This window comes from Lactuca serriola, chromosome 8 (genome assembly GCF_051521515.1).
Source record: "Lactuca serriola cultivar US96UC23 chromosome 8, Lser_US96UC23_V15, whole genome shotgun sequence".
Classification (NCBI taxonomy): Eukaryota; Viridiplantae; Streptophyta; class Magnoliopsida; order Asterales; family Asteraceae; genus Lactuca; species Lactuca serriola.
The window spans coordinates 77481294-77625472 of record NC_136415.1 but is presented as its reverse complement, the minus strand read 5'-3'; the positions used below and the strand labels follow the sequence as shown (position 1 = coordinate 77625472).

At 34.4% G+C, this 144179-nt stretch overlaps 8 protein-coding genes and 1 long non-coding RNA gene across 12 annotated transcripts; 3 read left to right on the top strand and 6 right to left on the bottom strand.

Annotated features, from left to right (window-relative positions):
* Window positions 1-49047: 49047 nt before the first annotated feature.
* Window positions 49048-51506, bottom strand: LOC145071136 (ran guanine nucleotide release factor, putative (Mog1/PsbP/DUF1795-like photosystem II reaction center PsbP family protein)). 2 transcript variants are annotated; one of them, XM_079018047.1, is made up of 8 exons: window positions 51306-51506; window positions 50578-50698; window positions 50462-50497; window positions 50214-50351; window positions 50030-50116; window positions 49626-49673; window positions 49468-49544; window positions 49048-49393 (listed from the first exon to the last, which is right to left on the bottom strand). In XM_079018047.1, exons 2-8 carry the CDS (start codon window positions 50644-50646, stop codon window positions 49243-49245), a joined length of 606 nt encoding a protein of 201 aa, XP_078874173.1. In that variant the 5' UTR covers window positions 50647-50698; window positions 51306-51506; the 3' UTR covers window positions 49048-49242. The 2 variants fall into 2 exon arrangements, with proteins under 2 accessions (XP_078874173.1, XP_078874172.1); XM_079018046.1 differs by having other exon boundaries at window positions 50578-50658.
* A 2066-nt stretch (window positions 51507-53572) lies between these two features.
* LOC145071267 (Haloacid dehalogenase-like hydrolase (HAD) superfamily protein) lies at window positions 53573-55615 on the bottom strand. The gene is made up of 9 exons (XM_079018180.1): window positions 55392-55615; window positions 55169-55285; window positions 54981-55063; window positions 54781-54864; window positions 54620-54695; window positions 54438-54510; window positions 54288-54361; window positions 53894-53987; window positions 53573-53791 (listed from the first exon to the last, which is right to left on the bottom strand). Exons 1-9 carry the CDS (start codon window positions 55501-55503, stop codon window positions 53722-53724), a joined length of 783 nt encoding a protein of 260 aa, XP_078874306.1. The 5' UTR covers window positions 55504-55615; the 3' UTR covers window positions 53573-53721.
* Window positions 55616-69237: 13622 nt separating this feature from the next.
* LOC145069070 (transmembrane protein (DUF616)) lies at window positions 69238-72103 on the bottom strand. Of its 3 annotated transcripts, none has more exons than XM_079016048.1 (8): window positions 71867-72102; window positions 71529-71780; window positions 70959-71060; window positions 70503-70861; window positions 70210-70421; window positions 69870-70126; window positions 69590-69768; window positions 69238-69520 (listed from the first exon to the last, which is right to left on the bottom strand). In XM_079016048.1, the coding sequence occupies exons 2-8, from the start codon at window positions 71722-71724 to the stop codon at window positions 69470-69472; spliced, it is 1356 nt and encodes a 451-aa protein (XP_078872174.1). In that variant the 5' UTR covers window positions 71725-71780; window positions 71867-72102; the 3' UTR covers window positions 69238-69469. The 3 variants fall into 3 exon arrangements, with proteins under 3 accessions (XP_078872174.1, XP_078872173.1, XP_078872175.1); XM_079016047.1 differs by having other exon boundaries at window positions 71529-71761; window positions 71867-72101; XM_079016049.1 differs by lacking the exon at window positions 69238-69520 and having other exon boundaries at window positions 69630-69768; window positions 69857-70126; window positions 71529-71761; window positions 71867-72103.
* Window positions 72104-74455: 2352 nt separating this feature from the next.
* Window positions 74456-76827, top strand: LOC145070353 (ARM repeat superfamily protein). Its single transcript, XM_079017285.1, has 9 exons — window positions 74456-74611; window positions 75021-75143; window positions 75257-75454; window positions 75542-75620; window positions 75720-75865; window positions 75969-76082; window positions 76178-76309; window positions 76399-76512; window positions 76605-76827. The coding sequence occupies exons 1-9, from the start codon at window positions 74558-74560 to the stop codon at window positions 76653-76655; spliced, it is 1011 nt and encodes a 336-aa protein (XP_078873411.1). The 5' UTR covers window positions 74456-74557; the 3' UTR covers window positions 76656-76827.
* A 4542-nt stretch (window positions 76828-81369) lies between these two features.
* Window positions 81370-83821, top strand: ORC6 (origin recognition complex protein 6). The gene is made up of 10 exons (XM_079015896.1): window positions 81370-81662; window positions 81758-81804; window positions 81907-82011; window positions 82092-82172; window positions 82273-82384; window positions 82455-82517; window positions 82602-82689; window positions 82804-82874; window positions 83408-83504; window positions 83594-83821. The coding sequence occupies exons 1-10, from the start codon at window positions 81447-81449 to the stop codon at window positions 83668-83670; spliced, it is 957 nt and encodes a 318-aa protein (XP_078872022.1). The 5' UTR covers window positions 81370-81446; the 3' UTR covers window positions 83671-83821.
* A 17649-nt stretch (window positions 83822-101470) lies between these two features.
* On the bottom strand, window positions 101471-103862 carry LOC145067081 (uncharacterized). The gene is made up of 4 exons (XM_079014296.1): window positions 103605-103862; window positions 102870-103457; window positions 102440-102580; window positions 101471-102241 (listed from the first exon to the last, which is right to left on the bottom strand). The coding sequence occupies exons 1-4, from the start codon at window positions 103860-103862 to the stop codon at window positions 101471-101473; spliced, it is 1758 nt and encodes a 585-aa protein (XP_078870422.1).
* A 2692-nt stretch (window positions 103863-106554) lies between these two features.
* On the bottom strand, window positions 106555-108407 carry LOC145071173 (uncharacterized). The gene is made up of 2 exons (XR_013690274.1): window positions 108106-108407; window positions 106555-106741 (listed from the first exon to the last, which is right to left on the bottom strand). It is a non-coding gene; the product is annotated as an uncharacterized LOC145071173 (long non-coding RNA).
* A 3809-nt stretch (window positions 108408-112216) lies between these two features.
* SBH2 (sphingoid base hydroxylase 2) lies at window positions 112217-113750 on the top strand. Its single transcript, XM_079014515.1, has 2 exons — window positions 112217-112714; window positions 113066-113750. The coding sequence occupies exons 1-2, from the start codon at window positions 112493-112495 to the stop codon at window positions 113618-113620; spliced, it is 777 nt and encodes a 258-aa protein (XP_078870641.1). The 5' UTR covers window positions 112217-112492; the 3' UTR covers window positions 113621-113750.
* Window positions 113751-121178: 7428 nt separating this feature from the next.
* LOC145067080 (uncharacterized) lies at window positions 121179-128103 on the bottom strand. Its single transcript, XM_079014295.1, has 4 exons — window positions 127956-128103; window positions 122025-122256; window positions 121772-121908; window positions 121179-121405 (listed from the first exon to the last, which is right to left on the bottom strand). The coding sequence occupies exons 1-4, from the start codon at window positions 128101-128103 to the stop codon at window positions 121179-121181; spliced, it is 744 nt and encodes a 247-aa protein (XP_078870421.1).
* Between the last annotated feature and the right edge of the window lie 16076 nt (window positions 128104-144179).

Here is a 144179-nt window from a genome sequence, read left to right as displayed (position 1 = left end):
ACATGCAATGGATTTGGAGTTTGATGGTCATTGATCTCTTCAATGGGGGGAAAGAAAAGTCTTTAAATCTTTAAACAAATATTTGTTTAATATGTTCCATTGAACTTATAGAGTTTAATGCATTGTGGGATAAAAATAAATAGAATTGTATGAAATAGTGAATGATGACGTGACACTCCATTGAACTTTATAGAGTTCAATGCATTGTTGATGCCCTTAGAGGCCATGTATTTTGACATTTATATTTGGTGTCTAAAGTTATCTCATACACTAAAATGATGTTTTTAAGAGGTTGGTTGGAATCAAATAACCACTTTTTTGGCCTTTAAAATTTTGTTTTAATGTTCTAATGGAGTCTAGGAGGGCTAAATTTTTTAACATAAATGTATATATAAGTTTAAGTTTAATGTTCCAAATGTATCATTTTTCTCATATTGCATAAAATCTAGAAAGTTAAAAAATCATAGAAAGCCACACAATCAACATATAATTTCAGCATTATTTATAGGTGATTTCGACTTTGAATCCTGGAGTGCTTTGATTTTTTAAGTATTATTGGTATAACAATTATCAAAGTTTTAATATTTTTTGTTTATATATAAAAAAAAATCTGAGAAGTAATTTTTGTTCTTCGTATAGAACCTTCAAAATCAACGATCAATCTTACTTAGTGTTGTTGAGGATATTGCATTTATATTGTAGTGTTTCCAAACATTCTAAGATGCACCAATATATAGAAATATACTATGATGGAATGACGGACCATTATAATGCACCTGATAAGATCGTCTTTTTAATTTCTACTGCTTAAAGGACTAACATAAAGAGCTTATATATGCGTTTATATCTTTTATCTTTATTCTTTTTTTTTTCTACGATTATATTATTTTTTAGGTTAAAATTGATATAGCATCACTTGTTTGATAAGATCGTCTTTTTCTACTACTTAAAGGACTGACATAAGGAGCTTATATATGCGTTTATATCATTTAGCTTTATTGTTTTTTTTCTATGATTATATTACTTTTTAGGTTAAATTGATATAGCATAGTATTAAATATTCATTACACATAAGCATAAAAGGTGGTAAAGGAGATGTGGTTGTGATAGGAGACAGATGACAATTGCAGCACCACAAATTCAAGCAATCAACATCGTCCCATAAATCAAAACCTTTCATTTTCACATTTATATGAGTTGAATTTTATGTTCTATCACTTCCACTCGTATTCACACTTTTCATTTTCAACACACAGTTATTACATAGGTGTTGTTATACGTATGTTTGTGATTTTAGACAAAACCAAACATCTAACGAACATTTGTAAACCATTCAATGGAAAGTTTGAAATTGTGTTTGTTTATTTAATAAATGAGTGAATATACATAGTATATTTCATTCGTTTAGCTAAACAACATAATGCAAAAAAAAAAAAAAAAAAAAAAAAAAAATCATTTATTTATATTGGTTCTTTTATTGTTTTTTTGTTGTCTTTTATTATTATTACTATGCAAATGCTCGCGCGTTACGCAGAAAGACCTATATAGTTGAAGTCTTTATAAATATATGTTTTTTTAATATATCAATAACGTTGTTGTTAAATTTGATATAATAATTCATATACTAAATTGATATAATGTATCAATTATTTTGAAATATATGATAATATATACATCTATTATAACTGCATAATCTCATTCGTTTGAATAACTTCTACCCGCAAGTTATACATGAATAAAATTAAATATAATATATGGTTTAATATTACTTATAGTTGTTATTATTGTTAATTAATTTTTTAAAATTTATTTGTTTAATGTTTTAATTTTTATCATTATAATTATTTAAAATATCAAACATTGTTTTTTTATTTTAATGGTAACAATATAATCATTTATATAGGCTTATTTTTAACTATTCTTATTGTAAGTTATTTTAAACTATTTATTTGAAAACTTTTAACGATTATAAAAATATCTTTAAGAAATATTTTAGTTAAATTGAAATTACAATTTAGTTGTTGCATTTATCACTAAAATTTGTGTGTTGCGCAGAAACACCTATATAGTTGAATTCTTTATATATATATATATATATATATATATAGCAATGAGCAATGACGTTGTTGTTAAACTTGATATAATATTTCATATACTAAATTGATATAATGTATTGATTATTTTGAATTATATGATAATATATACATCTATTATAACTGCATAAACTCAATCGTTTGAATGACTTCTACCCGCGAGTTACACATGAATAAAATTAAATATAATATATGGTTTAATGTTATTTATAGTTGTTGTTATTTTTAATTAATTTTTTAAAATTTGTTTTCTTAATGTTTTAATTTTTATCATTATAATTATTTAAAACATCAAACATTGTTTTTTTATTTTAAAGGTAATAATATAAATATTTATATAGAGTTATTTTTAACTATTGTTATTGTAAGTTATTTTAAGCTATTTATTTTGAAAAACTTTTAACGATTATAAAAATATTTTTAGGAAATATTTTAGTTAAATTGAGATTACGATTTAGTTTTTGCATTTATCACCACAATTTATCACTTTTAACTATTTTCAAAATATTCTTTGGTTTTTTAAGTGGAATTGAAATTTATATTTAATTTGACATTGTAATGTTATATTTAAGTTGATATTTCTTTAACCTTATTAACCAAGTTATAATCATTATTAGAAAAACACTACAATTAATCACTTTTAACTATTTAAAAAATATTCTTTGGGTTGTTTAAGTTAAACTAAAATCTATATTTAAGTTGACCATGTAATGTTATATTCAAATTAATAATTTAAGTATTTTATACAAATTGCTCCAAAATTGTACCTTTAAAATGATAACGGTTTAAATCCAACAATATATTAAAACTAATAAATTAATTATAATATGTTAAAAGTTAAAAAAATCACTTAATAAGTAGTAGTAAATATATTATTTTAATATTGAAATTTAGTTTAGATATGATTACACTTTAGGTTAAATATTTATTTAACCTTATTAACCAACTTATAATTATTATTAGAAAGAAATTGAAAAGTCATGGGAGTTTCAAATGAATGTGGTGAAAGGAAAAAATACGTGGGAGTTTCAAATGAATGTGATGAAATAAAAAATGTTTCCTTTATGATATGATATGATATGATATCGCAGAATCATCTATGTAGCTAAAATATTTACCAATATATGTTTTTTTAAATATAAGAATAATGTGGTTATTAAATTTGATATAATAATTCGTATACTAAGTTGATATAATATATTGATTAATTTGAATTATATGATAATATATACATCTATTAAAACCGCATAATCTCAATTTTTTGAATGGCCTCTACCCGTGGGTTATTCATGAATAAAATTAAATATAATATATGGTTTAATGTTATTTATAGTTGTTGTTATTGTTAATTAATTTTTTTAAATTTATTTGTTTAACGTTTTAATTTCTATCATTGTAATTATTTAAACATCAAACAATTTTTTTTTATTTTAAAGGTAATAATATAATCATTTATAATATGTTAAATGTTAAAAACATAACTTTATAAGTAGAAAAAAATATATTATTTTAATATTGAAATTTAGTTTATATATGATTACACTTTACGTTTTATATTTATTTAAGCTTATTAACCAACTTATAATCATTATTAGAAAGAAATTGAAAAGTCATGGGAGTTTCAAATGAATGTGGTTAAAGGAGAAATGAATGGGAGTTTCAAATGCATGAGATTCAAGAAAAAATACTAGCTTTATAAGTATACTAGACGAATGCCCGCACGTTGCACAGAAACACCTATATAGTTGAAGTCTTTACAACTATAAGTTTTTTTTAAAATATAAGAATAACGTTGTTGTTAAATTTGATATAATAATTCGTATACCAAATTGATATAATATATTGATTATTTTGAATTATATGATGATATATACATCTATTATAACTACATAATCTCAATCGTTTAAATGACTTATACCTGCGAGTTACACATGAATAAAATTAAATATGATATATGGTTTAATGTTATTTATAGTTGTTGTTATTGCTAATTACTTTTAAAAAATTTATCTACTTAATATTTTAATTTCTATCATTATAATTATTTAAAATATCAAACATTGTGTTTTGATTTCAAAGATAACAATATAATAATTTATATAGAGTTATTTTTAACTATTGGTATTGTAAGTTATTTTAAGCTACTTATTTGAAAATCTTTACCGATTATAAAAATATCTTTAGAAAATATTTTAGTTAAATTGAGATTACAATTTAGTGTTTGCATTTATCACTAAGATTTATCACTTTTAACTATTTACAAAATATTCTTTGTCTTTTAAGTGGAACTGAAAATTATATTTAAGTTGACACTGTAATGTTATATTTAAATTAAAATTTGAAGTATTTTGTCCAAACTTTTCAAAAGTTGTACCTTTAAACTGATTATGGTTACATACAACGATATTTTAAATCTAATAAATTAAGTATAATGTGTTAAAAGCTAAAGACATAACTTTATAAGTAGAAGTAAAGATATTATGCTGAAATTGAAATTTAGTTTATTTATGATTACACTTTAGGTTTGATATTTATTTATTCTTATTAACCAACTTATAATTATTATTAGAAAGACACTACAATTTTATCACTTTTAACTATTTACAAAATATTTTTTGGGTTGTTTAAGTTAAATAAAATTCATATTTAAGTTTACCCTGTAATGTTATATTTAAATTAATAATATAAGTGTTTTATACAAATTGTTCCAAAATTATATCTTTAAAATGATAATGGTTTACATCCAACAATATATTAAAACTAATAAATTATGTATAATATGTTAAAAGTTCAAAAATATAACTTTATAAGTAAATATATTATTTTAATATTGAAATTTAGTTTATATATGATTACAATTTATGTTTGATATTTATTTAATCTTATTAACCAACTTATAATTATTATTAGAAAAGAAATTGAAAAGTCATGAGAGTTTCAAATGAATGTGGTGAAAGAAAAAATGCATGGGAGTTTCAAATGAATGTGGTGAAAGAAAAATGTTTCCTTTATAAGTCTACTAGACGAATTCTCGCGCATTGCGCAGCGAAGATTAAAAATATATTTCTAAAATATTGAATATATGTTTAAAATTGTTATGTTATTGACTTTAACTTTGAGATAACATTTTTACACACACACACACACACACACACATATATATATATATATATATATATATATATATATATATATATATATATATATATAATCTCTATTATTTTGAACATTAATACTCATTGACATCAACCCACATTCCTCATTAACAGAATTAAATATAATTATCTATTTAGTATTATTTTTAAAAATTATTAGTATTGATTAATTATATTTTTACTTATGCGATCATTTTCTAATTTCAATAATGATGTTCATTTAAAATACAATTTATTTATAACTAAATGTAATTTATAATTTGATGTTATTATCATTTAAAATTGATATTCGTTAATTTTAAACCACTTATTATTAATAATAAGTTAAATAAGACTTTTAAAAAACACTTAATATTATTATTAAAATGTGAAACATACACTAAATAATAAAGTGATAAGATATCCATGTAATTTTATTTTATTATTTATAATTATTGCTAATTAATTTTAAAACCACTTGTTGTTATTAATAAGTGAAAGAAACTTTTAAAAAACACTTATTATTATAATTAAAATGTTAAACATATACTAATATATAAAGTGATAAAATAGATAATTTGCATTTTAAAAAAAAAAACTTACATGGATAATATGGATAATATGACATATCCATGATTTTTAATTAATTATTGTTTTGAAGCAACATGAACATACAAACATGTATACAATAGTTTATTAAATATTATATATATATATATATATATATATATATATATATATATATCACCTTCCCTAACATATGATCGATAACATTAATCTAATCTAATTTACATTAAAATTTCAACCAAAACATACAATGATATTCTTAAAACAATACTTAAATCAGTATATAACAAACCTTACAAATTAAAATTTTCAACATAACAACATGGCTCAAAAAATTGTTCAAAGCCCTCAAACCAACACAAAAAACTTTAATTTTGTTTTCTTTGTGAATTTTCTATGTGAAATGTATTTGTGTGACTACTCAAAAAGATTGACCTTTTTATAGTAGAGTATTCATTAATTGTTTATTAAATATATTATATAAGTTATAAAACTTGTGAATTTTTAATCATTATTAAGAGACTTTTGAGTGGTATTCATTAAAATAGGAGGTTTCAAATGCATGAGGTGTTTGCAAATTTTTATGGGGGTTTCAAATGCATGAGGTTCAAGGAAAAATGTTAGCTTTATAAGTATGTATGATTTATCTCTTGTTTTGGTTAATTCGAATAAGATAGCTTCAAATCCAAAGTATCAAACGGATTACCCATTTACTAAAGTCTAAAACCCAAAAACTCAAACATGTTTTAGTATCATACAAATGCATGAGGTTTTAGCAAATTATTATCTCATATGAATTACCATTGATTATGTGTGATTAATTATAAAGAAGGTGAAAAGGTTTGGGGTTTCAAATGCATGAGGTTTTAGCAAATTATTGTGGGGGTTTCAAATGCGTGACAATCAAGGGAAAATGCAAGCTTTATAAGTATGTAAGATATAGATATAGATATACATATAGATATAGATAATGAAATGATGATTATTATTATTATTATTATTATTATTATTATTATTATTGTTTTTGTTGTTGTTGTTGTTGTTGTTGTTGTCTTCAGTTAGCTTTGTCTTATTGTTTATAAGTTATTTATGTTTTTAGAAAAACAATGTATGTTTATAATTCTATCTTTATTTTTACGATCTACTCTCTCTCTCTCTCTCTCTCTCTCTCTCTATATATATATATATATATATATATATATATATATATATATAGAGAGAGAGAGAGAGAGAGAAAGAGAGAGAGAGAGAGGTGGCAATCAGGTTCGTGTCGTGTCGAAGCACTAAACGGGTTGAAAGTGCTTGACCCTAACCCGACCGGTTTAATTAATGTGTCGTGTCGTGTTAACCCGTTTATTTTCGTGTCGGGTTTCGTATTATAGGTATACCTTGAAATATGTCGTGTCATGTAAGGTTAAAAGTTTGAGAATGTTGAAAGAGTAGGGGTTAGGTAGGCGGAATGGGAAAACAAATAGTTTGGAGGCGAAATAAATGAAGTCATATCATGTTCAAACGACAAAATTGAAAGAGTGGGAGTTGGGGAGGCGGAAGACAATGTCACGAGGGATGAGAGAGTGGTCAAAGGGATTGTGTAGTTTATGAGAGAATTAAAAAATTGAAAATGAAGTCTTGATCTTGACGACTAAGTCATTTCAACATTACAAAACGACTCAACTTGAATGTTTTCTTTTACTTATGGTTTTGGTTTTGTATCTTTCTACTTTATTTAAATAATTCAAAAAACTTGCATATAAATAAGTAGGTCATTCTCGAGTCATATTCGAGTTGAAATTTTCAACTCTAACCATACCCGTTTAATTTTTGTGTCGTGTCCTGTCAACTCGTTTATTTAAACGGGTTCAAATATCTTACCCAAACTCGTTATTTTGTGTCGAGTTTGTGTCGGGTTTCGTGTCGTGTCAATTTTTGCCATATATATATATATATATATATATATATATATATATATATATATATATATATATATATATATATATATATATATATACAGAAGTAAGTTCAAATAAAAACAGTAAATAATGTGAGAACGTAAAAACACTATGTTTATGTTATTATTCTGTAATAAATTTTGTATATGTGTATTGTTGAAGTAATTCTTATATAAATATTAACTTTCGATTAGTCATATATTCATTACAATGTTATTATTCTATTATAAACTTATATATGTACATTTTTGTAGTAAATTCTAATTTTAACCTTTGACTATTCATTTATTATTTGCTGAATAATGACATAAAGTTGTCGATACAAAATTCATTGCAGAATAATAACATAAAAAAGTGTTTTTACGTTCTCACACTATTTACTGTTTTTATTTGAACTGTCCCATATATATATATATATATATATATATATATATATATATATATATATATATATCTTTTCAAAAAGTTATTTGGTTTTGTTTATCGTTGCTTTAGAAAAAAGACAAAAATTGTTCGTAGGTTGTCAAAATTATGTGGTTTTGGTTTAAAAATATTTGGTGTTGTATTAGTTGTCCATTTTTGGATACCTTGTGCTTTTTTGTCCAAAATCGTTAACTTTAACAGCTTAGCTGTTAACTTTTTTAAAATGACACTCATACCCTATATACATCATTTCTGCCACCAAACTACAAGGACCGGTTAAGCATTTGTTCTTTCTAATTTTTTCAATTGGTATTAATTATTTTTTTTTTCAATTTTTTTTGGATTAGTTTTTTTATTCTTATATTATATATTAATAAATATTCTCTTTAATGTATCATATTTATATATTAATAAATATTATTTTATTGAATTATTGATTTTTTAATATTTTTTTATTAAATAACATCATTTTTGGTCTCTATGCTTTTTCAGGTCTGAAATTTAGTGCTTAAGTTCAAAAAATTTCACAGATGGATTTTGTGCTTTCAAAACTTTTGATGTTGGTCCTTTTTGCCAACTCTGTCAGTTTTTTGTCGTTAAGTTAAAAGCATTTCTATCATTTCACTATCATATGGAACATTTATGAGGTTTTCTCTTTTTTCTTAAAATGAAATTTAATATACAGGGATCATATCCTCTCTCTCTCGCCCTCTTTCTTTCTTTCTTTCTTTCTCTCTCTATCTCTCTCTCTCTCTCTCTCTCTCTCTCTCTCTATATATATATATATATATATATATATATATATATATATGTGTGTGTGTGTGTGTGTGTCCTTATCGTGTCTTCTTCTCCACTGGTATACCACTTAATTTTGACTTTTCAGTTCCATTGAAGATTTCAGATGTAACAAACGAATCATTGGTTCATATGAAGTCGATTGCAAATATTAAGCCCGTCAATGAAGTCAACATCCCATGTTCCTCTTTGCTTTCCTAGAAAACCTAACAAAAAAATTTAGATTCTTGGGGAATCTTTCTCTAAATTCAGGTTTTTTTGTGATGTTTTAACATGATCTTCGATCTGGGTTTTTGATCTAGTTCACAAAAGATCATGAGTGTGGAGGAATTCAAGTTGTTATATGTTAATCAACACTCAAAACCAATGACAAGGAGATGAAATTTGACTGGCATATTAGTCATATTACATGATAATCATTTTGATGCTCACTGGGATTTGTAACAAATTGAGATAGATTGGGATTTTAAGAAAACTAGATGGATGATTGTAAAATGTGGAACAATAATTCAAGCATGTTAATGACATAATACTTGCATTCTCTAACAGTCTTTAGTGTATACCCGATTTATCATGTACGAGATTCATCATAGATGAAGATTTCACATTGAGATGAGGCGGAGTTTCTATCTCATATTCTAATTGACCCATTAAGCAATTGGATTCCATGAAATATTTAAAGTAATCATCTTCTTCCTCAAAATCAGAACAATAAGCATAAGCTAATGCCAAAAGCTTTAAGAGTTAAATTGATTTCCTGTGGTCCGATAACTAAAGTTGCAACAGAGCTATCAGCTTCAGATATAATTTGAACATCAAAAAGACAGTTACAAACATCCTACAACACTCTTTTTTATTCCATAAACAAAAAATATCAGAAATCCTAAGTTTCTATTGAACAATTATGGTTTAATTTAACATACTTACTGAGGATCTAGGATCCACCATATTTGATGGTTAATCGATTTATAAAGACAAATGGTTTTAAACCTCGAGAATTAGCCAACAAGAAAATCGAATCTAAGAACTCCATGTGTTCATATGATCTGGAAGTGTGTATGTGCATCCATCAAATCCGAATTGGGGAAGAAGAAGAAGTGGGTAAGGGTGTACCAGTGGAGAAGAAGACATAAATACTGTGGGTACCAAATGAATTTAGTTTTGTCTATGTGTGTGTGATGTGTTTTAGATTTCAGAAAAGAAAAATGATTTAAAAGGCAAATGATGGGTGAAGAAGAAGAGGGGGTGTACCAGTAGAGAAGAAGACACAAGACAGAGAATATATATATATATATATATATATATATATATATATATATATATATATATATATATATATATGGCTAGGTTATAATGTGGATGGACAACTATTGTGCGGTCGTCTGGACAGTGTCATTCTATGATAATTACTAAGAGAATAAGTTGTTTAGTAATGTGAATGCGTTCAACCTCACACAAATATCGTCATTTTCATGCATCCTCACCAATTCTTATTCATTTTTGTTTTCACACATCGTTTTTCACTCATTTTCATTCTTAAAGAATACGACTCAATAAACATTCCGACAGAATGAGAATAATAATAAAAAGTCTATAATAACCTTATAGACGATTTAATGAGTGAGGATGTGTGATAATGGCAATAGTTATGTAAGATTGAATGTATTCATATTATCAAACAACATATTTTCTTTGTCATTCTCACATTGTCCATATGTCCACACAATAGATGTCAATCCACATTTGAACAAAGCTCACACACACACACAATCTTTCTCTCTCTCTCTCTCTCTCTCTATATATATATATATATATATATATATATATATATATATATATATATATATATATATATATAGAGAGAGAGAGAGAGAGAGAAAGAGAGAGAGAGAGAGAGAGAGAGAGAGAAAGAAAAAAAAGTGACACCCTTGTATATTAAATTTCTTTTTTTTTCTTTTTATCTTTAAGTAATAAGAGAAAGTCTCATAAATGGTCTGTGGGGTAGCGAAACGATGGAAATACCCATCATTTAACGGTTAAAAGATAACGAAATTAGCAAAAAGGACCAAACATCAAAAGTTTTGAAAGCACACGAACCATCTGTGAATTTTTTTGAACTCAGGGACTAAACTTCAGATCTGGGAAATACATAGGGACCAAAAATGATGTTTTTTCTATTTTTTATTAGATTTATTATTTTTTAGTGGATTATTATATACCAGTGTTGCAGAAATCGGCCTAATCGGCCGATTAATCGCTAATCGGACCTCCACCGATGAGATTTATTGCTAATCGGTCACTATAATCGGGTTTGGTCAATACAGGTCAAATTCGGAATTAATCGGACTTAATTGGACCTAATCGGGTTTAGTCAACGCATGTCAAATTCGGCCCTAATCGACTCTAATCGGACCTAATCGGACCTAATCGCCGATTAATTAGTTTTTTTGTAGGATTAAAGTTAGATTTATAAAATTTTGAATAATTTTCTTAATAATTAATGGTCCCCGATTAATCCCCGTCTGGCCGATTAATCCCTAATCGCTAGTCCACCGATTCGCGGCCGATTAGCGATTTCTGCAACCATGTTATAAACTAATAAATATTCATTTTAATATATATTATTTATGTATTAAAAAATATTATTTTACTAGATTACTATTTTTAATTATTTTTTCTTTTGTAAATGTTTTTAATTTTTTTTTAATTTTTTCTTTATTATTTTAAATAAATACCCTAAAGAAAAGAAAAAAAACTCACCCACCTCACATTTCCTAATTTATTTTAAATATTTGAAAGATAACATGCATTAGATAATATTGTTACGTTGTTTTTTATGCTTCATTTTAGCATATTTTATTAATCATTTTGTTAGCTTTTAAAATCAACCCAAAATGTTGATTTTAATGTCATTCTTGAAAAATCTTGTAATCAAGTGCTAGACAAATATGATTTATTATGCGATAAGCTCATTAGTAGTTCGGTTAACCTAAAAGTGTTTAACAAACGATTTCACAATCACACCTTATGATCATATTTTTCCAACAATTACATGATTATAACACGAACATTGATTAGGTTTTATTTAATTTATTGTTATTGAATTGGAATTAACACATCCGGTTTTGTAGTTAGAACTCCCTTTTTATATAGTTAATTAAATGATTTGATGTTGCATTGTGATTCTTTCTAGCAATTTTAGCTTTGTTATGGTTCTTGACCCAATTCATGTTGGATGTTTGAATTGGGGTTAGTTCATTCGTGTTATTCGACTTGTAAAATCTGTAATTGTTTTATGATTTGATATTAAGTGACACACATCGAATTGGTTCTATGATGGGATTAACTTTGGTTTAAATTAAAACTGCACATTTTTATGCTTCCAAGCTTGTGTTGTTAGGTTTAATTCAAAGAGCTTGTATTGATTAAACAGTTTGGTGAATGGAAGATACTAGAGCTTGTTAGTATCTTAAAGTACCAACTTAGACTAGAATTCAATTCACACCCATCAAACACCACTACCATCATCTGTTCCGACAATGGTGGGATATGTAACGTCCCAAAATTCAAGACCAAAAATTTCATTTTTAATATAGTGATTCATAAAAACAATTTATAAGAAAACATCATTAGGTAATTTATTTCATACAACCATTGGTCAAGTGTCTCAAAACCATATCATAATAATGTCAAATTACAAATCCCAAGAATCTCATATGCAGAAATCATGTGTGTGATGCGTTGCTACCATACCGAGTCATTTCCCTTCGAAGAAGAAGAACCTGAAACAAAAACTGAAAACTGTAAGCACAAAATTTAGTGAGTTCCCCCATCATACCACATACCATATAACATACATATTGTCTATCACATCCGGGTACTGATCTACCCTTTCGGTCTCTTTCAACCGATAACTGCCTAGCATATTAGGGTGCTGGCCTACCCCTTCGGTCCTATCAACCGGTACCTAGCCTAGCATATCAGGGTGTTGGCATACCCCTTTAGCCCTTTCGACCGGTATCTTTCCTAGCATATCAGGGTGTTAGCCTACCCCTTCGGTCCATTCGACTGGTACCGGGGACTATGTCACCCCTACTCTACCACAAATCATCCTAGTGCATAAACATACAAATCATATATTTCCTAGCTTATCTGGGTGATCTATCCTACCCCTCCTATCACATATCACATAACATGATAGCATACTAGCACATAATCATAACAGATAGCAACATACCAGATAATTATCACAAAGACAATCATCTCTATTATAACTCTTACCAGTGGGCCGACCTTGGTGCCTTAGACCCACTTCAATTGGAAGGTAACTCACCTCAATGTCATGTAGTAACTGAACTGTCCTCGGTGCTGGGATCGACTCCTCTCCAACACCCTGGTCAAAGTCAACACTCTAGTTGACTCAACTCGCTGAGTTGGTCCACCAACTCGTCGAGTTCCATAGATCAAAAATCTCTGAAATCGCGATCCAACTCGTCGAGTTTCTCCTATCAACAATATTGGGACTTTTCCTTTCAGCTCGTCAAGTCCTCCCTTTACAGAATCAGGACATTTGTTCATAACTCGTAGAGTTCCTCCTTGGACTCGTCGATTTCTTCAATCTTTTAGTCCAAGAACTATGTCCAACCTACTGAGTCATCTCATAGACTCAACGAGTTCACTAAGAACCAGAAAAAGTTTGGGGAACCATGACCCAACTCGCCGAGTTTCATGAACAATTCGTCGAGTCCCCCATATGTCGAATCCATACAATCGATTTTTGTTGAGTTCAATGCATCCATTCCACGGATCCAGTATCCTTAGGCTAGCATAATACGTAAAGTTGCTAACTTTACGTGCATGCATGGCGTTATAAAGCTACAACACCAAAACTAATCCATAAAGGAGTTCTAATGCATGAGATAGGGCCATAACTCCATAAAGGTGGCAACTTTAAGCTTCCTGAGCTCCAATGTTCCCACATCTGAAGTCATCACTCTAATATGCACTCAAATCCCGAAAGTGACTTTGAAATGGCCCAAAAATGACAATATACAAGCCCTAAAGAAGATCTAAGTGATGGAAAGCCAAGGTATAAGTTTTATACCTTAAAGAAGTTGTAAATGAAATCTACTACCTTCTTCTTGAATCTCAAAGCCTTTCCTTCCTTCTCCAAGCTTCAAATCACAAAAATGGCACAAAATAGCTCAAGAACACTCAAAAGTCGATTAGGGTTTCGTGAATAGGGTTTGGAGGTGATGGGGGATAGAGTGGAGGCCATATAAGGTGTTTAAATAGGGTGAAAACCCTGAAAATTAGGGTTTCATCATGGCAGCTCTACTCATCAAGTCGAGGCTTTCGACTCATCGAGTAGATGACTTAAGTCCCGCGTCCCATTTCCATTCTACTCGATGAGTTTGGGCCTCCAACTCGTCGAGTCCCTATGGAAAAATGAACAACTCAATATAAAAATACATACTTGGATCGGGGTGTTATAGGATAGGTGAGATTTTTTTTAAAATAAATTAAGATGGTGGTGGTGTTGTCCAAAAAAAGAATTAATCCAATAAAAGTGTAATTGTAACATCCCGATGTTAAGGTACTTCTAATTTTGGACTCTATAATTTTATTATGTTGCGTTTTTGGTCCCTAAGTTTAGAAATAGTGGAAAAGGGCCCAAAGTGGCATTTTGGTGAAAATTGGGTTGGGATATATGAGTACGTCGTACGCACGTGTGTGTACACTGAGCATACTAAGGCGCGCCTTAGTATGCTGGGCATACACTTCATACGCAGAGCATACGTGGAATGCATACAAACCCTACTTTTAGGGCTTTGGATCATATTTAAGCAACCTTATGGGCTCATATCCTCTTCTTACCCAACCTTCATTTGTGATATCGACCCTCAAGCAACTCTAGAGCAATAGAGAGCAAATTTTGAGCCTTTAAGATAGTTTTGGAGTGGTTTTGAAGAGAGAAGAAGGTGGTGAGAAGATCTTGGAGTTGAGAACACTTTGGATCTGGGATTTCTTCTTGGTTTGGAACTATCACTAGCTGTCTCTTACAATCAATCATGGCACCAAATATGATCAACCAATTCATCCCTACAATCATGCACACATCCCCCATAGGAATGAGAATCAAGTCAATCGGGAAAGACACCCCGAATATCTCCAAAGTATAGTCCCGAAAAGACTCGAAGTTGCAACCCCATGTTCGTTAGCGATGGAGACTCGCAAAGAACACTCTAACTCCCCAACAGTCACGAAAAAATCCCTATTGAAGGACTGAGATACAAAAGACCGACTCGCACCCAAGTCAAAAACCACAAGAGCAGGCAAAGAGTGTTTTTGAAGCCCAAAAAGTGTTTTTACTCATACTTTGTTTTCCCATGTTCTTTACACACATATATCATAATTATCATATAATTAATAAAAAAATATCCTTTATCTATTATTATTTATTAAATACCTAGGAGGTGGGCCAAGAATGAACCTCATGATGGTTTTTTTCTTATTAGGACAATATACTTTGAAAAATCTAACGATAAAATTCAACTTTTGATAGTTTTTTTATTAGGAGATTATACTTAAAAAAATTGGTCAAAATGTAACATATAAAATTGTTGTGTATATGATAAATCATTCCATAAAGACATGAAAATGTGCCACTTGGAAAAAACGGAAAAAATAGCAATAAATGGAAATGGGCATCGTGTGCTCGTCGACTTTGCATTCACAACTTTGTTTGGAAAAACCACCTTTTTCTCCTTTCTTTGCCTCTTCCTTGCACAAAAATGCATCACATTTTATCCATTGTATTACATTATCAGATATTGGAGGAATTAAAAAAAATACTTCATTAGTCTATTACCATTATCAACTGGATGTGGAAGCTCCTCTTCTTGATCTTCATAATCAAAATCTTTAGATTTGGTGACCACAAAACACACAAGAAAAGTAGTGAAAGAAACAACACAACAAACAAAATGATTGAGAAAAGGATATTTGATAGAAATCTTATAACAATAATGAAGAACAAGAAATGAATGCTTGATTTCTATGAACTTAAATGGAAATAACAAAATATCAAATCAAAGAAGTTAATCAAATGATTATCCTTCTTGCCCTAAATCAGAAAGGCTCTCAAAAGAGAAACCTCCTGCCCAACCTAAAATCGATACTCAAAATTATAAAATACTGAATACTCTAGTACTCCTATTGCTACTCTGTTTATTCTATTCATCAGATAATTCTAGATAGGGGTGCAAAATAGATAATAATAGATATTACAATTAAGTCCCTCATGTATGCTCATATATTTATATAATACCTATAACCCATTTTCTATAAATATTCACTATCATCATAAGGGTTATCAGCTTTGTATCCATACAAATTACGATGAAATTCAACCAAATCAACATATGCATGCATTACTTTTAGTGGTGGATCTTCCCTTTTCCCAAGATAATCATCGGTGAAGCTCTTGTTTAGGCCAAATGCATTTTTTAAGAACTCCTGATATTTCTTCAGGTGAGTCACCTGCCTTGTTGTAACACCCAAAATTAGAAAGACCAAGAAAGGAAAGGAAAACCCTAAGTCAAAGGGTTCAACTCATCGAGTCTAGGAAGGAACTCGATGAGTCGGAGCGAGATCCGGGTCCTAGATTAAGTAACCGACTCGGCGAGTCGGCGAGAGGACTCGGTGAGTCTGGTCTGAAGAGAGAAACCCTAAATCTGGGACTTTGTCCCCTATTTAAGCATCTTATTCTCTTCCATAGGGCTCATTTGCAGACCCTATAGTCCAAAACCCCAAACCCTAGCCACCATAACTGTTTTTGGAGCAAGATCTACCCTTGGTGAAGTAATTTGAAGCTTGGAAGAGAAGAGATTTATAGTGGTGCAAGAGGAGGCCTTGGATCCAGAGTTGGTGGAACTTTTTAGAACATTTGGAGGTAATGAATCGTTATCCTTGGCTTTCTCCTTTCTAGATCCATCTTTCATGGAGTTTTAGGGTTTCTTTGAGAGTATGTGATAAGAAATTGGTGCACAAGTTAGATCTGGAGTTAAAACTCCAGATCTGAGCTTTATTTGGATCAAAGATGCAGAAAGCCCTGTTAGTTGCTATGCAAAAGCCATTCCCCATGAGTTAAGTTCCTTTCAAGATTGGTTTTTGGTATGATGAGACAAGAAGCACGTAAAGGTAGCAACTTTATGTTGCTAATGGACTCTAGGAACCTAGATCTATTGTTTGGAGCAAAGGAGTAGCTCTGTGACTCGAGATTATGAGAATACACGAAAGGACTCGGTGAGTCTGGGAGATGACTCGGCGAGTTGGGATAGATATCAGACTTAAATCGCGTAGTAACTCGGCGAGTCACATGGGTGGACTTGGCGAGTTGGATGAAGATAGGCAGGAACTCGACGAGTTGGAAGAACAACTAGGTGAGTCTGTTGAAGATTGCCTTGGACTCGGTGAGCCTGTCTTGGACTCGGCGAGTCAAGTCGCGAAACCCCAAACCCTTTTAATGAAGACTCGAATTAGTGAGTTGAGTGGAGACTCAGTGAGTTGGACAGGACAGAACTCGGAAATCAGTAGAATCGGCGAGTCATGGTCTGACTCGGCGAGTCGAGTCGCGAATGAAAGGGGTTTCTGAGCTTATGAACTCGGCGAGTCAGTAAGCTGACTCAGTGAGTAGGGTCAACCTGGAAGGTTGACTTTGACTAGGACTTTGAGTTTGACAAGAGTTGAATTAGTTGACTTTTGGAGGACTGTCAGACTAAGTGTTATATTGATATTGGTAGCTCGGAAGAAGAGCAGCGTGTCAGAGGGTTGTCGGTTAGCAGCCAGAGGGTTATCGGCAGAGCTCAGCAGTTCAGGTGAGTTTCCTTCCAGTAGGAACGGGTCTAAGGCCACAATGCCGACCCGTTTAGTTAGCAGTAGTTTCCAGACTTCGGTCCGATGCAGTAGTTAGTATGTTTGATGACTTCGTGGCTCAGACAGGATTTATGTGTTATGTGTTCCGGGCTACGGTCCGATGCAGTATGCAGTATATGTGTTCATGCTAGTTGATATGTTTAGGCTATGTTATGTTTAGTTAGTTCCGGACTTCGGTCCGATGCAGTTAATCCGGACTTCAGTCCGATGCAGGGGACAAGGTCCCAGTCAGTTCCGGTCTTCGGTCCGATGCAGGGGGCAAGGCCCCAGTTAGTCCGGACTTCGGTCCGATGCAGGGGACAAGGTCCCAGTCAGTTTCGGACTTCGATCCGATGCAGGGGGCAAGGCCCCAGTTAGTCCGGACTTCGGTCCGATGCAGGGGACAAGGTCCCAGTCAGTTCCGGACTTCGGTCCGATGCAGGGGGCAAGGCCCCAGTTAGTCCGGACTTCGGTCCGATGCAGGGGGCAAGGCCCCAGTTAGTCCGGACTTCGGTCCGATGCAGGGGGCAAGGCCCTAGTTAGTCCGGACCTCGGTCCGATGCAGTGGGCAAGGCCCAGTATGTGCTTTATATGTTTGTATGGTATGTGGTAGTTTGGGGGAGTTCACTAAGCTTCATGCTTACGGTTTCAGTTTTTGGTTTCAGGTACTCGGTTTTCAAAAGAGGAGCTCGGAGAGGTTGCAGTGCACACACCATAGTCAGTTAGCCTGGGAATGTTTTACTTTGATAATAAGATTATGTTTTGAATTAATACTCGGAAATTATGTTATGACTTATGATACATTTTTTATAAATATGGTTTTAGTAATGTTTTAAAAGAAATTTTTAGTCGTGATTTTTGGGTCGTTTCACTTGTTTAGATTGATAAATAATTTAATCCTCTTTTGGGTTTCTTGTTAAAAAGAGATATACCTTTCTGCCATTAGTCATACATTAGATGCATAAAATAACATTGAATCAACTTGATTATGGTTCTCTCTTTTTAACTTAGTCTGACATTAGTCATACACCAAAATTCTAACCTTTTCTTGAACAATCTGATTACAAAACCTCTGACTTGGTGAAACAAAATGGAGTCCTCGCATGTAGGGTTGTTCATCAGGTCAACCCGATTGGGTTTTGAGTTAAACAGGTTGGTTAGTCGGGTTTTTTTCTAAAAAATGACCCTAAACCCAACCCAATTAAGTTTCAGGTTGATAGGGTTAGGGTTACTTGGGTTTTGGGTTGATCGAGTTAAAAAACAAAATTGAAAACCAATTGATAGATCCAAAACAAAATATCCCAGCCATGCCAAAACACAAAACTAGGCAAAACCAAGTCAAAAGGATAAATTTGTCCAAATCCTAGAAAAACTTAAAAAGGTCATTATTTTCCAGAAAAAAAACACAGATCTCATAATACCCTTGTACCCAAACCTCACTAATAAACTAATATCAACTTTTACCCACCAATTAACATCAGGTGTGTTAAACTTTGAAATTACAGCTATTGATGAAGTGGTTGTTACTTTCAGATTATCATGAATTATTAAGGAAAGAACCTTGGCATTTATTTACCTCATAAACTGGCAGCAAGTGAGTCACACAAAGACACAATAGTGCAAGAAACTAAACAAAGCACAGCTTCATAGGTATTAACAGTTACATAACCTCATATTCTTGTATTTTGGGTTTTTTTCTTGGATTTTGCTGTTATTTTTTGGTTCTTAATTGATAGGTAAAAGTTGATCTTAGTTTATTGGTGAGGGTTGGGTTCAAGGGTGTTATGAGATATGTGTTTTTTCCTTCTGGAAAATAAAGTTTTTTCACTTCTTTTGGGATTTGGACATATTCACCCTTTTAGTTTGGTTTTTGTAACACCCGCAGATTCAGGCTAGTCATTTAGGATATAACAAGTGTTAATTTTTTTGATGGAAGATTATTTAGGATAAATAATCTTAACCAAAGTAATAGTTAGGGTAAACAATTATAACCTATTTGACGTAATATGAATATTAGGTGTTTCATGATTATTATAATGTCATAAAATAGGAAAAATCAGCTGAATCGTCCGTAAATCATAAAAATAAGTGCGCCAAAAACATATACATATTATTAAATATTTAGAAAGTACACGTCTTCCCGATCCCGAAAATATAAATTTCGTAGAAATCCGACTCTGTATGAATTAGATATGATTTTTATAAGATATAAAAGTCAGTCGCGCACAACGAATGTATGACGTAAAAAACTACGAAGAGAATGGTTGACTTTTAGCTAAATCCATCAAAAAGAAAATCGTAGTACTCTTTAAAATAAGAATTTTGAAAAAAAAGAATGTCAAAAATAGAGTCCGTATGAGAGAGTTATGATTTTAGCAAAATCATTTAATTCTATGAAAAATATAAACAAAAAAAATATAAAGTCAGAATTAGCCGACGGAGTATAAACGAAAGATATAGATCTCGTCGATAGCTACACGTGGATAAGATTATGGATAAGATCGAATTAAATAATGTAGATAATAACGAATTAAATAATCCGGATAATGACGAATTAAATAATTTAGATAAGATTTTATTATAAAGGGTATAATGATTTTATTAATAAATAGTTAAGGGACTATAGTGTAACTTGAAGGATATATTGTGTTAATACAAGAATAACTAAGGGACCATAAATATAACTATAATTTGTAAATTGCAAACCAACATACGTGTAAGAAATATAAGAAAGAATGTACATATTTTATTAATTAAAAATAACATGCGTTGTTTAAATATGTGACCGTACAATAAAAAGGCATTACGTGTTTATTTAGAGGGGCACGTGTTATCTCTTGAAATGTCGTGTCAATAATGTTGATGCTTAAGCCTTTAGATTATACAGAGGATAATCAAATTTTGAGTATAAATAGTCAAACGATCAATAGTTTCTATAAAACAAATAAATATACCATAAAGAAGTTTCGAGAAACCAAGGAGTATAAAAAATAGATAAGGTTTCAGCAAGATAATAAGTTGGAAATCAGTGTTAAGCTTGATGTCACGACAATAGTTAGTCTGCACTAATTAGCCAAGTGAGTGCATAGTTACTTTCATCTTACACATAGATATGAAGTATTTAATATAAATTACGTGCTATGTGTGCATATTATCTATGTTCTTGATATCTATGTTGGATGAACAAATTATACATGTTTTCTTCGATTTAAACTGTATACGTATTTTATACCTATAATTATGATGGGTAAAGATGGGTAGATTAGAGAAGAGATGAGATAAGAGACGAAAGATGAGATGAATGATGAGAGATGAAAGATGATATAGATTATGGAGGTGAAAGATGAGAAGCCTTGACCCAAGCGATGATCAAGTTATCTACAGAGTATAGATGAGGACCACGGACTATTCTAGACAGTCCAGTGAAATGCTAGCAGGCTCGCAAATTGTAGGTGTTTTTGAACTACGTGTTCACCACATGTACTCTAAAAACCCTGGCACCTATGGATTTAGTGTCTTACAAATGAACGTTGGCAGCTATGGACTTAGTGCCCTATAGACGAACAGTAGCAGCTATGGACTTAGTGCCTCATAAACGAACATTGGTAGCTATGGACTTAGTGCCTTATGAATGGATGTTGGTAGCTATGGATTTAGTGCCCTATAGATGAATATTGGCAGCTATGGACTTAGTGCCGAATAACTAACATCGACAGTTATGGACTGATGGGTTTTAGCCATAAGAAAATCCTATGTGCTCATGCAAACCCTAAAGCGTGGATCTAGGTTTCTCTATTGTACATGCATTCATCCAAGACTTTAAACCCTAGATCTAGTATACAATAATGATATTAATATATAAATTAGGGTTTAGATCATACCTTGATTGTTATGTAGTAATAACAATCTCAAATCCTCCTTGTAATTGGCTTTAGAAAGCTTAGAGTCACAAGTGTCACTCCTCTAATGGCTCATAAACACCAAGAGCAAGAGGATGAAGAATGAGAAGAGAGGAGGCACCAAAAAACGTTTGAAAACCCTAAGGAATCAGTTGGCCACGTTTTTGGTGCCCTAGGGGTCCTTAAATAGTGAGGCTATTAGGGTTATCTAACAAGGAAACCCTAATTTGACTGCTTAGGCCCTAAGCAACCCATGGACTCCCTCCTTAGAGGCCTAGGACGATTTCTAATGGGTTTCCCCATAGAATTCGTCCACCCCTCTAATATGGAGTCCATTAGCCCAATATTCAACTATCATACAATTGACAGTTCTAGTCCCTTAAGTTTAATTAATGTCTTTTAGCCACAAGATTAATTCTTAATTAATTATTGACTAATATTAATTAAACAATATGATTTATCCTTTAATATATTATTCTCATAATATATTAATAAATCATAATTAATCCTCTCTCTCTCCATAATTCATCATATCAAGTTGCTTTGGTGAAGGCAACCCAAAAGGACCATGCACCATCGGGTTAAGTACATACCAAAATAGTTATGGACATAGACACTAATCCAACAGTCTCCCACTTGGATAAGTCTAATAACTATTATGCGTATGACTTCAGATCATGATCCGCAATAGTAGCTTTCAAAAGTCGCTGTCAACTCTGATCTTATCAGATACGTGTCCTTTAGATAAAGGATCATATATTCTTCCATTCTAGATATCGTATAGACTGAGACATGGATTTAAATCATTCTCTCTGTCTATGTGTTGTTTCCTGATTTCCGATTTATGACGACTGACAACAGACTACAATTGAACACATCAAATTAGTCCCGGCTTGGCCAAGCGCTTAGGGTGTCATCACTAAATCATCGAGGGGCCCACAGATATCGATTTTATCCTACTTTGGGTAAAAGGAAAGGATAAACTTCGACTCAATGCTCGCTTGCACTCACTCGCTGAATCACACACAACAATATGTTTTATAACACCAAGTTACTGGTGCGTTTACATATTATCAATGTGTAACCAACTCACAAGATACAACTTACACATCTCGGTTTCAAGAATATAAGATATTATCGTCTCACCAATCACTCGTTATAAAATCCATGAAGCGTTCCTAGTGAGCGTGGGTTTAATCCAATACTCTAATCTTATAGCAGCACTCATGAAATCTGCAGCAAACTTGTGCTATGTCTAAACACTTTAGACAATCTACAGACGGGTTCATAACAGTCTTCATTCATACCTACTTCCAAAGTATAAGCGACTGTGGAGGATTTGAATAATCTTATTATCCGAGAAGTCAAAACATGCAAAGTGAAACACAAGAATAATACTAATCTTATATGGTCCCAAACCTTTGAGTATAAATAAAACATTTTATTTAATCACCATATTGATTACTCATTATTTGTTGTTTCAGGTAATCAACTTCTTACTTGAATTATAACAACAATTGTCCTTTGCTCTTAGCATGCACACTATGTTTACCTATGGTCCTTATTTTGTGAAATAGTATAATTGAATAACATTTTCAATCACACTCATTTCACAATTCCTAATCCATTAGTGGAAGAATACAAAATTCTCCCCACTACTAGAATATGTTAGATTCTAATATTTTATGCAACAGTCCTTTCGTAATGTCATGGCACAAAAGTCACCAAGACTCGGCCAATGAAATTACAAAATACTTTATTGGAGATTGTTACAAGACAATTTCATAGTCATGAAGTCTCATATTCAAAGTACATTCCTTTGAACATCCTTCTTGCATAAAAGTTTCTAATCTAGACATTGATTCTCGATATCCAACTCCCAATATGGAAACATTTCCATATTTTCCATATGACAACTTATTCTAAATAGAGTCTTATCTATTCACAATTATGTCAATATGGTCCATCCATGACTATACTTCTAACTGCCCACAAGCGACCAACCATTGGCGAACCTTAGATTGTCCTTGGCAGTTATTTAATTATTTTAGTTAAAACCGGTTCTATTTGCTTTTTCCCTCTAAATGTCCTAGACATTTGGAAAATTTTAGAACGGTCGAATATTATAGCATATGCAATTGATCCTATACCCGAAGCGTATGGGATACAATTCATAATGAAAAACGTGATACTTTACCAGTTTCTTACTATAATATCGTCATAATATTTCTATTTGTCATGTTCTCAAAAAAATCCGAACTACGAAGAGGGATGTCGTAATCATAATCGAACTTTGAGAATGCAAATAACAAATATACCCTTGACTAAATTCAATTAAAATTTCTCGATCTAAGCTTTTAGATTAGAAACAAAGTATAACATTCTCTAAAGAGAATTGTTATCGAGATTTGAGAAAGCAAAGTTTGATATGAGTAATTGAAGATTTAGAACATGAAGAGTAAATATTAATCAAATCTCATATTGATAAAGATTGATTACAACATAAGCAGAAAAGAGATATCTGTTATTAAAAGTCTCACTCTACTTCTAACCTCAGTCCCTATTTATAGGGAACATGAGTGTACAAAAAATATACTAAGTCTAGACATTTCACTTCGCATAAAGATGACTTAGTAAAATAACATAAAATGTGAAACTATACAAAACACTATATTCGACTTTTACAATTTTACATCTACAATCTCCCCCTTTGTAAACAGTCGAAGCTATTCATCCCATAAGCTTTTGAACAGCTGAGTGGATTGTCTTTCGCACTTCTCCATACCAGGAGATCACCTTCTTGAGATCTTTCTTGTCTCCTTCATTGTTCTTCTTGCAATTGTTCATACGAACAATAAAGTGCGTATATTGCGAAGAATTATATCTTTCAATCTCTGAGACTTTAAACAAGAACTTCTTAGGTTTCCCTTTTGTATCTTTTCCAGAAAACACCATGCCGAACAGTTTCAGACATATTTCTCCAACAACATATTTCGATAATGTTGATTGAGATAAAGTTTCTTCCCAAGGAACGTTCACTTCTCTTCCCAACACATTAGCCAGTTCTTCATCTGTAAGAGCCAAACAATCGAAGTAGTTGTCGATGTATGTCTTCACATGTGCGAAACCTATCTTGAACACTTCAGTCTCAGAGCCTTTGAGATTATTTTCTTCCATATGCTTCCAAATCAGAGCCACTTGAATTAAATCATTGCAGTTCATCAAAGGAAAATCAGCTACCGTGAAGTCATACTGCTTGTTGTCTGCTCGGATAACAAAATAACGAAAATTTTGAAGCATGTCTTCAAACAATACATCTTTCTTGATTGTCAGCACCTTTTTGATCTTCATTAAAGACCAAACTTCATCTGGATTCTTCCCCAAAACAGCATGAAATCTGATTTTCATGTGTATATAATCATCAGGATTATCAAACTTCTCACTAATCTTGTACTGAGCAGTGATGAATAGCATTTCATTGATTGGAAAATCCAACTGACAATTGTCTAAATTCGCAATATCATAACTTCTCTTTGGCTTCTTCTCGAATTCGTACATTTCCCTTCCGACAACCTTTGACTCTATAGTTTCGTAAGAGTAAAGCTTCGCAGGATCTCCTTTGTTCATCGTGGGAGGATCACTTACCCTCTGCCTCATGATGCTTTGTACTTGCCTCATCCTTTCCAACTCTGCTTCAGCCTCAGCTTTCTTCTCCTCCTTTGATTTTTCATATAAAATCCCTTTTCCTTTTCCCACCATATCTGTTTGAGGTTTTGAACTTGAACCTCCTTCTTTTTCTCCAATAATGATTCCTTTGGCAATCGTTTTTGTGGTTACTGTGGTTGAGGAAATTGGCTTCGTAAGTATGGGAAGAGTAGTTATAAGCTGAGTAGATATAACTTTCCCAACTGTCTTCGCATCCTCTTCTTTACTTAAACTTTTCTCTCCCCCTTGCACCCCTGTGAAAACAGGTGGGGCATTCCTTGGTAGTAAAGAAGTAAAATTGGCAAGTGGAGCAAGAGCTTTCTGAATTGCTTGTTCTAAAGTATTAATGTTTAGAGACAAGAACTCAGGAGTGAGAATTTGTGTTGTTGAGGATTGCAAAACCACCATTTTAAGCTCAGACACCAACTTGGTTAGCTGATCAAGCTTCTCCTTTGTTTCTTCGTTATGTGCTTCAAGAATAGGAACATCAACAAACTTTTGTACTCTTAAAGAAACCTCCGCAATCTGCTTTTGAACTTCAGCATTTTGAGTATGAATATCCTGAAGCTCCTTCTCAAGTTCAGATTTCAACTCTTGAAGCTTATAGTTGACATCCTCCTGAACTTTCTTCACATCTTGTACAAAAAGAACATGACGTTCTTTTGCAGTAACTTTCAAATCCTTGACCACTGAAGAAAAATTGCTCCCTTGTGCTTGAATGCGAAGCTCATTATTCTTGTCGGATTGATCAACCTTCTCCATAATACGCTTCTCAGCACCTTTGATCATTACATCAACCTCCATAGCTGAAATAGAAGACATCCTACCAGAATCAGCTTGCAACTGAATAATAGGATTCAATTTCTGATTCAGGATTTTAAATTGTTTTCCTGTCATAAGCATATGATCAGGAATATCCTCCTCCTCTGAATCAAAATGAATGTCTTCAATTATCCCTCCAAAGGCACCTCCTTCAGCTTCACTATCAGATAAAGGTTGCGAAGGTTGAGGATTTTCGGGTGATTGAGATGGAAAAAGTGTTGTAAATGGGTTTTGAAGAGCATGATCAAAAATTGATGAAGTGGTGGATAAAGTTGTAAATGGAATTGAAACAGTTGGTAAAGAAATAGGTAAGGAGATTGGGATTGTGGTTGCAACACTCAGGATAGGTGCCCCCGTATCAGATATGTTGACAACCGTATCAGAAATAGGTACCTCCTCAAAAACTGATTTGGTAGTGACTATTTCAAGTGGTTTGGTGAGTGGTAAGGTGGTAGAGATTTGCGAAGTATGGATGATAGGTAATGAAACATTTACCGTAGATGTGACTGGAGGAGTTTCTGGTACTATTTCTTCATCAGATGATTCATTGCGAATCACCATCTTTCTTCTTTTGATGAGAGTACGTTGCATGTTTTTGGCAACATCTTCAGCTCTTTGTCTTTTCTTTCCTGGAGAAACCGGAGCTGGAATACTACGAATAGTAACACCTTTACTGCTTACCTCAGCCTTGCAAATTTTCTTCAATACCCTAGACTTAGAAGGTATTATTTCTTTCTTTGATTTCGATGAAGTTTCTTCAATCTGAATATCTTCATCTTGAACTTATTGTGAAGATGAACCTTTCGCATCCTTCTTTATGAGCTTCTTCTTCTTTGACGGAGTAGCAACATCCAATAATACTCCAGTCTGCTCTGATTGATCAATTGTTCGCAAATATCTCACCATGACTTTGTGAGTTTGAGATACCTTGCGAAGCATCGCATCTAGAATGCGAGTCACATGAGTAAAAATTGCCTCATCATCTTCTACTGCCTTTGGAAACTGATACAAAGAAAATTCTGCAACTTCAACATCCTCCATTACTGGAATTGCTTCTTTTTCATAGACCTTCTCCAGAATCAAGCTCCAATATCTTGCACACGAAATCCCCTTTTCCGAATTTGTGTTTTCGAGACTCTTAACAAATTCCTTCCATAATTGGGTGGCATAATCAACGTTTATATCATAGTATATGCCCATAACCATGGCATATACTTCCATTCGTCCTCTATCCAGTCCAACTGATCTTCCTGTAAGACATCTGAGAAAAATTCCAAATAAGAAATTCCATATGCACGGCAACCCAGAATTTCGAAAGTCACTGATCTTCTCAAGCTCTGGTTGATGACCCATCTCATTGAACATGTGAATGATTTGAGAGTTAACAGGTTTGACAAATGGAGGGTTGTTTGGAATCTGCAAGAATTCAACAAACATCTTCTTGGATAGTTTGACCCGTTTGTTGTTGATTAACTTGAATGTAATCACATCCGTTGTATGATTGTATGATGCCGTTGAAGCTGCCAAGGATAACCATGTCATCGGAACAGAGAAGGAACTAAACATGGCAGTTGACAGAGGTGATCGTTTCAGGGCAACGATAAGCATCTTCAAGCCTTCAGGATAAGAAGATACATTTGGATCAACTTGATAGTTTGTGCTTTGGATTTTCATTAGGGATTGAGAAAGAACTTCATCAGTGTTGGATTGAGTAGCTGCCATTTTTAGGGTTTGAAAAAGATGAAGTTTGATCAAGGTTGAAACTTTGGAGGTTTGTGAGAGTTCTATTTGCGTAACCGTATATAGGGTTCTTGATCCCCCTTTTATAGGTTATTCAAATTTATTTGAAATTAAAGTGGGATGCATTTAATGTTATCCGATGTGTCACCTTGAAAATCAGATCATGACTGCAAAAGATAACCATGCTTCAAAAAGTAACTGTCACATCTCCTTGAAAACCGGATAGAATACCAACCATCTTGAGTACACAGCCTGTCAAGTTTCCCGTTATAGAATCTGAACCGTTAAAACCCTTCGCATGGAGTCAAGGATCTTTCACTTTTGGGATATAAAGTGAAGTCATATGCCAGCTTTGCGAAATCATCAGTCTGAGTTGGTTTTACTCGAAACCTCAAGGATGTCGTGTGTGCATTGTATCAACAGAATAAGATGAGAAACAAAAAATTTGGAATTTTGTGATGTCAAAAATTTAATTTGACACGAATGCAGTGAAACCCCAGGCAAAGGTTGCTTCGTTAATCATCAAGAGAGATAATCAACAGCTTGTGTAGTTTCCCGTGAATTACAATCGAATACTTGTAGAGAAGTATCAAAGGGCTTCTTTTAAAAGACATTTTGGATTGGTTTTAAATTTCATTACATATCAGCCTTAACATAAGGTGAGAAATTGTAAATGAAATTACTTGTTTGACCAGTGTAGTCAGTGACAAGTTGGCTTGTGAAAATATTTATCATGACTAGGATTTGCGAATGAAACTTACACAGAAATCATATTCAAAAAAAATTTGTTCTGGATCTTGTTGGGTAACAAACATTGTTGGTTGTGAATATTTGATCAAGACCACACACGCGAATTGAATAAGATTTGAAGTTTCGAATTTTTTTTTTTTTTGATACTGAAACAAAGGTTTCGTAAAAATCTGGAACAAAGTTCCCCGTCAATTCCTTAAGGTTTATGATTTTTGGTTTCACTTCCATCACGGACTCATGATGTTAGATCATAAACACAGACTTGTGATTTGTCTAGGTTTTGATTGGTTTGATCAAAGACCTCAAGGACAAATCTCTTCAAAAATTTGGAGTGTAAGAATTGTTTGGTATAAAAAGATTTGATAAGAATCGAAGTGTACCACTGTTATAATGGACAAAACAGAAAACTCTTAACTCATTTGAGAAGAGTAAGGTAGCTCTGTTGACTTATGCGAATATAAGCCTTTTTGGGAAGAAATTTTCATGTGATAATTTCACTAAGGCTTTCTTTTCACACATAGAGTCATGTTGAGGCTTTTGGTCTTCATACAGCAGCATGCTTCTAGGGACATCCTAACTAGTTTTTAAAAGAAATTTGATACCTTCCCGTAGAAACACATAAGTATGACATCTTCGCATTTTAGCCCTATATTAAAATCTCAGCACACAAAGTTTAAAGAACAAAGAAAACAAAAATATTTTTGTGATTTTTGAATTTTTTTAAATTAAAAACATAACAAAATAAAATCTTTTTGGTTTTTTAATTTTTCAAAATTAAGAACAGAACAAAATAAAATCTTTTTGGATTTTTGAATTTTCAAAAGTTAAAAAAAATTCAAAATTAGTCGTAAACCTTACCTTAGTTGTTATGATCTCAGATGCGAAAAGATGTGGATGCGAAGCCATGCGAAGCCTCTGAATGAACAGTAACCTCTGAACAAATTTGACTCATAACTATTGAACCAGACTTTTAGGCATGTGTTTTTGAAATTGAATTCGCATTAATCATCCCCAAACCTGCTAAAATTCTAACAAATGATTTTTCATCAAGAGGTTTTGTAAAAATATCAGCAAGTTGTTCAGTTGTTTTAACAAAATGAATTTCAACATTCCCATCTTCCACATGATCTTTGATAAAATGATATCGAAGAGCAATGTGTTTTGTCTTTGAATGTTGTACTAGATTATGACAAATGCGAATTGCACTTTGTGAATCACAATACAAGAGAATCTTTTTCATGTTTATTGCATAGTCACGAAGTTGACTCTGAATCCAAATAATTTGCGATGTGCAAGCAGCAGCAGCAATGTATTCAGCCTCAGCAGTTGATATAGCCACACAAGTTTGTTTCTTCGATTGCCAACTCACCAACTTCCCATCCAATAGTTGACATCCACCACTCGTACTTTTCCTATCCAAAGTACATCCTCCTAGATCAGAATATGAAAAAGCTTGAATGAAAACCCCGTTTTCAAAGGATACCAAAGTCCTAACGAAACTGTTCCCTTAAGATAGCGAAAAATATTTTTCATTGCAGTCAAATGAGGTTCTCTGGGATTAGCTTGATATCTAGCACAATTGCAAACCGAAAACATAATATCAGGTCTACTTGCAGTTAAGTACAATAAAGACCCTATCATGCTTCGATAAAGTGTTAAATCAACAGCAGGAGCATCTAACAAAGGAGTTAGTCTTGTTCCTACTGCCATTGGTACTCTTAGTTTCATGCTTTTAGTCATTCCAAACTTTTCAAGCAAGTTCTTCGTATATTTTTCTTGATTGATTAAGATTCCATCCTTGTTCTGTCTTATGTTTAAGCCAAGAAAATTATTAATTTTTCCCATCATGCTCATTTCAAACTGACTTTTCATTAGATTTTCAAACTCAATTGACAATGTTGGATCAGTTGAGCCAAAGATAATATCATCAACATAAATTTGAACAAGCATTAGATGACACCCAACTTTCTTGCGAAATAATATGGGGTCACCTGATCCTTGTTTAAATTTAGATTGTTTCAAGAAATTTGTAAGTGTTGCGTACCAGGCTCTTGGTGCTTGTTTTAATCTGTATATAGCCTTATCTAGGATGTAAACATGATTAGGATGTTCATTGCTTATAAATCCTGGTGGTTGTTCAACATACACTGTTTCTTCTAGTTCTCCATTTAAGAATGCACATTTAACATCCATTTGATAAACATCAAAGTCTTTGTGAGCTGCATAGGCTAAAAATATGCGAACTGCTTCAAGTCTTGCAACAGGTGCAAATGTTTCTTCATAGTCTGTCCCTTCTTGTTGCGAATAACCTTTAACCACTAGTCTAGCTTTATTTCGAATAATATTGTCATCTTTGTCAGTTTTTTTTTAAAATCCATTTTAATCCGACAATTGAAACATCAGAAGGTTTAGAAACTAATCTCCAAACCTTGTTTCGTTCAAATGTAGCCAGTTCAGATTGCATAGCAACAACCCAATCTGAGAGTTCCATAGCATCTTTTACTGTCTTTGGCTCTATTTTCGAAATAAAGACATTAAACATACATAGTTCTTGGTTCGCATTCAGTACCTCATTTTTCACACGAATTTGAGCTCTAGTCAACACACCATCTTGTGGATTACCAATTACCTGTTCTTTTGGATGATTTCTTGTCCATTTCTCAAGTGGTGGAAAATTAGGATCAAATTCTAATGGTGCATCTTCATACATATCTTCATTTTCAGATCCTGCAACATAAAAGTTATCATTTAGTTCATGAAACTCATCATTTTCATCAAGATTAATTTTCTCTGTTTCATCATGCTCCTCCTCAACATGATCTTCATCTTGATGCTCCCCCTCAAAATGATGTTCCTGTTGATTCTGCGAATGCTCCCCCTCAACTTGATGATTCCTAATTTCATTCTCCCCCTCGAAAGTTGGTTGTCTATCTTCATGAATACTCGTATGCTCCTCCTCCATACGAATATCAGGCATACTTTCACAAGTTATTGATGTTGTATTTATTGTTGAATCATCAATATGTTTTGAGGATTCTGATGTTTGATTATCAGGAGCATTATTTTCTGCGTCAATTGCCCTATCAGGAATTCCGAAAATTAAGTCATAATCAAAATCATTGATTTCAGAATTATCAATTTGAGTATTTGAATCCACAAGTATTGATTTATTTTCAAATTTACTATCCATTTGTTTAAGATAGTAATCATCAAACGTTAAATTGAAAGTTTCTTCAACTTTTCTAGTTCTTTTATTAAGCACTCTGTATGCGACTGAATTCTGTGAATATCCTAAGAATATGCCTTCATTAGCTTTAGCTTGGAACTTGGACAAATTATCTTTGAGATTCATGATAAAGCACCTGCAACCAAAAACATGAAAGAATTTTACATTAGGTTTCCGATTATTGATTATTTCATATGGAGTAACATGGAATCTTCGATGAATGAATGATCGATTCTGAGTAAAACATGCAGTGGACACTGCTTCTGCCCAAAGATATTGAGGTAGATTCGCATATGTTAACATTATTCTGGCTGCTTCGCATAGAGATCGATTTCTTCTTTCAACAATACCATTTTGTTGTGGAGTATATGGTGATGAGAAATTTTGCGAAATGCCTTTGCTTGTGAGAAAAATATCAAGAGTTTGATTTTTAAACTCAGAACCATTATCACTTTTAATTTTTTGTACATTCTTCTTCAGACTAAGTTCAATCTTTTTGATAAAATCAATCATCGTCTGAGCAACTTCAGATTTCAACCTGAGAAAAAACACCCATGTGAATCGAGAGAAATCATCTACAACAACTAAAATATACCGCTTTTTATTGATTGTTGCAACAGTCGACGGTCCACATAATTCAATGTGAAGAAGTTCCAATGGTTCTACGATTTTTGAATCTATCACAATCGGATGACCTTTTCGATGTTGTTTTCCTTGTTCGCAAGTTGCACACAAAGAATCATTGTCAAATTTTAGTACAGGTAACCCTCGAACTAAATCTTCAGTGACAAGTTTATTAATATTTCGAAAGTTCAAGTGTGACAATCTTCTATGCCAAAGCCAGCTGAGATCATTAGATGCTTTTGACAGTAAACACACAGCAGGTTTTCCCACAATTGGTTTGATGTCCAGTGTAAACATATCACCATATCTTTTGGATTTGAGAAGTATTTCATTTGACTTCGCATTTGAAATGATACTTCCTTCTTCATTAAATACAACTTGATTTCCAGTACCAACAACAAGTTGTGACACGCTTATCAAATTATGTTGAAGTCCTTCAACATAAGCAACTCTATTCACGGTGAATTTTCCATTTGTAACTTTCCCATAGCCTTTCACTTGACATTTGTGATTATTCCCAAATTTGACTACTCCAGCATTTTCCAAACTTCTATAATCTCGCAAGTTTTCCTTTCTTCCAGTCATATGACGAGAGCAACCACTATCAATATACCATTTAGAATCATATTGCTCGTCACACATCACCTGCATTTATTGAAAGAATTTAGGAACCCAAGACTTGTTGGGTCCATCATTAGTAGAATGAAACAAACTCTTTGAATTTAAAAACCATGTTTTCACTTTGTTTGTGACAGAATCCATTATATCAACATCATCAGATCTAGATATTGAAATATATTCATTCAATAGTTTTGGATTTCCATTGATTGTAATCTTATCCTTCACAACATTCGCATTTTTGATAACTGGTTTCCATTTTTGAACTGGAACTTGCGAATGATGAGATGATGAACTAGCAGTGGAAGAGTTATTTGCGAACTTATCAAATGCATTCTTGATTTGTTGCTCTGAAAACATCCCACTTTGATATTTTCTTCCTTTCCCTTCAAACCAACGATTGATCGTACTTACATCAGATTTTCCTTTTGTATATGAAACTTTGGTCGGTTTTGAGACTGAAGGATTTGGAAATTTTGGTTGTTTTGGTGAAAATTTCACTTTTGCTTGAGTTGAATTTTTCAAACTTGATGAAGTTTTCGTGAATTTGCCAACATTTTGAAACTTTTGATTATTTGCAAATTTTTGTGAATTCTCAAATTTTCGATTGTTGTCATATTTGCGAATATATGGAATTTTGTCAACAGAATTTATTGGTTTATGAAAACTTGAATCTGTTTGTTTATTTTTGCTTTGAAATTTTGATGATGTTGTTTTTGAAATTTGTTCTTTTTCAGCTCTTGGTTTGTCATTAGACACAACTTGCCAGAAAATTGTTTTTCTTGCTTTTCTTTTTGAAACATTATTTTCTGTTGAATAATTTCCAACCATCAATTTGAATTCATGAGAATTTAATTTTACTTCAGACTTTGGTTTTTCCACTTTTTCAAAAATTTTGTTTGGTTTTTCACCTTTAACCACCCATTTTTGTAATGATTTTTGTTTTTGAAACACATAAGAATTTTGAGTTAAATTGTTTTCTTCTGTGTTTTGATTTGCGAAAAAACCTTCTATGGTTGACTTTAGATTATCTTTTTCAATCATTTTGTTGAATTCAGGATGAACTTTCTTAGCATTTCCAGTAGTGACAAAAACTTGATTTGGAAAAATGGTTTTATCAGTACATACAAAATTTGGATATACCACTGTGTTGGTTTCCAAATAATGTGCGCCTTTGTCATTTAAAATTTTGTCAAATTCTTTTGTATTTTCAAACACTTGATCAACCACAACTCGTTGAGGTGTTTCATTTGAATCTTTCGTTTCTTCTCTGTTTTCTTCATTATCATCAGATTTCCAGCTTTCAACTTCCACATTATCAAACTTACAATGTTGTGAAGTTAAAGGTTTATCAATTTCATCCTCTACTATCAAATCAACAATAATTTCTTTACCTTTAATCTTAGATGTGATATTAACAATTGACAATTGAGAACAATCTACCTCTTCTTCCTCTTCTATCTCATTGATTTCACTCACATTATCTGAATTTTCATTAATATCAGCATAATTGAATTGTGAGGCAAGAGTTGAATTTTCTGTTTTCTTTAAGATTTTCACTTGTTCACACTTTGTCAAACTTTCATTAACAATGTTAACTAACTCATCAGCATTCAGAAATTCATCAATTTTGAAAATACCATATGTATATCTATCATCAGGTATTTTGTCAAATTGAACAATTGTACTTTCACAATCATAAGAAACAACATCAACTTTTTCACGTTCATATTCAAGAAAAGGTAACAGTTTTCTATGTTGTTCTTTGCTAATGTCAGAAGAATGATGTAAAGCAGTTAATTTTGCATATAGCCGTTTGGCAGAATTACAATATATGTTCATTTGTGCTAGCAACAACCTAACATCATTTGTAAGATTATTCCTATCACAATCTATATTTTTGATCTGCATTTCAAGTTTTTCTACTCTGCTCCTCTTTATTTCTAATTCTCTCCGTGTCTCACCTAGTTGCAAATTTAATTTTTGAGCTTCAGTACTAGCAGACACAATAACAGAATCAAAATAAGCCACAGTATCATCAAATGAAACAATTTCAGCATCATAAGCAGATAAAGGAATATTAAAAGATTCAAGTATTGCACGTACCTTGGTTGTCATGGGTGATTTGTCTGTGGATTTGGATACGAAGCACCTTCCTGAAATTTCCTCTTCGCAATCTTCAAAACTTGCGAACATTGCTCCATGTGTGGGATGCCTCATTTCCTCGTCATCAGATCCTGAAGACTAGATCTGATACGTACCACTTTCTTCATTGTCAGTTTCACCTTTCGCAACCAAAGACACTCCTTTGGTCTTAGCACGTATCTCTTCAATCTTTTCAGAGTAGTATGCTTCATCTTTAACTTTTTCCTTCTTCTCTTCTTTCTTTCGCAACATGCAATCAGCTGCAAAATGATTCGCACCGTTGCAGTAGTGACAGTAAATTCCTGAATCACCTTTCAGCTTCTTTTCTTCTTTCGCATCTTTTTGTTTCTTATCAGCTTTCTCCAATTTCTTCCTCTCCTCCCCTCCAATTCTTGTGACTGCATTCTTCACATCACTAGCCTTTCCTTTTGGATTGAAAGGCTTTTTGAAAAACTTCTTAACTCTGTTGTTTGAATAGAATGCCACAGCTTCATCATCAGAGTTCATCAAAAATCCTTCTTCATCTGAACCATCTTTTTCATTAACATCAGTTTCTGATACCTTTGAAACAAGAGCCAAAGGACCTCCAATACTTTGTTTTGATTCTTCATACATTTCTGAAACTTCACATTCATGTGTTTTCAATTGATTGTAGAGATCATTCAATTTAGTTGTATCAAAACTCTGTTGATTCTTAATCATCATGCTCACACTTCGCCATTCCTTACGAAGACCCATAATGAAAGTTAAATTGAACTCCATTAGAGACCTAGTGATTCCATACCTATTGCAGCGAAACATAAGCTCATTCAGACGATCATAGTAATTTTCAAGAGTTTCTACATCCTTTTGTCTGAATTCCTTCAGTTCAACTAGACATTGCTTCACAAAGTTGATCTTCGTCTTTTCGCTACCTTGATACTTCTCTTTCAGAGTGTTCCAGATCTCCTTGGCTGTTTTACAGCTACAGATGTAATTGTAAACCACAGGAGGTAGAGCACCTCTTAGTTCCCTCATGCACCTCTTTTCATTATTCTTCAATCATTTTTCTTGATCAACAACTTCAGTAGAAGTAGTAGATGGACCAATTGGTTGAACAATAACAGGAGCTTGCACTGTTCCATCGATACAATTCCAAAGTTCTTCATCAATTCCATTTAAGTAATCTTCCATTCTATCAGCTAGGGATGAAAGTGGGTCTAAACCCGGACCGGTTGACCCGGACCCGGAAAACCCGGAAACCAGATTTGACGAATTATAAGAACCGAGAACCGGACCGGTATACGGGAACCGGTTCCGGGTATCGGACCGGGTAAAGTGGGTATGGACCCGAAAATTGATAATTGGAACCGGATTCGTGTATTAGACCCGAAATTAACCAGAAACCGGAAATTTGGAGAATCAAATTGAGGTGAGTATATCTAAAACATCCCCAAACATAAACTATAGGTCTTGTACTCTTGTGCATTGTAAGTTTATTGACCTTTTTATTTACTTATTTATTTATTTTTTCATTTGTTTTGATTTCTTTCACTATAATGAATGGGTTATGAGATATTCGGTGAACTGAAAGCTGCAATCCTGTTTTTGATTAGTGATTACAGATTAGTAGATTACTTAGTAGATTTACTAATGGATTGCTAATTTGCTAATTGTTGTGTTATATATTACAGATGATATAACAAATTTGTTATCGACCAAAAATTTGTATAATTTGTTGATTGAGTAACCATATCAGTGGATTTCTAATTTTGCATATCTCTTCCTTGAAGTTTTTCATTAAGTTTTATGTTATTGATTTTGGCTATTGTTTCTTTATTTCAACAGTTAAGGCTTAAGATGTTTCCATTGTCTTTATTTGTTATTTTTAAGATGTTTCCATTGTCTCTATTAGTTATTTTTGTTATTGCTATTATTATATAATTATAGTTAATCTGAACGAGCATGAAACTAAATTTATTAAACTCTTGAGTTATTGATAATATGATTAGTGACATTTTCTCTTCATTTTTATTTTGTAATTATGCTATTGCTTTTTATAGATACCATGTTTCTAATTCTATTGTAATTTTATAAATATATGGTCCTTTTTGGATTCTTCTATTGTGGGTTAAGTTTTTTCATTGATTATTATTAGCTTATCCTTAATGGAACTAAATTTTAAAAAGCAATGATGTTTTTCATTTAAAACATGTTATTCTACAATTATACATTGTAAGGTGATTTTTTTTTCTTTCATAAACATCCAACATGAGTACAATGATTTTAAAGATTATTGATTTAATACATCGAATATTATTAGTTTGGCAACCATTGTATCTTGTTTACTTCTACAAACTGTGAAACTACAAAATTTTCATGTTAATTGAGATTTCAGCCTTTCAGGATTGGTAGTTTACATAAACTATGTTAGTTGCATATATTGACAAATAATAGAATATTATCACAATGTTAAGAAAGAACACGTGTAATTATGCATTATCATGCAATTGAGTGCTATGGACTGAATGAAATAAATGCAAATGAACTCCAAAGAAAGCAAGTTGTATCGACTTAAAGGAGATAAAATTGACGAACAATTATAGAAAAGTTAGCAACACTTTATGTATTAATGTATATCTTGAGTTTAATTCTAAGTCGACGTAAAAAAACAAAGACTCTAATAACCGGGTCTTCAATTGCATAAATCCGGTTCCGGCCCATTACCCGGTTTCGGTTCTTCTTTAGTATTTCCGGTTCTTTTACCCGGTTAACCCGGACCCGTTGGACCCGTACCCGGAATACCCGAAACCCGGATAAGGCTAGTTTTTAAACCCAAGACCCGGACCGGTTAAGCATATTCCGGTTCAACCGGTTCCGGTCCGGTTATCCGGTTTTAATGCATATCCCTACTATCAGCCCACTGATCATAGTATTCTGGAATTAACATCGGAATTTTGGTTGAAGAACCAAGCAAGTGAGAGAAGGAAGTCATTGTATTCATGTTGAAGTTCGCCGTTGATGAACACAGAAATTTTCAGAAATCTTGAAAAACTTGATGAAATAGAGAATTTGATCAATTGAATTGATCACTAATCACTAATCGATTACTCGACGTAACAATTCAAAGACAGAATCAATTCAAATATGAAGATCAAATGTGATTTTCAAAACCAAAATGCGCGGAAAATTTTGAGTAAAGTTGCAACTCAAAAAGCAAATGATTCTAACACGAAAATCAGATCTAAGCAGTTTGAATCCTGCTCTGATACCAATTGAAGAGAATTGTTATCGAGATTTGAGAAAGCAAAGTTTCATACGAGTAATTGAAGATTTAGAACACGAAGAGTAAATATTAATCAGATCTCATATTGATAAAGACTCATTACAACATAAGAAGAAAAGAGATATCTGTTACGAAAAGTCTCACTCTACTTCTAACCTCAGTCCCTATTTATAGGGAACATGAGTGTACAAAAAATATACTAAGTCTAGACATTTCACTTCGCATAAAGATGACTTAGTAAAATAACATAAAATGCGAAACTATACAAAACACTATATTCGACTTTTACAATTTTACATCTACATTCTCTCCCTTAATTATAGCAAAAACAACTTTTCAATCCCTGCAACAATGCAAAGTGAAACTTTTGTTTTTCTATAATTAATTTTGCCAACTTGCAATACTAAATAATAATCATGCTCCCACTAACATGATGATTATATCCATTCCAGCATAACATTTATGCTCCCACTAGCTTTGACATGTATTTAGGAACCAGTTAAACTTCTAGGAATCAATACAGAACTTATCTTACTAAGTCCTAAATGTTCAGACTAATTGCCAAATCTCACAATTCGAACTATGAAAAGGGATGTCGTAATCATAATCGAATTTGAGAATGCAATTTACATAATCGATATCTCCTTAAAATCTCTCTTAGTAAAAGCGTTTCCTCACAATCATTTTCATGAAGGAGAGAAACCTTATGACACTTAGATTTTATGGTGTATGTGTTCCTATCCATGTGAATTTTCCATAACCATAATCGAAAGATAATGTTTGTGACAAATTCAAACTCTTATGGACAGAACTTGTTCATTCTTAATTTCTTGCCATCAAGGGTCCCACCATTGCTTCCAAGTTATCTAGTAGCTCACCCATGCTAGTCAATGTACTTTTATTGAACAAGGTGCTTGCCTTACGCAGTCTATTAAGAACTCGTAGAACTCATATGCATAATCACTCAACAGGATTGGCACAGAAATAGAATTTTGTCAACACGATAGGTTAGAAACTGCAAGTTGTGTGCTAGTGTTGAATAAGTTTACGCTTGATTAGTTCTTGAATCTTTTCAAGATCTTTCGACTCCCACTAACCTCTTGACATATTAGATTCTCTTATCAAGAAACATTTCTTAATAAAAAAATATCCAAGAGTTTGTGTGTGTCTATATCAAGACAAAAACATTACACACATTTGGTCTCAGTTGGTCTTAGTCTTATCCAAGACATCACAACTTACCAATTTCAAACGTGCAAGAGTAAGAAAAACAATTTTCTACTTCACATTTGATGAGTGTGTATCACTCAATTCACAATCTTGGAGTACGATTCTAAGACTTGAGTTTGGAACGAAGTGTGACTCATCCTTTTAATTTAACCATTTCAACAATTTCCGATTCCTCTTCTTAGCCATACTAGTGCACTAAGATGTCCTTAGAGGATCAATTGTGATATGTTTCTTAATCATTAAGACGATCACAAAATCCGATACAAAAGTACTCTCCCTTCTTCTTAGATTTCAGAAACTTTTTATCTTTCTGCCTAATTGATTCTTCATATTCGTTCTGCAATTCATTGAAACTTTTCAATGATTCAGAATTCCACTTAATCTTGTAAGCATAACCACTTTTACTAGACTTTTAGTAAATTATGACGAATAGTCTTATTGTTATTTGTGATGGACTTTACTAGTGCACAACATTATGAACCCGTTATCCTAGTCCTTCACTTGACTCTTTGTCAAGGAATTAGTCTTAAATTCTCTAAGTACCAAGATTTCCATACATCACTTGATTCAAATCATATGATTCCATGATTCTGTCCAATTGAAACTTGGGTGATGGGAATCTTTCCTTACTTAGAAAATTTTGACACTACCATAAATAACATAACTAAGAATCACATACATTTGTAGAAATACACAAACATCAATTTTTTTCACAACGATTTCATTGCAAGGATATACATAAATAAGATAAATCAAAATTTATTTTATTTATAAAAGCAGCGGAAAAACGTGTCCTTACAATGTAAAATCAACTAAAAAAACTATGTAATCAAATATTCCTAACAACTCTATCATAACTTTCTAATCTCAAAATCTAATCTTCGAATTCATGCGATCGTGATCCATTTCTTCGTGATCAGACTCATCTTGCTCTTCCATCAAGCTTCCTCTCTTTTCACTGATCCTGCAAAACATTCAAATGTAATCTTATCACATTATGTATTAAGAATCAATGAATAGGAACTTAATGGAGTTAGATAGTGGAGTTTACCTGAAGTAGAGTCATACGTCTTGACTCTCCCATCTCTTAGATCTCTAAGGTATACTGGGTAGCTTCGTCTCCAATTCCCCTTCTCTTGGCAATAAAAGCAAATTGACTCTTTTGGAAAAGCACATGGAACTACTTCAGACTTTTCCCTTTTCTTATGATCAAACTTTTCGACCATGGCATGCATTTCGTTGCCATTGCCTATATCCATAGAGGTCTGGAAGGCAAATCCACCAATCAACTTTGCTTTTCCAGTGTGCCAAATCATTGCTGATTCAGTAGCAATAAGCATATTGGTGAGATCGATGAGGGTCACGTCGTGGTTCATCATATAGTACTCTCTTACGAACTCACTATATGAGTCAGGAAGCGACTGAAGAACCCAGTCAACAGCTAGCTCCTCACAGACAACGGATCCCAACATTCTTAACCTATCAATGTGTGACTTCATCTCTAGGACGTGTGCACACACTGACTTTCCTTCTTCATGTTTACTTGCCAAAAGGGCTTGAGTGAGTTTGAACTTTTAAAGCCTTTGAACTTGTGGGTTAGGGAGAACAATAGGAGGGGGTGGAGGAAGTGAAGCATGATCTCGTGTTCCCCGATCGAATCGTGGAATATCATCTTCATGTGGAAAGCTTGTTCCACGGGATTTAGGAAGAACATTGTTGTCATACTTTGACATCTACAAAACGGGAGAAAAAATTCAAGTTAGTTGATTAATTGAGTCCTTAATAAATCACCCAAATGAGATATAAAGGCTAGGACCCAATACAATATTCCACAACTTGGGAGAGGGATGTCGTAACCCAAATTGCAGAACATTTGAAGGTAAGTGAATGACGATTCACTAATTTTCCACCATGAAAAACAAAAAAAAGATTAGGTTTTAAATGTATTGAAAAACTCCTAGATCCTTTGAGATTCATTGAACTTTTCAATGGCATGTTTAAATCTCGATATGCCCATCGAATTGTGACTGGGATGTCGAGGATCATAAAACAGGGTGTGAATAACCATGCAAACTTACATGGTGCCCCCAATGTTACAGTCACCTATTTGATGTGTCGGTTAACCACATACGCTCCACCGAACTATAACAAACATTAAGTCACCCTTTGCTACCTTTGCTTAGAACCATTTAGTGTGCTGGTTAACCACACATGCTCCACTAACGTCTTCGCAAGGGTACAAAGTGTAATTTCATGGAATTGCATCAAATTCACTTTTGCCTAAAGTAACTAAGATTGGGAATTTTGTATAAAACATTTAGTTACTTTATACTTCATTATACTTTTAATAGAAAGGGTTTGCCTTATCCTACCCGTTCGGCTAACGATCCTCCACCAATCAAGGAAGCGGTGGGTGAGAGTGGACACCCATTAAACGCCCATTTTATAGGTCATAACCTTATACCCCCCTTATAGATCGGCTTCGTGAATGATGCCTACTAACGGTAAGACTAGCAGTTTAAGTTATACATATATAATATTAGACTTTTAATGTTATATATAGTATAAGGGTGTATTTTACACTTTTAAAATACTAGGTGGTCTAACTTAATAAATTACACTTTTAATTTAATTACATGTAAACCATATCACTATGGATTTATTAACTTTATTTTAATTTTAATTATAGACTTAATTAATTTAATAAAACCATAGGGTGCAATTTGAACTGTTTCAAAACTTAGGGTTTTTGAACTCAACATTTTAAAATTAAACTTTTAATTAAAATTTAAATTCCAAAATTTGAGGGCAATTTTTGAAACATTTCAAATCATTAGGGTTTAGAATTTAAATATTTCAAAATTAAACTTTTTAATCAAAAATTTAAATTCCAAAACTTGAGGGCAAGTTTTGAAACTTTTCAAAACACAAAGGATCAAATAGCAAATAATTTAAATTAAACAATTAATTTAATGATTATCTAAATTTGACCAAGTCAATATTACTTGCAAGACAATTTACCAATTTAATTCAAATAATCAATTAATATCATATAAGGAAATTATCATTCAATCAAATGGTAATTATCTTTTGTTTAGTCAAGGATATACTCAAATATATGATAAAATTCAGATATTAATGACCCACAGCAATTAAGGCAGGTATCCTCAAACAAAACAGCAAGAAATCCCGAAATCTGCTCGAACTCGCCGAGTTCCACTATGAACTCGCCGAGTTGAAGCTACTCGCCGAGTTCATCAGCCATGGGCACAAAAAACGATTTTAAAGCTTGAACAAATAAACAAGGCATCAATACAATAGAAATCAATCATGGCTCTGATACCACTGTTGGGTTTTAGCCATAAGAACATCCTATGTGCTCATGCAAACCCTAAAGCTTGGATCTAGGTTTCTCTATTGTACATGCATTCATCCAAGACTTTAAACCATATATCTAGCATACAATAATGATATTAATATATAAATTAGGGTTTAGATCATACCTTGATTGTTATGTAGTAATAACAATCTCAAATCCTCCTTGTAATTGGCTTTAGAAAGCTTAGAGTCACAAGTGTCACTCCTCTAATGGCTCACAAACACCAAGAGCAAGAGGATGAAGAATGAGAAGAGAGGAGGCACCAAAAAAACGTTTGGAAACCCTAAGGAATCAGTTGGCCATGTTTTTGGTGCCCTAGGGGTCCTTAAATAGTGAGGCTATTAGGGTTATCTAACAAGGAAACCCTAATTTGACTGCTTAGGCCCTAAGCAACCCATGGACTCCCTCCTTAGAGGCCTAGGACGATTTCTAATGGGTTTTCCCCATAGAATTCATCCACCCCTCAAATATGGAGTCCATTAGCCCAATATTCAACTATCATACAATTGACAGTTCTAGTCCCTTAAGTTGAATTAATGTCTTTTAACCACAAAATTAATTCTTAATTAATTATTGACTAATATTAATTAAACAATATGATTTCTCCTTTAATATATTATTCTCATAATATATTAATAAATCATAATTAATCCTCTCTCTCTCTCTCTCCATAATTCATCCTATCAGGTTGCTTTGGTAAAGGCAACCCAAAAGGACCATGCACCATCGGGTCAAGTACATACCAAAATAGTTATGGAATTAGACACTAATCCAACATGGACTTCATGCCTATTCCTTAGGACAATCGTTAAGAATGAATGAGTGAATGATAGATGATTCTTAGGGTAGATCCTTAAGAAATAAACAAGATGATGGGATGGGTAATCAGGTTAATTGTTTGATGATTAAACATAATAATTATTGTGGGTTGAAAACCCTATGTACTCACCAAGTTTCCTAACCTGACTCACTCAGTTTATTTGTATCACATGTATCGATACAATGACACTTTACACTGAGAGATTAAAGGATATATAAATCACTAGTGTAAATGAATGTAAGGTCTGTTTATGTTTGTGTTTCTGTATCGACGATGACATCCCAAAGTTTTAATATAAACAAATTACATTTCTTCGGAAATGCTTTGATAATATATTTATCATGTTTTTCTGGGAACAAATTCCGCAACATATTTCTTTAAGAGATACTCTGATTTTCAAAATAAAGCATAAGCAAATCGGTCCTTTCTGGCCATGAAAATGGGGATGTCACAGTTTTGTCCCTATTTTTTGTTTTGGGATGTTGGGATATTTTGTGTTGGTGATATTAGTGGGTTTATGTGTGTAATTATGATTTTATGAGTTGGATTCGTTATAGAGGGTATTGGATAATTTCATGGGAGAGTCATACTCTATTTTGGAGCATTGCTTTTACAAATAGAATAGCTTGGATTTTGAGGGTGTTTAAATTTTTTGGAATTATGATTTTGGGAATTAGTTTTGGTATGTTAAGCAGAAATGTGTTGGGGCTCTTCTAGTCACTTAAGTCTTTTCAGAAAGCTAATACATGCAATCACTATCAGTTAAGATTTAGGAAAACTCAAAGTATAACTAATGTGATTTATATAAACTATTATGATTATGGATTCCTCCCGAACAAAAGAAATGAAACTAAACAACATAAGAACAATGTAACATAAAAGGCAAAAGGAAGATGATGTCACCTATCCATGTAGTTGTAACGTCCCAAAACAATGATAAAACTTTTCATTTTTTAAATCATCCAAATTATACATTAAGTATCTCAAAATCATCATACACAATTGTATCAAAATGTCATATCATAAATATCATAGTATTTAACAGAAGACTCACTTGAACTATTCAACCTATGAGTTATAGTGAGAAGACTCACTTGAACTATTCAACAGAAGCCTAACGACTAACTCAACAATAGAATAGCCAAACCAAGCTTCCTAAAGCTAAATAGAGACCAATCCATACTCAAATACTCAATTCTACCCAAGTTTGACCAAAAGTCAAATTGATCAAAAAGTCAACTCCAGTTGACGCCCACGTCATGGCCTAGTCGTGGCCACTCAATCCAGTCATGATCAAAATCTGCTACCATGCCGTGGTAGAATCCAGGCAAAAAATCATAAATAAACTTGTCACCATGCTGTAGAGATCATCATGTCACGTCGTAGGCACATCTGGACAAAACAGACATGATAAGTCCCGCCACCATGTTATGGCCTTCCTTGGCCACGTTGTGGTCTTCAGTCTGAAATACTTTTTTTCAATAAGGGCTTAATCCATAAGGACCAAAGCTAAAATCTTCAGATTTGATTTCTAATAGCTTCATAATGGATAAAGTTTCCAACTTTATCCATTAAGATGGTCCAGACCATCAAGAACTAGACTTTAAGTCTCAAAGGGACCCAAAAATGCATCTTTCTCAACTTAATCCATTAAGTCCAAGTCTCCCACGTTCAAATCTGAATCAACAAGATGTCTAGATGGCTAAAGTTTCCAACTTTATCCATAATAATGTCACAATCTTTCAAGATCTAAACTTTAATACATCAAAATAACCTAAAGGACCAAGATAACTTGCATGGATAAAAGAGAAGGCAAAATATCATAACTTTTCTAGTCCATGAGGTCCAAGAAGCATTCCAAACTGATCAAAATATGTTGGAGCCCACTCAACTCCAAGATCACTCATAAAATGCACCAAAATTTCCAAAAACCACAAATAAATAGATCTAAAGAACTAAAGACCAAGGCTGAAACTTTATACTCACAATAGTCCATAAATGCGGTGCCTTAGATAGATCCAAGCTTGAAGCATCATTCCTTGCAACCAAAAGAGACTTCTTAACCATTAAGATTCATCAAAATATTATAAAAAGCATCCAAGAGAGGAGGTAGGAGAAGGAAGGAGCTCAAATCTTGAAGATTGAGGCTAGGGTTTATCCCAAGGGGTTCTAGATATGATGGAGGTTGCTAAAATGCCCAAAAATATGGAACCTTATGCTTAAATACATTGGAAACCCTAAAATCATGGGTTTGGGCCAGACAGACTGCCATTCCGTGGCCACATTTCTCTACTCCATGGTCTGCCACGCCGTGGAGCTCTAATCTCCACTCTGTGGCGACGGTTTTTTATCCAAATCCATTTCAGCTTCAATCAGCCATAACTTCTTCGTTTCAACTTCTTTTTTGGCGATTTTTATATCCACGAAAATGTATTGACGAGCTCTACAACTCTATCTAATTATTTTTACTTCAAACATACCGAAATAAAATCCTTAATTCATGAAAGAAGTTTGAAACATCACTTCTTCTATTTTTACCCTTTGATTCCAAAATACAAATCAATGGCTTAGATCACATAACCAATATTATAGACATCCAATAGGGTCTAAACCATATTCCCTTGAAGCTCAACGCCTTTACTTGATCCATTTATTGTTTACAATCCCGAAATAATAAACTTCTCAAAACATGATGTTACAAAATATGTATTTTTGGGGCGTGGTGTTAACAAGACAATACCGAGGCCACGTTACACCCCATGGCCCCTCGAAGGTATTGTAGTACACCTTCAAGCCTTACGAATTTTTTTTATGTTGGATTGGTTTAAAAAGAATAGTTAATGATTTGTAAAGGTAACCAACTTTTTTAACTGCATATATTTAATCACTAAACTTTTTGTATGTGATCTATCACTCAATTTGTTCAAATTATTCAAAATATAAAAATATGACTGACAAAACCCATTATACTCGATCATAATAGTATTTTTTTTGAAGAAGTTAAATAGTAGTTTGCATAAAAAAAATTAAATAACTAAATATATAATTAATCTTTCAACTAATTATCTTTAGAAATATAAAGGCAACAAGCCTTTTATTTCAGCCCAATTGTTGGGTTTTCTTCCTGCATCAAAAATAACTAATAAGGAAAAACTCAACAAATTAATCAATTAATTTTAGTCTTTATTATTTATTGACAAAATTGCAAAAATGGTCCTTGTGGTTGGCAAATTTATGTGTTTTTAGTCCAAAACGAAATGTTGGTGTACCATCAGTCCAATTTTAGATACCTTGTGTGGTTTTGGTCCCTATGGTTGTATTTTCTTGTGTTTTTGGTCCATATCCCACCTAAAATGACTAATATGCTTCTTAAATAATTATATTTTAATTTCTTTTATTTATTTTCTTATTCTTATAATAAAATGAAAAATAAAAACAACATAAACCCACCACACGCACTCTCTCTCTCTCTCTCTCTCTCTTTCTCTCTTTCGCTCTCTCTCTCTCTCTCTCTCTCTCTCTCTCTCTCTCAATCTCTTCTTTTTTCTGTATGTCATCCTCCCAACCGGAACTTCCACCACCAAAATAAAATCAAACCCACAACAACACCACCATACCTTCTGGAACACTAGCTTCATGGGCATGACTTCATCGGACCACCCTTTTATGATGGAGGACATTTTACGGTTCCTACATCTCTGAGACCTCCATCTTATATGTCTTCAAGATGGTGCTGCCCTAAACGCACTTAAATCCCCAAATCAAATCCAAAAACTGAAGTCCCCTTTTCAAATTCTCCTCTAAAATCGAATCCAAAAATCATTTCCAATCTTGTTTCAAGAACCAAAATTAAAAGTCAGTAGTGGTGTAGAGAATTATAGGAGATAGAGTGATGGGGTTCAATAGATTTTAGAGGAATGAGCTTGCAGTGGCAGGGTACATAGTGGAGTAGAGAACGACTGAGAGTAAGACTTGAATCAATTGCTTGTCGTTGGAGATAGAGTAGGGGAAGCTGTGATGGTCTTCGATTTAATGGTGGTGGCAGACGAAAGGAAGCAGATGTGGCCAAATTGGACAAGGTGAAACCAAGATTGGCGGTGATGGCAGTCTAGTGAAGCTTGGTGGAGGTTGTTTGGCTGTGGCTGTCGGCTGGTGGTGGGTAAAGAAAAGGTTTTGACCTAATTTTTTTATCATCTTCTACAATCGATCTCCCATCACCGAAGGCTCCATGTTTGGTGGGTGATTTGATTGGGTTTAAATTCCCCGTTGTCTCTGTTGACCCAGATCATCACTCCTTCCCCAATGTATGAATATATCAGTGGGGTGTGAAGGTTTATGGTGGTATCGATGTTGGCGACTGGTGGTGGTAGTGGGGTGGGGAGTCTAACAACCAGGTCTTTGGAAAAGGTGGTGGTGGTTGCGATCTAGGTGAACTCCGGCAACAATAATTGCTGATGATGGTGGTTCCAGATATCGGTGATGAGGGTGGAGCCGATGATGAAGGGCTTCTTTAAGATAAGAGTGGGGAATGAGTTATTTGTTTTTATATTTTAGTTTTAAGTTAAAAATATATATAAATTAAATTAGTTTATGTATTTCAACAATTAAAGAAAATAAAAAATATAAATTATAAGGTCATAACTATCATTTTAAGTGTATAGGGACCAAAAACAATAGAAATATCCAATTTTGAACCAGTGGTGCGCCAACATTTCGTTTTGGACCAAAAGCAAATAAATTACCATTTTTGCAATTTTGTCTAATTTATTAGCCTTTATTATTTATTTATCGTTTATATAATTATTAAATCATGTGGATCCCACAACCCAAATGTCCAACGCTTTTCTTCAGAAATCCAAAGCCACATTTCACAACACAAATGGGTATTTTGCCTAAAAAAACATCAATTAGCAATTTAGAATAACCAAGTGAACCAAATGGAAGCGCTAAACAAAAACATCTAAAATCTTATTAATTTATGTGAACAATACTTAAATCCATGGAGACCATATACATGTGTTCTTTTACTTAACACAAAAAAAAAACAACTTAATAATGAAAATCAAGAAAACAAAAACTTTCAACATCAAAATTTTCCCTAATTTATCAGAGAGCAGACAACAAACAACAGATAACACTTGCTCAAACGGCATCAGCACCGAACAGATTCCAATCATTAATTCTAAATGAAGAGACCGCTTGTTTAAAAACTTCAACCATCGCAGTTCGACCGGACTGTGCCGCCGGCACGGTTAAACCGGCTCCAACCGAGCTCGCACTTTCACTCAATGGGCTGCAACCACAACACAACATGGTTAAAGTAGGTTCATAAATTCACACACATTAAAAAAATAAAAGGATATATACTTTATGAAGACAGGCTCGTATGCAGTAATAACTACATCTGTCCCAACTCCTTTGAGTCTCAAATTCGCCAAATATACCTAAATAAAATAAATAAATAAATTAACATTATTTAAAAAACAATTTAATGGTGGATTGGATTATGAAATTATAAAAGATACCTTCACTAGATTTTGTGCTTCTCTTCCTTGTCTTGCTTTAGAGATGGCCTACAACAAGAAATAAATAAAGGAATCAGAATTTGTCAAAGGAATTACAATATCTTTGGTTCGTATAATTTATTTTTTATTTTCTGTAAATACACAAAATTGAACTTTTTGTTTTTATTTAATGCAAATTACAAAAAAGAAAAAATATTATATTTTGAGCAATTTTGCGATTTGACCACTAATACTTTCTTTTTCCAATCAAACCAGAAAATTTTCATATATTTTTCCAAATTAACCGGTTTGACTTGTTATATCAGTTTTTAAAGTAATTTCCAAATTAACAATTTTGGCCATTGTTATGAATATATGGGCTTTTTAAGAGAAAAATAAAAACAAAAAAGATTTATTTTTTATACCATTTGGGCATTAGCAGTTGTTATGACAGCTGGCAAGTTTCTGAATTGGAGTTCAGGAGCCTCAAACACTGCAGACTGCTCAGTCACCTGGATCAGATAAATAAAAACAAAATATTTATTTTTCTTTTTAACATAAATAACACGAATTTAAGATATTTGATCAATACTGGGAGAAGGAAATTACGATATTGCCCTCGGCGCCTTGTTCTCTAGCAAGGTCTTGTAAAAACCAAGTAGCACTTCCATTGTCTTCAACATCATGTTTCAATTCTAAAAGCTCAAATATCAGGCTTTCATCACGTGCAGGGTCCACAAACACTTCCTTTGAACAAATAACAATCCAATAACAAATAAGAAAAATATAATTTGATGCACAATTTATCAATCAAATTGGGATTAAACTGAAGTTGGAAAAATTTTATAATCTTAAACCTGATGATCAGGAACTTCACGAATATTGCTCACATCCTACGATTGAAATTTTGAACTTTCAGTGAAGAATGTATATTAAACAAACAGAGACCTGAAAGGTAAATTACAAAACTAACCTCAAACCTAAGTGGGAAAGTAGTGGAAACTGCTCCACCGAACAATGGTCTTTCTGGGAATTGCTCCATTGTTATGAAAAGCTGCAAAGATTCACTAGGGTTTATACTTTATAGAACATGCCTAAAAACGAAAATTTATATCAAAATATGGAAATAAAAACTTATAGATATATAAGAGAGCCTTCAGGTAAAACTTAATGAAACATAATGAGGAAAAGTGTGATGCTTGCTAACAATTTGAATGAGCAATTTAAGCATTGTTAGTGACAAATTTGAGGCAAAGAACTCAACTTTGACTTTTACGAGTCAAATAGACTAGTTTTTGAACTTCAAAATCGATGAAAATATATCTGTTTAAGGGGATGGATTCATTCAATAATGATTTGTAGAAAGATTTTGTACCTTGGACAGCATTTGAATTTGGAATGTGATAGATTTTGGTTGTATAAAATCATATCACAGAGACACAGACTGTATATATGTATCAGATTTTGCGGTTTTAAGTACTAGATTTTATACAGGTGATCAGCCAAATCAGTTCCAAATGTACAAATGCTACTGCACGTTTTACAAGTTACAATAGCAATAATTTTCTAGGTATTCCACAAAAACATAAACTCTGAACTCGCAGTCGGAGATTACGAAAGCCACAAAATATAATTATTTGAGAAAGCTGATCGTTTCAGAAGTAATGGATGATTACAACAAAAATATAGCAGAAAACATACCTGTGGTGCCGATTAATTGCAGTGAAGCGGATGATTTGATTTGGGGGTGAGAAGAAATAAATTGGTGTTAAAAACTAGTAACTAGCTTGAAAATTAAGCAGAAGATTCTGGGGTGAGAACAGAGAAATTATTAAAATCTTGTAATTAGCTTGAATATGAAGCAGACGACATGGCAAATTGGCGAGGGAAATCTCGGAGACTTGAGACCTGCTAAAATTATTATTTAGATAGATTTATATATGTTTTTATTTATTATTTTAAAAATAAAAAATAATTTTTTTGTTAATTTGGTAAAATATTAAATAATTAAAAAATTTCTGTTATAAAAAATTTAAAATTTTATCAAAAAATTCCTAAAATAGTAAGATTTTTTTTTTTTTGCAGAAAACTCTATTATATATTATATAATTATATAATATTTTCTTCATTTTACATAATATTTTTTGATCCATTAATACTAATTTTGTAATAACTTTTGTATTTTATCATAGTTTAATAATAATAAATTTTGATCCATTAATACTAATTTTGTATTTAGCTATTGTATTTTATCATAGTTTAATAATCAAATCAGTCGAATATTTCCCTTTTTTTTGTATAGATGGAGATAGGGTTGTTCACTATTTGGATAAAACCGAATTGTCCAATTGGACAATTTGGACAAGACTATTTGGTTCGGATATTCGGATTTTTGCAATGGTTTTCAACAAAACCGAATTATTATTTTGGATTTCAGATTGGTTTTGGTTTATAAAATAAGAACCGAATACTCCAAAATAATCGAATAAACATTTATTATTTATTTATTTATAATATATATCTATAGTTATCTATTAATTTTGTAATTTATTTTTTCAAATAGGTTCAAAACATTTCACCCGATAAAAAAACATCAATATGTATTATATTTCAAAAGTTTTCTATCTATAAAATATTTAACTATAATATATCTGCTTAGTAATTGTTTATAAATTTCAAATCACAACTAAATAATTTTTTTCGCTTCTTGTGTAAAATTGGGTAATATTATAATTATATGTTGGTTTAAAATGTTTCGATTTTGAAAACCGAATTATAAAACCGATCCAACCGAATTGTAATTGGATCGGATTGGATCGGATTTGAATTTAGTTTGGACTATTCGGATCCATGTTTTGAAAACCGAAATCAATTTGGATTCACTTGATTGAATCGGATCAAACCGATCCATCCAAACGAACACCCTTAGATGGAGAAAATAAAAAAAATGTCACTAACTTTGGTATAAAAAAAATAGGGGTGACAATGGTAAGTTGGGTTGATATGTTTAATTAAATTGGTTGATATGTTGGAAAATATAAAAATGTCACAAATTGGTTGATATGTTTAATTAAATTGGATGAAATTTTCAATTCAACTCAACCTAGTTAAATAAACGGACTGAAAATTTTCAACTCAGCCTAACTTTTTTAGTAAATAGGTTGAAATCAGATTGACATGTTTATTATTTATCCAACCTAACATATTACTAAACATATTAAACCCGAGTTGATCTATTTAAATTTTTACAAAAAAAAAACTTCTTAAATATCAAATAATTCATCAAATAAAATTACATACAGTTTAAAAATTATAATAATTGTTCAAGTTTGAAAATTATACAACAAAAACTTATGATCATAACACATACACAACTAAGTGTTTAGAGCCATAAAACATTATAAATGGTTAATTTTTAAATTTTACACAATTCGACTATCACTTTTATCAACTACAATTCCATTATCAGTTAATGACCTATGGTTGTTGTTAAATAAAAAATAATCAAAGTATAATGATCAACTAAATAATAATACTAAATGGATATAAATTATAAAATATTTAAAAGTTTTAACGGGTTGATGGTTTGTAAAACGATTAGGAATTTCAACACTAACCCAACCCATCTAATTAAACGGGTTTACTCATTTAATTAAATGGGTTCAAAATCTCAACCCAACATATTGTTTATTATGTTGAGATTGTCACCCCCAAAAAAAATACTAGGTGGTCTGCCATAAAAAAAATATATTATTATTACATAAAATATGGCTATTTTTCTCAAAATTACTGTATTTTAGAAATCATTATAAATACCTTTTCTTTATTATATGTTTCTATAGTACAATTCTAACAAAATAATTATTGGTTGCATTATTGACATGGTATTTTTATTCATAAACCATGCTAGCATCATAAAAACATTTGAAATAATACATTTATGTAAATAAGAAATTATACAAACAGTTAAAGGATAACAGACAAAAAAATGTTGATTAATGTAAAATAATCAAAACATTCAACTTTACTCAAGTACATACATACATAAGGTGTGTTTAATTATTAATCAAATATTTAAAAGATAATTTAATGTAAATAAACCAGCCAAAAATTAATGTTATTTATATTCAGGAACAAGTATACGATCCTGGATATCTGAAAATGTCTTCACTTCTGATCCCCATAACCTGTTGAAAAACAATAAATCGTTTTTATATCATAATTTATTTAATTAAATTTTTATAAATAATGTAATTATATGTAGTTGTTGAAGTCTTTTAACTTATTACCAGCAGTTAATACCAACAGTTTTTGCTCCCAATTTATCTGCCTTTTCATCATCTCCTACGTGTACAGCTTTTGAAGCTTCCACATTAATCTCATCTACATTATCAACAATCCATATTCTAATTAAAAAAAAAAAAACATCATTTTTATATACAAGGGTAAGATGGTCATTTGTTAACAGTTCTCAAATAAACAGTCATTTGTTATTTAGCAGTTGAAGGGTAAAATGGTCATTCACTTAGATTCAGACCACAAAGAAACAGTTTTTATGTATGCAACACTTAGTCTTATCACACATTCAGCCAAGCCCCAACTGTTTCTTGTTTGGACTGAATGAGAGTAAATGACCATTTTACCCTTTAAGTAAAAAAGAAACAGCACTGTAGTCAGACATACCTAAAGCAGTTTCGAATATTTTTGCATCTGGCTTTTCAAACCCAACTTCTGAAGAAATTATGACAGCATCAAACCTAACAACAAAATTACAAATTCAAGAAACAATAGATGATAAACGGATGATGTTAATTGATTCGAATTATTACTTACAAGTCAATAACATTAAGTTCCTGCAACAATTTCCTCAAGCGAGTGTCAAAATTGGAGACAACAGCCATTTTAACTGTATCAAAATTTTAGAAATTTGGGATTTCAGATAAACAAATAGATGAATTACTCTTTAAATTTTGTGTGATTGAAAGATTAATATAAGAGTACTTGATGATTTTGACCTCCAGCCTCTTTTAGAATCAATATAGTTTCATAGGCTCCAGTTGGAAGGTGCCAAGCATCACCATTGGCGTAATACTGGTTAAAGAGTAAAAGATGAACATTCATCGAGAGTGTAAATCAACTAAAAGTAGAAAAGAAAGTGAGTTATTAGGTGAATCACCTCATAAACTTCTTCAAAGTAATCGTTATTGGCACAACCAGTGGCTTCAGAGACAACGAGCTTCCAGAATGGCCTCCCATCTCCCTAATAATCGAAAAATGAAGTATAATTTTGTAAAATTATAGCAAAAAAGCTCAAGATTTTCATGATAATGGTTGAGTATGAAATGGAGAATAAGAGATTAAATGTGTCAATGTCACCTGATAACGAAGCTTTTCAGGCCATGGAGCAGAAAAAGCTCTTTTAAACCCTTGTTTTATATCAGCTGGAGTTGCATTTAAACCTATTAAAATCAACAAACAGAGCAACATTAAGATGTATAGATAGTTTGTAAAGTAATTTGAAACAGAAATTGATAGATGAAGTGATGAATAAAACAAAAACGGACCATATTTATGACCGATCGATGCGTAGATATCTTCGACGGGTTTTGCCAATTGCAGAAGTGTTCCGCCTGCATCCAACAACAAACCATCGTACGCTCTCTTCACTGCTCTTCCATTTGCTGCAACAAAAATCGAATTAGGGTTCTTAACATTGATGTTAATCGAATTAATGTGGTAAACAGAAGGTAATTAGAATCGGAATGAGTGATTGATCATCTGATTGACCTGTGTAGAGCTTAGTGGGAGACTTGGAAGACGACGAGCATCGGAGTCCGATGGGCTTCTTGAAAATCATATTCGAAGGTTTTAGAGCTCTGAAAAGAGCGCCGGCCTCCATGGCTTATTTTGAGGTTCCTGATGACCACCGTTGTAGAGCGATTACCACTAGGCTCGCGGTGGTTGTTGCTAAAATGAACCGTATGTTAACCTTGGATTCTTGGAGTACCATTCTTACCGAATACCGATCACAAATAAGATAAAAAATTATAATTGCTTTATATTTAACCAATATATGGTCATTCTTAGCTAAAAAAATTAGTAATCAATAAAAAACTGAGATATTTTGGGTAAAATCTTAATTTTTTAGTTTAATTTATAAAAAAAATATAATTAAATTTTGTTTATAGGAAAATACAGAATATCATCTAAAAAAATCCTGTTTTGCCGGATATTTAACCAATATATGGTCATTTTTAGTTAGTTTGGTCAAAATATTAAAATAAAAAATTGAAAATTACTTTATTTTTAACCAATAATCAAAATATTGAAACTTTTTTTAAAGTTATTATAGAATTAGTGAATTAACCAATCATTTATAAACATAACAAATGTTTTTATTATAAACAAAGGAAATATATTTGTTACTAATTTATAGGAATCAGATAGTGGACTAAGTACTTATTTATTGTTTGTTGATCATTTTAAACTCTCTACGTTTTTTTATGCATCGTTGTGGGTGTCATGGTGAGATGTATTGTGTGGGTGTTCCTTTTATGTTCTTTAAGCTAACTATCATCCAACATCCATACATCACCTAGTAGCAACCATCGGCTAACACACATCTATCAAGTGTGAAAAACTAAAGGGCTTCTAGCCCAGTGATATCTGATGTTATCCTCTCTCCTTGAGGTTGAGGGTTTAAGTCCCGCCGTGGACATATGTGCATTTAAGGTGTAGTTTAAGAGTATGTTAGATTTGTCGTTTCAAAAAAAATTAAGTGTGAAAAGTGAACCGTGAATAACAGTTTATATGGAAACAAGTGAAGGGTGATTATTTATAGAAATTGTCATTCAAAGTTCACTTTTCACTCTCGATAGATGTGTGTAATTTGATGGTTGTTACTAGGTAATGTATAGAGGTTAGGTGGTAGTTAGATTAAAGAACATAATGAAAGATCTATATGCTCAAGAATCATTATATAATGATAATTTCTAATAACATATAATCATATAGGGTCACACCTTATAACAAGTAGACACTTATTGATTGTTTATTAAGTAATTTGATTATTAATAAATGATATCAACTTTTACACCTAATTGGAGAAACGTGAATAATACATCTCACCATGACACCTACAACGATGCAAATGAGGAATGTAGAGAGTTTGAAGTGATCAACAAGTAACAGAGCATTTTATCCAATCATTATGAGTCCCATAAAGCACAAAGCAAGCAGCAGCCATTTTATCCAATCATTTGAGATCCATATTAGCATGCAATTCTAAAGCTCAAACAACAGGCATACAAAGGTGATGGGTTTTAGCCAAAAGACATCCTATGTGCTCATGTAAACCCTAAAGCTTGGATCTAGGTTTCTCTATTGTACATGCTTTTAATCCAAGACTTAAAACCCTAATTCTAGCATACAAGTAATCATATTAGCATAAGAAATAGGTTTAGATGTTACCTTGATTGTTATGTAGTAATAACAATCTCAAATCCTTCTTGTATTGACTTTAGAAAGCTTAGAGTCACAAATGTCACTCCTCTAATGGCTCACAAACACCAAGAGCAAAAGGATGAAGAGGAGAAGAGAAGGAGCTGCCCAAAACCGTGTGGAAACCCTAGAGGATTAGTTTTTCACGTTTTTGAGGCTTAAGGGTACTATTTATACATGTAGGCTATTAGGGTTTTAAACTAGGAAACCCTAATTTGGATGCTTAGGCCCTAAGCAACCCATGAACCCTTCATTAAGAAGCCTTGGACGATTTCTAATGGGTTTCCCCATAGAATTCGTCCAACCTAATATAATAAGGTTATCCATAGCCCAATTGCTCTTATAATTACAATTCCAATCCCTTGAGTTTAATTAATCTCTTTTAGCCACAAACTTAATTCTTATTAATTCTTGAGTAATATTAATTAAACAATATGATTTCTCCTTTAATATATTATTCTCATAATATATTAATAAATCATAATTAATCCTTTCTCTCCATAATTCCTCCTATCAAGTTGCGTTGGTGAAGGCAACCCAAAAGGACCATGCACCATCGGGTCAAGTACATACCAAAATAGTTATGGACTTAGACACTAATCCAACAGTCTCCCACTTGGATAAGTCTAATAACTATTCTGCGTATGACTTCAGATCTTGCTCCGCAATCGTAGCTTTCTAAAGTCGTTGTCAACTCTGATCTTATCAGATACGCGTGTCCTTTAGATAAGGGATCATATATTCCTCCATTCTAGATATTATCTTATAGACTGAGACATGGATTTAAATCATTCTCTTTGTCTATGTGTTGTTTCCCGAATTCAGATTTATGACGACTGACAACCGACTACAATTGAACACATCAATTTAGTCCCGGCTTGGCCAAGCGCTTAGGTGTCATCACTTAATCATCGAGGGGCCCACAGATATCGCTTTTATCCTACTTTGGATAAAAGGAATGGATAAACTTTGACTCAATGCTCGCTTGCACTTACTTACCAAATCACACACAACAATATGTTTTATAACACCAAGTTATTGGTGTGTTTACATATTATCAATGTGCAACCGACTCACAAGATACAACTCACACATCTCGGTTTCAAGAATATAAGATGTTATCGTCTCACCAATCACTCGTGATAAAATCCATGAAGTGATCCAAGTGAGCGTGGGTTTAATCCAATGCTCAAATCATATTCATAAGCACTCATGAACGTTGCAGCAAACAATTGCTTATGTCTAATACACTTTAGACAATCCACACATCAATTCACGACAGTCTTCATTCATATCTACTTCCAACATATGATCGACTGTGGCCCGTTTAAATATTTTGACTGTTCTTAACTAATTAAATTATTCAGGAAGTCAAAACATGCAAAGTGAAACACAAGAATAATACTAATCACATATGGCCTCAAACCTTTGAGTATAAATAAAACACGTTTTATTTATCACCATTTTGATTACTCATTATTTGTCGTTTCAGGTAATCAACCTTTTACTTGAATTATTACCACACTTGTCCCATGCTCTTAGCATGCACACAATGCTTTCTTATGGTTCTAACTTTGTGAAATGGATCAAATGAACACATTACCAATCATACTCATTTCACAATTTCCAATTCCTATCACAAGTGTAAGAATATCAAATTCTTACCACTTATAGAATATGTTAGATTCTAATATTTTATGCAATGATCCTTTTGTAATATCACTGCACTAAAGTCACAATGATTATTGCCAAAGAAATTACAAAACTCTCTATCGGAAGACAATTCCATAGACGTGATGTCTCTCACTCAAAGTACGTTCCTTTGAACATCCTTTTGCAAAAAGTTTCTAATCTAGACATAGATTCTCAATATCTAACTCCCAATATGGAAACCTTTCCATACTTACCATATCACAACTCATTCTTAATAGAATCTTATCCATTCATAATAATGTTGATATGCTCCATCCAATATCATACTTCCAACTACTCACAAGCGACCAATCATCGGCGAACCTTGGATTGTCCTTTGATAGTTGTTTAATTATCTTAGTCAAAACCGATTCTTGTCCTTTTTCCCTCTTAATGCGCTAGACATTTGGAAAATTTTAGAATGGTCAAATATTATAGCATTCGCAATCAATCCTATATCCGAAGCGTATTGGACACGATGCACAATGTCTTACATGAAGATTTAATACTTTATCAATCTTCTGCCATAATATTTTATGTGTCATGTTCTTATGATTCGAATTATGAAGAGGAATGTCGTAATCATAATCGAAATTTAAGAATGCACTATGTATCCTTTGACTAAATTTATTAAAATTTCTCAATCTGAGCTTTAGATTTTTGAAACGAAGTACAATATTCTCTCCCTAAATTATAGCAAAACAACTTTACATCCTTACTACTTTGCAAAGTATAACTCTTGTTTCTATAATTAATATTGCTGACTTGCAATACTTGCCTTAATAATCATACAATCATAACATTTATGCTCCCACTATCATGATGATTATTATAAACATAACACTTATGCTCCCACTATCTTTGACATGTATTTAGAAAATAGCTTAACTTACAGAAAAATAATACTTATTGAATTTCTTAAGTTCATGTTTCTAATACTTAATGCTTTGATAATCTTTTATCAAGGCTTCTTAATCTCATACACCTTTATCCAAGATAGCTCATATGTGTCTTAAACAATTAAGACTAATTGCCAAATCTCACAATTCGAATCATGGAAAGGGATATCGTGACCATAATCAAATTTGAGATTGCAATTTTACAATTGCTATCTTCTTAAAATCTCTCTTAGTGAAAGCATTTTCTCACAGTCATTTTCATGAAGGAGAAAATCTTATGACACTTAGATTTTAATGGTGTATGTGTTCCTATCCATGTGAATTTGTCAAAAACAAAGTTTTACGACAAATTCAAACTCTTATGGACCAAACTTTTTTAATCTTATGGTAACACGGCTGCCCACCATGTCTTCCAAGTAGTTAAGCAACTCACCCTATCTTATCAATGTACTTTTCATTGATTAAGGTGCTTGCCTTTTATGCATTCAATGAGAACTCATAGGACTCATATGCATAATTAACTCAATTGGAATGACATAGAAACAAGATAATGTCAACACGATAGGTAGTAAACCTCAACTCATGTGCTAGTGATGATCGATAAGGTTTATTTTGATTTATTCTTGAAACCTTTCAAGACCATTAAGACTCCCACTGACTCCTTGACATATAAGATTCTCTTGTCAATAAAACATTTCTTGACAAACGAATATTCAAGAGTAAGTGCAGCTTTTATCAAGACAAAACACTTCATAAAATTTGGTCCTAGTTGGTCTTTGTCTTATCAAGACACCACAACTTTCCATATTTGATGAATGTTATAAATCTTCCTAATATTTGTCACTCAATGTCACAATCTTAACTCTAAGACTTGTTTTGGGACGAAGTATGATTGTCTTCTTGATTTAACCATTTCTTCAATTCTTGATTCCTCTTCTTAGACATACAATTGCACTAAGACTCACTTAGAGGATCAATTGAGATATGGTTCTTAATCATTAAGACCTATCATAAAACATAATAAAAGATACTCTCCCTTCTTCATAGAATAGAGAAACTTTTATCTTTCTGCCTACTTGATTCTTCTTATTCGTTCAGCTATTGATTTAAACTCTTTTAAATCAACTAAGAATTGCACTTAATCTCATAAGTGTAATCATATTTACTTAACCTTAGTAAATCATGACGAATATCTTTGTTACTCTTGCGGTGGAATTGATCAACACACAACCTTGTGCACTTGATCTCCTATTCCTTCACTTGACACTTTGTCAACAAATTAGTCTAATTTTTCTCAAATGTGAAAATTTTTCATTCATTATACAATACTTGTTGTATGATTCCAAGTTTTTGTCCACTTGAAACTTGGTCGATGAGAAACTTTCCCTATTTGGTAAATTCTTGACATTTCCACAAATAACATAATTAAGAATCACATCCATTCGTTGTAGAAATATGCAAACATCAATTTTTCATAATGATTTCATTGCAAGGAAATAAATAAATAAATAAATAAATGAGTCAAATCAAAATTTTATTTTATTTATAAAGCAGCGGAAAACATTTTGTCCTTACAATGAAAAATCAACTGAAAGATTATGTAATTGAATATTCCTAACAACTCTATCATAACTTTCTAAGCTCAAAATCTAATCTTTGAATCCATGCGATCGAGATCCATTTCTTCGTTATTAGACTCACTTTGCTCTTTTATCAAGCTTCCTTTTCTTTTCATTGATCCTGCAAAACATTCAAATGCAATCTTATCACATTATGTATCAATGAATAGGAACTTAATGGAGTTAGATAGTGGATTTTACCTGAAGCATAGCCATACTCTTTGACTTTCCCATCTTCTGGACTCTTCAGGCTCTTTGGGCAGACTTGTATCCAGCGCCCTTTCTCTTGGCAGCAAACGCAGGTCGGTTCTCCTAGAACGTCCTCGGAAGCATGGTGGTTAATTTTCCCAACAAATATGCTCCATTGCTTTGCCAAATCATTTCTGATTCGGCAGCAATGAGCATGTAAGTTAGGTCAATGAGGTTTGCGTCATGATCCATCATATAATACTTTCTTTTGAACTCATTATATGATTTAGGGAGTGACTGCAGGACCCAACCTATAGCCAACTCATCAGGGAATGACGCACCCAACATTATCAACCTATCGATGTGTGATTTCATTCCTAGAACGTGGGCACACATGGGTTTACCATCTTCATGTTTCATATTCAATAGGGCTTTAGTGACATTGAACCTTTCAATTCTTCGATCTTGTGGGTTAAGGAGAACAACGGGAGGAGGAGGAGGAAGTGAAGCATGATTTCTTGTTCCTCGATTGAACCGTGGAATATCATCTTCATGTGGAATGCTTGTTCCACGGGATTTGGGAAGACCATAGTTGTCGAACTTTGACATCTACAAAACGGGAGAAAACGAATTCAAGTTAGTTGATTTATTGAGTCCTTAGTAAATCACCCAAATGATATATTAAGGCTAGGACCCAACACAGTATTCTACAACTCGGGAGAGGGATGTCGTAACCCTAATTGCAGAATATTTGAAGGTAAGCGAATGACGATTCACTAGTTTTCCACCATAAAAAACGAAAAAGAAATTTAAGTTTTAAATCTATGAAAACTCCTAGATCCTTTGAGATTCATTGAACCTTTCAATGGCATGTTTAAATCTCGATATGCCCCTTTAGTTTGTGACTGGGATGCCGAGGATCACAAAGCGGGTGTGAATAACCATGCAAACTTACATGGTGCCCTCACTTGTTACAGTCACCTATTCGATATGCCGGTAAACCACACACGCTCCACCGAACTATGACAAACATTGAGTCACCCTTTGCTACCTTTGCTTAGAACCATTTAGTGTGCCGGTTAACCACACGCGCTCCACTAACGTCTTCGCAAGGGCACAAAGTGTAATTTCATGGGATTGCATCAATTCACTTTTGCCTAAAGTAACTAAGATTGGGAATTTTATGAAAGCATTTAGTTACTTTTATACTTCATTATACTTATAATGGAAGGTTTCTATCCTATCCTACCCGTTCGGCTAACGACCCTCCACTAGTCAAGAGTGCGGTGGGTAAGAGTGGATACCCATTCAATCGCCATTTTATAGGCAATTTCCTTAAACACCCCTTATAGACCAGCTTCGTGAATGAGGCCTACTAACGGTAAGAGTGACTTTTACTCATACATATATATAATGTTAGACCTTTAATGTTATATATAGTATAGGGTGGATTTTACACTTTTAAAATACTAGGTGTTTTAATTTAATAATAGATTTTAATTAAATTGAATTGTACACCAAAACTATATGGATTTATTAAATCTCTTTTAATTATACACCTTAATTAATTAATAAAACCATAAGGGTGTGATTTGAACTTTTCAAAACTATACTAGGGTTTTAGAATTTAACATTCCTAAATTAAACCTTTTAATCAACTTTTAAATTCCAAAACTTGAGGGCAAGTATTTGAAACATTTCAAAACATTAGGGTTTAGAATTTAAATATTTCAAAATCAAACTTTTTAATCAAAATTTAAATTCCAAAACTTGAGGGCAAGTTTTGAAACTATTCAAAACATTAGGGTTTCAACTATTTAGATTTCAAAACAAAACTATTAAGTTCAAATTTAAACTATAAAACCTAAAGGGAAAATTTGAAATTTTTCATAACACAAGGATCAAATAACAAATAATATAAATTAAACAATTAATTTCATCATTTATCTATATTTGACCTAATTTCAATTTCTTGCAAAATAAGTTACCCAATTAATACAAATAATCAAACTTTATCATATAAGGAAGTAATTATCTAATTAATTGGTAAATATCTTTTGTTTAATCAATGATATATCCAAAATATGATTAAAATTCGAATTTTAATGATCCATAACAGTTAAGGTAAGTATCCAAGACCAAAACAACAAGAAATCCTGAACATGCCTCTTTCTGACGCTCGAACTCGCCGAGTACCACACTGTACTCGTCGAGTTGAGGCCTACTCGCCGAGTACACTGTGGTACTCACCGAGTTCATCAGGCAGGGAGGCCAAAATTCGATTTTTGCAACACTTAAAGCATCAATACAATAGAAACTAACCAGTCTCTGATACCACTGATGGGTTTTAGCCAAAAGACATCCTATGTGCTCATGTAAACCCTAAAGCTTGGATCTAGGTTTCTCTATTGTACATGCTTTTAATCCAAGACTTAAAACCCTAATTCTAGCATACAAGTAATCATATTAGCATAAGAAATAGGTTTAGATGTTACCTTGATTGTTATGTAGTAATAACAATCTCAAATCCTTCTTGTATTGACTTTAGAAAGCTTAGAATCACAAATGTCACTCCTCTAATGGCTCACAAACACCAAGAGCAAAAGGATGAAGAGGAGAAGAGAAGGAGCTGCCCAAAACCGTGTGGAAACCCTAGAGGATTAGTTTTTCACGTTTTTGAGGCTTAAGGGTACTATTTATACATGTAGGCTATTAGGGTTTTAAACTAGGAAACCCTAATTTGGATGCTTAGGCCCTAAGCAACCCATGAACCCTTCATTAAGAAGCCTTGGACGATTTCTAATGGGTTTCCCCATAGAATTCGTCCAACCTAATATAATAAGGTTATCCATAGCCCAATTGCAATTATCTTATAATTACAATTCCAGTCCCTTGAGTTTAATTAATCTCTTTTAGCCACAAACTTAATTCTTATTAATTCTTGACTAATATTAATTAAACAATAGGATTTATCCTTTAATATATTATTCTCATAATATATTAATAAATCATAATTAATCCTTTCTCTCCATAATTCATCCTATCAAGTTGCTTTGGTGAAGGCAACCCAAAAGGACCATGCACCATCGGGTCAAGTACATACCAAAATAGTTATGGACTTAGACACTAATCCAACAAAAGGAATCTCTCCTAACATGAAATCATGAGCAAATCCTTAGCCCTACTCTAGCATGCAAATGTCATAACATATAACATAACAAACATGAATGGGTATTCTAGGAATCACTTACTTGAGCTCGGCTGATTGCACACATCACACCCTTTTTTTTATTAAAATCCCTTAATTAAAATATTTGTTTTTATGAAAATCTACCAAACCCTCTATTTGAGTTCAGGCACACCCAAGAGTATGCCCGCTTCCTTTAAACCACGACTCTGATACCAACTTCTAACATCCCAAAATTGTAAGGTAAAAAATTCATTTATAATTCATTTCAAAACATCAAGTAACCATGACAAAACAACCAAAAGTATGTCATAGTGTAACAATATCAGAGTACAAATCCCAAAATCATGTAAATACAGAAAACATGGGCAGATGCGGTGCGATCAATTCGGGCCCTTCCCTTTCGATCTGGAGGTACCTGAAACATAAACTGAAAATTGTAAGAACAAAGCTTAGTGAGCTCCCCCAAAATACCCCACAACATACATACATAACTGTCAAAAACAAATTGGGTCTATCTCACCCCCTTCGGTATCTTTCAACCGACACTAGTTCTATTTCACCCCCCTTCGGTATCTTTCAACCGGTATTAAGTCTATTTCAATCCCCCCCCTTCGGTATCTTTCAACCGGTATTGGGTCTATTTCACCCCTTTCAGTATCTTTCAATAGGTATTGGGTCTATTTCACCCCCTACAGCTACCATATAATCATAACATTAACAATCATAGATACAACAAGCATATATAGGTATAACAGGTAATTGTCACGAAGACAATCATCCTACAAACATAATCTAGCGAGTCGTTATTGGTGCCTTCAACCCACGAGTAAAGTGAAAGAAACTCACTTGAATCACAAAGCTGACTCCAGCTAACTGCTTTCCTGGAAAAAGACGGGTGCTCGACACCTCCTATCAATCCATACAAGGTAAACCCTAAGTCTACCTTTTAAAATAGAATTTTGACCAAATGACAAACCAAACCAAAGTTCAATGGTCAAAGTCAAAGTCAGCACACTAAAATGTCAACTATCCAACCTCAAGTCGTGACCAGCCCCTGTTCACATCGTGAGATCTCACTCGGTCTGATTCCAACTCATCCTGGCCAGCTCAGTCAAGAAAAGTCAACAGAGCTGGCCACACATCGTGGGAGCCTCCTCGCACGTTGTGAGCTTCAAAAAGCTAACAAGAAACGGGATCATTCAACCCTCACGTCGTGAGCCTCATGTCTCATGTCGTGAGATTAGCCTAAAGCCAAAAGTTCAACTTTTAAGTCCTTAATCCATTAAGCCTTGAACTCTAACTTTCCAAAAGGTCTTATAATTCCATAAGTGATGGAAATTCGATGCTTTTAAGACATATATGTCTCATACAGATCTCATTTGGATCAAAAGTTAAAGAAAATACAACCAACTTTCATGCAATGTTCAAAAAACTCAACCATTCACCAGATCTAAACTCCATATTACTCTTAAGACCCTAATAACTCATAAAGTTGCCAACTTTATGGTTTCTATTCATCAAACTTGCACAATCAAGAGGAAAAGTCGGACAAAACCTAGATCTAGCCTTATAGAACAATAAAGGATGAATCTTTGATACTTACAATGATCCATAAACAATGTAAGATGATGATGATGATGAAGATTCCTTGGAAGCCTCAACTCAAGATCGCATTCTTCTTCTTTTTTTCTCCTTCTTCTAAACCAAGAAAAGCTCCCAAATGACTAAAGATCAAGCAAGAATGGAGACTATGGTTTTTTTAGGTGAAAGAGGGTTTGGGGTTGACAAGAAACCCTAAAATGAGTTTAGAGATGATTAAATACGAAGGAAACCCTAAAATGATCATGGGCTTGTGATGAATCAGCTTTCACATCATGATCTCCATGTCTCATGTCGTGAGATCAGTTCCGAACAAAAGTTTTCATGCAACCTATCTCACGTCGTCAGCCTCCAATCGCACATCGTCAGACTTCTTTTCTTCCATAATTCAACCTTTTGACTCCTCGAAACCATAAGATCCGGCAGAAAAAATAGAAAAGAAGCAGCCGAAAGGCTACTGGAGCCCCTCGTTGCCGCTATTGTCGTCGTTAGGCTGCCTTCGGCCACCACCACTTTTGTGCCACCATCTTACTGCCATTTTTCTGTGGAATTCCGAGTGCTAGCCTCGAGTCTTTGGTGTTATTTTGTGGGTTTAATTCAAGTCCAAAGCACAGATCAAAGTTCGTGTTTCTCGAAGTGTTTCTCTAAGTTAACCGCACTCTTGACTTTAATTCACCATCCACGTTGGCGGCCATGCACGCGGACTTCATTTGTCGGACCCCCAACGAGAACTCCGCACTCTCAATCACCCGAACCACACCTTTCTAGAGGATCCATTCCACATCCTTCTCCAAGACCTTCCTCCTCGACTCCTCTGTAACCAATTTCTCGCCATGTTGCTTCACTTTCCCCTCTAATGCTTCTTTCTCCACCTCCAAGCTCTCCACATGTTGAGACATACGTTTCATCTATGCGTCCAAACTTGTTACATGCTCCTCCACGGACGCTTTCTCCCGACCAGCAAGTCACAGCGCCCCTCGAACTTACGTTTCTCGGTCTTACGGCTCAGAACCCTCTCCCTCTGCTCGTCACGTTCAACCTTAACGGCAATAAAGTCTACCAAATCCGAACTAACATTACGCAGGCGCCCGACTACAACCACCAAATAAGGGGCAACCTAGTTCACTGCAAACTGCAAGCTGATAGCCATATGGAAGTTAGAGAGGAGCTCCAAAGCTTCTATGGTGGTCGTAGGGAACGCGTGATGGCTCCACTTATATGTAACTGAATGGTGCGTAAGTCGAGACTCACAAGTGAGAGTCCACTCTTGGAGATAGATGTCGGGAGCCACCGAAGGTGAAGGGGGAGCACCCACATCAACATTGTCTCTCAGTAGAGACGAAGTAAAGATAGAAGCGGTTGGGAGTTTAACCTTTAGCTTTTTCCTAGATTCTCTACCACCAAGATCGGTTGCATCCTTCGGTTCTACCTTTGGTTCATGAGGAGATTATGTTGCCTCAATATCCATCCCCTCCGACAGGTACGAAGCGTCATCATTAGGGATGGTGATCAAAACGTCGGACTCCCTAAGCAAGAAGACCACGTTACGTCTCTTGTGAAGACTTTTGTCGATGGTACTGGCACCAACGTATCCAGTAAGTAGGGAGTCCACCCAAGCTATCCGTCGCTTGGTAGTTGCCCGACCGCCACCAATTGCCACCTCCTTTGTTGTTTCGTCTTTAGAGCGTTGAGGCGGAGGGTCATCGTGAGAAACACCCTCAACAAGTGCATCCACCAAGGTCGGATCAACCTGAGGTGCAGACCCCTCGTCCCTGACAACAGGGGGTGCACCAAGCGCCAAGGCTCTATCAGCGCCAACGGGCGGCGGAAGGGTCTCCACCAAAGGTACCTCATGGTACTGGAGATTTCCCTTATACTTTCCCTGCAGTACCATTTCAAAGGATAAGATCTTCTCGAGACCTACAAAGGCAAACAGTAATCGGAGTGGGTAAAGTTATTTCCTTTAAAAAGTATATTTTTTCCTCCCAATCTTCCCCGTTGAAGCAAAAACTCCTCAGCACCTAGGCCATAGTTAGGCTAGCACCCCACAGTTGTGGCGATCGGTCAGAAATATTGGTCACCTGGGGATAGCCATAACCAACCAGGTTTCGATTCACCCAAAGCCACTTGTCTTGCCAGTTTTTCTTGGATGCTTTCTGGATAACGATGAATGCATGTATGCCTCGCCTCTGAGAAAAGGTATGGACACCAGATTGGGTGGAAGAATTGAAACAGGCTTTGAAGGCCCAGAACCGAGGAAGCACTCCAAGGGCTCGACAGACCAGACCAGTAATCAAGTAACAGTGTTAAGCCCCAAACACATATCACAACAAATATCAAAACATAAACATTGAAACATAATCAACAATTTTCATTCTCATAATAATTTGTAATTATGAAACAAACTTTCTATTTATAATATCATACATTGATACATAATAAAATAATATAATTTTGAATCATATATAATAAATAATAAAAATATAAAGATTGTAAAAAATAAATTGTTTGAGGATGGTTAAATTGGACTTAATATAGGATCAATGTATAACACTACTACTATATCCATCTCATACTCATGATTTTCTTTTTAGAAAAAGATCTCATAACCATTTAACCGGCTCAAAACTCGTCCAAAAGATTCGGCCATTCGGGTTCGGTTTTCCCATACGTCCGGGTATTTTTGTCATCCCAACAACCCTACCCCCCAATCGGAGGTCATTTATGTGATTAGTCGCTCTATCATCCAGTTGAGACATAACAACTAACATCTATCTCCCTCTTGCCTCATTCCAAAATAAAAATATCCTGTAAGTTGCTAATTTTTGAAATTTGAGTTGTAACAGAACTTGTTTACAATGAATGTTCTCGGTTTGAAGTTTTGAATGAAAAAAAATAAAAAATAAAAGGATTGGAATAAAATTCAATTCCAAAACCATGAAAACTAGACAAAAAAGAATGAGGCTATGAATTAAAATAATACATTATGTGTTCCTTTGCAACTAATTTCACAGTCTTATATCTACATCAGTCTCTATTAATACAACACTAAACATTTACAAAAAAACCCACCATCTTCAGCTTGCGCTTCGCAATGGCCCACATCCTCATCTACCTCCATTACAAAATCCACAAAATATAACAACAACCCACTTATCTAAAGGCATCAAACATTCCTCATGGATTCCTATGATGAAATAGCTTCGTAATTGCTCTCCTCTCACAATCCTACATATAATAACAACATTCAAAAAACAAAACAAAAAACAAAATATACATTTTTCGAACTTTACTTACCTTAAACATGTGTAGCACCAATGGCTTATCAGGGTTCATTCTCTTCAACTTCAAAAAAGTATACCCAAAGCTCAATTGATCACGTGAAGTAAACCGATCAACTTCATTAAACCAAAGGCACGAAAATAAATTAGACATCGGTGTATGTGCTCTCACAATGAATGAACCTTCAGGTACATCTTCAATTAAAAAATTAAAAAATAAATAAATTAGTGACGTGGCTCTGAGATATGGTTTTGAAAATGGAAAATAAAAACTATGAAATACCAGTGATACGCACAACTTGGTAGGGGTTTATTAGGGTCTGAATGGTTAAATTTATGGAGTCCATCTGATTGATAAAATAAAAATTGTTCATCGATTGCTGTGTGGTTGTATTTATTTAAACGTTTATTTTGTTGTACTTCATCCCATACACAGTGTCGCGTGTAATGATTTGAAATTGCAAATTCCGATTTTTTTCTCCATAGAAAATATTCGATGATTTGGATTGGGTCAGTGTGAAGCCTCATCTTGCTATCGAGCCAAATTGAATACCTAAAAATAATAATAGAATTTTATTATTTCCAAGGGTATTTATGTAATTTTGGTTAAAACGATGATCTAAGAAGTAATAATACCTAGCGGATGGGAAGAGGCGATGTGATAAAAACTTAGGCACTTTTCCTGTTTTTCGCATGTCATTATATGGCAAGTTGTTTACAACAATTATTCTCCATAATCCAATAAACCCTTTTTCATCAGGAATACTTCCTTCTTTTGATAGTTTCACAAGTGTTTCTTTATCAACAAACATAACAAAACAAACATTCTTCTTTGAATACTCACTAATCTACAAAAAAGAAACCCTAATTAGAATCATTAATCATATTATTTTATTAAAAATTTTAAGTAAACATTAACTTAAACTTACCAATTTGCTAGTTGGCCTTCGCAAAAAGTCTGAGCTTCCAAAAATACAAGATGATACAACAACAGTACAAGAATTCATGTACATTTTGTCCTCATTGACCAAGTCAAACCCAGTGTTTGGAAACCCTTCGGGTCCTTTTATGAATCCACAGTGGATTGTTTGATTGGTGACATGGAAGGATTGTTCTCTTTCTTCAAGTGTTTGATGACCTCCAAATCTGGGAGTAATTGGGTTTTCATGTGAAGGTGTGTGATCTGTTTGAATGTATTGTAATGAAAAGTTTACAAATTTCCAAAAGGATTTGGGCTCGTTGAGTAGATCTACTGAGTCGATTAACTCAACTTCACAAGGGTTAAAACCTAAAATGTGTATATAGATAGATAGATACAATCAGATGAGAAAAAAGCATATAAATTTTGAATATTGAATGGTGGAATATGAGAAAAGGAATCTTACGTGCTCTATGAGGCTTCTTTTTTGGCTTCTCGAGGGTATATGGCTCTATGGATACATCTTTTATGTCTCTCAATGATGGAAGGCTTTGATGGTCTTCTACACCTAAGAAAATAGAAGTAAGTAATAATGCCAATGTCATATCAGAAGTTCCATGTGTTGGAGACAGAAGATTTTGCATTATAACACCTCTGTTATTTACACATTTAATGGCACAAAGAAACTATTAGGCATATTAATGAATTCTACATAAATTCATTAAGAACAAAGATGGAAACAGGCCTCAATATCATTAGCATATCATGTATATGTGTAACTTGTGAACTAATATTTCCCTCTTTCAACAGTTAGTTCTTTCCAGAACTAGAGTCTGGCTTCACAAATGACAAAACATCTTCTTTCATATAGACCTAACCAGAGCAAAATGCTAGAATGTCCTCAAATTTACTATCACAAATTCACAATTAAGCATTTTTCGATTACAGAAATCAGAGCAAGTGGTGGGAGGACTATAAAACGCTTCAAGGTTAAGTAAAATAGTATAGAGAAGTGAATCAAATTAATAAAAAGTACCATGGAAGAACATCTTAAATCCGAAAATAGCAAAACAGATGGAGAAGAGAGCAGCAAGTGAGAATAACCAGAACAACAATCTCATCCGTCCAGCCCTCCGACTACGACGAGCAGCTCGTAATCCATAGTCACTATTATGATCAGCAGCTTTAATCAGATCTGAACCAACAGGAACTCCCCTCCTCTCCGGTAACATTTCAGTTTTTCCTAAAACTAACCTCCTTCGAATTCATCTGTACAAAATCATAAGATCTGAAAAAGTTATCATACATCGAATCAAATTACACTAACTTCACTTCAAAGTAAACACACACATTCCAATAATAATACAAATTTACCTATTCCTGGCTACAAATCTTCCTTCTGAATGCGGATCTTGTTCCGAGCCCTAATTTCGGTATTGATTCTGTGAGTCAATCTGTCGTTTTCATACCAAGGGCCGAGAGAATCAAATTGACGAGTGGAAAGATTGAGAGGAAAAGGGACAATTGTCGGTCGTGCATCCAACGAATGCGAAGGAAGATGAACTTGAAAGCGCCTTTTTTTAGAAGACAAAATGTACTTTTATTATTTAGCATTTAGCAAGTGCGGTCTAAAACATGTATTTGACTCTGTCAAAGATTGGGTCAGGTAGGATCTGGATCAACTCGAAACATTTTTTAAGTGTAAATTACATCTTTGGTCCTTAAGTATAGTTGTTTTTACAATTTTGGTTCTAACTAATTTTCTCTTATAACTGATTTTTCAAGTTTGATCCCAAACAAATAGTCAATTTAAGGGGAAAAAACGTTATAATAATAAAGAAAGAAAAAAAAATTCAAGACACAAAACTGAATCCTACTAATTTCTTGACAAAAATTATAATTTACTTATATTTTATTTTAAAAATGATTATGTCATAAGTAATACCTTATTTTTAACTTGTAAAATTAGCAAGATAGAAAAGAAAGTTAGCAATAAGGGAGGTCATGAAAGAGATCTGGAAATGAGAGGGGATCAACTAGGTTAAGAATATATGCCAATACCATGAAATAAATATAAATCGCAGCCCAATTTATATATATATAATTGTGTCGTATGATGAAAAAAATTAGTTGTTACTTAAAAAACTAATTGTTAGCTCATAAGTTAGTTTAATAAAAATTAATTGATAAGCTACCTAGAAGATATATAATGACATAATTTTTTTTAGATAATGAGTTTTCTTTTACTAATTAGGGGTATATTTGAAATATTTAAAAAAAAACTTCTGAAAATTTAACTTATATGTTACTTTTTTTTGGTTTGTCAAATATGACAACTTAAAAAAAAATCGAAAAAAATGTTAGTTGTAACATGTCAGACACAACTTAAAAATGTTAAATTATAGAAAGAATTCTTACATCAACAAAAACGAACAAATTGCTTTTGCTAAAGATGTTCTCATTGAAGGATGTTGAGAATTCTATGACCTAAATGGTGTTCATTCTCTACAAAAATTGGAATATTATAGAATGTATAAAATCCTTTTTGTCATCTTATACGTTAGCACCGACAATTCGAAACATGAAAACATCATACAAGTATGTATAGGGATAACTTTTAGTGCTAAAAATTTATGATTGTGTGTATGCATGACTAAATGATACATATGAATTGAGTAAATCATTAATACTTGCGAATCATTACCGAGACCTATTATGTGAGGTTCAATAACATATAAAAAATAGTCTTGATGATAACTTTTATCGGTTAGTTTTATATAAAACGAAGGTTTTCTGATGTTCGCTCTTATAATTACAAATTATTTTTATTCTTTAAGTTAAAATCTAGAAAAAAATGGTCTCAAACGTCAAAATATTTCTTTGGTGAATAACTCTAATTTTAAATATACAAACCACTAAACTACATCAAATAACAAGCATATAACTTCTAATTGCTGTTAAAAAAAGGAACTTTTAGCTTATTTTAATATACAAACCACTAAAGTACATCAAATAACAAAGCATATAACTTTTGGTTGCTGTTCAAAAAAATACAGTATAACTTTTGGTTTATTTAATTATACAAACCACTAAATTACATAATACACTAGGTGTGAGCCCCATGCATTACATGAGTGTATTTAAAACAATTAAATATATATAAACATTTGAGAAATTTGAATTTATAAGAAAATAAGAAACATATTGAATTACTAAAATTAAAGTGTTTTTTCTCTTTTAAATTTAAACAAATCATTTAGATAAAATAATCAAAGCAAATTAATAAGATTTTATTTTAAAATTTTGAAATTACAAGGAAAGTCACTTAATGAAATTAATATGCATTTATTATTAAATTTAAATATCATATGAAATTTAATAAAATAGGAAAACCACAAAATTACATATGGAATAAAAATTAATTCAAAATAACCACAAAATGACATGTGGCAAAATGAATGAGAGTGTGACAAGTGGCAAAAAAAACTTTCATTTATTAGAGAAGACTAGTTGTGAGACCCGTATGTTATACGGGTCTGGTAAAACAAAAAATATATATAAATGTTTAAACAAAAATTTATTTAAATTTGAAATTTGAATTTAAAAGGAAACATATTAAATACAATATATAAGTACTAATATTGTAATTTATTGACTATTTTTAATTAAGGCAATTAATAATTGGTGTGTAAATTTGATTGTTAATTAAGAAAAGATAAAAAATAAGAAAATGACAAATGGAAAAAAATTTATTCAAAAATACCAAAAAATGATATGTGTCCAAATTAATGTAAGAGTGACAAGTGGCAAAAAAAATTTTTATTTATTAGAAAAGATTTAAAAGTGGACCTAATAATTTTGTTACAATAAATAATCATATTAAAACCCTAAATTACCATAAAAAATGTATACACTTTACAAGCAGAGGGAGAATACCAATAAAAAGAAAATCAAAATAAAAAGAATCGCTAATAAACAAAACTCGGCGGCGCTTTACGCTTAACCCACACGAGAAACTGGTTTTTTCTCATTGGATTGGCGCACGAGAAACCAGAAAATCAAAAAATGGCGAATGAAATGGAAGAACTAATTGGATTCCTCTCGGCTCCTTCTCCACAAGTAAGTTAGTTCTGGTGTTGTTTTTTGTACTTAAACCCATTAGTATTATCAATTATGTTGTTAAAACCCTAATTCACAGAGTCGACTAATTTACTGTGCTTTTGAAATCGTTGTTTGTGATTATAATTCAGTTGAGCTATATTCAATTATTCAGTAGAGAATTCAATCAAATAGTTTGATTAGGTCCAATAAGTCACCATTGTAATGGTATTCATCAAACGTGATAATTATACCGTGTTAAGATCCTAGTTTATATCATCGGAATCGAGAGTTTCGTTGCAATTTTTGCTTGTAGTTATTCAAGTTCAAACCACGAATTTGATTCGAGTCTGTATAGTTTGTTATCAAATTGTAAGAACTCGTTACTTGAAAGCTTGAAACATTACTTGGCTTATTATTTTATTATCAGGTGCAGAAGGTAGCTGTTGATATCGTTCGTGATTTAACTGGATCAGAAGATGGACTACAATCCCTCGCCAGTTATTCCAAAACCGTGCTTCCATCCTTGTGTCGACTATTAGGTGAAAAAAAGGTGCTATATTGTTTACGTTTTGGAGATGAACATCTTATTTCTCAATTCTCATCATGTCATCTTGTCACTTTCATTCTTCATACCATGGCTTAACTTCAACAACCATGTTTCAGGAGGTTTCTGAAGCAGCAACACAAGCTCTCGTGAATCTCTCCCAAAATTCTGATTTGGCATCAAAGATGATTGAAATTGGTATAATTAAAGACACCATGGATATTCTATACAAACAAGGTTGTGAAATCACTGGATTACTAGTCATGCTTCTTGTTAATCTTACACAGCTTGATTCTGGTGTTGAATCATTGCTTCAGGTTTTGTTTCTTTAATTTGTTTAGTTTATTGATTGATTTTTATAGACGAATTATTTTATTAGTAGTTTATGTGGATCATATGTGTAGTTGGGAGATGATAAGGTGCAGGGGTTGAATGTCATGAAACTTGTGAGATCATTTTGCACATCATCCAATGAGAAAAAAGGTCCAATCATTTTAGAAATTACAGTGTAACATATCTGTTATATCTAAATTCTCAATACTGATTTTATAATTTTACTTTTTTTTTGTTGAATTTAAGCAGATGATCCATTTGGGCATGTTGGATCAATACTTGTAAACATTTCAAAAAACAAAGAAGGAAGATCACTTCTTTTAGACTCCAAACGTGGGCTTTTGAAACAAATTATCAGACAATTTGATTCCACAAGCATATTGAGAAAGAAAGGGGTAAGTTCAAACTTCAAATTCAACTACAACCCTTAAAGAATAATAATAATAACCGGTTTTAGCCCTTGAAGATTGAGTATATTTCACATCTTACCCTTCATAGGTATCTGGCACTATTCGGAACTGCTGTTTTGAAGCTGATAATCAAATACAAAATTTGCTTCTGATATCAGAGTTTCTTTGGCCAGCTTTACTTCTACCAGTTGCTGGAAACAAGGTCTGTATTTTCATTTTTATTTTGATTTTAAAGAATTCATAACAATGTTTCTCATTTTTGTGATTTAATTATATTTATTTATTTTTTTATATCAGGTGTATAATGAACAAGATACTTCAAAGATGCCACTTGAATTAGGAAGTGCACTTTCAATTGAGAGGGAACCTGTAACTGATACTGAAATACGCGTCCAAGCATTGGAGGCTATTTACTTGATTATATTACAGGTGGGAGGGTATTTTGGTAATTTTGTAATGTTGTGGGAGGTTTGTTGTTTTGAGGTTAACATGGGTATTGTTTGGTGATGAGTGTACAGGGGGCAGGTAGAAGGGCATTTTGGTCAGTAAATGGACCACGGATACTTCAATTAGGGTATGAGGAGGAAGAGGATCCGAAAGTAATGCGTGCATATGAGCAAATTGGCTCTTTGGTAATTATTATTATTATCATTTTTTTATTATATTGTTTTAATACATTTTGTTAAAAAAAAAGAATGTAATGTGATTTGATGGATTTTTGCAGCTAGTTGAAGGTAATGACACGGAGGAAGGATCCATGCAGACATCTGCATAGTATGCATCAAAAGTTTGTGTTGTTAAACCCGTATGATGTTTTTGCTTTTATTATTTAATGGCGTATAATTTTTATTAATCTTTACTCATTAGTGATAAGTAAGCTTTGTTACAGATTGTTAGTATATTCTCAATGATAAGGATTATGAGGGCATTTATGTCACCTTGTTACACATTTTTTGTGGGACAGCCATTTTGTTTATGAGTAGAGATGCCAAATAATATTTTGATGCGCTTTATTCACCTAAAAACAAAATTTTTGATCGAGACAAATTGTAAACATTATCACCATAAATAGACTCTTTCGGGTAGAGTACAAAACATGGTACAATAATCATTCAGTTAATAAACTCAACTTAATTAACGTCGTTACTTACTCAAGCACTCGGGAATGGATGTAGGATTTCGTAGTAGGTATTATCAGTGACAGCCATATATATATATATATATATATATATATATATATATATATATATATATATATATATATATATATAATGTAGTGACGCAATAGTAGAACAAACAAAAATTTTGAAAATTTTTACATTGCATATGAAAAAAAAAACAGGGGTTATCGGTGCCTCTATGAGCTCCATAGTGGAACCGACCGTACAAGCACTACATGCAGTCAAGAAGTCCAAAGACTTAGATATTGATTCAGAGGAACATAGAAACTACGGTTATTACCTAGGATGAAAAGATAACGTATGGAGTCATTATACAAGCTCTGTTTCGTTGATGATTTCGGGACGTAATCATCCTAAGGGGGAAATAATTGTAACGCCCGCAGATTCAGGCTAGTCAAATTTAAAGACGATAAGCGTCAAAAATGACTTTTTTATAGATGATTATTTAGAATAAATAATCTTAACTAAGTTGTAGTATATGTCACAAGGTTTCCGTACATATAAAGAACGCTGAAATTCGAGTTATAACAAAGAAGTTATGACCTGTCGAAGTTTCGCGACGAACCGGCACGACATCGGGAATCGTAAAAAGTGAGTTTACGATAAAGTATTTTTTAGCCTTAGAGATCTAAATGAAAGTTGTAGAGTATGTCTCCATCTACGTGTGGATATAAAGAACGTCAAAAACGGAACTCGTATGCAAAAGTTATGACATTCCGAAAATGTAGTTGTCTAAGAGCATGACACGTGTCATAAACCCTAATTTGACTGGACTCATGACGTGAACATGATTTCTCATGACGTGAGGAGTAAAAACTCCACCCAAAGTTTGTATTGACGATGACATCCCAAAGTATTAATATCAATAAAATACATTTCTTCGGAAATGCTTTGATAATATATTTATCATGTTTTTGGGAACAAATTCCGCAATATATTTCTTTAAAAAGAACATACTTTGGTTTTCAAAACAATCATAAACAAATCAGTCTTTTCTGGCCGTGAAAATGAGGATGTAACAACAAATGAAACCAAAAAAATTACATTTAACCATAAACATTTATAACATCATTTCCAAACAAAACACCTCGTATCTTCTAGACAACATTTTTTCATCTCATAATCACCCATATACTGCCTTTTCAAGCAAATGTATGTTGTAAGCGAGCTTGATGTGATCGGGTGCAAACTCAATCCCACAACGGTAAAAATAGAAACTATATGCTAACATATAAGACAATGGGTAATCCCTTCTATCACCAATTGGTTTTAGAAAATGTAACCTTATTGTTCTTCTATATTGAGCATGGTTGTGCTAGTAGCAATTCTAACAAGTGGGTTATGAGCTACTAATGTGTATTTAATGTACTTATATGTTTATCTAAGTTTAATTTTTAAAGTTATTCCCTTCAATAGACTATTAAACACACTAGGCAGTGTACATAATCGTGTAATAGTATAACAACGGTAAGAACGAGTGGCGAACACAAGGAGCGGTGTTTAAATTACTTTAATTTACTTAACTAACTATTAATCAAATAAGAAAAGGTATATGTTTTCCTAGTTTTGCAAGACTAGATACTTAATTACCAACTAACTCAAAATTTACTTAATTAAACTAACACTAAAACTAAGCAACTAGACAAGTATGAATGTACTAAGGTGAGAAAGAGACTTTCGTTTAGCTTCGGATTTGTTGTTATTATGGTTGTTTCATAGAAGTGCAATGGATTTAGTTTCTTTGGCTACCGATTCTTAAGATGACCAAATTGGTATTCACCAATTTAATCATTTAGCAAACTAGCTTATTTATTCGGTAATCAAGCGGACAAAATTACAAGTTCACTAGTGTTCGGTTCGAGTTGCTTAGACTTATAATTAATTGACCAATTAAATTTATTGATTCAATTTTATATATGATTTATCGTCATATATTGCCTCCTATACTTTTTTACCCACTTTTCTACTTAACCCTAGGTCTTAATCAAAACTCTAGTTCTACAATTTTGCAAATCACAATATCATAAGATTCAAATTCAATTAAGAAAAATAGTCATTCTAACCTAATCAAATTCAGCAATAAGCAGATAAAAAGTAGTTATCAAAAGTACTTGAGGTTCTTTAATAAGCAAAAGTCAACAAATAGCCAAATTACTAAATCCTAACTATGAAATCAACCATGTTTAGTCAACTCATCCTAGCTAAACGAAAGTCATGAGTGTTTAGCACATGATTTCAGCAAACAAAGTCATAAAATCGAGATTCAAAAGCAAAGACATAGCTATTCGTAATGAAAAATCAAAAAGTAGAGTTTAGTTGCCTTTGATCTCCTCATTTTAATGATTGTGATTGAATTCCTTGCTTCCAATGCTTAATTCCAGTGCCTTTGCCTAAAAAAACTTCGAATTCTCCAAAGCCAAAAGTTCCCATTCAGAGGTTTATGTGAGATATTTATACCTTTCCCGAAAGCAGTCGTGGTAATTGTATTTATCCCGTAATCTCCAAGTCATCGAATCTGATCGAGAATCTTCAAGACGCCACATCGTGGTTGGATCACCATGACGTGTTGGGTGTATTTTTCTTCATTTTATTGCTTTGGTTCAATCTTCCATCTTTTAGCTTCCTTAATATAGCTTCCAACTTTCTTTTTGCTCCAAACAAGTCTTTTAGTCCCTATAACACAATTCATAGCAAATTAAGTATCTTTTATTCTATTAAGGACATAAAAGTAATTAAAATATTAATGTATGGTGTATAAATATGTGTATAAATATGCACATATCAGCTACGGTCGTAACTCAGATGATGTGGTCCGCGCAGGTGACACAATCCCAACCCAACGAAGTTGATCTTAAAGCCTTGTATTGAAAGTCTTCCTGATGGCTCAGGTCAGGTGAGCGTGTCTCGAGAGTGTCGACGATATGAAAAAAAGATTAAATTATATGAACAATTGTTAAAGGGGAAACCAAGGACGAAACTTGGGTTTGAGGGGAGGATTGTTTATGTGCAATGTGTAATCTATTCTATCACCAATTGGTTTTAGAAAATAGAACCATGTTTTTTTTTCTATGTTGAGTATGTTTGGACTTGTAGCGATCCTAACACGATGATCTTTCAAACTTAATAAAAAATGAATAATGTGTTATACAACTGACACCTAGATCATCATAACTAGTATTACATAATGCAATGTATTCATGGTATTCACAAGTGCTCGAGAATGAGAGATATCGAGGAAATGTCTAATTTACCCTTGCGTGGGAGGTATGCGATGGACTTTAAGGGTAGAAATTTGAAGATGCGAGTTGCATTAATCAAATCTTCAACAAACTGAGTACTTAAAAAAAGAAGTTGGGATGAAAACGTAATATTTTATCAACCACATTCGCCACTTTTATAATTTGTTCTCTTTAAATTAAGAAACTTGTTGCTGTTGGCCTACAATATCAAACATTAGAAAAACATAAATTAACTAATACATTGAATTATTGAATATTAATACATTAATTATGTTAAACCAAACGGTAAATAAGCCCCATTAGCTTAAAATAAATTAATATATTATTACATTTAAGTGTCAGCTCTTTTTATGCTAAAGTCAAGTGCATACACCATACAAAATACATATCCGATTATTGTTTATTTGGTTTGTCAATTTGTTGGCATGTATAATAGTAGAAATTAATTATATAGTTGGTTTCATTTTGCCTATTTACGATTTTACAATAATTACAATGAGATTTATAAACCCCCAAACCTCGATGGATATCTAGTTGGCAACAATATAAAAAAACCCGAAACCATAACAAGAACCATCTCAATCGATTTCAAACCTTGGGAACCGAACGAGTCCAATCACATATGTTCTAATTCCGAAAGTGTTAGTTTTGGAACCGATTTCAATTTCAAAGACTAGTATCCAATCCCAATGTACTCCTCTAGTCGAAACCATATCAAATAAGATAAATAGAAAATTAAAATATTAAAGGACCACATACATTATATATTTGCCTTTACTCCTCTAGTTGAAACCATATGAAATAAGATAAGTAGAAAAATAAAATATTAAAGGACCACATACATTATATATTTGCTTTTGGGCCAACCTAATAATGTTGTACTTTCCAAAGTTATTTTATCAATGTTTGAGGGGCTAATTGGCAATTAACTTACACATTTTTGGCGCTAAAAATCAAATAAGAGGATGTTAATACTTTTAACATTATATTATAATTAGTTAATTAGTTAATAGTTAATTACAGCCTGCCAATGAAAAATAAAAAACTGAAAAAAAAAGAAGCAAGGAAAGAAAAATGGCGTCTACTGGTTTTTTCGGAATGGCGCCAAACGAAAACTAGAAACACACCAGATTCAATATTCCCGCCATGGTAGCTCGTCGATATCATCTTCCGCCATTCACCACAACAATTACAGAAAGCCAAATATCGATTGTTTCCCTTTCCCCCCCTCGCTCTCTTGAAATGGATTTGTCGGATATTGCAAAGAAGTTAGGGCTTAAGGAATCGAAGCAAGTCGTTCGTAAAGCCGCTGAGCTCCGTCGCGTCTCCGATCTTCAATTCGACTCATCCAATGCCGGAATCGTAAGTAGCTAGCTTCTGTTACGATGTTTCTTCATTTACTGTTGACTTGTATTATGCCTAATTTTCCACAATGTTTTCATTTCGTAAAAATGTAGGGAGAAACTTGCAAAGCTCTCATCTGCCTTGAGATTGCCGCTAACATGTATGTGCGAATTGGAGAATGATGTTTTCATTTCTATGTAGTTAATTTCTTTCGTTCTAATTTGTGATGATGAATCTGATTGTTTATCCCTAATAATTGTAGGAAGCAAGTTCTATTTGATCGTCAAAACGCAATAAAGTTGAGTGGGATGTCGGAGAAGGCTTACATTAGATCTTTCAATGTGATGCAGAACGGGATTGGCGTCATGTATGTTCTTCATCTTACTTTTGATTCCATTGACATACATCAGATCAAACATTGAATAATCATTTCGCGATGAATTGTAGGAATCGGCTTGATATTAGGGAATTAGCTATTCAATTTGGATGTGTTAGGCTCATCCCTCTTGTTAAAAAAGGACTATCACTGTAAGTTCATATCCACCATTAACAAATAACAACCATTTTACATTCCTCATTCCTCATAACACATATCAATATCCCATCTCTAAATCCGATTCTATTACAGATACAGAGATCGATTCATGTCATCATTACCTGCTTGGAGACGAGCCACCACTGATTGTTCAAAGCCTGTGTTCACAGCTGCAGGGTTCTACTTGTGTGCTAAAAAGCATAAGGTATGTCTTAACGAATAATGATTTAAGCGTTTATTTCATCATTTTGATACTAATTTGGTTACTTTTACAGCTCAAAGTCGATAAAACTAAGTTAATTGAACTTTCTGGATCATCTGAAGATGAATTTTCAAGTGTAAGAAGCATTTATAATGTCTATACACATACATATATCAACAATCAATCTTTGTATGAAATCCTAATGTTGGAATCAATTCAGGTATGTACATCCATGAAAGACCTTTGTCATGATGTCTTTGGAGTCTCACAAGAAAAGAAAGATCCAAAGTCTGTGAAAGGGAACCGAGGTAAAAATTAAACTCTCATTTACAAAAACTTTTTTATTACTTTCATTTAATAATTCAAGCAAAATAATTTGTATACATTTGTTTATAATCGTTGCTTGATTTTGCAATATGCAGATTTGTTGGATGTTTTACCTGAAAAAAGGCAAACTGAGGATGGTGGTTATTCATCTGATGAAGGCGAAGATGTATATAACCTTTCTAATTTCTCCTAAATACATATTTACAAATTATAATGCAATAATCAAAGGGAATTGAATTGGGTAATATAATGGAACTAAAAAAAATAATGTTTGTTTACAAAAAAACAGTTTATTACTTAGTTAAATTATGTATGTATTGTTTTCCAAAAACAACTAAAGAAAGTTTTTATTATAAATGTATTTAATTAATTTCTGTTTTGAAAGTGCTAGGTTAACTTTTTTGGACTATTTAAAATACATATATATCATAATACTTAAACTACATGAAATGTTGTTTATATGTAATTTATGTAGCTATTTGATCAAAATATGTTTTTAAATAATAACATTTTTCTTTTTCTTTATATTTTTGTTTTATTCTTTCGATTCAATCAAATGTGACAATGTAATATAATCTTTAAATTCCATTATATCAAACAAACTTTAATAAAACTCATAAAAAATTATACATTTTTTTATATAGTATCCAATAATTGTTTCTAAATAAATTTAATTTATTTTTTTGTAATGTGTTGCAGCATTCAGCCTATAAGAAACGTAAACGTGAGGACAACCACAAATATGAGGAATGGAAATCAACCGTAGTAGAATCAAATAAACAAAACAAAGAAAAAGGTAACAATATTTTTTTTCAATCTTTTTATTCATTTTCACCAACAAATTTAAATAAAAATAATTTTGATGGATTATTTTTTATTTTTTAGTTGGTGTTAAACGAACAAAACAAGCACAGCTTAACTTTTTGAAGAGAGATCAAGGAACTGAAGTTGGAGCTACATGAAAAAAACAATTGAGCTAATATTAACTCATTTGTTGTTTTTGAGATATTGGGAACACTTTTTTTTGGAAGTTAATGAAGAAATTAATTTAGTGTTGACTAAATGTATAGTGTCTTAAGTCTTTTTGGAAATATATTGAAGAAATTTTGATCACTTGTTTATCTCATTGATCTTTTGTGTTATTTTGAAAAAAAAGGATATTTCAAATATAATATCAAGCATAGGAAATATCAACCAACATTTTGGATATTTTCTTTAAATATTAAAGTAATGAAATTTTGTAAAGTAGATAAAAGTGTAAAGTTATTATTGTACTTTATGATTTTTTTTAATGAGTGTTTAATAAGATTCAAAGTAAAATAAATGGGAAATAAATTTAATATAAGAATAAATGTTTATTAAAAACTATAGTTACTTTAGGGATAATGCATTTAGAAATAAGGACTTAACCAATTATAATAAATTTTTGAGCTATTAAAAATGATTATACTGTTTGCATCAAAAGTTTTTGTTTATAAAAAAAACTATGCATTTAGTTGGACTAATTATCTTTAAGTTTGGTAACATTTAGAGGTAGAATGTACCTGGTAATAGGGCTTTTTCCATGACCGTTGCAACATCTAGACGTGGAATGTACCTGGTAATAATAGGGCTTCTTCCATGACCGTTGCAACATCTAGACATGGAATGTCTAGGGCTTCTTTCCCGAACCTGCTAACATAATCCCTTAAGGATTCGTCACTTCCTTGGGTTACTTTGTAAATGTCACTTGTTAGTTTCTCAAACTATAAGAAAAATGATTATTAAACAAGTTAATGAGATGTGAGAAAGAAGTAATAGAGTAATGAAGAATGTTTAAGAGCCACTTTAATGCAAATCCTATAAGGGTTGCACCAAAACCCTTACATAGACAAGCCTCCTTAAGATGTTAGGGAATAAGAATAATCTCCATGCGTTCTTTGTATTGGACGATATGTTCTTTAGGATTTGTGGTCCCATCATATATCTTCATGTTAGGTGTTTGGAACCTCATTTGAACTTTGATGTCACAGATAGGGGGTGCAAATCTCCCTATGGCCAATTGGTGACACCTCTGGTATAGGTTGAATGAATCACAGATGGTACACTTGAGATCATGTCTCTCAATTGTTTGAGTTTTTTTTCATGACTGGACCTATCCCCATATCTTGGCATTAGGTAGGATGAAACATCCCAAAAATATAACCTAAAATTTTTTGTTTGAAAACATTAATAAACCATAATATCAAATATCAAAAGATAAAAACCATGAATCGTGTACCTCAATTGTCATAATAAATTATCAAATCAAAACTAGTGTCAAGATCATATCAAAATATCGGAGTCAATCTCCCAGACTAAACTGTAGTGCGTGTCATGCCATCATCCCGAGCCCTTCCCTTTGCTAGCTGAAGTACTTGAAACCAAAACTGAAACTGTAAGCACGAAGCTTAGTGAGCTCCCCCAAACTACCACATACTATACAATAACATATAAAACACATACTGGGCCTTCCCTTTGCATCAGACCGAAGTCCGGAACTAACTAGGGCCTCGCCTACTGCATTGGACCGAAGTCCGGAACTGACAAGGGCCTCGCCCACTGCATTAGACTGAAGTCCAGAACTGACTAGGGCCTTACCCACTGCATCGGACCGAAGTCCGGATCTGCATCAGACCGAAGTCCGGAACTGACTAGGGCCTTGCCTACTGCATCAGACCGAAGTCAGGAACTGACTGAACATAGCATAACATAATCATATCATATAATATGAACACATATACTGCATACTGCATCGGACCATAGTCCGGAACACATAACACATACCATGCATGTATCACAAAGACACCAAGCATACTGAACTACTGCATCGGACTGTAGTCCGGAACTACTACTAACTAAACGAGCAGACATTGTGGTCGTAGACCTGTTCCTACTGGAATGAAAACTCACCTCGTAAGGCTGGCTGCTGAAATGTTGCTCGGGAACTGTCTGACTACTGCTCCGGTAACTCCCCGGCTACAATTCCCAAAGACACTTAATCAAACACTAATAACTAATCTTAGGGTAAAATGACTATTTTACCCCCTGGTCAAAGTCAACAATCCGTTGACCTGACTCGTCGAGTCCCTATCTTTCCTTCTACCCCCTTCCTGACTCTACTCGTCGAGTTTAACCAAAACTCGACGAGTTCTCCTTCTTTACTGATATCTTGCCAACCTTCGTCCGACTCGCCGAGTTGTATGATCAACTTGTCGAGTTCACCTTCAACATAAGAACACGTCCAGTCTGTGACTCGCCGAGTTGTATGAACAACTCGTCGAGTCTGTTCTTACGGGTAAGGAGATTGCCTTGGACTCACCGAGTCAGGGTGTAGACTCGCCGAGTCCCTCTACACTCAGATCCATGTCTTAACTCACTGAGTCTTTACTCCACTCACTAAACAAATTCGCTACTACTGAACAGGGAATCTAAGACTCATGACCTGACTCGCCGAGTCAGAAGAACGACTCGCCGAGTCAGAAGAACGACTCGCCGAGTCCTTTGCATGCAGTTTCTATTCAGTCGATTCTAATCAGTTTTAGTGCATCCAATTCATAGATTTTGGTTTTTGGGACTATCTGAACGCGTAAAGTTGCTAACTTTACGTGTATCTATGATGCAATGAATCAATAACACTCAAACTTGGCTATTATGGGGGTTACTTGACTAGAACAAAGCCATGGCTTCCAAAAGGTGGCCTTCTTGAGCTCCTAGAACTCAAGAGAGGCTAGATCCGAGATATGGCTTGATTACAAAGCTTCATCACTAGGGATTTGGGGTTTTTGAGCTCAAAACCATCAATTTGGGGACAAACTAGATCTAGCAATACAATAACCAAGATGAAAGCTTTATTACCAGAAAGGATGGCCAAAGAGGAGTATAATCTGGATCTACTTCTTCCTTGAGTTCTTCTACCTTCTCCTTCTTCTTCTTGCTCAACAATGCACTAATATTCCTTCACAAGGGCAAAGATCACTCACACACACTTCAAGGAGGCTAGGGTTTCGGGAATAAGTCTTTGAGAGGTGAAGGAGGCTGGTTTGGGGCTATAATGGTGTTTAAATAGGGTACACACCCTGAAAATTAGGGCTTCATCCAGACTGGCGGACTCGCCGAGTCCAGAGTATGGACTCGTCGAGTCGCCACGCCAACTTCACGTGCTGACCCGCTGCTACTCGATGAGTTAGGGTCACTGACTCGTCGAGTAGCTTCTAAAATAAGAAGGAAAATAATGTTTTAAATGCGTAACAGGAATGGGGTGTTACATAGGATGTTGAATATTCCTACAAGATCTTGGGCAGTAGGACCTCTCGTGCTAGCAGTTGCACCATCTGTGAAGATAGGCATGTGCCTTGAGATGAAGTCTGCAAATTGGTGTTCTAAAGATGCACGGTTTTTGAAGTTCAAGATCATGGGCTACAAGAATGAAAGCGAGGTTGGAGTAGTTTCCATAGTCCTTCTTGAGTTTGAGCTTAGCTTCTTTATTCTTTCAAATAGTATCTTCTTGGTTTCACCCTCTTTGGTGATACCCTGCTCAATTCTGGTCAACATAGATGACTTTAGTATCGGAAATCATAACCGACATTAGCCCTTATGGGGAATTCAATACTCTTTCTTTGTGGGAAGGTTTTCACCAACAAAAATAGATGGAGCAGTGCTAGAAGTGAATTTTGGCAGAGTAGACATTTTTTTTTTGCAAAATGGTTTAAGTGAGAAAATCATAGAAAAACTTTTTTCAACAATCTCAAGAAAAATAAAATAACACCGCTTGTCCTACGGATGACACCACATTGTTTTGGTAAAAAATTAATAAATTAATTTTGTAAACAAATTATTAAGTGCGGTGTGATGTTTTTAAACGATAGATTGGTTTGTAAAATATTTAAGATCTTGAATCGTACTTAGGATCTTGGTCAAACCCAATATCTTAGGAATAAAATAGTGATGTTGAAAATGTTACTTGAAATATTGATTTTTCTTTAGGTGTTGTTGACATCAGGTCCATTAGAATGGCCTAGACGGCTAGCGCTCCAGCCTTACCTGACGCTTACCTGCTAGCCTTGTCTGACGCCCGCCTGCCGAAAGGTTTTAGTAGCAATGATTGGTCAAGGATTTTGTTTTCCAATGGTATCATCAGGATAATTCAGGGTTGGAAGGGTTTTGTTCGGTTCAGGAAGCATAATAGAGTCATATTGGTTGTGTTTCAGTATGGTTCTGTCTACATGTAAGACAATCAAGGTATTGGGTTTTCGGATTTAGGGCGGAGTAGTGATGGTTACTCTTCATCGGTTAAGATAGTTGATTATGGATTCGTTCTTCGTCAGAGTATGTGATCTTTGCTAAGATTGGGGATTTGATATCAGTAACAGAAGGCGGTCGTCTGCTAAAGAAGATCTCTCAGTCCTAATTAATATCCAGGAAAGTTTAGCACGGATGCCTGGTTTGGTAGAGTAAGTTGTAAGGAATGATTTCGATGACGAAATCTAGTTTAATTGGAGGAGAGTTGTAACACCCTTGTTCCAGAATGGTTCAGCTTTCTTCTATTAGGGACCAAAGATGAAGTTTTGGGGGAAAACCATGTGCCACAACGTGGTGCAAGGATGCCTAACGTGGAACAAATTAAATGGACCGCGTCTTTTATTGGACCACCACAGCATGACCAAGGATGGCCACAACGTGACAGCTGTTCTGGCCCAAGACCATGATTCTTTTAGGTTTTGCTTCATATTTAAACGCCTTTAAGCCATATTTATTCATTTTCAGCCTCCATCATCCTCAAGTTTTAGAAACCCTAACCCTAATTCCTCTATATGAGCTGTGAGTCCATTTTTGTGACTTTGGTTGCTTGTGAAGAAAGAAGAGGCATTGGAAAGGATTATGGTGCTTCTTGGTTGAAGTAAAGGCCTCTTTTGGGCATCTCTAGACCTTTGTAAGTGTTTAGGTTCCTTGTTTTATGGTTTAAAGTGGCTAGATCTTGAATATTGTCCCATGTTTTTCATGATTGGGCAGAATGAGGTAGCTCATAAAGTTGGCAACTTTATGACTCTCCTGAGTCCCAAGAGCATCATATGTTGTGGATCTAGTATTTGGTAGAAGTTCTTGTCTTTTGCTTAAGTTTTGGTCTTTAGAGCTCATTTTGACCTAAAATGGATTTTAGACATGTATTGGACATGCATGCCTATAAAGTTTTCATCGTTATGATAGATTTGGTATTAGAAACCCTTATGGTGTAGTTGGGTTAAAAGGACTTAATGGTTAAGACATTGTGGTATTTGGTTTCATTTGGACCTAGGTTTGGAGATCTTGATCTCTTTGGGTGTCTTAACGAATAAACTTGGAAACTTTATCCATTTAGACCACATAATGGACCAAATGTAAGCTTTGAAGCTCTTGGAATCGACTTAATTCATTAAGTTGTTAGAATTCTAGTGCTTATGACGTGGCCATAGGTTGTCACGGCGTGGCGATTGTGAATTTCATGTCTGTGCGATTGTATGAGGGCCACAACGTAGCCATGGCAGGCCACAACATGATAGTTCATTGAAGTGAACAATGGCAGTTGACGTTGACCGTTGACTTTTGGCATAGGTTGTTTTTGGTAAAAATATTTGGTTTTAGTATGTAGACTAAGGTTGGACCTTGTATGACGTGACAGGAGTGCTATAACAGAGGTTGCAAGGCTTAGAGCTATGGTTTTAGTTGATTCGTGAGTTAGGTGAGTCTCTTCACTGTAACCGTGAGTCGAAGGCACCAATGCCGGCCCACTAAGATATATTATGTAGGATTCTAGCTGTCTTTGTAACTCTTGCATTGTGTATTGGGCTGGGCCCATTGGCATGCATGTAGGGATGGGCCCATTGTATGTTGGGCTTGGCCCATGGCATGATGGGCTATCTGTCAAACCCCAAAACCGGAACGGCGGAATCTTTCTGGGGTGGAGGACGTCATGTTTAGCATCACAACCATTATACAATAGCAATCATAGTAACACAAGACCATTACAATGAATATATATATATATATATATATATATATATATATATATATATATGAAAAGTGTTTACATCCATTTGGAACTTGTTTTAAATACACAAAAAGTATGTAGAATTTAGAAACATGAATCTTATTGCTCCGACTCCTCTAAATCCAAGAAGTACCTGTCTACTAATTTCCTAAGAATAAAAGTAGTTTGAAAGAATACCAACATAAAGCTGGTGAGTTCATAAGTGTTTAGTTTTGATGGAAAATGTTTCTTTGATCCTTTTGAAAAGTGTTCCTCAAGAAAATCCTATATTTTCTTATGAAAAGTATGTTTGAACACCCATTCCTTCCATGACTTCCAGATTCATACAAGGTATGTACAATACAAGGGGTCGTGGAATGAATATGAACATCTGTTAGTTACTTGTTAAACAATCCGTTTATGAAAGGCCGAGTTATCCCGGGAAAATCCTATATTTTCCCTAAAAGTAGGTTGTTGGTTATCCGTTCTAGAATGAAGTGTACAAGTATCTACCATACTTATATCGTTAAACGTGGTTTTCTTGAAAAACCCTGGTTACTTCCAGTGAGGTATATTAGCCTTATTACATAAATAAAACTAATAAACACGTGGTGAAGTAAATCCTGAAGGTATTATTAATACCCTCTAGTAATCAAATCGGTTATTACTTTGAGGTTAGTTCACTTGATTCATTATTACAAAAGTAAATCTCTGCTATCTAGGTTGCGAGTTTTATAACCATAACTGATTGGATATGGCCCGTAACGACCGGTATCCTTTATGACTTTGACACCCGTAGACCTGCCGGTCCGACTGTAGCTAGCAACCAGGTGCGGGGTTGTCAGTCCCGTATAGATCTATACACAACAGTCACGCTCTCTCCCTACAAGAGATTCTGGTTACAAGTGCTAGGTCTACACTCTGATTCTGTGGGAGTGTTACCAAGGACGTGTCTCCAACTTAGACTAACAAATTTACAAGTAATAATACTTAAAATCCTGTTTATGATTTGCATGAATCTTTACATGATTCACAAGTTCGTTACCCTAGTTTCGAAAACTGTTTCTACGAGTTGATTTCTTAATCGTTTGGTAAAAACTGTTTTCCATATTAAAAGCATACTGAAAATATAATTATCTTAAACAAAGTAATATATTTTGAGCACACGTTTCCTTGTACTTTTGCTTGTATCCCCCCTGAAAACATGAAAACTCGGAAAAACATAGGGGTATGAACTTACCTTGAGCGAGTGTTTGATTGAAGGATCGATACGGAAGGTTGGATGTTCAAGTGAAGCCTTGAACACAATTTGATCCTAATTAACACGCAATGACACATAAATGAGTCAAATGAGGGTATTTCATTACTAGATGTGATGGAGAACCACTCTAGGGACTTGGAACTACTTGCACTAAGTGTTAGGACCTTAAAGGATTGCATGAGGGAGGTGTATGGCCACCTTAAAGGTGTGTGCGGCCATGAGTGTGTGGCCCAAGGGGTGTGCGGCCATATACTCACGATGAGAGGTGCCTTTGTGGTGTTTTCAAGGTCCATACTTTCATCCATGAAGTTTTCTAGGCATATACTCGATTTTAGTGCAAGTTAAGGGCCCCAGAAGTGGGTTTGTGGTCCTAGGGTGTGTGTGGTCGTACACGGGAGTGTGCTGCCACACAAGGGTGTGTGCGGCCGTATACAGGTGTGTGCGTGGAGATGTCCAAAATGTCAATTCCAAGGTGCAATAAGGCTGGGGTCATGTCTATCTCGAGTATGGAAGTCAAAATCCCACTTTGGAGGGTGTTTTAAGAGTGTGCGTCCACCTAAAGGGGGGGGGGTGTGCGGCCGCACTCACTTCCAAACACGAAGAACATGACGAATATTGCACACTTAAGGCTTAGATAGAGTGGTCTTTCATGGATATCAAGTTAGAGGATGAATTGGTCACGTTCTTGAAGCTTTAGAAGGTTCACGGTTGAAGAAGCTTGAGAGAATGGTGTAGTGTGCGGCCAAGGAGTGAAAAGATTGAAAGGAAATGGGTCTACCCTTTATATAAGAGTGGGTGTGTGGCCATGAGGGGTGTGTACATCCGTACACCCATGTGTGCAGCCACACACTCCTCCAAAAGGGTTGTGTTGCCTGATTTGACACTACACGACTTGTTGATTCATTCCTAACCTCGACCTTGGACATACTCAAGCTTGGAACACTTAAATTAACCCTTAAACAGTACGAGAAGTCAACAGAACAAGTTTAACATTGATTGAATTGGCTAAGTGTACAAGATAAAGGTTTCTGGTTGTCACACTATCCTTATTTGTATGTGGGATAGGCCCATTATTAGTGGATGGGCCCAATGTACATGCTAGGCCCAATGATATGTATGGTATGTGGTATTTTGGGAAACTTACTAAGCCATGTTCTTACGGTTTATGTATATGGTTTCAGGTATTTCCGGTTCAAAAGGGAAGGGCCTGACGTGACTGCACAATATCCCCCAGAGTTTCCCGCAATGACTATTTATGATAATTACTCTTATGTTTAAATTATATAATTACTTTGATTAGTTTTGGAACAACTCATTTGTATGGTTTAAGTTCTTTTTTAAACGAAAATTTTATTATGAATTGATGTGCACAAAAGTACCCACTAATTTTAATATTTATAACCTAACAAACTTAGACTAACTATGCACTTATAGGCAGTGTACCTAGTCAGATTACAGTATAGCTTAGGTAAGTCGGGTGTCGATCACAGGGAACGATGGTGAATTAATTTAATATATTTGATTATAGGTTACATGTTACACGAAAAGAATAAAGAAATAGTTTAATAAATCTCAAACTAACAATTAATTAACAACTCTTGATAAACTAACAGGAAAGCAAATCTCTTCAGGTACTTTGGTTTAGATAAATTACACCTTAAAAACATAGACAATTGCATACACAAATTCATTTATTCATGTTCACCGATTCCTAAAATGATTAGATTCGCGTTCACTATAACTAATCCTTTAGCAAACAAGTCAATTCAAACAATGATCAGTTGATTAAACTAACATGCTTCCTAGTGTTCAGTTCGTATCAAGCAAGACTTGTAAATATAGTTAATCAAATTGATCATTCAATTAACCTCTTGTTGATGGTCATCAAACAAGGCTCACACATTAACTTACTTATTTCCAAGTTAATCCTAGTTTCACATTCGTTATTCCTAGACTTATAATCTCGATGGTCATCAAAATCATAAGAGACAAGCAATCAAGCAGATGTTCATACAACTCAATTTACTTAACAATTAACAGCAAATAATTATCATTAATACATAAGGATCTTTTAACAAGCTTGGCAAGATAAATTAAACATAAACAAACAATTCAATATAGCAATTAGTCTAATAATCAAAGTTTCATTCAATCATAAACACAAAGTAAAAGGTTTTTACACCTAAATCAGAAACTAAATATATAATAGCAACACAATGGAATGCTAAACATGGTCATGTTAACAACCCATATGATTACCGACATGTATCCGCTCTCAAACCCTTCCGATCTCCGCTCCCGTTAGCTTAACGGCCTTCTGGCCGCCTTCTAGACCCTCAAAACAGCTTAACAGAAGTTTAATATCGACTAAATTAAGTTGGAAGTCGAATCCCCCCTTTTGGTTAGCTGATAATCGACTTTTATAACCCTTGTTGCCGACTTACGTACGCTGGGCGTAAGTCGGATTACGCTGGGCGTAAGTGGGATTTATACACGATTGAGTTTATCCGATGCTAGCCATTACGCGGGGCGTAATCTAAAATTACGCTGGGCGTAATTGCATCTCCAACATTTTTCCTTTCTTTTAGCTTCTAAGCCCGATTTCCGCTTCAGTCTTTTCTTTTGTGCTTTATCGACAACGAATAACTGCAAAACATAATTCAAAGCATTATGAATACTTTTTAGTTCTAAAAGAGAATAATAAAGGCCAAAATATTAAGATATAATGCATAAAAATATATATAAAAATACACATATCAAAATACCCTACACTTAGCCTTTGCTTGCCCCCAAGCAAATTTTACTTTTATTTTACCAATAACGTACTAAACAATCCATTTAAAACTCAGCCATTATGACAAGACTGCAATGCATGCATTTGTGTCTAAAATTTTTCTAAAGTACCCCCCCATACTTTAAATACTCACAATCTTCATAAACACTCGCCCACTTTTTCCGAACAATGCTCATTTTATGCAACCCTCCGAATCCATCCGCAGAAAACCTCCTAACCTCAAGGTATTTTTAGTTGAGCAACCTAAGCATACATAATCTAGAATTACAATTTATGATACCACTATGGAGCTCTTTTGGAATTCTTCACTTCCTTGACATTTGATCTTTGATTTCTTTGAATTCACCACCTTTGTTGTTTGATTTTTGGTATCTTCAACTTTTTGAATTTCTTGGAATTTTGATCTTTTGATCTTCACTTTATTTGCTCCAAAATTTTTCAAACTTTTTTTTCGTAATTCTCTCTCTTTTTTTTTCTTTACATGTACCTCACTTTTTTCACTCAAAACCTACATGCTTAAGCAGAGGCGCTCAACCTCAACCTTTATTGGTTAATGATAATAATTTTCCTGGATACATTTCAGGTTTAGGCTGCTAAACATATTGCATCCCTCAAACCAAGTGGGGTTATATTTTTGTTCCATGATTTCACTAAAATAAGGGAGGCCACAAATGCACTATAACGTGTATTGGCTCAACTAAACATTTGAGTTCTCATCGGATCATCTCATACAATATTAGCAAAATTTAAATTATCACTAGATTTTTCTAAATTAAACTATTATTTCAAGTTTTTAAATTTTTTTTAAAAATTTCCCAACTCTAGCAATTTCCAAACTATTATTTCATTTTTTCTTTTAATTTTAATTTACTTTTACCGACCCCCTACCCCACACTTATTTCATACAATGCCCTCATTGTATGCTAAAACGAATTAAGAACATAAAAAGGGAGAAAAAGGAACAGACTTCCCTGAGTAGTTGTGGCGAGATCGAATGGGGCTGCTACAAGTTGCTTCAAATATTGCTAAAAGACTGAAAACTGGAACTGCTGTTTCTGAATTTGCCGAAAAATAAAATCAAGACTGCCGACTTCAAAAATGTGGTGCAAAAGATTGCAAACAAATGCAATGTGTAATAACCATGACGCGGGAAAGTGTCGACCACGTCGTCTCGTCAAGAATGACATCCTCTTCTCGCGATGAAAAATCCCCCACAACATAGGAAAGTGTCAACCATGTCGTGGCAGCCGGGATGATACTTCTTCCTCGCGTCGAAATAAAACTCTATGGTGTGGGAACAGCTCATCCATATCCTAAGAGTCAAAATATTGTAAAAATGCCAATCTTCTAAACAATCGCTCACGAAATCAATATGCACCCACACTTATGACAGATTGTGGGTCTTTGACTATAATCTTCGAACTCTCACATGACTCTCTCTAGCAACAGTCGGACCTAGCTGCTGAACTTACTGCCAACTTTCTAAGGGCGAAAATTCTGCAGAGATCTAAACAACCAAAGAGCATCAAAAGTAAACAAAAGTAAAACAACCTAAATTAAAGTTTAATTACATACCAAATAAAAAAACTAAAACTAAAAATAACACACAAAAAAAAAAAATAAGAAGGATAACTAAATCACTCATCATCTCCATCATCATGCTGCTGTGTCCCAGAAGTACCGGCCCCATCATGTCGTGGATGGAATGGTGGTGGGTAGGGAACCGAGTACTGAACCCCTGGTGGGCAAAGAATGCATTCAACGCATCCCCATACCACTGTTGTTGTCTGTCCACATGTGCAACATACTCACTAAGGTTCTGGACCCTCATGTCAAGACGGTCAATGCCCTGAGGTAGGTAGCGCATATCAATCTCCGGCTCAGGTCCCTGCTGCGCTCCCCGAGGAGCAGGTCTACGCCGCTGGACCCGTCTCGGCTGTGGCTCGGCGGCATCCTCCTCGTCCGCAACGTCATCTGCTCGTACCCGCAAGACTCCATCTCCGCCTCGCTCTAATACACGCATCGACTCTAACAACTGAAGGCTCATCGGCCTCAAGTCATGAAACACCATCGATCTCGTGATCTCACGCGTCAACAACTGATATGATCGGGCTAATCGCGTGATAAAATGCCCTCCGCAAATCGGGCTATCCTCCCAAAGTCCCCTGGCCCTCCGTCCCAAATATGTAGCTAAAGCAACTGGAATTTTCAGGTGCCTCCCTGGAGTAACAAGTGCCCATAAGAAATACAAGTCTGTCGAAGGCACTCTCTCACTATTCTTGTGGTGCGTGAGAGACATAGAAATCAAACGGTGCAACATTCTGTAAGTAGTAGACCGAATCATCCTCCCCCGTGCAGTAGATGGTGTATATACTCCCCCTGTAATCTCGGCCCAAAAAGTGTTCTCGTTATAGTCATCTGGCCGGTCCGTGAGACAATTAGCAAGGAATGCTGGGAAGTGGACACTCCTCGTCTCATCTGCTGTGTATATACCCACTTGAGTCGCAAGCTCTATGACACTGCACTCCTGGCTCACTCCCCCCAGTCTGAAGGCAAAAGCTGTCCTATCATCGGGTGCCTTCCTAGGATCATAGGAAACTGTAGCGTAAAACTCCAGCAAAAATTCCCGATAAACAGGCTCCTGGATCCTGAACAATCGTGCCCATCCCTGACATACGAACAAATCCACTCCACTCGCGTCCGAGTACGTGTATTGCAAAAAATCCTGGATCAGTGCAGCAAGTCCAGTCCGGGTCGCCAACTCCCAGTCAAATGAGGGTGCTATATCGATCTCCTTGGTGAGAAGTAGACTCAAATTGGTGGCATATCGTGCCCGGGTTGCATCGTTCAGCGTTTGCGGAAATTGTAAGAAATGGTGATCGGTCACATCCTCGGGTGGGTTGGTCCTTTGAGTTCTTCGGGCCATAATCTGCACAAATAGACACAAAACCAAACAAAATATAACAGCATTAACAATTTTTTTTTAAACCAAAAAAATGGTACTGGATATGGATAGTACGCTGGGCGCACGTCCAGGTTTCATGAATCTGTGTTTTGCTTCCTTTGCTTGTGCTAAAGTCATAACCCATATCAAAATTTTCAAATTAAGCAACTGCAAGCAATACAGCAGGGCAAACACATGGGGCATATCGAGCATACAACCTCGTGGTCCAAAGCAGAAAAAAAACGGGACCACCCTTAAAAATACGAATCATTCCCATGTTCGTTCCTTGTATTTTTCAAGATTAAACACTACATGGAAACTGCATAGGCAGTCAAGAATCGAAGTCAATAGGGGTTACGCTTAGCGTCCGTCCCCGAGCTCAAATCGATGGGTCTATCACGAGATTAAGGACAAATTAAGTCCTAGGGTTTAGTCCATTGATGGAAATCGGTCTTTTTAAGCTCTAATCAAAACATACAATTGTGAAATCGGCCCTAATTCAAGAAATGTATAAACCCTTGATTTTGAACAAAGGCAATATGCAGCCAATTTCATCGATTGAAACACAAATCCATAACATTGAGTAACCGAAAAACTTACCTGTGTGCTGAATTTTACAATAAAAGAAGCAAAATTGAAAATCCTTGGGAGAGCTTGCCGTCACAGTTCGTGTGTGCGAAGGAAAGGATTGTGAAAAAAAAATAATAACAAAAAAAATCAAGGGTCAAAAGGTATAACCTGGTCGCCGATTACAGTATAGCTTAGGTAAGTCGGCAATGGCAACGACGCCAAAAACTTGATGTGCACAAAAGTACCCACTAATTTTAATATTTATAACCTAACAGACTTAGACTAACTATGCACTTATAGGCAGTGTACCTAGTCAGATTACAGTATAGCTTAGGTAAGTCGGGTGTCGATCACAGGGAACGGTGGTGAATTAATTTAATATATTTGATTATAGGTTACAGGTCACACGAAAAGAATAAGGAAATAGTTTAATAAATCTCAAACTAACAATTACTTAACAACTCTTGATAAACTAACAGGAAAGCAAATCTCTTCAGGTACTTTGGTTTAGATAAATTATACCTTAAAAACATAGACAATTGCATACACAAATTCATTTATTCATGTTCACCGATTCCTAAAATGATTAGATTCGCGTTCACTATAACTAATCCTTTAGCAAACAAGTCAATTCAAACAGTGATCAGTTGATTAAACTAACATGCTTCTTAGTGTTCAGTTCGTATCAAGCAAGACTTGTAAATATAGTTAATCAAATTGATCATTCAATTAACCTCTTGTTGATGGTCATCAAACAAGGCTCACACATTAACTTACTTATTTCCAAGTTAATCCTGGTTTCACATTCGTTATTCCTAGACTTATAATCTCGATGGTCATCAAAATCATACGAGACAAGCAATCAAGCAGATGTTCATATAACTCAATTTACTTAACAATTAACAGCAAATAATTATCATTAATACGTAAGGATCTTTTAACAAGCTTGGCAAGATAAATTAAACATAAACAAACAATTCAATATAGCAATTAGTCTAATAATCAAAGTTTCATTCAATCATAAACACAAAGTAAAAGGTTTTTACACCTAAATCAGAAACTAAATACATAATAGCAACACAATGGAATGCTAAACATGGTCACGTTAACAACCCATATGATTACCGACATGTATCCGCTCTCCAACCCTTCCGATCTCCGCTCCCGTTAGCTTAACGGCCTTCCGTCCGCCTTCTAGACCCTCAAAACGGCTTAACAGAAGTTTAATATCGACTAAATTAAGTTGGAAGTCGAATCCCCCCTTCTGGTTAGCTGAAAATCGACTTTTATAACCCTTGTAGCCAACTTACGTACGCTGGGCATAAGTCGGATTACGCTGGGCGTAAGTGGGATTTATACGCGATTGAGTTTATCCGATGCCAGCCATTACGCGGGGCGTAATCTAAAATTACGGTGGGCGTAATCGCATCTCCAACATTTTTCCTTTCTTTTAGCTTCTAAGCCCGATTTCCGCTTCAGTCTTTTCTTTTGTGCTTTATCGACAACGAATAGCTGCAAAACATAATTCAAAGCATTATGAGTACTTTTTAGTTCTAAAAGAGAATAATAAAGGCCAAAATATTAAGATATAATGCATAAAAATATATATAAAAATACACATATCATGAATTTTTGGGACATTACACCAACTTTTGTAAAACCAACATATTTGCATGAGATTCGAGTTAGATGCATAAGTGTGCTCAAAGCATACTTGAAACAAAAAACAAAAAACTTCATCTATGAACAATGATCAACTCGCTGCGTGGGAGATCCCTATGCATTGCGTCTTACTAGCATAGATTAGGGTTTCTGTTTTTTTGTAGCTTACGTGTTGCGAAAGATGAATGAACACGCCACATAAAAATGGACACACCCGACCAAATGCAAACGTGTCTCGTGATCTAATCAGATTACTAACATGAAAATTGGTTAACAGAAGCATAACATAAATTAATGTGCATTAGTCATGAACAAGTGGCTTTGAAACCATCGTTAGGTTTTGAGGGATCTAAAAGGTCATAAAGGCGCACATGGGAAGAAATAAACAAATGAATCTCATAAGACAAAAGACGGATCCAAGTTTAGCTAGATCTAATGCAACAAAACATAAACAGAAGAAACTAAAGACAAAGAGCAATTTGGGAGTTGTTTTCTATTTCATTCAATCGAGCAATATAAATATATACAATGGAGAATATGAGAGATATGGAAACAAAATATACACAACCTAAAATAGGAGATACTAATTGATCCTAATTCTATAGAAAATATACACGAGATATTATTCTACACCCCCTCAAGTTGGTGCATAGATATCTATCATGCCCAACTTGTCAACTAATGTATCAAACAGTTTTTGAGATACTCCCTTAGTGAGGATGTCTGCTATTTGTTTTTCTGATCTAACAAACGAAAAACAAATAACTTTATTATCTAAGTTTTCTTTAATGAAATGACGGTCTACTTCAACATGCTTAGTTCGATTGTGTTGGACAGGATGATGAGCAATCTGAATGGCAGCGGTGTTATCACAAAAAAGGTTCATTGGGCGATTCATCTTGAAACCCAATTCCTTAATTATATTCCGGATCCACAACATTTCACAAACTCCATGAGCCATGCCTCGGAATTCAGCTTCTGCACTTGACCTTGTCACTACTTTTTTCTTTTTGCTACTCCATGTTACAAGGTTGCCACCAACAAATGTGAAATACCCAAAAGACCTTTTCATGGACTCATCTTCAAGTACTTTAATATACGATATACTGCTTTCATGTGTTCTTCGCTGGGGGAGTGCATAAATTGACTAACCACACTCACCGCGTATGCAATATCAGGCCTCAATGAGATAGGTAGATCAACCTTCCAACCAGCCGTTGATACCTTTCTTTATTTGTAGGGACTTGATCAGGGAAAATGTCCAACCCATGATTCATTTCAATAGGAGTCTTTGTAGGTTTGCGATCTAACATCCCCAATTTTGTGAGTAAATAGAGAACATACTTCCTTTGTGAGAGAGAGATTCCCTTCTTTGACCTTGCAACTTCAATACCTAAGAAGTATTTTAGTTGTCCAAGGTCTTTGATTTCAAATTCTTTCGATAAATACTTTTTCAGCTCATTTATTTCCTTTGGATCATCTCCAGTGATGACCATATCATCAACATATACAATAAGAGTTGTGATCTTACCATTCTTTTGATTGATGAACAAAGTATGGTCGTAGTTGATCTGTTTGTACCCAAAAGCTTTCATTGATTTTGAGAATCTTCCAAACCAAGCTCTTGGAGATTGCTTCAACCCGTACAATGACTTCCTCAACTTACACACCTTATCAACATTACTTGGGTTGGTTTTTACACCCGGAGAGATATCCATGTATACTTCTTCTTCTACGTTTCCATTCAAGAATGCGTTTTTCACATCAAGTTGATGCAACGGCCAATCTTTATTTGCTGCTAGAGAGATGAGAATTCGAATGGTGTTGATTTTAGCTACTGGTGCAAATGTCTCTTTATAATCTTTCCATGGCGTTGTGTGTATCCCTTAGCAACGAGCCTTGCTTTGTATCTGTCGATCTTTCCATCTGCATTAAGTTTTATGGTGAATATCCATCGGCAACCCACCGTTTTCGTTCCAGCCGGCTTCTCTACGATATCCCAAGTTGCATTCTTTTGAAGAGCCTCTAATTCTTCATTTATCGCATTCTTCCATTTTGGATCATTCAATGCATCCTGCACGTTATTAGGAATAGATACAGTAGATAGTTGATTAATGACAAGTGCATGAGACTCAGAGATCATGTGGTTGGACATAAAGCTAGCTATGGGGTATTTTGTTTTAGATTTGAAGTCTGGTTCATACTGTTTTTTGGGAACTTCTTTTGTGATTCGATTAGAGATTCGAGGTTCATGGTTCTCTGTTACATGGGTTAAAGGAACCTGTGGAGGGTCGATTCTGTCATTATTTTCAGGTTCTGGTGTAGGGGAAGAAATATTTTGATTTTCAGGGTTGATTTGACTAGTGGATTCAGTTGAACGGGTTTGGTTTCGTGATGAACCGAATCACCTGGATCCGTTGTGTTATTTATCTGTTCGCTTAGGTCATTTATTTCTTGGGGTATCGTTGATCCTGTTGCTGTGTTGAGGAGTTGTTCTTCCAAGTTCTCTACTTCCTCAAAACATCAAACAACACATGAGAATTAGGATTTCCTTCACCGTTACTCTCCCCTTGAAGGGAAGACTCAGAAACTCCCCCTGTGTAGTAGGGTTCAAATTCACGAAAAGAAACATCAAGAGATATGTGCATCTGGTTAGTGAGTGGGTCATAACATCTATACTCTTTTTGGAACTCTGCATAACCCACAAAAATGCATTTCGTCGCACGTGGATCAAGTTTTCCGCGTTGTTGTTTTGGGATGTGAACAAAGGCTGTGCATCCAAATACTCGAGGTTCTAAGTTTGGAATAGAAGGAACAACCAACAGTTGATGAAGTTTCTGGTGGGGATTTTGAAACTTGATTACTCGTGAAGGGGTGCGATTAAGAACGTATGTTGCTGATTTAACTGCTTTACCCCAGTATGATTTGGGGACATTCATGCCAAACAAGAAAGCACAAACAATTTCTAGCAGTTGTCTATTTTTTCGTTCTACGAGACCATTCTGTTGGGGTGTAACAGAGTTTGAGGTCTGATGGTGGATCCCGTTGTCATGACAAAACTCTGACATGCAACTATTCATAAACTCTCCTCCGTTATCAGATTGAAAAACTCTGATACGTTGTTGGTACTGATTTGCCACCATTTTGTAAAAAGCAACAAACCTGTCAAAGACCCCATTTTTCTTTTTCAATACAACTACCCATGTCATGTGGGTACAGTCATCAATAAATGTTACAAAGTATCGGGATCCAGAAAAAGAAGGAATCTTTGCAGGACCCTACACATCCGAATGAATTTTCATAAAAGGAATAAGACATTTATTATTACTTGGTAAATATGAAACATGGTGACTTTTTGCAAGTTCACAAATGTTACAATGAAATTCAGAATTAGTTATACTTGTAAATAAATAAGGTTGCAACTTCCTAAGGTAACCAAAAGATAGATGTCCTAATCGGCAATGCCGTAACCATACAATTTCTCTTGCATTCTTCACTCCTCTGATTTGATTAGCATGATCTAAACGTTTGCAGTTTTCTCTAGTCTCTGTTAGGTCCAAGTAATACATTTTCCCTTTTCTAACACCATAACCAAGAGTATGACGAGTTAGAATGTCCTGAAATACGCAAAAAGAGGGATGAAATATCACTGTACATGCAAGTTCGAGGACAATATGAATGATAGATAGGAGGTTATATGAGAGGGATGGAACCACAAGGACAGAGTCTACTGTTAAGGAATCAGATAACACTACCGGGCCTTCACCATTGACCTTAGATATTGAACCATCAGTTGTTGAGACACCGTTTTGGGAAGAGGTTTTAAGGTTTTTTTATAAGTTTTGGATAATTAGTCATATGGTCAGACGCACCTGAATCAATTATCCATGTACTATTCAAAATAACATCATGATTTGTACCTGAGTGTGCTATGTTTGCAGTTGCATTCGGTTGTTCATCTTCAGTAGTAGCCACAGTAGCTCTGCTCACATTCTTTCGTGGTTTCTTAGTAAAATCCCACCAATCAGGATATCCGATCACTTCATAACATCTCTCCTTGCTGTGAACTAATTCTCCGCACACATTACATTTTTTATTCACATAGGAGTTTGGTTTACCTGTGGGACGACGAGTGTGAGGACCATCAGGTACAGGAGCAGACCTGCGTTGAACAGCTAACACGGAGGCTTCAGTAGGAATTGAGCGTCCCATGGCTTGTTTTTCAGATTGAACTTTCCTAATGTATGCATAACTTTGTTCCAGTGAGAACTTAGGATCCTTACGTAGTATTTCTCTTCTTACCTGGTCATATTCATGATCAAGTCCACTCAGAAACATATGCACCCGCAACCGCGCCATCATTGATGTCTCAAGAACAACTGTTGTTACATCATTGTTTTGAGACGCAACTCTTTGATCGATCTCCTGGAACATGGCTACCAATTCATTGTTGTAAGTAGGAATAGGTCGACCATTTTGTTTTGCTTCAAAACACTTTTTGTTCAATTCAAAGATTTGAGTTTAATATGAGTCATCATAGAAGGTTTTCTCTACTGCATCCCAAATGTCTTTAGCACTCGGGAGACGAATGTACCTATTCATAAGGGAAGTTTCCATGGAATCAATTAACCAACTTTTTACCATCTCATTTTCTGTGGACCATGTTTCATATTCAGCAGAGTTCTTTGAGGGTTCAACTTTTGCACCGGTCAAGTATCCAATCTTCCCTCTTGCTCCAATACGCATTCTCATGAGCGGCTCCCAAATGGTGTAGTTGGATTCGTCCAATGAAAGGGTTTTTGGAAAAACAGAATTATCATGTTGGGTGTAGTGGTGGTGGATGATTTGTGAGGATAATTGGGTATTTGGTTCTTCAGAGGATTGATTTTCGTCAGACATCCTTGAAAATTTCGAGTTTGGATTTCAAGGAATACAAGGGCGAATGATTCATAATACAATTTAGGGTTTTTGTGTGAATTGGATCCGCTCTGATACCATGAAGACACAGAGCAATTTGGGAATTGTTTTCTATTTCATTCAATCGAGCAATACAAATATATACAATGGAGAATATGAGAGATATGGAAACAAAATATACACAACCTAAAATAGGAGATACTAATTGATCCTAATTCTAGAGAAAATATACACGAGATATTATTCTACAGAAACAAGTAAACATATCCTTAGAGTCCTTTAAAATTTTCATAGATCTTGATGGAAAGTAGATTGTTAAGAGTCCAAAGTAGAACTCCTCTTCCAAATCGCACCCAATGAACATATCAACAACTTCTGATATCAACCCAACCAGAAAACACCATGAACGCAAAACAAAGAATCTGGATTCGAGCGGACATGTCGCGTGAAGCCCTGTACACGCCACATTCTTCTTGAAAACATAGGGTTTCGAGAGAGAGGAGTATAGCTGAATCAAGGGTTTGTCTAGTGAAAAACTCATCAAAAAATCTGACCATTGACCCCTCTATTTATAGGGAAGGGGTTTTGAACTCTTTGGAACAATTATCCTAAGTTTGATATTATTCTAAATGATTTGACTTTAAAATCTTTACACTTAAAGTCCTTAAGTCTATAAATTTCCCATTAATTAATTAAACCCTTAATTAAATAAAAAAGTAGATCCCAATAAAAAATTTGTGTCATCAGTTGCTTACTTTCTATCCTTACGTTAACCCAAAAGTACCCTATGATTAATAGTAATATTACTAATTGTTGTGATTGTATGACTATTTCCAACAATTGAATATGTCGCTGAAGCTTGTGTAAGCTTGCCTTCACTCCTGAAATTTTCCGGTTAGACTATCGGTGTTCTATAGTAAATGTATTTTCCCATTATCTTGTGGAAGCATGCTAAAACTCGCTCCCCCCAAAGCCTTAATATTGGTGCCTTATTGAGAATCGTAGGAATCGCTATCTAAGCTTGTGCCAAAGTCGCTTCCTCATTTTCAAGCAACTTCTTTTTTTCTTTTGTTTGGAACGTTGTTTTATTTTTCTTTTCATTATTTTTTTTTGCTTCGATGGTTGAGTTTCGAAAATGACTTTTTCATCATCCTTGAAAATTTAAGTTTGAGAAGGTTGGGGTTGCCGAGATTGGAAATGGTTTTATGTATGGCCGACATGGGCCGGTTTAAGTCGGTTTCGACCTAAAACCAAACCCAAACCAAAGAACATCATTTTCTAAATATTTGAACCCAAACCAATGAGTTTGGTTTATCGATTTTCGATTTTTTCACTTGGGTTTTTGGATTCGGTTTTAGTTTTATGACTTAAAACAAACCTCACACCATTTTTAAATTGCCTCCAGTAATCATTTTTATTAAGTTGAAGATGGCTGTATTTTTGGTCCCTCGAGCGATGTAGGACTCCAAGATGAGATTTATATAAAGGCGGATGTTTATATAGGGGAGGAAATATGATAATTTTATATACATTTAGCGTCGTGGGATTGGAAAAAGAACAAATGGGTGTATACAAGTTTCGAAACTAGGACATGTTTCATAATCCTCCAACCTTAACCACCAAACCGAGCTTCTATTTTTGTTTATGATATTGATAAATTATTCATAAAGAATGATTAAATATATCAGTATTTTAAATGAATAAGTGCAAAATAAGGATATAATGATATAAAAATGTTCATATTTGATAAATGCAGTAAAAATCTAGATATAATCATTAAAGAACGAAAATGGAGGTAAATATGCAGTAGATACAGAAGAATTTCAAAGATACCATAAAAGACGGGGTTAGTGCTGCGGAATTTGAAGATTAGCGATGCGGAATAAGGTTTTACTTCGGGAAGATTCTATAAGGATAACGGTTAGTGCCAATACTTAGCGCAACTAAGTTTATTTTTCTATTAATACGAGATTTTGACATCTAATAAAAGTGTGCAAGAAAACCCTTTGAGGTACGAAAAAATAACCTATATTTCATACTAAAAGGCATAAGAGTTGCATATGTGATTTAGAAAAAAATTGTTGAAGAAAAGTATGAGGTTTGCAATTTTTGACATTCTTATTATTTGTTTTTGATGTTTTTCTATAAACGTGAGAGGCTAAAAATCTTCCCTTTCACTTAAATGTGGAAGAACTAATGTACATTGGTGTAATTATGATTTTGAAGTTATTAAGTTGATATAAAATTGTTTTTTGATCAAATCTTCTTCTTTACTTGTCAAAGTTTTCGATTTTTATTGCTTATATTTGAGTTGCATATAGTTTAGACTACAAATTTGATTGTTGTGAAATATCTTAATAGTTTTTTTTTTATCTTAAACTATTAGGATTAGTGATTTAACCAGTCCAAGGTTTAGGTAATATTTATTAGTAACTTTAACATCTAAGAGAGCATTGGTTTAACAACTTATGCTAGGTTTAATTTTATGAACTTTAAGATTAAACTCTTGATTAAATCATAAGTAGTTTCAAACAATTAATTGGTTTTTATGTTTCTAGTTTTATGAACATTAAATTAGTCACTTATTAATCATAAAAACTAGTAATTAGATCATGCTTATTAGTATAATTAGTAAAATCTTTATACTTCATTGCACTATCTGTAACGACGTAAATTTAAATATAAATTTTTCATTTTTAAATTACAAAAATTCTCATAAAACATTTCACAAAATCCCAATAATCAAATTAACAAAACACAATTTCATAATTGTTTGATTAATAATCCAGGATCCTCCAAAAGATAACTCTTTATCTCGTGTGTACAATCGAACCTCGCCTTCCCGTGATCCTGAGAAGTACCTGAAACACATAACACATAACACGATAAGCACGAAGCTTAGTGAGTTCCCCAATATACCACATACAAGACATATTAGCCACTCAAGGCTATAACTCGGTGGACCCTCTGGTCCTAACTCTGTGGACCCTATGGCCCTAACTCTGTGGACCCTCTGGTCCTAAGCTCGTTGGACCCTCCGGTCCGGTCTGCTTAAGCCTTCCGGCCTCATAAATCGTTGGACCCTTCGGTCCGGTCTATAAATTCCGCATAGCATAAATCACAAAGACATAATGCATAGCATATCACATACAACAGGATAACATAATACTCAATGTAAGCACATAAGACCTTCCGGTCACACATAACTACCACTCAAGGTAAAGTATAGTGAGAAGACTCACCTCGTATGGTGAACAGATCCTATAAATGCTGCTGCTATACTCCGGCTTCTATCACTAAGCCAAACCCACAAATAACCCCATTAGGATCTAAGACCAACCTTCTCATATTATGTTTAAACATGGTACACCAACCTGGTCCATGAATAACTCAAGTCCATTTGGCCCAACCATAGCCCAATTTTCCAAATTAGGCCCAAACCCCAAAGCCCAATAGGAAGGCCCAACGCAAGGCCCAAGTAGAAATTAGGGTTTTTCACATAAATTGACGATTGGTGTTAAGTATTTCTCACTTAACCCATTAAGGTCTTAACCCATTAAGTCCATTATTCCACTAATATATCATATAAAAACTGTCATGAGTTTATCTTCAGTCCACTGGTCCAAACGCGGGCCCCCAATAGGCCCAAATCAACAAACCCAAAACTAGGGTTTTCTAAACCCTAATTAGGGTTTCTAGCCCAATCACGAGCTAACCCGGTCCACTACTAAGTAATTGGTCTAACTAGGGTTCCACTAGGTCAACACCACTCACTACCACCTTAGGTAGTAGTGGTCAGTGGCGGCTCACGGCGGCGGCCACCACCATACGGTGGTGGTAGGGGTTTTCCGACCACACAAACCACCATACAACTTCAATAATTCGTGAAAGCAACTATTTCACTCAAACACAACTCAAAAACACACCCACAACCACCTCTCATGGCAGCTGGCGGCGGCAGAAGGCAAAGATGGATGGCAGCCACCATCATGAGGTGGTGGCAGTGGGTTCTCAAACTCGAATGTACAAAATTCACACCATAATTATCGAAAACAACCAATACAATTGAATATAAGCACAATCAGCCACCACTTGGCATCACACTTCGCCGGAAAAATAGAAGAAACAACAGCCCAACTGCCGCCGACGTCGGCCATGACGCTCCCAGCGTCGCACCCACACAAAATAACGAGGGAGAGAAAAAAGGTGGGTTACGGTGACTTACCGATGGCTCTCCAACTGTTCTCCACCCACGAATGATGAGCTAGCTTCGCTTTGATCACGGTGGCCCTTCCAGTCGCCCATGGCGACTCCGACCGGTAACGTCGTTGTGGCGGTGCTACATTAGCGAGGTAGCTGTTGGCGGCTTTATCCGATCGGAAACGAACAAGAAGGAGGTGTGGCGGCTGTAGTGTATCGCTCTAGGTTTAGGGTTGCTTCAATAGAACAGGACGTGGGGAAGGGATACGGGTTAGTCCCGTATCTCATTTCTAACTTTGTGCCAATTCTCCAAATTTGGTCCCTCCTCCTCAAAACATTTTCAACTTAAGTACCATATTTACCAATCAGCCCCCTATATTTAACAATTCATTACAATACAAGTTCCAACAATTACCAACCAGCCCCTGCCTCTAGAAATATTTACAAAGTGGCCCAGAAATTACACTTTAACCCTCGAAATCCATAATTAAATCAATTTGCTCCCCAACACCAACACCCCACTCAATATTATTTAATTCAGGACTATTATCTATTTATAAATCTTTATCTACTTATTTAATCGATAAACGGGATGTTACACTATCATATATCCACCATTGAAAATTAGGATTTGAAGTTTAAGTAGAAGTGCTTCTAAAATTAGTATCTTAAACTTTGTTATGTTCATTAGTTCAAATTTATTAATCTAGATTTCAATTAAAGAACACCCCTTCCTCCATTAAAAAATTTCGTTTCAGTTAATTTAATTTGTTATTAGTCATACATGTTCCCATTGAGTTCGACTCTCTTATTTACCGTAACTATACAATATCTTATCCGGTTCTTTGCTTGTGTGAGTGTTGGTTAAGAAGTGTTAGATAAATGTTTTATAAATTTAAAACTTAAATAATTTTTAGTATAAAAATCTCACATCAGTTTACAATTCATTGAACACTTATATACATATATAATTCAAAGAATGCATATATAACATCCAAAAATACGATCAAAATAATTTTCAATTTAAGTAATAGATAAAATAATAATTTCCCATAACATCCAAACATTTGAAATGAACTAGTGTATCAATTTATCATAATCAGAGTAAAACATCATAACAAAATCCCAATGGTGTGTGCAATGTAGTCATCCCGAGCTCTTCTCATTGGAACCAGAAGTACCTGAAACGTAAACTGAAAATTGTAAGCACAAAGCATGGTGAGTTCCCCTAAAATACCACATACCAATCATACAATAACATATAGTGGGCCCTGCCCGGCATCGAGCTGAGCTCGGTAAAACGGGCCCCACCCAACATACAATAACATATATCAAAATAAACACATACACATGCAATAATCACAAAGATATATAGCATACATATATCCATCAGGCCCCGCCCGACATCGGGCCTTAACCCGGAAAACATATAAACACAACACATGCAAGAGTCACGGAGACAACTAGCATACTAACAATATAATATAAACATGGTCCGACCTTCGTGCCTTCGACCCATTAAACCGGGTAAGAAAACTCACCTTGAATGCTGAAAGATAACTGGATAAACACCGGCCCCGAAAATCAGCTTTACTCGACCCCTAAACAGAAACAATCCCTTAGATACCGATCAATATTTCAAAACCCCATAAGGATCAAACTTGGTCAAAGTCAAAGTTAAAGTCAACGTTCCGAGTTAACTCAACTCACTGAGTTGTTCTTCAACTCGCCGAGTTTCCTCATTAATTAACAGAATCGTGAAAAGCCAGTCCAACTCGCCGAGTTCACCCATGAACTCGCCGAGTTTCCACTTTAGCCAGCAGAATCGGGAAAAGTCGATCCAACTCGCCGAGTTCTTCAGGAAACACACCTCTTAATCCATTAAGTCACTATTCTCGAAACTAAAAGGTCCACCACTCAGATCTAGGCTAGAATATCGACTAGAAGGGTAAAGTTTCCAACTTTACCCTTAAGAACCATCCTAATGGGTAAAGAACCCAAACCCTAAGCTTAAAAGGTTAAGGGTTAAACAATAAACACTTATTCACCAAGACAAGAACCAAAAATACAGATTTGGTCCTTAAAGGCTGCAAACACATGTAAAATTTCCAACTTTACTCTCAAGTATGCTTGGAAGAGACTCAAGTGTTCAAAAGAAGCCATAAGATGGACTTAACGCATGCATGGAGCCCTTAAGACCATAAAGTTGACACCTTTATGCCAAAAGAGCTCAAGAGGACCAATGATCTGGAAGAATAGCAATTGGGACGATCTTCAACCCCACCAATCACCAAAACATGGCTAAAAGTCTCAAAACTAACCCAAAAAGAGATCTAATCAAATATTGAGCAAGGTTAGAAATTTATACCAGAAATATGCTGGAAATGAAGCAAAAAATCAAGATCCTGAAGGCTCCAACTTGAATCACCACCTTGCACCAAACTTCTCTTTCTTCCAATGGCTTCAAACACACCAAAATACACTCTCAAAGGGATCAAAACACTCAAAAAGGCTTTAGGGTTTCAAGATTAGGGTTAGGAACTTTGGAGGCTGGAAATGAGGCCAAAACCTGCGACTTAAGGTGTTTAAATATGGTGCAAAACCCTAAAATTAGGGTTTCCTCCAGAGCGGTCAACTCGCCGAGTTGCCTCATGAAATCCCACGGTTAAAACAACTTCAACATGTCGAGTTGGGGCTTCCAACTCGACGAGTTCTACAGGAGAAATGCAATACTTTGAATTAAAATCACACAAAAAAATAAGGCGTTACAACATCTATTTTATAAAGTTTGATTCGGTTTTTGGTTTCTCTCGATTTTTATATTGCTAAAACTGAAACCGAACCAACTTTTTCGGTTTCTAAATATTACCAACCCAAATCGTCGATTTATGGATAAGAGTTTTCTTGGAATTGATTGGGATTGAGTTGTGGGTTATTATTGGGGTTTTGTTGAAATATGTTGATGTTGAATTGTAGGGTGGGTTTGAATTGTTGATAAGGTGTTGTAAATGCGCTATTGAAATTTGGTTGTTATTGAATTGATGTTTCTTGTATCAAATTCATAAACCATTGGCTTTAATCATAACTAGAAGGGTACTCTCGCTTCACTACGGGTCGGAAAAGTTGTTGTCGTGATTCAAGTTTTACGGTACATATTTGTTATTAGATTGTTTTTTTAAACATATATATTTTCATTATATTTTTCAACATAAGGTGGTTTGTGTAAAAAAGAAAAAAGTATAGACAACATTTTATTAATTGGAAGATTTATGAAGAAGAAAGAAACATATAAAGATCATTTATGCAACTTTGAATTCAATAAGCCAATTCAAGAAAGAAGCATAGGTTCCTTTAATTCCATTCGCCTATGCAAGATAGTATACCCCATAATGTTTGCAGCCAGTCAAAACCATTTAATGGGAAGAAAACCCTCAGCTCAAACCAGGCGGTAAGGGCTCGACTTGAAACTGCCAATTATACATAAACCAACACGGGTTTTAAGTTATACAATAATTTAGGATGTTTGCTTTTTTCAATTTTTAACTTATAAATTAACTGTTGTTAAATTGACACCCTTAGATATTCTATAAATATTTTTTATTAAAAGTCAAATTATAATTAACTATTCATAATTTATTTTTTCAAAAAACAACCGGTCTTCTTCAATTCTTGATAGTCTTGTTGATGATCCAGTTCTCCAGATCACAACAATTCATATCACGTAATACAGTATTTAGATAATATCTGTGATGGACTTAAATATTTGGGTCCTTGTGAGATTAGCCTTAAACAATGTACATATGGCATACTGTCTGGATCGGGCATTATGTTATTACTGAAAAAAATAATATCAGTCACACTTATATAAATATATTTATAATTTATATTCTTTTAAAAAATGATATGTTTTAAAGATATTTATCACAATAATTTCAAAATAATCACTAATGGCATGTTCTCATATGGTCAATAGTGGCGTCGAACGAGCCGACGACAATGCAACACCTACGAAACAGCATTTTCTAAGAACTTTCTCCTATCCAACCAATCACATCACGCCACGTTTCCTACAACATGTGTTGACCACGATAACACACAACACCCTCCCACACCATATATCAATCTCCCACACAGCGCTCTAATGGAAGCAGCGACTTATTCCTTACCTCCTTCCATTGAACCTATCGTCGTTTTCAACGATCAATCATCTCGTTTCTTCTGGATATACCCGTCGTTGAAAGTTGAAACCCTAAAAGGTTCCAGTTCTTCATCTCAATTCCAGTATTCATACTTTCACGTGGTTTTTAAGGTTAGGGTTTCGTCTAAACCTGAAATCTTAGATTCAAAATTCGTGTTTCTGTATCTCTGTATCTGTATGTGTTGAGTGTTTTTCTGTTTCTGAAAAAAAAATTATGGAGTTCAATGTATCGGATGAGTTTTTGGGGACGGTGGCTCCGTTAGTGGTGTATTGGTTGTATTCTGGATTTTACGTGTTGGTTGGATCGGGAGAGAAGTATCGATTGCATTCGAAAAAAGATGAAGAAGATAAGAATTTGGTTTCGAAGACGACTGTTGTCAAAGGTGTTCTTCTCCAACAGGCTATTCAAGCTGTCGTCGCCATTATTCTTTTCACAGTAAGTTTAATTGTTCCTAATATGCTTATTTTGAGAATATATAACTTAATTTGTTGCAAAAACTTGATTTGTACACGATGAATGAATGACAAATGATTCCTCTTTTGGAAAAAGTGGTTTAAAATTGGTTGTTGGTATGGTTCAATCAGTTACTCTGCCTTTACCAAAACGTAAGTGATCATAAATACTATGCTTACTGATTTCTTCCAAATACGAATCTTCAATGGAGTTGGTATCAAGTTAGATCCTGTTAATCATCCATAATTTCTTCATCAATAGTTATAATTTCTAAATTCTGTCTCTATGTAATTTCATCTTCTAATCTTTTAGGATTTCCGATCTACGATTTAGGTTACTGGAAGCGATGAAGATTCTACCACCACCAAAACCCACTCACTCTTTGATCTCGCAAGACAGTTCTTCACAGCAATGGTGGTAATCGACACCTGGCAATACTTCATGCATCGATACATGCATCAAAACAAGTTTCTATATCGCCATATCCACTCCCTTCATCATCGCCTCATTGTTCCATACGCATTTGGAGCTCTTTACAATCATCCAGTCGAAGGTCTTCTACTGGACACCATTGGTGGAGCACTTGCTTTCCTCATATCAGGCATGTCCCCTCGAGCTTCCATCTTCTTTTTCTCATTTGCCACAATCAAAACAGTTGATGATCATTGTGGATTATGGCTTCCTGGGAATCTTTTCCATGTGTTTTTTTGGAATAATTCTGCTTACCATGATGTTCATCATCAACTTTATGGGACAAAATATAACTACTCACAGCCTTTCTTTGTTGTTTGGGATAAAATATTTGGGACTTATATGCCTTATTCACTTGAAAAGAGAGAGAATGGTGGGTTTGAAGTAAGACCTGTAAAAGATGTCAAGGATGAATGATTCTTTTCTATGGTTAATAGATTATATATGTATCACTATGTTTGCATTCACTGTTTAAATGTTTAAGTATATTTATCTTGTCATCATAAGTGTCCAATATATATATATAGTGTCTACCAATTTTGTAAAATATTGGGATTACAATCTTCTTTATTCTTTTTTGTGTATTGTAACTAATGTTTCATTTATGTTGATGTTTGTAAACTTATTGATAGCTAAAGGGAGTTTTTAAACATATGATGCAAACTTATTGTCATTTCTTTGTGAAAATGATGAAGAATACTTGGGGTGCTTAAGTGCTTTTGGTTTATGGGTTCTGATGGATTGGAATTGGAATTTGAGATTCCATTCCATGGCATGTTTGGTTGCCAAATGGATGGGATTCAAATTGTTGGGAATTGTTTTAATTCCATGTTTGCTGGCTTTTTCACCATTCCTAGAGGATAGCGGATTCCAGGGTGGAAGGAATTGAATTGGATTCTTTCTTTTTTTGTAAATGACCAAAATACCCTCATTGTATATACATTAATGAAAAAAAACTAAGACTTCAATTTATTTATATATACAAAAAGCAAAAAATGTTTGGTTACTAACTTACATTATTTTAACCATCTAATGAGTTGTTATGTTTATAGTTTATATGTGGATCCATGTAAGCAAATTGTGGCATAAAAGTAATCCGCATGTGTGATGATGTGGACAATGACATGGCAATAAATCATGCCATGTCATCATTTTATAGGTTTAAAAGTAATTGCTCTTTTGGGTGGAAGATAAATTGCATTGTCTATAATGGTAAAAAAAGTTAAGTGTAATGCTATGAAACCTCTATCAACCTAACATTTCATTTTGAGATACAAAATTTCTTTTGGCAGCAAAATTGAATTTGTATGGCTTTCTCTCCTCACAACAAAAACAACTTAAAAAATGTCGTTAAGCATGTTATAATTTTTTTTTTTATATTTTTTTTAATTAATTAATTAATTAATTTATTTTTATTTTTTATATAAATATTATCAAAACCAACATGATGCTAGAAACATAAACATATCACAAAGAGGAAATAACAATAGAACGGTGTGAACCCATCTAACCCGATTCATCTTATATATATATATATATATATATATATATATATATATATATATATATATATATATATATATTGGTTCAATAGAGAACCATAACTATTGGTTCTCCAAAGAATCATTTTTTTTTTCAAGTTTTAGAGCTTATTCTTTATCGAAAAAAAAACTAAAAATATCTAAATTCATAATATAACATTGTGAATGTTAAATTTATTTTTCGAATTCACCGTGTGAATTTTCAAATATTCACATTGTGAATTTGACGATTTTTTTTTTCCGAATTTGATATCATTGGAAAAATGATAAAAAATTATGAATTTATGTATTTTTAGTTTTTTTTTAATAAAAAATAAGTTCTAAAAGTTGAAAAAAAGATTGGTTCCTTGATTTCTTGGTTAATTATGGTTCTTTATTGAACCTCACCATATATATATATATATATATATATATATATATATATATATATATATATATATATATATATATATATATATACACACACACACACACTAGCCGTCTACCCGCCTAAAGCGGCGGGCGGCGAATAATTTGATCTCTTTAGAGTTAAAACCATTTGCGTTCACTTCGAGAAATGAATAGTAAATGACATCTATTTTTCAAGAGCATTACCATACCATATTAAGGGGTGTTTGGCTAAGCTTTTTTAAAACAACTTATTAGGTTCCACATCACTATAAGTTAAAAAAGTGTTTGGATTAAAATAACTTATTCTGGTGGGGAACCTCTAGTACGTCATTTTTTTTTTCATAAGTTACCCTACACTTACTTATTAACTTATAAACTAATAAATTAAGAAGCAATAAGTTTTTTTGCCAAACACCCCCTAAATGGTTATTACTTCCATTTATACATACCCAAACCATTTGTACTGTTTATCGTTCTCTCTCTCTCTCTTTTTTTTTTTTTTTTTTTTTTTTTTTTTTTTTTTTTTTTTTTCCCTTATTTCCTTTATTAATTTAATGTCCTACTAAGTAAAATGCTAAAATATATAAATAATAGTTTATAAAAATAAACCTTTAACATATCAGGTGTTGTGATTCAAAAGTCGATAAATAGGCCTTTGAGAAGACCAAAATACTCAGGTGTCAACTTGTTCATTGTGATTTTAAACCAAGTTTGGTCACAAATTAAAACATTTTCAATGATGGTATGTAATTCAAGGATTCATATTGATTTAGGTTCTCGAAACCTTAAAATATTGAACAAAATCTATATAGAACCTTATAATAAGGACAATAATCACAGTAATCAGGAAGTCCATGTGATGAAACTTGATAGTATAAGGACCAATGATGAAAAATGTTTCATTTTTAGACTAAACAAGATGAAAAATATACAAACTACCTTAATCATGTCAAATATTGTGTTTAACCGTTCTTTATTGCAAAAGTAAGATGCCAAAATATACAAACTAATGATAATACAATGCTCTAACTGGCCCTCTTGGTTGAGTTCTTTGAATCTGCAAAGCCAACACATTAAAGAAACATAGTAAAAACATCTTTAGGAACAAACCTGATATAATAAAGCCTTCACCCAATATATTTATAAGATAAAAATACAAAAAGTTAAAAATGATGAAATCAATTACAAGTAAGGATTAAAATAAAACCTGTTAAGAAAGAGACATCTGTAGTAGGGATATTTGAATCAACATGTATTTTCTGATGGTTTCAAATTTTGAATTATCCGAAATTCAGGAAAACAGATAGAATTTGTTGAGAAATATAAGGATTCAAAACACAGGTTAAATTTTAATATTGTTTTATTGATGACTACTTGTACGATTAGCTTAATAATTTGAACGTCTTAAAAAAATAATATTATTATATTTAATTTATTTTTAGAAATAGTGGGATTTCTTTTATAAGATAGTATATATATATATATATATATATATATATATATATATATATATATATATATATATATATATATATATATATATATAGGGGATAGGGAATATACATTACAGCCCCACCTAAGCTTAGGTACTAAACCTCTGTAATATCTCATCTTAACATGCTAAATATACCCGGTTTGGTTTCACTTGGTAAATATATCATTCTCCATAACATTTCTTTCTTTCATTATCGTTTTATCATCTCCGTTTTCTTTCCTCAATTATTGTTTATTACTTCATCCAAGTGAACATTACTAAACCCTAAACCTAAACCTAAACCCTAAATTTAAACCCTAAACACTAAAGCTAAACCCTAAACCCTAAATCTAAACACTAAACCCTAAACCCTAAATCCTAAACCCTAAACCCTAAACTCTAAACCCTATTGTGTCGATCTTGAATTTACATCTTGAAGTATTAATCGTGAATCCATTAACCGTAATCTTTATATAGTAAAACAATATATTTTCAAGAGGTTTAGTACCTAAGCTTAGGTGGGACTGTAATGTATATTCCCTTTTCCCATATATATATATATATATATATATATATATATATATATATATATATATATATATATTAAAAAAATAACCGCATCGAAGCATTTCCTTTTAAGTTAAGTTACAACAATGTTTGTTTTATTAGTCCAACAGATCAAATTCAGAAACTAGAATGTGAAGGGTATCTACATGATGGGCATGGAGGCCGACATTATTGCCATGGCAGTGATTGGTCGGTTTGGATCAATTTTGAACTAAACTGAACCCAAAATTGAGTTTATTGGTTTTTAGAAAATTAGAACGGAACATAACACAACTTGATAATTTGTAAATTCGGTTTGGTTTGGTTTTTATCGATTCTTCCATATCTTAAAATTGGAACTGAAGCTGATATTTTGGTTTTTAAAAAACTCAAACTCATATTGTAGGTTTCTATTCGACGTCGATTTTGTCGGTTTTTTCTGTTTTCGGGTTTGGTTTTATGAACAAGTCTATCTCACTTCCAAACTTAAATTGGTGGCCATTTTATGTTAAAAAAACTAAAAAAACATTACCATTTTATTAAAGTAAATTTAAAAAAGTCTTTGTATTAAGAGATTTATTTATTTATTTATTTATTTTTTTCTAACGATAATGCCGTGACTTTAGTTTTTAAATGGCAAAAAACGGGCAATTGTTTATTTAAAAAAATGAAAGCAACAATCATTTATCATATTTATAAATATTTGGTATTTTAGCCGGTAATCTTAAGAACAATGTATATATTATAAGATAAGATACTTAAAGATAAAATGATGATATTTTTTTAACTTAAAAGAATAAAAAATATTTTTATTATAACCTTACTGTACTATCTTTGTTTCAAAGAAATTATTATCTTACTATATTATCGTTAAAGGGTATTATTTTATTGTAGACAAAACTTTAAAAATGGTTCTTGTGGTTTTCGAAAATACCAAGTTTAGTCCCTAAGTTCAAAAAACCTCACAGATGGTCCCTGTGGTTTCAAAACTTTTAACAAATGGTCCTTCCGCCTAATACCGTCAGCTTTCTACCGTTAAGTGAGGGATATTTTCGTCATTTCAATACACAGGGACCATTTATGAGGTTTTCTCTATCTAAAAAAAAAGAAAAAAAAATATAATTATTTAATTAAAGGGCCCCACTCTCTCTCTCTCTCTCTCTCTTTTTCTCTTTCTCTCTCTCTCTCTCTCTCTCACACACACACACACACACATACACGATCTATAAGACCTCCCTTACCCTCCTCCCATTTTGCCCACTTTTAACAACCATTACTCCACCATAGCACCACCACTGCCACCACCTTCTTCCCCAATGGAAACCAACATCCCTACCCTACTACTGCTGTCGGAGCTCTTTCTTCCACCATCTACAACCCTCTTCTTGCACTATCGAGAAATACCACCATCAAGGGTATCACATTATTGTATTTTTTTTGTCTGATAGAGAGTCTTGTTTTATTGTACTCTTATGTATTCTCTGTCCGAGACAGAAGACCTTGTCTTTCCATAAGATTAAAATGCTCGATTAGAAAGGTACAAAAACAATTACTTTGAAAAAAAAAATCCCGACCAAAATGTTATAAAAACTATTATTTTTACAAAAGCCTCGACCGAAAAATTACAAAAATATAATTATTTCCATACAAAGGATATCACCTATTAGCAGAGAGAATACAGTAAAATAATCAGTGGCGGATCTTAGTGGGGCATTTGGGGTCCCGTGTCACTGCTTGATTTCCGGCACGCAATGTAAATTTTTTTTTTTTTTTTGGTTTTTTCTATTAGGTGCACCCGTTTAAAAGACGAGAGACACCCCTACTAAAAGAGTCTGTGTCCGCCGCTGAAAATAATACCTTTTGACACATATAGATACTTCAATAAGATAATACCCTCCTACGTATAGATGAAAAACATTAAGATAATAACAAGACAAAACCCTTTTTTAGACATAGAAAATACAATATAAGATTACAATAAAATAAAACTATATCTCAAACAAAAAGAATACAATAATTTCAGAGTAAGATATCCTCTATAAAATAGAGAAAATACAATAAGATTAATAAGATTAAGTAAAATAATACTTCTATCAACCCATAAATACAACAAGATCATTTTAAGATAATTTACTGTATTTTAGTTAAAAAATCGTGGTATTGTTAATGTACTCGGAAGGAATATAGGGCTTGGCTGGAAATTACCATCTAAAATCTTACATGTTTAATGATTGTTGGTTTTTTGTCATTTTTTTATAAATAATTGTCAGTTTTTGTTATTTTATATTAAAAAACATAAAGTACAAAGTTTATTGTTAATTGTCCCGTTTATAGAGACTTTTCTTGAAGATTTCTGTTATGATAAAAATATTCTCAAATTTTGGCCGTTTTGTGATTTTCATTCATTAGAATGGGCTGTGGGGTTGATTAGTAGTTCACAGCAGAAAAAAAACATTTTTTTACACTAAAATACTGTGTCACATGATGGAATGTTTTTCTTCTACGAGAATTATTTATGACAATTATTGTTAAACACATGGATACCTTCATATTTGAGCTGTCGAGATTCTCTCATGATTGAATTATTTACCCCAAAAACCCTTTTTTGCAACCATATGCGCTTTTGACCCCGAATGTTTTTGCAGACATCTAACGTAAGATAACGCATCATTTTATCTTAGAAGTTACTAAATTTAGTTTGTAGGGGGTGGAAACTCGATTTTTACCACCAAATTTTCCAAAAACTGTTTTTATATATGAAGTGCCTGAACATGTATAACCGGGCACAAATCTGATCTAAAAAACTGGTTGTAAATTTTGTATTTTTAAAATAATTAAATTATTATTTGAATTAAACGCGGGGACGTATAAAAAACATACAAATATCTATAGATACTGCATAATAATTAAAAAAAATTATGGCTATTGGTATTAGAAGATATACTGAAATTGATAAAAATCTATAATCGTTGAATGACCTCTTTGTAGAAATATTTTTTGTTTTATTAGTTGAACGACCTCCCGCATCACATATGAGTACCTTCAACCCTTTTTTAATTGTGATATAGGAAACAACTACATATAACTAACCATGAGTAAAAACGAGTCTATGCAATGCAAACGAGCCGAGCCGAGCCCGAGCCTGGCCAGGCTCGGCTCAGACTCGTTTAAGTTATATAAGGCTCGAGCTTGAGCTCGGCTCGATTAGAGCTTCCTTGTACTAAGCTCGGCTCGAGCTCGTAAAGAATTATACAAGCTTGGCTCAGGCTCAGGCTCGACTCGTTTTTTATCTGATGTGTCTAAATAAGCTTAAGCTCGGCTCGAGCTCATTAAGAAGCTCGTTTACTAATACCCTAAATCCATAATTCCCCTAATATGTTTTTATTTTAATATATTTAAATAATATTAAATGATATTATATAAAGGCTCGTTTAGGCTCGCGAGCCTAATTAAGCTTAATGACATAGGCTTGAGCTCGAACTCGTTTAATAAACGAGCTTAATATTAAGCTCGAGCTCAGCTCGGGCTAGTTTAAAATCGATTTCGAGTCGAGCTTTTAACGATCTGATATCGAGTAGCTCGCGAGTATCTTGGCTCGTTTGCACCCTAAGTATAATCCAAGATTTGATAATGACCTTGACTTTTGTTAATGGTCATAGCGAAACAAACAACTATGGGGAATTGCCTCCGCTAAAAACGGAATGAAATTTTTTTATTAGACGAGGTTAACTTCATGTGAGATATATAAATAGTCTCATTGAAAAATATGCCATATATGATTTGGTCTTCAATGACGTGTCTTCCAAGCCTTACGATCTATAATCTAGTACCATCGCATACTCCTTTAGTTTGGTTAATATTAATAAGTAACATGAACGAAACACCTTTTTTTAGTATAAGTTTATGGTTGGGAGTTCCGGAAGCCTTAAAACCATTCAACACATCTGGAGAGTATACCGATTCCTCAAATGAATCTTATGCCTTAGTCTCACATAAAGAATCTGAACTCAGATACGTTTTCCCTTCATCTTTTCATCAATTCTAACATGTAGTCGTTGATAGTATCGACTTCTTCATTTGTAGGGACCAAAATAGCTTTATCTTGAAAATATGAAGGATCAACAAGATGGTTCTGAAAGGATGAATAAATGGTGGATACAATTGAATGAATATGGTCACCCGTAAAGGGAATGATAACATATTCTCGAAATTTAACTTCAACTTCATCATCATTAGGGCCACCAATAATACCTTCACCAATTTTAAGAATTCATTCAACAAATGATTTTGTCTCTTCGAAATCATTGTTTGGACAGCCGACCTGAAGCCTCATGTTTACATTCAAATGTAAAAGTGTACATTCACGTCATAATCTTGATGAATGCAATGATGCCTGGACAATATCTGAATGATTTCCTCTTTGTATTACTGGAAGAACCTGTCGAAAGTCACCTCCAAATACAATGGTCTTGCTTCCAAATAGTTTATTCTTGTCCGATGAAAGGATAACGTCTCTAAGTGTCCTATCAACTGCTTCGAAACAATGATGGTGCATTATCGAGGCTTTATCCTATATGATAAGTCTAGCTTTATTCAACAGTTCAGCTACACTGTTACCTGGCGTAATAGAACAAAACAAATTCTCATTTAAGTTGATTGGTATATGAAATCTTGAATGCCCTTTCCCACCACCAAAGAGCAAGCGTACTGCAATTCCGCTTGAAGCAACGTTGATAACAATTTCACCTTTAGATCTAATAGCAACAGACAATGTCTTCCAAAAAAATGTTTTTATTGTTCCTCCATAACGATATAGGAAAAAGACACCATCTTTTTTGTTTTTAACAACATTGATAATTGTATCATAAACATTTTTTTCTCGACATTTAATTTGGAATGCAGTTGTTGATATTCGACTTCAAGAATGGACGGATCATAATTAAGCTCATCTTGAATTAACATTTTGCAAGAATCTTGAATATATTTATGATCAGGTAATGACATATTGGGTATTTGCTTCAGACTCAGTCCACAACTCAATAAATATTTCTCAATGTATGACAACGTAAGGTGGAAAATTGCTTCCGGTTTTAGCTTCAAGCCTGAAAAGACAAAAAATTATGAAATTATTTATTTTTAATATCAATTAATTTTAGAATGTTTTTTTTTTGTGTAAATGGGTTAGATTATTTGAAAATGTACATGTTACGCCAATTTCTTGTTCATCATCAGAACGACAATTATAGGTCTCTTTAAAAACACGATGAGGTCGGGATAGACTATCCGATGTAATAAACATAACAAATAGAGACCTGCATATTGAAGTAGTGGCCCAATGATGTGTTTCATGTATAGAAGATATGTACTATCTATCATCTTCTAATAGACCAAGAGCGTAACAAGCATCTATGTAAGATTCATAAACAGTCCCGTTAACTATCCTGATATCTTTATAGCAAGTAGGACCTTTTACTTTGTTGAGCAAAATGTGTAAGTAAGAAACATCACTAGACTTGGGAGACAAGTGATTAATTCTACCAAGTGACTTTGTCTTTGTTTTTCTTCTTGTCCATACTTTATTTGATTTATTCCACATATATTGACTTGGGAATTCAACGTATGATAACTTTCGTGCCTTTTCACCATAGTTGTTACATTCCATCCAAGCCAAAAATTGAGAAGCAACAATAGTGGGTTTAGAAACAACATTAGTAACATGTTGGGATGATTGAAACACAATAGGTTGTTTGTCTTCAAGGTGAAATGACAACCTTTCAACAGGAGTTGTTCTATAATGCATATCATACCCAAAAAGTCTCCAACAAGCCTCACAAGCAGAAATATAACGACAATTGTAAAAATCAACAATTTCATTATGGTCATTATTTTCTTTATGTAGCTTTTTTATTCTTGATGTCATAAAAAGAGGATGTGATCTTGTCTGGTCCTTTGTTAATATACTTAAAAAGATACTTTATCAATCCAAGTTGATTACACCACTTAAGATTCATATGCGTTTGGTATTGCTTCAAAAGTATCTTATTATATAGAACAACATATCTAAAAAAGGAAAGAAACATGTCATAAATAACATTAAAATTATATTATTTTAAAACAGAGGAAAAAATAAACATATATAATAATTATAATTTTTTATATTATATAAAGTATTTAAATGATATAATATAAATGTATATAAAAATGATGTATGAATAGTTTATGTTACTTAAACTTAATTTATATAAACTTCAATGTTGCATTATATTTAATGCAACTTGTTTAGCGATATTATGTATTAAAACATATAACATATATTTCCTATAAAAGAACAAATTTATACAGAATTAAATATACATATGAATAAAAATTGAATTTTTATACCTGTTGTCCAAAGAGACCGTTTTTCACGACATTGTTTCCATTGTTGTGTCTTCTGTAAACCAGATAACCATCGTCGTCAATATATGTATGATCTGTTTAGTCTTTTGGAAATCCTTTAGAACCTAATTTTTTTCATACATGGCATAAATGGAAATTCATTGCCATGTATCATGTTGTCACAAACAATTTGATACGATTCTGTTTCAAGCTCATTGTCTGACAATTCAACACATATAACACGATCTATGTTTTCGGGATTTGGAAGTTTTGATTTTTTTTTTCTAAAAAGAGGCATACGTGACAATGTGGAAGACCCCTTTTGTAACATCCCAAAATTATGAAGGTAAAAATTTCATTTTTAATATAATCAAATCACTCATATATCCTTTATTCAAACATTTAAAATAAAACAATTATCAAAGTACAATCCCAAAATCACGAGTTGCGGAAAACACAGGTGTATGCGCTTCGACCAAGTCGGGCCCTTCCCTTTCGAACCGGAAGTACCTGAAAACCATAAACCACAACTGTAAGTACAAAGCTTAGTGAGTTTCCCAAATACCACATACCATACATAACATACAAGTCAGACATATCGAACATGTAATAAGAGGTGCTATGTGCCAGTCTTGCCATTTTTTCACGAGTCGTATCATGGTCTTTCCTTGCCAGACCAGGGGCCAAAACCCTGACGCTTACAGAAAAGTGTCAGGAGCCACCTCCTGGTCTTCCATGCAAGCATCACAAAGACAACTAACATACAATCTACAACTACTTATCTAATTAACTGCCAAAGTCCAAACTCTGGTCTTGCATACAGATTGCCAGGAGCCACCTCCTGGTCTTACATATAAATGCCAAGGGCTACCCCTGTTCTTCCTATAATACATAAACCAACTGGGCCGGCATTGGTGCCTTCGACCCATAGTACATTGAGGAGACTCACCTCAAACCAAGATAACTGAATACTCAAGCTGTTGCTACCGGAATCCGCGCACTGACAACATCAAATAATATTTCATCTATAATCGGTTCTCGACCTAACCAGAATTCTAGTCCAATAACCAACCTTCAGGGTAAAAGTCCATTTTACCCTTTTTCCTTACTTGCCAAAAATCCAAAGACTAATCCACAAGCACCATAAGCCCAAACCCTGAAATGACACCACAAAGCCTAAATATCCAAATTGGGCTCAATCCCATTATGGGCCTAACCCAAGAAGGCCCAATAGCCTAAAAGGCTCAAAATAACCAATGGTCAACCGTGGTCAAACTTCTGGTTAACGATCCATGGATTATAAGTCAACACAACAAGAAAAGTCAAACAGGCTGAGTACGTCCCACATACTCAGCTAGTACGCCCAACGTACACCCTTTGGGGTTAGTACGCGCAACGTACCAGATGGGTACACCTAACGTACTCCCCTGAAGCCCATTCTTCTCCATTAAGCACTTAAGCACTTTCTCCAAACTCTCAGATCTGATTCCTATGGATGACTTATCACATAAAGTTGGGTACTTTACTTGAATTCATGGCTTAATAGGGATCTAGAGCTCAAAAGAGCTTAATAAAGGGTCTTAACACATGCATGAGTCCAAATAAACCATAAAGATCACATTTTTATGCCTTTCAGACACCTAAAACATCCAGATCTACAAGATTAAGCTTCTGGAACAACCTTATCTCACAAGGACCAACCAAAAAAGGCTAAAATGACCATAAACAAGCCCAAAAGAAGATCCATACAATGAGTATACAAGATATGGACTTTATACCTCCAAAGTCACGACATGAAGATGCTAACACTAGATCTCTAAGCTCCTGTCCAAGAAATGAGTCTTCAACTTTCTTCTTCTTTTACACAAACCACCATAAACACTCTTCCAAGCTCCAAAACTCACTCAAGGCACTCTAGGGTTTCAATGTATACTAAAGGGGATGGAGGCTGACATCAAAGAGCCAAAGGAAGGTTATAATGATGGTGACATAGGGGTAAAACCCCAAAATTAGGGTTTGGTGCTGAAGGGAGTACGCCCCCGCATACGCCTTAGTACGCTCGATGTATTTAATGACCATCTGCAACCAACTTAACCATTACACCCTACGTACATATCTAGTACGCCTTGCGTACTAGATGGACCTCCAAAACCCTAAAACATTCGACCCTAACTCTTTCGTCCTAAGTCCATTTCCAATGAACTTTATATCCACAGAAAGGTGACGAGAATTCCTACACTTCTATCAACTCACTCGTACCTTAAAACTTCGCAAACAAGAACCCAAAATTCATAAATGATCAAATTATCAAATTACGATTATACCCTTGGGCTCTAAAACACTATCGAACTCTTGGATCATCTAATCTATAATACCCACATCTAAAAAGGGCCAAATCCATTCTTCCCCAAGGCCCTAAGCCTTATGATGACTAACGATAGGGCCACAAACCAGAATAATGAAGCGATTAGATACTGAGTGTTACAACTCTCCCCCACTTAAATTCGATTTTTTCCTTGAAATCATTCCTTAACATCCCCGGCATCCCCGACAACCCGAAGGACACAACCACAACTTTGAGCATACAACGACCTTCCCAAGGCAACCAAACCCAACCCAAGCAGAAATTTCCAACCCGAAGAAGATAAATCCATAATCCCATGCAGAAAACCAACCCTACTTTACCTGAAACCTGAAATCTCAAATTGGTCTGACTCCCTGACAGACCACCCATATTGCACCATTACCAGGCCAAAACCTCCTTGAAGTCCATATTTAAACATAATGCTTCAACCCTTGATTTACTTGATGCTTCTAATGGTAACAAACTTATTGACCATTATTGCTGTAGAATACTTATACTTGACATAAGGCTCAGATAATCCTTCGAGTAGAGAACTCGTCCGTGTAACGATTAGACTCAGACGAGAGCTGTGCAACAGGGTCAAACCATTTACTCTAAGATTATCCAATCCAAGGTGCAAGCAACTCATCATATTTTCCAAATAACAAGCGACTCCACACACGATTCCCAAATCACAACACTACCATGACTTATCTCTATGCCCCTAGCTGCTTTCCAAAAGCAGCCGAGACCACCTTGGCCCCAACTTGCCTGCCAACTAACTAAAACACCGGATTCCTGCTCGGTTGCTAAGTCAAAAGACACACAGTTGCCCCACTTGACTTTTGAATGAAAGCCTTATTTGGAAATAACTGCCCAAGCTATCTCGCCACTTATGGCTCCAACCGATCTTAACCGCCCGACAAACCAGACGCCACCAACTCCAATGCTAAAAGTGAATGCTACATGACCAATTGTAGTCTTATATCATAACCGACTTCCAACGACCTACCACTTCCTGAAGTGAATGCATAGACTTCCAACTGTAGTCTATGCATGTTGTAGCCTTCCCACAGTCTTACGAACTGACCCATGCTAGTCCAATCCATCTGAAGAAATCCATGACCAATCATGGATTTGCCATATCCTTACTACTACACAAGGATCGGTGAATGCTACAGGCCACCCTATAGTCTTACAAGACTCATGCACTAACGGCCAACCTAGTGAATGCTACAGGCCACCACGCAATCTTACAACACTCCTATCTATCCATGGACACCGCCCATGGTCTTACCACTCATCGAACAATCCATCCATACTCATCCTGCGTCGAACATGCACCAGACTATGCACCCAAACTGAGACCGGGTCATGCTTGGAACCCCAACCTGGGTCCATCAAAACTTGCTATCCATCACTAAGATGGCACAAACCAACTGTTGGAAATTTCCCGAACTCCCAACAAAAATGTGAAACTCATCCAAGTCTCACGCCTGATTCGGCTTCCAGAAATCAGAAAAATTCTCCCTTACTTGAATTCGTCGAAGCTCTCCTAACACACAAAGTTGAGGGATTCTCAATCCATCTTACCCCTTATGATTGAACCACTGACAACCTGTGGTTACCAAATACTAGTGTTCCATTACTAGTCAAACCCAAAGACCGCACAACACTTGAAGACCAGATGAACGCTCCCTAAAATCTCAGCATATCCGACAACCCTAAATGTTCTTCCACAGATGACTGCCAACCCCACAGATCAAATGTTAAAACCATTGAACCCTGATTTTACTGAAATACCAAACCGCTGACCTTGACCATAGACCTTCCAAATGATACCCTTGAACTGATCCCGACAGAGAACCGAAACAACTACCGAACACATTGAAATTCACACAACAAGATACAACCCCCTTAATGAACCACTAATGATTCATGGCATATAACAATTCTTGATGATACAACTCATAAAATAACAGAGGATTAAACCCAAGATAACGCTTACCCAAACTGATACAAAATTCCAAGCAACATAAATACTGATAACAACCAAAGATAAGGCAAAAGATAACATACCTACAAGATCACCTGATGGAGTCCTGTCCTCCCCTATCTGACTCTGTAATTCCCGAATCCTCTCTTTTGGGGCTCCTGTCTTTACCTCACGACCATCAGTGATCCTTAAAGTAACCGGAACAGGTGCACTCACTGCTCCTCCCCTCATCATCGGGCAGTCGAACTTCTTGTGACCCACTTGGTTATAGTGAAAACATAACGGGCTTGCCCCCTGAGGACAATCCCTGCTGACATGACCAACCTAAACCCCTAGAGCGATAAACACCATCGTGTAGTTTCCTGCACATGCTGCACTGACCCCAGCCCTGGTGGCCCCTCGATCGCTGATCTGAAGTCTCGGGTCTCTTCCCAGGACCCTCCAATAGTTGCACCAGATCTGGCTCCTCTTCCCCAGGTGCTCCAAATCAATCTCCTGCTCTCGGGCTCTAGAAATCATACCACTCAGGGTCTTGCACCCCGATATACTCACAAACTCCCTAATGTCATCCCTCAGCAGATCATGATACCTTACCTTCTTTATTTCATCATCTGCTGAATACTACGGAACCAATAAAGCCCTCTCCCAGAACTTGGCATTGATCTCTGCCACAGTCTCAATAGTCTGGCGGAGATCCTGAAACTCTCGCACCAACTTCTGCACCTCAATCACCGGTGCAAACTCAGCTCGAAACCTAGTTGAAAAATTATCCCACATCATTTCATAAACAACATCATCATCCACCTCACGTCCTACCTCCTCCCACCAATCCCGCACCTTGTCCTTCAAAAGGCAGGAAGCAAATCTAACCTTCGACTCCTCGGGGCAGAAATTCGTCATGAACGTGTTAGCCATATCTACTAACCATCTCCTACTGGCAATGGGGTCCTTCTCCCCATGGAATACGGGAGCTCCACACGCACGGAACTCACGAAAAGATAGAGTTCAAGCTCCAACGATAGCCATAACCTTGGCACAGAACGCGTTTAAGTGCTCATCCAAAATCTCCAAAATCCCCTCCTTAACTGTACCAAAGATCACATGATTCTGCTCCAAAATACCGCGGGTAATCTCCGACGAGATGAACTCCCGTATCTGCTCTCTAATCGGATCAGTGCCTGCACCTGCACCTAAGCCAGAACCAGAACCTGATCCTCCTCCCTGAGTGCTCATCACCAAAATGAAATACAACATAAAAATGATCAGAACATACCTACGAATCCTCATCCCTCAAGCTTTCTAGATTCTCTAAGACACTCCCCGATTTGAATATGGATCCCGTGCTTTCAATAGTATGGGCCCAATACTACCTTCCACACGTATCTATACTTTCCTCAAAAATCATCCCGAATCCTCTAAGTCACCCTCTCAAACTGATGCACCTTTTCATCGCTAAACCACGCAACAAAACCCACTGAAGAATTTCCTAGGCTCTCCTAGGTTCCCGACCTCACCCTGCCCTCAGCTTCTGAAAGGCTCTTACCAATGTCAATATAACACTCGATTTCAGATTTGCTCCGTTGTTTGGGGCTGCGACCCAGTCATTAATTGTTGCAAGGTTTAGGGCTTCGGGAAAGGAAGTATTTGGCCCATTTTTGATGTGGGTGTCATGGTATAAGTGATCCACACATTCGATAGTGTCTTCGAAAGCCAAGGGTATAATTGTAATTTGATATCTCGGTATTTTATGAATTTAGGGTGTTGTTCGGGAGGTTTTAAGGCTTGGGTGTGTTGTTAGTGTTGGGTATTGAGCATTCTAACACTCCTATGGTGTACATGCAACCCTATAAACCTTGGATCTATGTTTTCTCTATTATACATGCAAATAAGAACTTTCCAAGGCTTTAATCCTAACTAGCATATTATGATGTTCTTACTCTACAAAGTACTAGTTAGAGGACATACCTTTTGATGTAGCTTGATGTCTTCAAGATTTAAGAGCTTAGCCCCAATAGTGTGGAAGCCTCAAGTGGAATCACAAATCACCAAGACACCTTGGAAGACTTTAGAGAATATGAATACTTGGTTCTCTCTTAGTGAAATCGGCTAGCCCTCTTAGTGTATCCACACTAGTGCCAATTTCACCAACCAAGTACATCTTTATATAGTGTGGAGGATTAGGGTTAAACCCTAATACCCATGGCCTTTCATTTCCTAGGATCCATGGGTTAAACACTCCATGGACTATCCATGAAAGCTTAGCCCAACCTAAATGAACTTGGCCCATTCCATATATATAAGAGTCCATATTTAATTAGTTCCTTTTGATCACTTAATTAATTATAAATTAATTCTTGATCAATACTAATTAAATAATATGATTCCATATTAATATATTAGAACTTATAATATATTAATATTAATCAATAACATACTATTCTCAAAAGATTATCCATATAAATTATGTCGGTGAAGTGCAACCCAAATGGACCATGCCGGGTCGGGTCAAGTACATACCAAATATAGTTATGGACTTAGACATTAATCCAACAGTTAGGAGTGTAGGGCTTCTCGCCACCTTTTTGTGGATATACGTTTCGTTGGAAATAGGCCTAGGATTGGGGAGTTTTGGTATTTTGAAGTTATTGACAAATTTGGTCCCTAATGGAAATAATTGGTAAGGCAGTCCCATGCATGCAAGGTGGCATGTGTGTGAGTACGCCCAGTATAAGCTGGGGTACGCCCAACATAGTGCTAAATAAGTGAAACGTGAGTTTGCGAGACGTACACCCAACATACGTTCAGGATCCCCAAAACCCTAATTTTAAAGGTTGGCTCACTATTTAAGCACCTTAAGTCCAGGGTGTACGCCTCTCTTTCATCCTCCAATGTCTTAAACCCTAAATCTCGAGTCATAGCTTCATCTAAGAGGGTTGTGTGCCTTGTATATGCATTGTTGGTGGATTTTAGTGTATTTCAAGAAGTGGTGGCTTGGTGCAAGGTGGTGGTTCAAGGAAAGGCTAGTGGATCTGAACCCTTTGCTACATTTTTTGATCATTGAAGGTAAAAAGCTCTTAACTTTATCATTAGAAGTTGAGATATATGATTATATGGTCTTTGGGCCCATTTTGACCTCTTAAGTGAGATCTAGTGGTTGGACACCACTCTAGGAGCTTTGAGTTGCTACTCTTAGCATTTTTGAGGTTTTACGTCCATAAAGTTGCCATCTTTAAGGTTAGATATGGCCCATGCATGTTGTAGATGGATTAATATGGGTATTATTGGGTTAAGTTGGTCATCGGGTCCCTTTGAGCTATGAAAATGCATAAAGGTGCCGACTTTATGTATTAAGAGTTTCATTTGGAGGTTTCCAGAAGTTTGGATGCAAAGTATGGATTGGGTTAAGTCGAAATCTGAGTTTGGAGAATCTGTGGTTACGCCTTGCGTAACTAGAGGTACGCCCAATATACCTCCTCTTTGGTCGCGATGCAGTTTCCTCGAGTACTCCCAACGTTCGTGGCTCTGTGGGCCTTCGGGCTTGTTTCATGTTTGGGGTTTCTGTTTTATGTTCGACTCATGTGTTGGGCTTTTTGGTTAGAGGAATTGGAGAGTTTTGGGACTTTTGGGCATGCCTAGTTGGGCCAAGATTTTGTATTGGGCCTTGGTAGGCCCAATGGTTTTGGACTTTAGTGGGCCCAATGGGCTTGGACTTTTGGGCCATCGAAGAATTATTTTTGGATCGGGAATTGTTGGGATTTTGGGTAAGGCCCATATGGGGTTGGATAAGTCTAAAACTATTATTGCGTATGACTTCAAACCTAACTGGCAATCGTAGCTCTTAAAGCCGCTGTCGAACTCTGATCTTGTCAACGAACTTGTCCATTAGATAAGGGATCATATATTCCTCCATTCTAGATATCATATGGACTGAGACATGGATTATAATCATTCTCTCTGTCCATTTGTTGTTTCCCGATTTCCGATTTATGACGACTGACTGATTGAACAAATCAAATCAGTCCTGGCCCGGCCGAGCACTTCCATTTGTCATCATCAAATCATCGAGGGGCCCACAGATATCGCTTTTATCCCGAAGGTAAAAGGAATGGATAAACTTCGACTCATACGGCTTGTTCTACTACTTGTTGAATCATACACAAAGGCACGTTTTATAGCACCGAGTTACCAAATGCGTTTTCGTGCAATCAATGTACAACCAACTCATAGTAACAACTCATATCTCTAGGTTTGAAGAATATAAGATATTATCGTCTCATGATCACTCGTGATAAAATCCATGAAGTGATTCCAATGAGCGCGGGTTGAATCCAATACTCAGAACTTATGAGCACTCATGAGTGTTGTAGCCCTTTGTCCAACACCTTAGACCTCTACAAGCCAACCCATGACAGTCTTAATTCATATCTACTTCCTACATATGACCGACTGTGGATGGTTTGAATAACTTAGTCATTCCGGAAGAATAACCTAGTTTATTCGGGAAGTCAAAACATGCAAAGTGAAACACAATAATAATTGAATCCAATATGGTATCAAACTCTATGAACATAAATAAAACACCTTTTATTTATCACCATATGATTACACATTATTCATTGTATACTATTTCAGCTATCAACTTTATTCTTGAATTTAAAACAATAGTTGTCCCATGCTCCAAGCATGTACACTATGTTTTCTAAACACTAGTCATGCCATACACCAAGTATGCATACTATGTTTTTCTATGATCTTTACTTTGTGAACTAGATCAATTGAACATAACTTCAATGATTCTCTTTTCACACTCCCAAATCCTTACTGCAAATACAAGAATTCCAAATTCATGCCATTTACTGAAATCTGTTAGATTCTAAACTTATATGCATTGATCCCCTAGTAATGATTATGCACAAAGTCAGAAAGACTTGACAACAATCATTACAGAGTATTCCAAAGGAGATCAGCTCCTTGGAAACATCCTTCTTGCATTAAGTTTCCTTAATCTTACACAGATTGAAAATTCTAACTTTGAAACATTTCCAGATTCCATTTTGACTATCACTTCTGACCAAGAGTTGCCTCCTTACAGATTATGTCAATATGGTCCTTCCAGAATTATCACTATACTTCCAACTGTCATTGAGCAACCAATCTTTGGTAAACCTTAGATTGTCCTCGAAAATTGTTTAATCCTTTTAGTCATATCCAGTTCTAAATCTTTTCCCTTCTTAATGCCCCAGACATTTGGAAAATTTTAGAAAGGATGAATATAGCACATGTAATCGATCCTATATCTGAAGCATATGAGAATCGATTCATGATGTCTCACATAAAGACTAAACCAGTCTTTTGCTATAACATTTCCATTTCAATTTGCCAAGTTCTCATAATTCAGACTATGAAAAGGGATGCCGTAATCATAATCGAATTTTAGAACGCAAATAATGGACTCATATACAAAATTTCCTTATGTTGAGCCATTCCAACATGAAATTCATATATTCATATATATATATATATATATATATATATATATATATATATATATATATATATATCCTTGACTAAATGATTAAAACCTCACGATCTAAGCTTATAGATTTGAGATGAAGTATAATTTCCTCTCCCTTAATTATAGCAAAACAACTCTTTCCCAATTGAAACTTTTTTTTCTATAATTAACATTGCTAACTTGCAATACTTATCATAATTATCATGCTCCCACTAACATGATGATTATTAGCATAACACTTATGCTCCCACTAGCTTTGACATGTACTCAGAAATCAGCTGACTTTCTTACCAAAGTTTAGATCTCTGATACTAGATTGATAAAACTTTATCAAAATCATACACATTCCCTTAGATAGCACACTTGTGTGTCTAAACAATTATGAAGAGGGATGCCGTAATCATAATGGTTAGACCTTTTTGCCACTTCTCACAAGTCCAGGTTAGTGTGCCGGTTAACCACACACGCTCCACTAACGACTTTGAGAATGCAAATATCGCAATTGCTATCTAGCTAAAATATACTTAGTGAAAGTGTTTCCTCACCATCATTTTCATGAATCGGAGAGAAACGTTATGAAACTTAGATTTTTATGGTGTATGAGTTCCTATCCATGTGAATTGTCAAAACCATAGACACAAGACAAGGATAATGACAAACACAAACTCATATGGACTGAACTCAATCTTAATTTCTTCCCACCTGGTAGCTCAACGGCCTGCCATTGCTTCCAAGTAGTTGTGCAACAAATTGAGAACTCTAAGAACTCATATGCAAAGCCAACTTTAACTGGAATGGGCACAGAATATGTCAACACGATAGGTTATAAACCTCAAGTCGTGTGCTAGTGAAGAACTTCAGGTTTATTCTTGATTAGTTCTTGAGACTCTCAAGACCTTTAAGACTCCCACTGTCCTCTTGACATATAAGACGCCCTTGTCAAACATCCAAGAGATAGTGCGGATTCTAATCAAGACAAACACTTCACACAATTGGCCTTAGTTGGTCTTTGTTTTATCCAAAACATCACAACTTACCAATTTCAAATGTACAAGAGTTTTAAACCTTCTTTAAGACATGTCACTCAAGTTACAATCTTAGAGTATAACTCTAAGAATTGTTTTTGGAACGAAGTATGAATCATCTTCTTGATTTAACCACTTCAACAATTCAAGTTCCTCTTCTTAGCTATAAGAAGGCTCTTAGAGAATGAATTGTCTCTAAATCATTAAGATGATCACAAAACTGATACGAAAGTACTCTCTCCCATCTTTTCAGATTTGAGAAACTTTTATCCTTCTACCTAATTTGATTCTTCTTATTCGCTCTGCCATACATTGGAACCTTGTCCAATGTCTCAGAATTACACTTAAGCTTGTAAGTATAACCATATTTACTGAGCTATAGTAAATTATGACGAATAATCTTATCGATCTTTTGTGGTGGACTTAATCAGTGCACAAGACTGTGTACTCGATCCCTTAGTCCTTCACTTGACTCACACATCCATGTGAACAAGTAATTAGTCTTAATTTTCCAATACTTGAAAGTTCTCATTCATCATGCTATACAACTTGCATGATTCCAAGTTCCGGTCCAATTGAAACTTGGGTGATGAGAATCTTTCCTTATTTGGTAAATTTAGACATTACCACAAATGAAAGAATCAATTTCATACTTCCACTCTTGCTATTAATGGAATCTTATAAGCAACAAAAATTTCCACAGATGCCATTGTAAGGATATTTTAAAATAAATAAAATCAAAAATTTTCCTTTTATTTTAAAAACTTTACGGAAGAACTTGTCCTTACAATCCATATGAAAACTTGTTGTTATCTATTCCTAAGCAATATCTCATAACTCCTAAGAAGTAGCTCAAGAATCCGATCTTCAAACTATGCGATAGAAATCCATCTACGCCATCAGATTCAACATATTCTTTCCTTAAGTTTCTTCACTTTTCTTTGATTCTTAAAACATCACCATGTGACCCAGTCACATCATGTATCAGGAATCTCAGAATAGAAACTTAGCAGAGTTAGATAGTGGAATTTACCTGAAGTAGAGTCAAACTTATTGACTTTAACATCCTTAGGTAAATTTGGCAGCTTCGCAACCAATGCCCCTTCCTTTGGCAATATAAACATATGGACCCTTTGATAATGGTACAAGGGACTATCACAAACTTAGCTTTTCTCTTTACCATTTGGTCAACCGAGTTGACTATGGCCGATCCCTTTACCATTGGGAAGAGAATGCTTTTCTGGATTTCCTGTGTCACTATTGTCAATGTCCATCAAGTTTTAAGGAAGTTGATCTTAACAAATAGATAAGATCATTAAGGGTCTTGTCATAGTCTGTTTCATAGGCGTCCCAAAGGAACTCACTATGTGACTTAGAAAGTGATTGAACCACCAACTTTCTCAATACTTTGACACCCAACTCTCCCGGCTTGTCAATATGTGACTACATCTCCAAGATGTGATCACACCTAGACCTTGCCTTGCCAATAGGGATTGAGTGACCTTGAACTTGTGGGTTAGGGAGAATAATTGGAGGAGGTGAAAGAAGTATGATTTCCATGGGACATCATCTTCATTTAGGAAAGCTTGTTTCAAGAGATTTAGGAAGATCATAAATGTCTAAACCAGACATCTTTTGGGAGATATTCAAGATAGTTGATCTTAAGTCCTTAATATAACACCCAATATGAAATATTAAGGCTAGGACCCAACAAACTATTTTATAACTTAGAAGAGGGATGCCGTAATCCAAGCTATAAAATATTTGAAGGTAGGTGAATGACGATTCACCAATTTCCACCAAGATAAACGAAATGTATTATTAGGTTTTAATTGGTTTTGAAACTCCTAGATCTATTGAGATTCATTGAACTGTTCAATGGCATGTTTCAATCTCGAGTGTGCACTTCAGGTTTTGTGACTGGGATGCCGAGGATCACAAAACAAGGTGTGAAGTAACCATGCAAATTACTTGGTACCCTTAAGTGTTTACCCCTCAATCGATGTGCCGGTTAACCACACACGCTCCACTAACCGACTTAAACAAAGTGCAAAGTGTAATTTCATGGACAAGTTTTGAAACTATTCAAAACTAATTAATTCCATAACTTATGTGTTTAAAGTAGTTTTAATCCAAAAACTCTTCAAGTTCCATAACTTGAGGACAAGTTATGGAAGACTTTAAACTAATAAAAGAATTAACTTTTCTTTATTTTATAAGTTATGGAATTAATTAAGGTTACACTTTTTTTTTTAATTTATTATTTAATGAAGAGACTCTTGGTCATCCATAACTTGAGGACAAGTTATGGAGTCATAAAACAATTTAATGAGGAAAAAGACTCTTCATTTTGTAACCTATGACAATTTTTATGAGTTTTAAGATTCATAAATGTGACTTATAAGTTACATAAACACATTTTATGAACTTATTTTAGATTAATTTGGATTAAAACCAACTATCACATAATTTTATTCATTAATCTAAATTCACTCATAAAACAAGGTAACACAAAAAACTTTTGGTGATCCATAACTTATTCTTAAGTTATGGAATCCTTTAAAACATTAACACCAAATTTTGTAACTCCATAAAAACTTTGAATCAATTTTTTTAAAACCTTTTCATATCCATAACTTATGGAGGTTTCAAAAAATAAAACTCTTTAGATCAAACTTTTAAAACTAATAAAATAACCATATCATTTTATCTTTTATTAAATTTGACCTAATTCAACTCATAAAGCAAATTATTCAAATTTTACAAATAATTAGTTTTTCACACGAACAAGTAATTATCTTAAAATTTGACAAACTTCATTTTTTTTTTTCAACTTTGAAAATAATATATTTGCATAAATATAACAGAAAACAACCCCTGGCTCTGATACCACTATTGGGTCTTGAGCATTCTAACACTCCTATGGTGTACATGCAACCCTATAAACCTTGGATCTATGTTTTCTCTATTATACATGCAAATAAGAACTTTCCAAGGCTTTAATCCTAACTAGCATATTATGATGTTCTTACTCTACAAAGTACTAGTTAGAAGACATACCTTTTGATGTAGCTTGATGTCTTCAAGATTTAAGAGCTTAGCCCCAATAGTGTGGAAGCCTCAAGTGGAATCACAAATCACCAAGACACCTTGGAAGACTTTAGAGAATATGAATACTTGGTTCTCTCTTAGTGAAATCGGCTAGCCCTCTTAGTGTATCCACACTAGTGCCAATTTCACCAACCAAGGACATCTTTATATAGTGTGGAGGATTAGGGTTAAACCCTAATACCCATGGCCTTTCATTTCCTAGGATCCATGGGTTAAACACTCCATGGACTATCCATGAAAGCTTAGCCCAACCTAAATGAACTTGGCCCATTCCATATATATAAGAGTCCATATTTAATTAGTTCCTTTTGATCACTTAATTAATTATAAATTAATTCTTGATCAATACTAATTAAATAATATGATTCCATATTAATATATTAGAACTTATAATATATTAATATTAATCAATAACATACTATTCTCAAAAGATTATCCATATAAATTGTGTCGGTGAAGTGCAACCCAAATGGACCATGCCGGGTCGGGTCAAGTACATACCAAATATAGTTATGGACTTAGACATTAATCCAACAGTTAGGAGTGTAGGGCTTCTCGCCACCTTTTTGTGGATATACGTTTCGTTGGAAATAGGCCTAGGATTGGGGAGTTTTGGTATTTTGAAGTTATTGACAAATTTGGTCCCTAATGGAAATAATTGGTAAGGCAGTCCCATGCATGCAAGGTGGCATGTGTGTGAGTACGCCCAGTATAAGCTGGGGTACGCCCAACATAGTGCTAAATAAGTGAAACGTGAGTTTGCGAGACGTACACCCAACATACGTTCAGGATCCCCAAAACCCTAATTTTAAAGGTTGGCTCACTATTTAAGCACCTTAAGTCCAGGGTGTACGCCTCTCTTTCATCCTCCAATGTCTTAAACCCTAAATCTCGAGTCATAGCTTCATCTAAGAGGGTTGTGTGCCTTGTATATGCATTGTTGGTGGATTTTAGTGTATTTCAAGAAGTGGTGGCTTGGTGCAAGGTGGTGGTTCAAGGAAAGGCTAGTGGATCTGAACCCTTTGCTACATTTTTTGATCATTGAAGGTAAAAAGCTCTTAACTTTATCATTAGAAGTTGAGATATATGATTATATGGTCTTTGGGCCCATTTTGACCTCTTAAGTGAGATCTAGTGGTTGGACACCACTCTAGGAGCTTTGAGTTGCTACTCTTAGCATTTTTGAGGTTTTACGTCCATAAAGTTGCCATCTTTAAGGTTAGATATGGCCCATGCATGTTGTAGATGGATTAATATGGGTATTATTGGGTTAAGTTGGTCATCGGGTCCCTTTGAGCTATGAAAATGCATAAAGGTGCCGACTTTATGTATTAAGAGTTTCATTTGGAGGTTTCCAGAAGTTTGGATGCAAAGTATGGATTGGGTTAAGTCGAAATCTGAGTTTGGAGAATCTGTGGTTACGCCTTGCGTAACTAGAGGTACGCCCAATATACCTCCTCTTTGGTCGCGATGCAGTTTCCTCGAGTACTCCCAACGTTCGTGGCTCTGTGGGCCTTCGGGCTTGTTTCATGTTTGGGGTTTCTGTTTTATGTTCGACTCATGTGTTGGGCTTTTTGGTTAGAGGAATTGGAGAGTTTTGGGACTTTTGGGCATGCCTAGTTGGGCCAATATTTTGTATTGGGCCTTGGTAGGCCCAATGGTTTTGGACTTTAGTGGGCCCAATGGGCTTGGACCTTTGGGCCATCGAAGAATTATTTTTGGATCGGGAATTGTTGGGATTTTGGGTAAGGCCCATATGGGGTTGGGCCCAATTTAAAAAATTGGGCCATTAATGGGCGTTTATGGATCTTATAGTTTTGGGCATTGTTGGTTTGAGCTTGGGCCCTAGTTATGAGTCTTGATGGCCCAGGGGTAAAATGGTCATTTTACCCTAAGTTTGGTTTAAGGATCATGGTTTGGAATTATGTTGCTAATTGATTGGTATTTTTGGTAATTGTTAGTCTGGGATATCGTTAGGGCAACAACTAGGGATTTTGTGCAGTGAGCTTCAGCAATCGAGGTGAGTTTCCTCACTGTTTTATGGGTGGAAGGCACCAATGCCGACCCATTTGGCTTATGTATTGTAGGAAGACCTGGGGGTTAGCGCTTGAAATTATGTATGAAAGACCAGGAGGCGGCTCCTGGCACATTGTATGCAAGACTGGAGTTTGAACTCTGACAATTAATTAGTTAAGTAGTATTGTTTGTATGCTAGTTGTGTTTGTGATGCTTGCATGGAAGACCAGGAAGTGACTCTTGGCACTTGTCTATAAGACCCTTGGTCGTGGCCCCTAGCCTGGAAGAAAGACCACGAGGTGGCTCGTGGCATAATGGCAAGACTATGTGCGGCACATAGTACCTTTATTTTTTACGATATATGATTGATACGTATGGCTCACGGTTATATGTGGCATGTGTGGATCGTTTGATATGTATGGTATGTAGTATTTGGGGAACTCACTAAGCTTTGTGCTTATGGTTTTTAGTTTTGGTTTCAGGTACTTCAGTTTTCAAATGAAAGGGGCTTGGAATGATCGTAGTGCATACACCCGTGATTTCCACAAAATGTGATCTATGAGACTGTTGGATAAGGTGTCTAAGTCCATAACTTATTTGGTACATACTTGACCCGACCCGGCATGGTCCATTTGGGTTGCACTTCACCCAAACGATTTATGGATAATTTTATGAGAATTGTATACTTACGATTTATTAATATATTATAAGTTATAATATATTAATATGAAGTCATGTTATTTAATTAGTTTTAGTCTTAAATTAATTATGAATTAATTTAGAGATTAAAAAGAAGACTGATTAAATTATGGGCTATTATATTTTATATAGTGTGGGCTAATACTCATTTGTTAATGGGCTAAGCTAATATGGAAGTCCATGGATGGTCCATGGAGCTTTTAACCCATGGATCCTTGGAAAGGAAAAGACATGGGTTATTAGGGTTTCACCCGAACCATGCACACTATATAAAGAAGCATATGATGCAAGAAATGAGACACTAGTTGTGTGAGACTTAGTGGTGGCCGATTTCGTAAGAAAGTATACTACTCTCTCAAAGTTTTCCAAGTGTTTGTGGTGATTTGTGATTCCACTTGAGGCATTCACACTATTGGTGCTAGGCTCTCAAACTCCAAGCAATCAACCACCATCAAAAGGTATGTATTTCTACTAGTAGTTTTATGATTCATAATCCTTATGCTATGCTAGTTAGGAAGAAACCTTGGAAATTATTATTTGCATGTATTTTAGAAGAAAACATAGATCCAAGGTTTATTAGGGTTGCATGCACACTTAGGAAGTGTTAGATTGCTCAAAACCCAACAGTGGTATCAGAGCCTAGGCTTGTTTTCTTGAATACTTGATGCAAATTGCTGAAAATCGAAGTTTATGTGCTATCTGCATAGCAGACTCGCCGAGTCCATGAAGGGACTCGACGAGTCCAAGACAAAATTCATCCAACTCGGCGAGTTGGTTCATGTACTCGACGAGTTGGACCCCCAGACAGCATATCTTCGAGTTTTGGTGCTGGAATTGGTCTAGAATCATTACCTTAAACTGTTTTGGACTCATAAAACCTGTTTTTGATGTGGTAATGAAGATGGTGGACCAATTTCAAAGTTATAATCAAAATTTCAAGTTTATATGTGTTCATATGATTCTTGAAATTGTTGATGTGGATGTTCATGTTCATATGAGTTTTGTTAGATCATAGGAATTATTTGCAAATTGTTTGTTAGTTAATTCTTGATCTTAATGTGTTTTAATGGAATTCATAATTTGTCCTCAAGTTATGGAATTCCAAAAGTTTTTTCTTTTAAATGTTTTTTTAAGAAGTCATAAGTTACACTTTTGAAGAGTTTTTCTAATAAATGCTTTTATGGACTTTATAACTTGTCCTCAAGTTATGGATTTCCAAGAGACTCTTCATTAAAAGTTTTAAACACTTAATTAAAACTCATAAGTTATGAATATCCAAAAGTTTATGAATTGTTCAAAACTTGCCCTCAAGTTTTGGAATTTGTAAAGTCTCACACAAACTTTAATTCCACATCCTAGAGTTTTAAAAGTTAAAATTCAACACTTATACTATTTATAACATTAATGGTTAATTATTATATATATATGTATAAGAACAAGGTGGGTATAAGGTTGTTGCCTATAAAATGGCAACTTAATGGGTGTCCACTCTCACCGACCACTTGCTTGACTGGTGGAGGGTCGTTAGCCGAACGGTTAGGACAATGACTTTGAATTCTCATTAAAAGTATAATGATTATTATAAAGTAACTAAATGTTTTATTTAATTCCCAATCTTAGTTACTTTAGGAAAAATGTGAACTTGGTGCTAGCCCATGGAATTCACACTTTGTACCTTACCAAGTCGTTGGTGGAGCGTGTGTGGTTAACCGGCACACTAACTTGGACTAGTAAGGATCACGAAGGGTGACTTAATGATTGTCATAGATCAATGGAGCGTGTGTGGTTAACCGGCACATTGATTAGGTGATAATATTAAGGGTACCAAGTGAATTAGCATGGTTATTCACACCTTGTTTTGTGATCCTCGGCATCCCAGTCACAAAATTTGAGAGGGCACACTCGAGATTGAAACATGCCATTGGAAAGTTCAATGAATCTCAAAAGATCTAGGAATTTCAAATCCAATTAAAACCTAATAAATTATTTCGTTTTTCATGGTGGAAATTGGTGAATCGTCATTCGCCTACCTTCAAATATTTTATAGCTTGGATTACGGCATCCCTCTTCCAAATTATAAAATATTGTGTTGGGTCCTAGCCTTAATATTTCATATTGGGTGTTATATTAAGGACTTTGAATCAACTAACTTGATTTTCTCCCATTTTAGATGTCTGGTTCAGACAACTATGATCTTCCCAAATCTCTTGAAGATGGTGTCCCTCAACATCATGCTTCACTTCCTCCACCTCCTCCAATTATTCTCCCTCACCCACAAGTTCTTGAAAAGTTTAAAGTCACTCAATCCTTATTGGCAAGCATAGTCTATGTGTGCTCACATCGTGGAGATAAAGTCACATATTGACAAGCCGGGAGAGTTGGGTGTCAAAGTCTCGTGAAAGTTGGATGTTAAATCACTTTCTTAGTAACATAGTGAGTCTCTTTGGGACTACTATGAGACAGACTATGACATGACCCTGAATGATGTTATCTATTTGCTTGGTGTTGTGGAATCAGCAATGATTTGGAACACCAGTAAATCAAATTTGATTAAAAGAACAACTTCCCAAGTCTTAAATGGACATTGACAATGGTAGCATTGGATATCTAGAAAAACATTTCTCTTCCCAATGGAAAGGGATCGGCCATAGTCAACTCGGTTGACCAAATGGTAAAGAGAAAGGCTAAGTCTGAGATAGTCTCATGTGCCATTACCAAAGGGTCTATATGTTTTATTGCCAAAGGGAGGGACACTGATTGCGAAGCTGCCATATTTACCTGAAAGATCATAAGATTGATCAAGTCAAAAAGTTTGACTCTACTTCAGTTAAAGTCCACTGACTAACTCTATTAAGTTTCTATTTGGAGATTCTCGCATGTTGATGTTTTTTAAGAATCAAAGAAAAGATAGGAAGCTTAAAGTAAGTATATGTTGATTCTGATTGCGAAGGTGGTTTTCGATCGCATGGTTTGGTAATCAGAATTTTGAGCTGTTGCTTAAGAGTTATAATATATTGCTTATGAATAGATAACAACAAGGTTTTCATGTGGATTGTAAGGATAAGTTTTTACGCAAAGTTTTAAAATAAGAGAAAAAAAGGGTTTTAATTTTATTTATTTTAAAAAATATCCTTACAATGGCATTTGTGGAAAATTGTTGCTTATATGTTTCCAGTAATAGCAATATTGGAAAGTGGATTTGATTCCTTCATTTGTGGTAGTGTCTGAATTTACCGAATGAAGAAAGTTTTTCATCACCCAAGTTTCAATTGGACAGAAACTTGGAATCATACAAGTTGTATTGTATGATGAATGAGAATTTTCATCTTTGAAAATTAAGACTAATTCTTTGATCACATGTATATGTGAGTCAATTGAAGGACTAAGGAATTAGGTACACTGGGTGTGCGCTGGTCAAGGTCCACCACAAAGATTGATTTGTCATAATTTACTAAAGATTAGTAAATATGATTATACTTATGAGGTTAAGTATAATTCTGTAACATTGGAAAGGTTACAATGTATGACAAAACAAATTAGAAGAATCAAATTAGGCAGAAAGATAAAAGTTTCTCAAATCTGAAAGGATGGGAGAGTACTTTAGTATCATATTTCATGATCATCTTAATGATTATGAAACCATATCACAAATTCATACTCTAAGGACGTCTTAGTGCATTGTTATGGCTAAGAAGAGAGGTCATGAATTGTTGGATTGGTGAAAATCAAGAAGATGAGTCATAATTCGTTCCAAAACAATTCTTAGAGTCATACTCCAAGATTTTAACCTTGAGTGACATAAAGGAAGATTTATTAACACTAGTCAAATGTAAGAGTAAAATGTTTTCTACTCTTATACATCTGAGATTGGTAAATTGTGATGTCTTGGATGAGACAAAGACCAACTAAGACCAATTATGTGAAGTGTTAGTCTTGATAAG

What these genes read in the sequence shown, in the direction of transcription:
- LOC145071136 (XM_079018047.1), bottom strand. Translation starts at nt 50,646, where the DNA reads ATGGAGCAATTCCCAGAAAGACCATTGTTCGGTGGAGCAGTTTCCACT. An exon ending in CAACTGCTAATGCCCAAATG is followed by an intron (nt 49,674 to 50,029) that starts GTATAAAAAATA and finishes TTCTTGTTGTAG; the next exon opens with GCCATCTCTAAAGCAAGACA. An exon ending in TACGAGCCTGTCTTCATAAA is followed by an intron (nt 49,394 to 49,467) that starts GTATATATCCTT and finishes TTGTGGTTGCAG; the next exon opens with CCCATTGAGTGAAAGTGCGA.
- LOC145071267 (XM_079018180.1), bottom strand. Translation starts at nt 55,503, where the DNA reads ATGGAGGCCGGCGCTCTTTTCAGAGCTCTAAAACCTTCGAATATGATT. An exon ending in ATCGATCGGTCATAAATATG is followed by an intron (nt 55,064 to 55,168) that starts GTCCGTTTTTGT and finishes TGATTTTAATAG; the next exon opens with GTTTAAATGCAACTCCAGCT. An exon ending in GATTCTAAAAGAGGCTGGAG is followed by an intron (nt 54,511 to 54,619) that starts GTCAAAATCATC and finishes ATTTTGATACAG; the next exon opens with TTAAAATGGCTGTTGTCTCC.
- LOC145069070 (XM_079016048.1), bottom strand. Translation starts at nt 71,724, where the DNA reads ATGTTACCGGAGAGGAGGGGAGTTCCTGTTGGTTCAGATCTGATTAAA. An exon ending in CGCCTCTTCCCATCCGCTAG is followed by an intron (nt 70,127 to 70,209) that starts GTATTATTACTT and finishes TATTATTTTTAG; the next exon opens with GTATTCAATTTGGCTCGATA. An exon ending in TAATAAACCCCTACCAAGTT is followed by an intron (nt 69,769 to 69,869) that starts GTGCGTATCACT and finishes TTTTAATTGAAG; the next exon opens with ATGTACCTGAAGGTTCATTC.
- LOC145070353 (XM_079017285.1), top strand. Translation starts at nt 74,558, where the DNA reads ATGGCGAATGAAATGGAAGAACTAATTGGATTCCTCTCGGCTCCTTCT. An exon ending in TACCAGTTGCTGGAAACAAG is followed by an intron (nt 76,083 to 76,177) that starts GTCTGTATTTTC and finishes TTTTTATATCAG; the next exon opens with GTGTATAATGAACAAGATAC. An exon ending in ATGAGCAAATTGGCTCTTTG is followed by an intron (nt 76,513 to 76,604) that starts GTAATTATTATT and finishes GGATTTTTGCAG; the next exon opens with CTAGTTGAAGGTAATGACAC.
- ORC6 (XM_079015896.1), top strand. Translation starts at nt 81,447, where the DNA reads ATGGTAGCTCGTCGATATCATCTTCCGCCATTCACCACAACAATTACA. An exon ending in GTTAAAAAAGGACTATCACT is followed by an intron (nt 82,173 to 82,272) that starts GTAAGTTCATAT and finishes ATTCTATTACAG; the next exon opens with ATACAGAGATCGATTCATGT. An exon ending in CATCTGATGAAGGCGAAGAT is followed by an intron (nt 82,875 to 83,407) that starts GTATATAACCTT and finishes AATGTGTTGCAG; the next exon opens with CATTCAGCCTATAAGAAACG.
- LOC145067081 (XM_079014296.1), bottom strand. Translation starts at nt 103,862, where the DNA reads ATGTCTGACGAAAATCAATCCTCTGAAGAACCAAATACCCAATTATCC. An exon ending in GGTCCACAGAAAATGAGATG is followed by an intron (nt 103,458 to 103,604) that starts GTAAAAAGTTGG and finishes TTGAACAAAAAG; the next exon opens with TGTTTTGAAGCAAAACAAAA. An exon ending in ACTCAGGTACAAATCATGAT is followed by an intron (nt 102,581 to 102,869) that starts GTTATTTTGAAT and finishes TGCGTATTTCAG; the next exon opens with GACATTCTAACTCGTCATAC.
- SBH2 (XM_079014515.1), top strand. Translation starts at nt 112,493, where the DNA reads ATGGAGTTCAATGTATCGGATGAGTTTTTGGGGACGGTGGCTCCGTTA. An exon ending in TCGCCATTATTCTTTTCACA is followed by an intron (nt 112,715 to 113,065) that starts GTAAGTTTAATT and finishes TCTACGATTTAG; the next exon opens with GTTACTGGAAGCGATGAAGA.
- LOC145067080 (XM_079014295.1), bottom strand. Translation starts at nt 128,103, where the DNA reads ATGAGGGGAGGAGCAGTGAGTGCACCTGTTCCGGTTACTTTAAGGATC. An exon ending in TCCATCAGGTGATCTTGTAG is followed by an intron (nt 122,257 to 127,955) that starts GTATGTTATCTT and finishes TTGTCTTTTCAG; the next exon opens with GCTTGAAGCTAAAACCGGAA. An exon ending in GTTTTGTTCTATTACGCCAG is followed by an intron (nt 121,406 to 121,771) that starts GTAACAGTGTAG and finishes AAATTGGTGAAG; the next exon opens with GTATTATTGGTGGCCCTAAT.